This window comes from Glandiceps talaboti, chromosome 10 (assembly GCF_964340395.1).
Source record: "Glandiceps talaboti chromosome 10, keGlaTala1.1, whole genome shotgun sequence".
In the NCBI taxonomy this organism is placed as follows: domain Eukaryota; kingdom Metazoa; phylum Hemichordata; class Enteropneusta; family Spengelidae; genus Glandiceps; species Glandiceps talaboti.
In genome coordinates this window covers 22,791,653-22,935,831 of record NC_135558.1, presented here as the reverse complement: position 1 = coordinate 22,935,831, position 144,179 = coordinate 22,791,653, and the positions used below count along the sequence as shown (strand labels likewise).

Sequence of the window (144,179 nt, the reverse complement as noted above, 5' to 3'; positions counted from 1 at the left end):
TACCAGTCTCTAGTAAAGTTTAAGAGAGTAGTAAATAGGCGGGTTTGTGTATTTATATTGGCACTGGTGCGTGCTGAAAAACGCCCGTTTTTCGGTAATATAAGTCGTTTTTTTGTGGTAAACACTGATATTTTTGAAATTGCCAGATGTTGCCCTCTCCAAAAATATAAACTTTTTAAAAAACAATTGAAAATTGGTCAAGTTAAGATATACCTATAACTTTGGAGAAAGGAGTTAAAGGATTTTGAGAATGTGTGAACCTTGTATATTGACACTGGCGGGCGCCGAAAACACCTGTGTTCAGTTATATAACTGGGGTTTCAGTGGTAAACTTTGATATTTTTGTAATTACCAGATGTTGCCCTCTCCAAAAATATAAACTATTTAAAAAACAACTGAAAATTGGTCAAGTTATGACACCTATAAAAACGGAAAGATTGAACTCATAAAACCTGTGGGCTACTGGGTAGATTATGGTGAATCTACTATACATTTGCATGGCAAGGCTACTGGGTCTGTCTGTGCACCAGCACCCTATAGAAACCAATAGACTTTACCTTCTAATATTCTCAGTGGTGATCCTTTATTTATCCTACTATTTTACAGGAGCAGTAATTTGGTTAGAGGAAAGCATGTTGTATTAAAAATATAGGAAGACCTGTGGGCTAGTCGGTAGATTATGGTGAATCTACTATCTTAGCGTTTATTAGGGCAGTTATGTAATATCTAAATATTTGTCAGCTCAGGATGCTACTTATACACTGTTTACATCACTATAGCTGCTGGGGTTCACTGATTGGATGAAGAACCTTTTTTGCTGATTGAGAGACTTTGGCCAGACATCATTTAGTTAGAGACCACATTAGTTTCCAGACTAACTTGAAGTGTACATTGTACCTCTCTCTCCTCATGCCAGGTGAGAAGCCAACTGATTAAGCTAAAGAAAACTATCACATACCTCAATATTGTCAGAAATTCATCATAGTTGTATCTAGCAGGACCGATATTAGCTACCATCTCTTTCTTGACATTACCACCTAAAGAATCTTGAAGAAGTCTGGTCAATTTGGAATCACGATATGGAATGTGTGTACTCTTGCCATTAACTAGAGTAGCTGAGGTTACGTTATCCAACACTGCCAAAGGCAAATTAATTTTTGTTGCTTCTTTCGAACGTTCTCCCTGAAAATTAAGATACAAAAAGCACAAAACTCTTTGAAAAGTCTATTCACTGGACAAACCATTGACTGCTTAGTATCAGTATCCAACTGTGATAAGGTCCTAAAATGTTCAAGTACTTTACTGTACAAGTGAAGTACATTGTAAACTTGGAAACCAATACTACTAATCTATCAACATGCAACATCTATGTAAACATTATCATTGTTTAATTTGTTGAATTGGCTGTAAAAAGAAACACAAATTTAAAGTGAAAACACAGTAATTAGATACTACTACTTACCTCTCTACATTCTAATGTAAGGAATACAGCATGGGAATTAGAACTGTGCTCATTCATGTTAGTTGCACTGAAAAAAAAATGAACGTTCATTTTAAATTATTATATTGTCTTTATATCTCTTTTAACCATAATGGCTAATGCAAACATTGTTGGATTACAATTACTTTATGTTATCAGTGGAGCTACAGGGATTTACAGGTACTAAACACGATTATGCTCTTGGTGCAGGACTAACTTTTAATATAGCTCTGCCTGCCAGACAGCTCTTTTTAGCACAACTGAACTGATATGATAATGTTCAGAAATGCTATAGGCAATTGGCAAAGTCAGTGTCTGACTGTCTGGATCAATCATCTAATCGATTAATCATTCAACCTAATGGCAAATCAATCGATAAATCAATTACATGCTCGCTGATCCCTGGTGTACAACATGTGCAGACCGGGTATTTTGTGGAATGTGGGTAACTATGGGACCAAATATTTCCCTCAAAATAGGGGATGACCTTTGACCTTATAATAGGGGATGACCTTTGACCTTATAATTATTATGCACATGTCTAATTCTAGGCAACCCAATAGGGCTGGGGATGCAGTTTTTGGTTTAAATGGTGTACTATAGAACCAATTTCATCCCGCGCCCTCCCCTCAAAAAAATGGGGGATGATCTTTGACCAACCTCTAAATATCTCACATGGTATTTCATGTAACAAAGAATTCAAAATCTGAACAGTTGCGGGGCAAAGTGCTAGATCTAGCACTTCGCCACTTTTTGACAAAGTGCTAGATCTAGCACTTTGTCAAAAAGTGGCAAAGTGCTAGATCTAGCAGTTCAAAAGAGTGGCAAAGTGCTAGGTCATCGGTAAATATGTCATGTTATACCTAAATGGACATGTTATTGCTCTCAGTGTAAAATGTTACTTCCCGTGTTTAACGACCTTAGAGTTTGATTTTCCGTATGTTTTTCATCTGTTTTGCCAATGCACAACCAAGTTTCTACTTCGTAATTTTTAGTAACGTCCAGTTTTGTATTTTTTCGATGTTCTATGCGGCGAAAACTACAGCACGTGGTCGTTTCGGTACCACGTTTCGTACTCTGTACTTGACAACGGCTTGACACCACTACCAACAACCGTCGACCTCCATTTTGACAGCTGTCACTGGCGTCAAATAACGCACTCCCATATACAGTCGAAACTTCGAAGATTTCAGGAAGAAGAAACATTTTGTTCTGCGTGTGTCACAGACTTCAACTATAGCACGTAGTCGTTTCGGTACCACGTTTCGTACTCCGTACTTGACAACGGCTTGACACCACTACCAACAACCGTAGACCTCCATTTTGACAGCTGTAAGTCAAATAACGCACTCCCATATACAATCGAAACTTCGAAGATTTCAGGAAGTAGAAACATTTAGTTCGGCGTGCGTCACAGACTTCATACTGCAGATTTAATGGCAGTGACATTTGTAACATTGCATGACAAAGAAACAATATAAAGGAAAACTGAATTTCTTGGTGTGTATGTGGGGGGTTAGTGACTGTGTGTCTAGATGCGAGAGCGAAGATTTTTCTTGATCGTTGAACACCAAAATAAAGTCTGGGTATAAGTTTATATCACGTTCACTATATTTCTATTGAATAGATTCACTTCTTTCAGTATTATGAGATCGTTAATAGATGACAAAAATATTGCTATCGAAAACATAAGTGCGAAAACATATTCGTGTGAACAATTTTAATTTCAGCCCTTCATTGCTGTTAATATTTTGATTGAAATCTATAAATAACCCGTAACTGCTGTTTTGTAAATTCCACATACTTGGTACTGCCAACTTCTTGACTGAAAACAACGACAAGAAATAATCCATAACTTCGCCAGATCTCAAGTAAACCATCCCTACATTACTGTTTACTGATATTTTGCATTCCTAGACAATCACCAACTTCAATATCGTCCCTTATGTAATTCCTGTTCGCTCAGAAATTATATCCAATGTGGGGAAAAATAATAATAGCCATCGGTTATAGTTTGGTTCGGTCCAGAGGAAGTGACTTCATAATGCTATAATTAGCGTAGTGTGAAGCCGAGGTTCGTGGAGCAGTAATAACTGTCACTTCGTGAACTGGATTGCACATTATTAACAACAATAAGAAATACAAACGACGACCGTTCGAGAAATAGAGATAGGAAATGATTTATACGAGAAAGGTTGTGGGAGCTCATAGGTAGGGTTGTGATAAGTGGGAACGACTCATGTCTTAAAAGCACATCGCAAGTTAACATGGAATACATCCCGAAAATACTAAAAGTGCATAGTGTCACCTTATCTTTTTAGAATCCAGCATGGCTGCCAAATCCCGTGTTAACCATATATGATCCGGGGGAAAGAAAGGTGTGTCGGTTTGTTTAAAAACAAACACAATGACCCCACATTTATTTTGTCATTTCAGAGAGATCAACAAAATAAAACCATCCGTTCAAAAAGTTTGGAGAAATTTTAAAAGATTTTTATAGAATAAATGTGTCCCCGGAGGGACTCTACCTCGTGTAAGTCACCAGAGTTATGACATGATTTTGCACAATATTCTTTTTCTACTACTTCATGGATTAGAATGAAAATAAGCACATAGGTGATTATACTGAAAGATGGATACTGGATAAAGATTTCAGTGATTTTCAAATTTATTTCAAGACGTTACGATTGATATATCTTTCCCGCTCTAAAATAGACATGGTACAAGAAATACCGAGTGGCTAGTCCTTGTTTACAGAGTAGATTGCAGATTCTGAAGTACAGTCCCGACCACAGGCACTAGTTTCCCGAGATATGTATCAGAATGTTTCTATCAGAATACAATACAATGTCGATAATATCGATGATATTGACGTGTATTAGCCAATTGTATATGAAAGGGGTAAAATAATAACACTTGTTTCTGTGATCGCGCAAGTCCACCCACCGCGAGGTATTGACAAGGCATGTTTGTAACATAACACACAACCCCCAGGACACAACCGTACGGCAACGTGAACTTTCAACCGGCCGTTTTACTCGGCAAACATTTAACAAACTTCAGATAAATCGTGTCGTTGTTACAATCGGCCAAAGATAAGTTTTGGAGTCGATCATGCGCCACACGACCATGTACACGGACTACTGCATGACGCATGTATGTGACGTTTATCGATGCGAACGACCACGTTATATCAAGCCGTTGGAGGCGCTTCGTTGTTTACAGTCCCGCACTTCGTTGTTTTCTGGCGAAGTGCTAGATCTAGCACTTCGGCGAAAACTGACGAAGTGCTAGATCTAGCACTTTGTCAAAAAGTGGCGAAGTGCTAGATCTAGCACTTTGCCCCGCAAGTGTTCAATTTTGGACCATTTAGCTACCTCGGTATTTGGTGGAATGTAGGCGGCAACTATGAAACCAAAATTTTTTCCCCAAATTTGAGGATGGAATTTGACCTACTTTCACGTATCCCATCATCTACAACTTGATGTGTGCATGCAGGCGGAACGTCTCGAAACCTGTGACATATGCTGCTATACAGCTATATTTTTTAGCTTAAGATTTTTTTTACCAAAAACCACATTTTTTTACCTAAATCAGACAGACAGACAGACAGACAAGCACTTAGTGATGCCTATAGCACTACTGAACCTTATGTGTTCAGCAGTATTTGACTAAGTTGTTTACACACATCCACAGACAGACAGACAGACAGAGAGAGACAGATAGTGATACCTTTCGCACTACTGAACCTTATCTGTCCAGCAGTATTTGACTTTAAGTTGTTTCCACACATCCACACAGACAGACACTTAGCAATGCCTTTAGCTCTACTGAATCTTATCAGTTCAGCAGTATTTGACTTTAAGTTGTTTACACACATCAACAGACAGACAGACGGACAGACAGACAGACAGACACATAGACACTTAACCATGCCTTTTTTGCTGATTGAGAGACTTTGGCCAGACATCATTTTAATAGTTAGAGACCACATTAGTTTCCAGACTAACTTGAAGTGTACCTCGGGATCTCTCTCCTCATGCCAGGTGAGAAGCCAACTGATTAAGCTAAAGAAAACTATCACATACCTCAATGTTGTCAGAGATTCATCATAGTTGTATCTAGCAGGACCGATATTAGCTACCATCTCTTTCGTGACATTACCACCTAAAGAATCTTTAAGTCTGGTCAATTTGGAATCACGATATGGAATGTGTGTACTCTTGCCATCAACTAGAGTAGCTGAGGTTACGTTATCCAACACTGCCAAAGGCAAATTAATTTTTGTTGCTTCTTTCGAACGTTCTCCCTGAAAATTAAGATACAAAAAGCACAAAACTCTTTGAAAAGTCTATTCACTGGACAAACCATTGACTGCTTAGTATCAGTATCCAACTGTGATAAGGTCCTAAAATGTTCAAGTACTTTACTGTACAAGTGAAATACATTGTAAACTTGGAAACCAATACTACTAATCTATCAACATGCAACATCTATGTAAACATTATCATTGTTTAATTTGTCGAATTGGCTGTAAAAAGAAACACAATTTTAAAATGAAAACACAGTAATTAGATACTACTACTTACCTCTCTACATTCTAATGTAAGGAATACAGCATGGGAATTAGAACTGTGCTCATTCATGTTAGTTGCACTGAAAAAAAAATGAACGTTCATTTCAAATTATTTAACCATAATGGCTAATGCAAACATTGTTGGATTACAATTACTTTATGTTATCAGAGGAGCTACAGGGATTTACAGGTACTAAACACGATTATGCTCTTGGTGCAGGACTAACTTTTAATATAGCTCTGCCTGCCAGACAGCTCTTTTTAGCACAACTGAACTGATATGATAATGTTCAGAAATGCTATAGGCAATGGCAAAGTGTCTGTCTGTCTGGATCAATCATTTAATCGATTAATCATTCAACCTAATGACAAATCAATCGATAAATCAATTACATGCTCGCTGATCCCAGGTGTACAACATGTGCAGACCGGGTATTTTGTGGAATGTGGGTAACTATGGGACCAAATATTTCCCTCAAAATAGGGGATGACCTTTGACCTTAGAATTTAATTATTATGCACATGTCTAATTCTAGGCAACCCAATAGGGCTGGGGATGCAGTTTTTGGTTTAAATGGTGTACTATAGAACCAATTTCATCCCCCCTCCCCTCAAAAAAATGGGGGATGATCTTTGACCAACCTCTAAATATCTCACATGGTATTTGGTGGAATGTAGGTAACTATGAGACCAAAATTTTTTCCCCAAATTTGAGGATGGAATTTGACCTACCTTCACGTATCCCATCATCTACAACTTGATGTGTGCATGCAGGCGGAACGTCTCGAAACCTGTGACATATGCTGCTATACAGCTATATTTTTTAGCTTAAGATTTTTTTTACCAAAAACCACATTTTTTTACCTAAATTAGACAGACAGACAGACAGACAGACAAGCACTTAGTGATGCCTATAGCACTACTGAACCTTATGTGTTCAGCAGTATTTGACTAAGTTGTTTACACACATCCACAGACAGACAGACAGACAGACAGACAGACAGACAAAGAGATAGTCAGATAGTGATACCTTTCGCACTACTGAACCTTATCTGTCCAGCAGTATTTGACTTTAAGTTGTTTCCACACATCCACACAGACAGACACTTAGCAATGCCTTTAGCTCTACTGAATCTTATCAGTTCAGCAGTATTTGACTTTAAGTTGTTTACACACATCAACAGACAGACAGACAGACAGACAGACAGACAGACAGACAGACAGACAAAGAGAGACAGATAGTGATACCTTTCGCACTACTGAACCTTATCTGTCCAGCAGTATTTGACTTTAAGTTGTTTCCACACATCCACACAGAGAGACACTTAGCAATGCCTTTAGCTCTACTGAATCTTATCAGTTCAGCAGTATTTGACTTTAAGTTGTTTACACACATCAACAGACAGACAGACAGACAGACAGACAGACAGACAGACAGACAGACAGACAGACACATAGACACTTAACCATGCCTTTTTTGCTGATTGAGAGACTTTGGCCAGACATCATTTTAATAGTTAGAGACCACATTAGTTTCCAGACTAACTTGAAGTGTACCTCTCTCTCCTCATGCCAGGTGAGAAGCCAACTGATTAAGCTAAAGAAAACTATCACATACCTCAATATTGTCAGAAATTCATCATAGTTGTATCTAGCAGGACCGATATTAGCTACCATCTCTTTCGTGACATTACCACCTAAAGAATCTTTAAGTCTGGTCAATTTGGAATCACGATATGGAATGTGTGTACTCTTGCCATTAACTAGAGTAGCTGAGGTTACGTTATCCAACACTGCCAAAGGCAAATTAATTTTTGTTGCTTCTTTCGAACGTTCTCCCTGAAAATTAAGATACAAAAAGCACAAAACTCTTTGAAAAGTCTATTCACTGGACAAACCATTGACTGCTTAGTATCAGTATCCAACTGTGATAAGGTCCTAAAATGTTCAAGTACTTTACTGTACAAGTGAAATACATTGTAAACTTGGAAACCAATACTACTAATCTATCAACATGCAACATCTATGTAAACATTATCATTGTTTAATTTGTCGAATTGGCTGTAAAAAGAAACACAATTTTAAAATGAAAACACAGTAATTAGATACTACTACTTACCTCTCTACATTCTAATGTAAGGAATACAGCATGGGAATTAGAACTGTGCTCATTCATGTTAGTTGCACTGAAAAAAAAATGAACGTTCATTTCAAATTATTTAACCATAATGGCTAATGCAAACATTGTTGGATTACAATTACTTTATGTTATCAGAGGAGCTACAGGGATTTACAGGTACTAAACACGATTATGCTCTTGGTGCAGGACTAACTTTTAATATAGCTCTGCCTGCCAGACAGCTCTTTTTAGCACAACTGAACTGATATGATAATGTTCAGAAATGCTATAGGCAATGGCAAAGTGTCTGTCTGTCTGGATCAATCATTTAATCGATTAATCATTCAACCTAATGACAAATCAATCGATAAATCAATTACATGCTCGCTGATCCCTGGTGTACAACATGTGCAGACCGGGTATTTTGTGGAATGTGGGTAACTATGGGACCAAATATTTCCCTCAAAATAGGGGATGACCTTTGACCTTAGAATTTAATTATTATGTACATGTCTAATTCTAGGCAACCCAATAGGGCTGGGGATGCAGTTTTTGGTTTAAATGGTGTACTATAGAACCAATTTCATCCCCCCTCCCCTCAAAAAAATGGGGGATGATCTTTGACCAACCTCTAAATATCTCACATGGTATTTGGTGGAATGTAGGTAACTATGAGACCAAAATTTTTTCCCCAAATTTAAGGATGGAATTTGACCTACTTTCACGTATCCCATCATCTACAACTTGATGTGTGCATGCAGGCGGAACGTCTCGAAACCTGTGACATATGCTGCTATACAGCTATATTTTTTAGCTTAAGATTTTTTTTACCAAAAACCACATTTTTTTACCTAAATCAGACAGACAGACAGACAGACAAGCACTTAGTGATGCCTATAGCACTACTGAACCTTATGTGTTCAGCAGTATTTGACTAAGTTGTTTACACACATCCACAGATAGACAGACAGACAGACAGACAGACAGACAGACAAAGAGAGACAGATAGTGATACCTTTCGCACTACTGAACCTTATCTGTCCAGCAGTATTTGACTTTAAGTTGTTTCCACACATCCACACAGACAGACACTTAGCAATGCCTTTAGCTCTACTGAATCTTATCAGTTCAGCAGTATTTGACTTTAAGTTGTTTACACACATCAACAGACAGACAGACAGACAGACAGACAGACAGACAGACAGACAGACACATAGACACTTAACCATGCCTTTTTTGCTGATTGAGAGACTTTGGCCAGACATCATTTTAATAGTTAGAGACCACATTAGTTTCCAGACTAACTTGAAGTGTACCTCTCTCTCCTCATGCCAGGTGAGAAGCCAACTGATTAAGCTAAAGAAAACTATCACATACCTCAATATTGTCAGAAATTCATCATAGTTGTATCTAGCAGGACCGATATTAGCTACCATCTCTTTCGTGACATTACCACCTAAAGAATCTTTAAGTCTGGTCAATTTGGAATCACGATATGGAATGTGTGTACTCTTGCCATTAACTAGAGTAGCTGAGGTTACGTTATCCAACACTGCCAAAGGCAAATTAATTTTTGTTGCTTCTTTCGAACGTTCTCCCTGAAAATTAAGATACAAAAAGCACAAAACTCTTTGAAAAGTCTATTCACTGGACAAACCATTGACTGCTTAGTATCAGTATCCAACTGTGATAAGGTCCTAAAATGTTCAAGTACTTTACTGTACAAGTGAAATACATTGTAAACTTGGAAACCAATACTACTAATCTATCAACATGCAACATCTATGTAAACATTATCATTGTTTAATTTGTCGAATTGGCTGTAAAAAGAAACACAATTTTAAAGTGAAAACACAGTAATTAGATACTACTACTTACCTCTCTACATTCTAATGTAAGGAATACAGCATGGGAATTAGAACTGTGCTCATTCATGTTAGTTGCACTGAAAAAAAAATGAACGTTCATTTTAAATTATTATATTGTCTTTATATCTCTTTTAACCATAATGGCTAATGCAAACATTATTGGATTACAATTACTTTATGTTATCAGTGGAGCTACAGGGATTTACAGGTACTAAACACGATTATGCTCTTGGTGCAGGACTAACTTTTAATATAGCTCTGCCTGCCAGACAGCTCTTTTTAGCACAACTGAACTGATATGATAATTAAATGTTCAGAAATGCTATAGGCAATTGGCAAAGTCAGTGTCTGACTGTCTGGATCAATCATTTAATCGATTAATCATTCAACCTAATGACAAATCAATCGATAAATCAATTACATGCTCGCTGATCCCTGGTGTACAACATGTGTAGACCGGGTATTTTGTGGAATGTGGGTAACTATGGGACCAAATATTTCCCTCAAAATAGGGGATGACCTTTGACCTTAGAATTTAATTATTATGCACATGTCTAATTCTAGGCAACCCAATAGGGCTGGGGATGCAGTTTTTGGTTTAAATGGTGTACTATAGAACCAATTTCATCCCCCCTCCCCTCAAAAAAATGGGGGATGATCTTTGACCAACCTCTAAATATCTCACATGGTATTTGGTGGAATAGGTAACTATGAGACCAAAATTTTTTCCCCAAATTTGAGGATGGAATTTGACCTACTTTCACGTATCCCATCATCTACAACTTGATGTGTGCATGCAGGCGGAACATCTCGAAACCTGTGACATATGCTGCTATACAGCTATATTTTTTAGCTTAAGATTTTTTTACCAAAAACCACATTTTTTTACCTAAATCAGACAGACAGACAGACAGACAGACAGACAGACAGACAAGCACTTAGTGATGCCTATAGCACTACTGAACCTTATGTGTTCAGCAGTATTTGACTTTAAGTTGTTTCCACACATCCACAGACAGACAGACAGACACAGATAGTGATACCTTTCGCACTACTGAACCTTATCTGTTCAGCAGTATTTGACTTTAAGTTGTTTCCACACATCCACACAGACAGACACTTAGCAATGCCTTTAGCTCTACTGAACCTTATCATTTCAGCAGTATTTGACTTTAAGTTGTTTACACACATCCACAGACATATAGACAGACAGACAGGCAGAGATAGACAGAGACATAGACACTTAACCATGCCTCATGTACTACTGAACCTTATCAGTTTAGTTGTGCTAACAAAAACTACTTGATTATTGTTTTTCTAGACAACACAATGTGAAACAACAAAGATCAAATTCATGCTTATAATTCAATGAGAATAACAAGAAGCTTACCCAACAGTTCTGTTCTGATTACCTACATTCACCACATGTTCAATTTCTGTCACACTTTTTGTATCAAACGAGATGAGATCCTGTAAATAAATGAAAGAAACAGTGAGAACAAATAACATTACATAAATCAATCAAATACTAAAGTTATGATTTTTCAATTTAAGCATTTTTAAACAGATAATAATGCATATAAATATGACTTTATAGCTACATATACTTTGGTTTTACACCTTTGAACGCCATGATAATCGCAATGTTAAATCTACACTAGCTGAAACAGGAAATGTTGGTTTTTTTAAAGATGTTTTGCCGGAAGTAATGACTTTCGTACTCGTAACATACACTTTCAACAATATTGAACAAACTATGGGTAAATGTATGTATACATTTATGATATTACAATGAATCCCATCAAACTGATGTTTGGGTTTGTACCCTAAAATCGATGAACAAACATGATCCTGATATCAAACAATAATGTCCCACTTGCAGCTAGTGCAGTTTGCAAGTTGAAAAGTTAAACTATTTTACTCTAAATACTCACCATAACATAAACACCAGGATCTGGTCGTTTTTTCAATTCTAACCTTTCCTTCTGGACTTTGGAAAGCAAATCACTGATCTTGTCCTGATAGATCTCCAAGTATGATGCTCTCACTAAATACTGTGGATTTTCTGACTGGGATATGTGTGTACATTTGTGGTCAAAGGAATCTGGAATCAAATCTCGGAGGTCTGGATCACTCCATACACCTGAAACATGATATCATACATGTACATGTAAGTTTACAATTACCATTGCTCAGATAATTTTGAGCATTTTGTATTCGTTCTCAATATTTGACATTATCTTGACAACTACAAGTTAAACTTGGAGTTTAACACATCAATTCAAGATTAAGGTAAATTTGCAAAATGCAACCTTTTTGCTATTTTTTTTTTTAAATTAACTTTTATGAGTCTTGAAAAAAAATGCATCAAACATCTTTATGAAATTTATTCAATCATTCTGATTAATAGTTACCTCTTTACAATTTGTTACTGATTAATAAAAACAGTAGCAAGAACTCACAAAACTAAGCTATGTACTAGAAACTGGAACATTACATATTATACAGACTTACATATTCTCCTGAAAGGTCCTGACATAAGCAAAGACGATCCCACCATTTAATTCAACAAATAATTGATATGTTAAATAACTGACCTTCCATAGTAAACGTCTTGCCCATACCAATCTGTCCGTATGAAGATATTGTAACATTAAAGTCCTCTAGTACAGAGTCGACTACAACACGGAATCTGTCGTCGTACGATCCTCTTTGTATAATACTGAAAAATTCATTTAAATAGAGAAATGATTCAGGCATGTACATCCGCATGTATAACTATCAAAACAAGTCATTGAGAATGACATAGTCCCCGCTGTGATTGGGTTTTAAGGAATTATCACTACTCTGATCACGCAACAACACTTGTGAACCTAAATCAAACAGACTTAGATATGTTGTGTCTGCTTGTTGGACATGGAACATGCCTACAACAATAAAGGAAAGGTCAGGTATGGGGGGGGGGATCGTATCACGACGAAAATGGATATGCACATGTACCGGTATGTCATAGAACACTGTCCTAATACCAACTTTGAATGAGATCTGTTCAAGCATGTCTAAGTTATGGCTTTGGACATAGAAAAATCACAAACAAAATGGCTGCCAGGCGGCCATATTGGATAGTATCACAACAACAATGAATATGCACATGTATGTCATAGAAGACTGTCCTAATTCCAACTTTGAATGAGATCTGTTCAAGCATGTCTGAGTTATGGCTTTGAACATGGAAAATTCGCAAACAAAATGGCTGCCAGGCAGCCATATTGGATCGCATCACAACAACAATGAATATGCGCATGTATGTCATAGAACACTGTCCTAATACCAACTTTGAATGAGATCTGCTCAAGCATGTCTGAGTTATGGCTTTGGACATGGAAAATTTGAAAACAAAATGGCTGCCAGGCAGCCATATTGGATCGTATCACGATGAAAATGGATATGCACATGTATGTTATAGAACACTGTCCAAATACCAACTTTGAATGAGATCTGTTCAAGCATGTCTGAGTTATGGCTTTGGACATGGAAAATTCACAAATAAAATGGCTGCCAGGCGGCCATATTGGATTGTAACATGACAACAATGAATATGCATATGTATGTCATAGAACACTGTCCTAATACCAACTTTGAATGAGATCTGTTCAAGCATGTCTGAGTTATGGCTTTAGACAGGGAAAATTTGCAAACAAAATGGCTGCTAGGTGGCCAGATTGGATCGTATCATGAAACAAATTGACGTGCATATATGTATGCCATTGTATGTTGCCCCTGTACCAAGTTTGAATAAATCGGTCTAGGCATCTCCACGAAACGGCTGCAGACGGACGGACGGATGGACAGACGGAACCCAATCTATTCGTCCGACAGGGACTAATAAAATGATGGTACATGGCAAGTTTTCTGCATATAATCAATGGTGGTAAAACTAGTTCTGATTTGTGGCTGGCCTCAGTTCAGTGGTGTGGTGCGGTACCGTCATCAACTATCTTTGTTTTGTAAAAAATTGCCTTCATTAGTTGAAACACGATTTTCAAAGCATTTTACATTTGTACGTGTTTGCTGTTGTTTCACATTGACCATGGCCACATACAAAAATTTAATAAATTGATCGTGAACCCCAGAACGTTTACCGATTTAAAAACACTGATTATGTTCATCTTTACATGTGGTATAATTGATACCTCATGCTGTAGGTCATCATAGCTGATAGGTGGTAATACTTTTCTTTACAATGGGGAAGAAGTCACAATGGAAATTGTTGACCCCATAAGAGATGAGGTGCAACTTACCATTGGTGAATTTTACTATAATTCTATTTTCTGTAAATCATTCATTTATTGTACTTGTATTTTCAGAACTTGTTGTCATTTTAAAGTGATATTTCATAAACTATTGTGTAATGAAGCTCATATTTGTCATGTACATGTATGTTTAACTTACTAATTGCTCGTATAATTTTGAACAGATGTCGTTCAGAAACAAAAAACATGTTCAGCTCTTCATTGGCAGACAAACAATTGAATTCATACATAAACCCCTCAGTGATGGTGATTTTATGCCAAAACATTATACATATTCTGTGATTATCTATTGTATGGAGCACTCATTGTCCCTGAAAATCACAGATTCATAGACAGCAAGCAAGGGGTAGTTACCAGACAGTCACGATGTATACAAACTTATAGACATGAGGCACACAAGATGTACATGTTCCTTCAAAGAAACCAAACTTCCTAGTAATTTGTAAATATTATACTCAACTGCTGGCAAATAATAATATGTTGCCAGAATTAAAGTATGGGTCAAATAAATCTCTGTGAACTGTTTTTCCAATACATGTTTTTGGACACAGGATTAGAACTCATTTTATCAGAATGTTTGAAGGCTTTAGATGCAAAGTAGTCCCAGGTGAAGTTGCGGTTATGTATCTGCACTGTTGACATAAGATGAGGCATATTATCATAAGGTTGTTATATTGTCTGAGTATATATGAATTGGTCTAATTCAAACATTAAATTGGTGGGTTTGCAAACATCATTTTTTTACCTGAGTGGTTTTCTACTGTTGATGTCCATTTCAATCACTCCTTCATGCCCTGCAGCAATTTCTTCCTGGTTCATTGGTTGACGACTAACCACCACCACTTCCTCTGACTGAAAAACAAAATGATAAATATGTTTCTGATTAGAGAAATAAATACCAAGGAAAAGTGTCATTATTATATGTACTTAGATGTCACCCCCCCCCCCCCCACTATTTTTCTTTCTTCATTCAAGGAAAATAAGAGTGACCTAAGGGGCTTTGTCACTTCAAGTACTAGCTAAATGGGTAGCGACAACCCTTCGGTCACAAGTATTTTCTGGCTGAATGTAGAAAAAAGAAAAAAGATTGGGAATTAATATAAATCTTATTTTCCCCATGTTCCAACACTTATTTTTCTAGCCTTATGATATGTTGTTCAGCATAAAATTCGAGTAAGATGCACTAAAAATAATTTCTGTTGCAATGATGTCTGGGTCAAACCTTATTTTGACTGGACTATATAGTTTGGTATGAACTACATGTCTTCTTATCATAAAAAAAAAATGTGTTTGTCTTTCACTTTTTCTCTGATATCCATGACTGTCACCAAGTTTAATACATGAAACCTCCTTTTGTCTTGCTAAATTTTTGTTTTACGCCATAAATTACCAAGAATGGAATATATTCCAAGGTGAACACAATATCACCCGGGATTCTTGGAGAATATATTAATATGAATGATTGATAAACTAAATTAGAAACACAAAACTTGAAACCGCACTTTGCACTATACTTGAACCATGTGAAATACATTTATCACTGTGAGTATATTATAGCTGTTAACAAAGACAAACTTGAAAGGCACTGTAACAAATGGATAACAATACACCATCTTATTATGTAAAACAAGAGCAACTTATATTGTAAACAACTGAAGTTACCAATAAAATCTTATAAATATAAAAAAAAAAACTTGTTTTATGATGATCTACTAAAGGGCTACTTACTCTAGCCAGGACTTGTATAGTACAGACACAGTGTGTGCAAAGCTATCAGGAAAATTAGATTTTACATCTTCCCCAAGTCATATGGAATCCTGTCTTTCCCAAACAGTATTAACTTGTGTACAAACAACTATCACTTTAGAGAAAGTCAGGATTAAATTGAGTATCCTCATTGAGTGACTATATACTTTGAGTAAAATTTTATCAGCAAATATCATAAGGTGGACAACATAGCCAGTAGTAAGTGAATTGAATTACTAGTATCTAGTTCTGAAACAGTTGTAGTACAGAAAACTTTTTGATGACATTTTTTAATTTCCATTTTGAAATCGAGGACATTCATCACATTTCATTATTCAAACCTGTTTAAAAACATTTTCACTAAAATTACCAGTTTGCTCAATGAAGAGAGGGGAGTTTGAGTCAGTGCCATTATTAAACTTAACATTTATGAACAGAATTATGAACAAGTGAATGCATAACATCAAGTGGCCAAGTCATTTTCTAATAATATACACTGCAATAAAGGAATTAGAAATAAGGGCAATTTCCAAATTTAAGGGTATTTTGAAAATTTTTAGACAGGGGTGTGCCGCCCATGCTGAAAACATCGACCCATGTATGATGTATAAGGCAAAATGAAGACACATTGTTAGGGACTTTTTGAGGAAAATCTTCCACTTGGTCACCTTTTTCTGATGCTGCGTGGGAATTTTTCTAAAGCATGAGGTTGTTGCCAAAGTTATAGACCGATGATTCATAAATTGACCCATGTCTAGGGATTCTTTCCTGAAAATGACTCATTTGGACAGCAAACACTGTAGACCTCTCTGTATGGGAATAACCCTCTCATTCAGTTTAGTTTGTATCAGTTATGTTTTCACGTCTATAGTATAAAGGCCCAGTTACACGATGCAACTCACGAAGCAATTCGTTGCATGCGATAAGGCTAGCAACTGCAACAGAACGCATACACGAAGCAACTAGTTGCATGGTAAGTCGCAAGTCGCAAGAGCTAACTGCTGTACTTGCGTAGATATATAAAAGTTACAGGTCATAGAGGTCAAGTCTTCTAGTTGCATGAATTTGGTAGAAATGCCATAAAATTGCTAATATTTACCAATAAAATGACTGAAAATTTGTTGAGGTATCGATAGTAAAACCATATTCAATTGAAAGTTTGTTTATGGCGATGGTGATCCTTCCGACGTCACTACTTGCATTCAAGTTGGAAATAAAATGATATTCAGCAGAGATCAAGCATTCATAGACGTTGTATACTATTGATAAGTGGTAATCATGGTGATAAATCAAAAAGACTTTCCAAATAGAATGTTTACACTAAAAACATGGCGGCCATAACATTGAACGTCATTTAACACATCGGTACATTGTATATGTCAAAGGTTATTACTTGCGACACAATGATGTGGTTACATGGTGCAACTCATGAAGCAACTTGCGACAAGTCGCAGAAAAACTGACATGTCGGTTTCCTTGCTACACACCTAGTGACATCACAAGACCCTATGACGGAGCGAGTACATGATGCAATTCATTGGTGCACTGCTCGTCGAGTTGCATCCTGTAACTAGGCCCTAAGATCCTAGCAGTGTCACAAGTCAATCATTCACAATTGGTTGATGGCAAGAATTCCGGGGGTGGGGGAGGGGGGGGGGGTATACTGGTGGGCAATGGGTACACATGTACCCTGGTGGACAAATATTACAACCACAAACTTTACAAAAATTCAAATAATAGGGGTCAATAGTCTACATTTTAGCCAGCAAAAGGGGTCAAATGTCATGAGTTTTGAACACTTTTGATACACTTTCATGTTACATATACATGCTTTAATCACCGCTAGTTCATTGGCTGCCCAGGGCCAGGGAGAGGGGCATCTACCTCTGATAAAGATGACCTAAACAACCTATGGAAACAACCTTGTTCATATGGGGTCAAAAGTCATAAGTGTATTCAAAGAGGTGGGTCATATCTCTACATAATGCTTTAAAAATCAAGACTCAAAAGTCTACATGAGTTGAAAAAGTTGGGTGGGTCAAAACCGTGGTACATACAAATATACCCTTTTTAAATACGTAATTCTTTTTTGATTTGCTTTGTTGGTTTTGTGTTTTGTTTTTTGTGCCTTTGTCTTTATTCTCATCTGAAAACTGTTAGTATGAGGCAGTGCAGTGTTCTCCCCAGGATTTTGTCACAAGAGGGGGTAATTCTTGCTGAGCAGAGCAAAGCACTAAAAGCGCGCAACACTCTGGGGTTGAAATTTGCATCTTGAAATGGTGGCTTTTGGTGGCACTTTTTTTAGCCATTTTAACCCACTTTAATCATGTGAATTTCAACACAACTGAAGTGTCAAAGTGCGTTTTTGATATCTTAATGTTTAAATAGTGACAGAATTAAGCCAACTTTACCTGTGTCAAAAAATTAGTTTTTTAATAGTTTGTCCTAAATAGTTGGCAATGCTCAAATAGCTCTTTTTAACACAAATGCTGAGAGTGTAACAAAACAAAATAAAAAAATTGCAGCAATTTTCAAGATGTTTCAAGACAGTTGTAGTGTTTACTACAAAATGAAATCCATTTTCAAAAGCTTAATTGCATCATCACCATACCACTACCAAAACAAACAAAAGTCCAACACATAAGGGTGAAGATAACTTTGTCTTTACGCATAACAGCTGAGTAACTTCTGTTCTCCTCAGAGGAGAAGAGAAGACATGTTGACTGTTTGAAAGCTATAGAATGAATGACAAATTTGAGAAAAGTATGTATGAATGTGATTCGCACAAAGTTTGACATTAGTAGCCGCTTTACCGAGATATTTGACTTTCCAAAATGGCGACCATGAGATCGTAGCAAAACTGTAAGAGAAGTAATTTGTTTTGCCCCATTTGTTGAAAAAAAATATTCAATTCATTTTTTTTTGTCAAAACTTGCAAGGAGGCACCAAGAATTTACTAGAGGGCACTGCGCCCCTGTTTCCTTGTTCAGGGAGAAGACTGTGAGTAACATACAACCAGCTGGTAAAACCATGCTGAAGTTTTCCACATGGAATATATATGTAGCCTTGAACGCAAACTTAATGATAAAAACTTCTTAAATACTGTGAACAATTTTGATTTTATCAGTTTTGTTGAAACAAAAATGAGCATTGACTCTGAGATCGAAATCCCTAAATACAGCTACTTTCATTCATATAGAAAGAAAAAACATAAAAACGCTTGTGCACACTCTGGTGGAGTTGGCATTCTATTACAGAAGCATAATTATATCAACATGGAATAAGGCAAATGGAAAGCAGCTGCGGAATTTATTTGGACCCTTCTTGATAAAAACATTTTTAATCTAGACGAAAATATTTTTGTTTAGTTTGTATATGAGTCCTCAAGGCTCCAGCATCTTCAAATGGAAAGACGCAAATTTGTATCAGCTACTAGAAAAAGATGTTATAAAATATTCTAAGTTAGGACAGATCATCCAGATAGGTGATTTCAATGCCCATACTAAAATGGATAATGATACGGTGATTCATCCCAACCTGAACTATTACTCATCAGCAGCTTCCATAGACTTTTAAACCAAGACAGTAACAGGACATTACAAAAAAAAAACAATACGGTGAATTACTTCTTTATCTGTGTATTGACTCCTCAGAAATTGTAATTCTAAATGGTCGTTGCCCTGGTGACTATGGGTAAATTTCAATGTCACCAAACAAAAGGTAATAGTACAGTAGACTATACCATTGTCAGTCATAGTCTGTTCAATAGGATTGGTCAACTGTTTTCTGTGTTCAGCCACTGAAATAGGTTTTATCTGACCATTGCCAAATGATATTTACATTGCAGACTAACATACTACAAGATGGTAAAGTTACACCTTACTCTACAGCAGATGACTTGAATAACTATTGTCAATCCAACTTTTCATACATATGGGATACAAACTCAAAATATTATTTCTACAATGCATTACAGAGCCAGGAGGTAAGTCTGACTAAGAACTTTGAGAGAGAACATTTTGATAATTCTAAGAAGTCAGTTGATCAGGCTGGCATTATGTTATCAGACATCTATCACGAGGCAGCTGGTAAAAGTCTAAAAAAATGCATCTTTAAAAAAATAAAAAAACAAAAAGAAAACCAGAAAGCAAACATGGTACATAAAAAATCTTTCTTGTATGAAAAGAGATACACAATTTTTCCATTAAACTGAGAACAGACCCATTCAGCCATCAATCAACTGAGAAATAGTTGTTATGAACAAAGGAAAAACTAGAAAGCTGTGAAATAAAAAGAAACAAGAATTTAAAGGTCAAAACGCTAAAGAAGCCCTATTTTATCACTATAAACTCATGATATTTGCATACAACTATAAAGATGATTGACAGAGGATTATGCAAAATATACGCAGTGTCAAATTCGTGCATGCTCAGATCACACACGAGTCAGTCAAATGTAAGCTGACACATCATTACAGACATTTGAACACACCAAAATCTTTAGATAGATGACCAGAGTTAGCGCTAAGATTTTAAAACTAATAGCCACAATCTTCATTTGTGGTGAAAAATACACATTTTTTTTAGCCACAGAGGCATCTTATTAGCCACACAGTCTACATTTGTTATGTGAATAGAAACAAGATTGGCATGGGTTTATTGTTAGCAAATATTTGGTTATAACTTATTGCTTTGAAGTGCAGTCACAGTTCTGCCTTGTAATTATCAGCTAAACCTCTTAGTGCAGTGTGACCTGTAAAATTTGAATATGACCCAACGTATGGAAAACATATAAACAGTTTCATGTGCTCCATGGCCATTTCCTGACGTGGAGAGTACATCTTGGAGAGTTTAGAAACTATGTGCTGTTATCATTATCTATCCACTTGATTGGTTACTAATTAACAGACTAGTTAACGTGACAGCCATTACGGCAAAGCCCCTTCCATTCATGGGCGAAGAGATGATCAAATAGAGTCTAGACGACCACAACGGCAGACGGTCTATGCTGAAAACTTCACTCAGATAAATTCAAACTGTCACGTCACCATTTCATTCTCACTAAAACTTCAACTTTCTTTTTGAGCTTTCCTACAAGCTCGAAGGCATTACGTAAATTAGTACATGTTCTCAAGGCGTTGCGTGAGCATGGTTCACACACATAATTTTTAAGGCATCGTTGAACTTGAAGAATAAACAAATCTCTAGGTATATACCAAGTTAACAGTTCTCTTCAGCAACATAAAAAGTGTCTCTGTCAAATTGAAAGTTAACGCTGTCATTCATGTCATGGAAGTTGGAACTTAGTGTGTGTAAGTACTGCAGTGCCGTGTCCATAGCACTGTACTCTGTACCGAGAAGGGCCGGGGCGCATATATTTCCAGAGAGTGATTACCATGGAAAATCGAAAGCCCAGAAAGATAACATTAAATCACCATGTACAATATTGTTGTATATAAATTTTATTGTGACATTTTGGAAGTACAAGCTGTGTCACAGTGTGTGTACGTGTATACCATGTGCGGAAGAATGACATGTACAGCATGCATGTAATTTGTAAACATTTGTAATGTATTTTGTGTACATCTGTACATGGATGCATGTCGTGTGTATCAAATTTGGAAAAGACGCACCATACTGGGGATTTTGACGCCAATGTTGGCGAGAACACGTTCCAGGGAACGCATTATAAAAAGGTGACCGATGGAATGACCGTGGAATGATACGATCGCGAATAGGGCGGACGAGGCTCTGAAAACTTTCATTGACAGCAGCAAATTATACAATCGCCACCGTGGCGACAACGTTATCATTTTTTTTCGCCAGTTAGGAATTTTATTCACATTTTGCGACTGTGGTGAGCACTAGCGCGAACTCTGGATGACAATTTTTTTTTATCGTGGTTTACATATTGGGCCGTATTTTGACTGAATCAGGAAATCTCGGTTCAAAATAAACTTCACAAGTAGCATATACACGTAACAATCACCAAAGCATGGCAATCTGAGCTTGCTTTAATTTGTACTTCCAGAATACTTCCATAATATCTCGCATCTCCGATTTCCGATGTGTGTGAGGTCAATACAAACATTTTTCTTAGGTAGTTTTTTGGTATTTTGTATTGTACTGATATCTGGTAATATAGCTAAGGTTACAATAAAGTTTATTATTATTATTATTATTCTATAGGAGGTACACCCCCCCCCCCCCTTCCACCCCCCCCCCCCACCCCCACCCTCCAACAAGAATAAGAAGTTCATGAAGTTTAATTGTAGTAGACTGAGTGATTGAAATCAATGGGACCTCACTTTATATCATACATTACATTCAAAGTACCTTTTCAAGAAAAGGCCAATGAGGGGCACACTGAAAAAGCATAAAAGTTTGGAACTCCCGTCCAATAGTCAGGGCGCCAACCTGGAAGGGGGGTTACCCTGGTGGACAAAAATTACAACCACAAGCTCATTCTTTTTTCCATTTATTATTATTATGATTTAAACTTTATTACAGACCCATAGTCCAGAGAAGAACAAAAACATACTACAAGACAGTTTAATTTTTACCTAACAGACAAATACAAACAAAAAATATGACAAAGGGTATTATTTTAAAAGAAAAAAATCAATGTAAAATCTTCAACCATTGGGCCTAAAGCCCACCAAACCATACATCACATGTAACAACATGATTAATCAGAACATTTTGACTGTCAAAAAGATGTAACATAAACCTGAATGTTGCCTTTCTTTTCAAAACAGAGAGAATTAACTGAATTGAAAACAAACATTCTAGATGCACTGGCAGAATTTGGAAGTCCTATCGACCTCCGGAATTAACTGAATTGAAAACAAACATTCTAGATGCACTGGCAGAATTTGGAAGTCCTATCGACCTCCGGAATTAACTGAATTGAAAACAAACATTCTAGATGCACTGACAGAATTTGGAAGTCCTATCGACCTCCGGAATTAACTGAATTGAAAACAAACATTCTAGATGCACTGGCAGAATTTGGAAGTCCTATCGACCTCCGGAATTAACTGAATTGAAAACAAACATTCTAGATGCACTGGCAGAATTTGGAAGTCCTATCGACCTCCGGAATTAACTGAATTGAAAACAAACATTCTAGATGCACTGACAGAATTTGGAAGTCCTATCGACCTCCGGAACGTATAGTTGTGACAGACAATTTACACACTATTTACATTGAAGTCACACCATAAATGGTTTCCAGAAATTTTATTACAAAACACTGTGAGGAGACGCAGTTTCATCGATATAATACATGCAGAAAACTTTCTCAATAAAAAGTTGGCTCTACCACAAAGTGCTCTACGTTGTTTCAAAATATCCCGATTGTCTTTCAGGTCATCAGTAAAAATATGTCCCAAGTAATTAAAACTTGATATGAATTCAAGAAAATTCCCAAAAAGGTTGATTGGGGAATGACAGATAGTTTTGTGGATGCCTTAATGTGTACACATTTAGATTTTCTAGCATTATAAATGATATAATGATTATAAGCATATTGTTCACAGAGATTAATAGCCTTTGATAGATGGAGAGATGAGACACATATCGTCCGTATATGACAAATTATTAATTGCAATTCCACCCATTTCGCAACCAACCCTGAGACAGTGACCTGTTAAGTGAATCAACATAAACATTGAAAAGAAATGGGGATAAGATTCCCCCATTTATGTCACATTGTCCACTGTAATAGTTAATTATAAATTTAAATAAAGACATCTGAATCAACTTAATTTCTAATTACCTTTTTTTCCAATTTAAGAACTTTCATTTCAATCATTTCTGGCTCCACTACTGTAAAGAAATGGAATATTCAACATTATAATATATCTAGTGATAATGCCGTGCCATGATTCGCTAGAATCAGTCACGTGATATGAATATAGAATGACTATTTCCCTAGGGAAATAGTTCATCAACTTTTACATGGTCACGTGACCACCGCGCGTTCACAGCAGGTCAAAATGGCAGCTTCTGACGATGTCGTCTGCCACCGCGAGTTCACAGCATGAGGTATATTATAAAACACATATTGCCTGGCCTATATTCGGGCTATAGCACCCGTTCATTACCCCCTCGTGACTGTGAGTTACCAGAATCACATGCTATTTCCCTCGGCCTTTGGCCTCGGGAAATAGCATGTGATTCTGGTAACTCACAGTCCCTCGGGTGTAATAAACGGGTGCTATAGCCCTCATAGCCAGGCAATATGTGTTCATTATACACATGATAACACTATAAATCATAATAACCATACATTTGTTTATCATTCAAATTATCTATGACCACAGGAAATTCAGTCAGGTGGCAATATTTTTCTGGCTACCTTTTCAGGAAGTTTCTCAAAAATAGCACCAATGGCATTATAGCACAACTTTAGTTTTTTTTACCAAAAACCACATTTTTTTGCCAAAATCACACACAAGGTCATTTGTATTTGAAAAATAGCGCCAATGGCGTTGTAGCACAACTGTACAGTTTTTAAAAATGTTTTCTGTTATGCTGATCAATGCTAGGTATAGGCATTCATTTGCTGAATGATTATCCATACATTCATTTGTCTATTTATCCCTGATAATCAGGGGTCGAAATATAAATGAAAAATTTGCTTGTCCCCTGGGCAAGTAGAAAACAAAAAGTATCTGCCCAAATCAAAAAGTGCTTGCCCATTCCAAATAGAGGGGTATTTTTGTGTGGCTTACAAATGCACTGTTGTGATTGATTTGTCTTTCTTTTGTTTATTATCAAAAAATGTCACTTTGAAAGTTTCTGTTGGTACTGAAAAGTTCTCTCCACAATAGGTGTCCTAAATAATATTAATTTTCATGGCCTAATTAATATTCATACTATAGCATAGCATACAATTTTTTGTTCACTTGTAAAAAGTACATGTAGTTGTTAAAATAATTTTTCAGCACTTTCATAAGCTATCAATATAAGAATTAACATTTATTTCAACACTGATGTAAAATCTTTCTAAGTATTTCCTTTTCCACCATGTCACTATATTTTCTTTCCTTCCTCATCCACACCAACTATTTTTCTCCCAGTATGATTTGTTTATATTTTCCTAGTAGTATTTTCAAATAAAATGACTGTTGTAAAATTTGCAGTTGATTCAAACACCCAAAACCTGAAAAATCATGCTGTAATTTACTATTGATGAACAATATTCAATGAGTCACTGGTCATTCCAGGTATGTTTTCTTGATAGAGTAAACAAAGTATGTCAAGGACAGCTAGTCCAGATTGTTTTGAAAAGTGGTCAGTCAAGAAAACATCTTCTCAATACTGCTACAATGTTATAATTTTCCAGACTTGTTGGCACCATGGTTATACAATGTATCCAAAATCCTATCAGACATGTGCAGTGTCTGATAAGTACAGCATGAACACAGGCAAAAACACATCCCTGATCAATTATCATAAGAAATTCTCCTTGACCCTTGGGACAAGTACTTTTCAAAACAACTTGCCCAAGCCTTGAAATGACTAGTCTTGCTGCTAGACATTCGGGCTTTCTTTCGATACTATAAACGAACGAAGTTCGCAGTGAGGGCTTGCCCGAACAGTCTAGCTAATGTCATTTTCAGACCGGACATTCCATTGAGATTAGTGGGTTGGGCCATGTATGCATATATATACTTTAATATATTCAATCTCTGCATGAAGGTGTTGACAAACACATTTACGTCATTACTATGGCCAGTGTGTGAACTTAAGGGAAAATGACTACTGGTCATAAGGACCGACATGTAGCAAATACTGCTGGTCCTTAAGGAAAACTGCTGGTCCATACTCAATGCAGTTCACGTTCACGACCTATATTTATATACCCTCCATTTACAGATTAAATGATTTTGAACTTTAATATGATACAACATATCTTTAGATATACTAAAGTAAAAGAGAGTACAACGAATTGTTCACTATCCACTATTATTTTATAAAATTTCCACTCACAGAGTCAACAAATAACTTGGAAGTAAATTTTGATTCACTACCAAGAAATATTTGACTCTATGAGTAGAGATTTTCATTTGTAACTATGAACCCAGAGACTATGAATATTCATTCTCGCATAATCTGATCCTATAGACTAAAGTGGTCTGAGACTGAATGTATTCATTACACCATAGAAATACATATCCATAGATTGTAGATAATATGGGTGAATAAATCAATAAATCTACATTATCTGCAATCTCTAAGAGATCACAGTCCTCTCCTTCCTCTCTGTACGATTCACTAAATTCTGAATCACATAATCCAAAGTCAGATTCATCGTCTGTGGCAACAGCTGATGTAGCTTTCCAACTCTTAGCGAACGTAGACGCACAAATTCATCATGGCAGAAATAAAAGTTTTGTCGCATAACTATCCCTCTTGAAAACTGTGTATTCACTTTATTTCAATTTCCATCCACAAAAGTGACATGGAGCGGTTTCGTCTTCCTTCAAATATGTACTGAAGGCCCCCCCCCATAAAGCCCTACCCGTATACCCTACCGTGGTGTATTGATTATCGTCTCTGACTCGACTGTTTGTGTAAGAAATCTGACCATGATGAAGAGAACTATGGCTAAACATGTCTTACAATGCAAGTTTTTTTGACGTGGGAGCGTGATATGGTAACTGTACTGTAATGTGTCATCCACTATATGTACCCGTGTTTGGCACGATGCAGTAATTTTCCAGATTCAACAATGGCAACAAAAATGCAACATTTCTAAGTTTATACGTTGATTACAACATGACAGGACATACATTATCATATGAATCAAATTGAAAGCAATCAGACTACGCATTTTTTTTTACTGTTTTACAAAAAAAACTATAATCGTACTGAAGATATTTTACGAAGTGTACCTGCCTTCTTTATTAGTTAAAACGCCATTTTCAGAGTAGTTTATATGTTTTCCGTCAGTTTGTTTTGATCATGGCCACATACATGGGGAACTCCGGTAAATTGATCGGGAAACCCGCTAACATTTACCGGCTTTAATACCAGCCTTTAAAAAACAGTGTCTGTTTAAATTCGTCTTCTTCTTCGGAAGTTCATTGCTGCCTTCTAAATATCGCCACATACTTTATAAATACAACGTGGAACTGTCTCAAACACGTTAAAAGTTTCATACACTTAGAACAGTAAACTTTACAACAATTACTATATCATGGCGGGAAAAGACGCATGCGCTGAATGCGTAAAATGGGTCTGAATGTCTAAGACGTTCTGATTCGTCAAGACACAAATAACTGGAGAAATTCGGTCAATCATGTGTTTGCTAACATAATTTCATAAAGTAAATGCTGTATGCTACGTCATATGTAGACATATCAACATTGACAACAACACGTAGCGATCGAGCTAGCTCTGTGTCGCTTGACTTGAACGAGATGATGTCGAGAGTAAAATAGGTAACACAAGATCAGATTCGTGTAGGTGAAATTGGATATATCTTTGAATAAATGTTATTATTTACTCCAAATTTCAGTCGGTCATAAGGACCGATACGTTGTTGTAATTCTGAAAAACTGTCGGTCCGAACGGAAATCTGTTGGTCTCGGGCCGAAGGACCGGCGTTAATTTCGCACGCTGACTATGGCTTATCGGTTTATGGTAATTGTGAGTTTGATGAGTGTGTAGACATTGTCATTCACACATTTTAGTTAACGCACTGGTGGTTATTTTTACAAACCCCTCCTTCAGATGAATATGCATGAAAAATTAGCTATTGTCCTCTGTTTGTGCTTGTCGCTAATACGGTTCTCTGATTGGCAGTTATTTATATCCTGATGACATTTGCTAGACCTCGGATGTTCCATCCTCATAGCTTGCTCGATAGTTGTTGCTATGGGCGTGCATGCATTTTATGAATGTTTATTCAACTGTCTATCCATCCCCATGGTTATCTTTGTGAAATACATCACTGATTGGCTGTTGCTATGGGTGTGGCCTTGTTGCTAGGCAAAATTTACATACATTTTTGGAATGTTCATTCAATTATCTATTAATCCCTGTTGTTATCTTTGCAATATATCTGGTCATTAGGCTGTTGCTATGGGCGTGGTCTTGTTGCTAGGCATATTTGCATACATTTCTTGAATGCTTATTCATTTGTCTATCAATTCCTGTCACCTTTGTAATATATGAGATGACTTGGCTGTTGCTATGGGCGTGGTCTTGTTGCCAGGCAAATTTACATACATTTTTTGAATGCTTATTCAATTGTCTTTTAATCCCAGTGGTTATCTTTGTGAAATACCTCACTGTTTGGCTGTTGCTATGGGCATGGTCTTGTTGCTAGGCACATTTGCAAACATATTTTGAATGCTTAGGCACCCTAAGAATGTTCCCACCAAATTTCAGATTGATCTGCCCAATAGTTTTTGAGCAAGTCTTTTGGCCAAAAATTACATTTTTCGACCCAAATCACACACCAGTAGTAAGATCATTTTGATCTGAACAATTTCCCAACTCGACACCCGCGGTAATACACCCATAAAATATCATGGCAAGCGGTACATGCAGGAAAGTTAACCTGCCAAACACAGTATGATCAGGGAGGTCTTGATATGACTATTTTTCTTTCCCCATAAAATGTGTGACTTCTTATTCTTTGTGCAAACTGTTTTTTTGAATGCCTAAAGACTGCATTTATATGAACCTGTTTTAATCATAACGTCTAAGATTTAATTCAGCTGTGGTAAAAAACAGGCCTAGGTTGCCAAGCAACCTTAAACAGATGTTAATCTTTATGCCATTCACACTGATGTGTGAAGTAGCCCATAAAAGATTCAATGATTTCATTGCATCAATAAAACAAGAATTTTTTATTTCCAGGCTGAAGTCAAAGCATTTTGTAATAAAACAAATCACATTTCCAAACGTAAAATGCACATTTCTGATGCAATCATTTTCATTTGAACAATTTCCCAACTAGACACCCAAGGTAATGGACCCACCAAATATCATGGCGATCAGTTCAGCAGTTTTTGACTTTCAGTTGTTCACACACACACACACACACACACACACACACACACACACACACACAGACAGACAGACAGACAGACAGACAGACAGACAGACAGACACCCGGCAATGCCTATAGCACTACTGAACCTCTGTTCAGTTGTGCTAACAATATACCAACCAAATACGGGGTCCCACCAAATATGGGGTTCACGTTTTTTTTTTACTTTAAGGAGGCTCAGTATTAATTCTTAAATGACACTACAGGTTCTCCCAAATTTTTACAGGTGTAATCAAAGACTTAAAAAATCAAAATGTGACAAAAATATTCAGTGTCCCACACTAATTTTTGAAGTACAGCGCCCTCTAGTGAGTGTTTTTTATGTATTCTAGTATTTGCATACCTATTTGAAATGAGTTTGCAGGCGATTTTAGATGTACTAAATTACAAAACATAGTATTTCAGCACATTATATGAATATGTATTAATACGTTAATATCAAACGGTAATAATTTTGATAATAAAGAAGTGGAAATAAATGAAAGCAAGATATTTCAACTTTATAATTTTTGTAGCTGCAGTAATTTTAATTCTGTTTTTATCTACAATACTTTTCCATTGTTTTTAGATATTGCTTTTGTGTGACACAACATTATTCGTTTTACTGTTTATTTTCTTACAGGGTTTGCAAAGTTCTATTAACAACCCTGGCATCCAAAATATAGTATATATATACTTGAAAATAACAGCTAGGAAGCATTAATCTGGTCGAGAGCAATACATTCATAGACAATGATATAGAACATGCTATACTTTCAAATAGGTGAGGGATATTGTCTACAATAAAACAGTTTGAATACCTGTTAAGGATCCTGAACACATCCTGTGATGGGAGCATACACATGATCTTTAGCCTTTCTAAATTCTAGCATAGGACCCACAGCGACACAGCATAATCAATACAGTACTGCATCTATATTTTTTGCAAACATTTTTCTCCAAATAGTGTTTATTCATAATTGAAATAAAAAAATTTGGGTGTGTACCCATGCAAATATTTTTGATACTGCAAAACTAGTGATATCTGTAAACTGGAGAGGTTGCTATGGATACTATGATGGTTGCCATGGTAATATCCAAGGAAACTATACAACTAAAAGCTATAGAATTCATGTTGACTATATAAATGTATGCCAAAACATCATTTCTACTTTTCCTTCGAAAGCAAACTTTTGGCTACTGATCATAGCATTCACAAAAATCACAGCAATGCATCATGTGTAACAACATGTTACACTTCCTGATACATCTATGATAAAATACATATAGGGTTGTTTGGCATCGTCCAGTTTGAAAAGCAATCTATTTCAAGTCAATTCTATGAGTTAGACATTCTTTTATTGATACGTACATTAAAATGTAGGTGATGACATTTTTAGTGGATGATAATTAGTAAGTTTACATCAAAGTTTGGTCATTCCGGGAATCAAAAGATGCCTAAAGAAAACTTCCACCTCATTGAAACCTCACCCCAATATAGAATATAAGAAATAGTGGTCCGAGTTAAAACATCACATTTTGGTCACCAACATTTCTTGTTTAAATTTTATTTTGAAGATCTGAATAAAATTTACAGTGAAAGAGGAAATGACTTTCATCTTCTACAGTATCTGTATCATCACAAAGCTCACACACTCCTTTCAATCGGTTCATGACGAAACCTACCAGTTTCGATATGGAGAGGCAATACACCGGAGCGAAATTGTGCAATTAATGAACGTTCACTCTGTGACAGATTTAACAACACATATTTTTCAGTTTTATACTCTCCTTTAAACTGTTGGTACGTACGTAGTTTTGTTTTCTGTCTCATTTTCTCGCATCATTCTGACATTACCGGTAATTGACCCTTAACAACCTCGGAATTAACATACATTGATATATTCTATGACTGGTGCTATTTTAAATGTTACCATGCAAGTCTATCGCAAACAAATTAGTGTTTGTTTTTTATCCACTGAGATATACATAACAACTGTCAGATGTCCAATAAATTTTAGCCAATCACATTTATTCTTTTCATTCTATGATGACTGATATTTTATCAAATATAGCCTGATTACCGTCACACCTAAATCAACTTTATTGTCATTTCAATATGGTTTCCCAATGAACATCAGTTGTACTTTGATATTAACCCGGACATTATTTTATGATGATCAGTACTTTTTTAGTTCTGAAGAAAATGTTGTCTAGAAATTATCTTCTGCCTGTACTTTCAATGTCACAGGTAAAATAATTATATTGTTGGAAGTAATGCTAATGTCTGCTACAAATATCCTCATTTCTAATGTTTAAACGGGCTAACAAGCTTCATTTCCCTAGGTCAAAATCAGTACAATTGGCCTAAAACTTTCCCAGCTTTGTACACTGTTCAGAACACTAGAACTGGAGGTGGCAATAACAGAAAAGAAGATTGCATTTACAGACAGACAGACAGACAGACAGACAGACAGACAGACAGACAGACAGACACTTTGCCATGCCTATAACACTAATGAACCTAAGAAGATCAGTTGTTCTAACTTAAGTCTAAAAATGAGTTACATATTGTGCAACATAATACTTACCCTTTTTTTTCCGTTTTATTAATTTCCTTAAATACTTCATAATAATCTTCATTACCGACATCTGTGTAGACATAAATAAATGATAAAATTTATACACATGTACTACTATTGCAGCAAATTCAAACATTCAGCCACTGAATTAGTGAATCTCAGAAAGTGTTTAACTTTGCTTCTTTCAATTAATACATTAGCCATTATTAAGTGTCATTCTCACAAACAAGAGTTATTATTTCTACCACTACATTTTGAAATAAAACTCTTGGCATCTTAATACGGCTGTCAAAGTCGTACCTCACGTATACGTAATACATATTCATATGCAATGACATCATGATAATCTGACCAATCAAAGTCCGTCTCTCAAAGAGTATGTTTCAGATAACGATAGCCTCATCAATCATGGCGAATCATTACAACTGCCGCAAAGTTTGCGGCAACACAGAAAAACTGCAGGGTAACTCACACATGCCACTTCCTCAAAAAGAAGTCCTAAAAACTATAATTAGGGAGTACAAGAGAATTAAATGATGGACTTTCACACAGTGATTTGTTGACACTGCAGTAAAAGAAGCTGTGGTTAGCGTTACGCGTTAGCGACGCGACGATGATCAACGGAGTCCCAACACAACTAGCTAGCGTGAACAGCAAACGTACGGTATATACAGATGCATGCACTGACTGAATGTGAACGAGCGAGTGAAAAGGCCAGAGTAAAAGTTGCTAGTCTCATTTAAATCTACTAGGAATACGATAACCAATATTTGACGGTGTTAAAGAATATAAAGTAAGAACGGGGAAAGATTTGTTGAACATTTACATTAAGGGCTGATAAACGGGTAATGTGCTAATACTATAGTACGGGTGATGAATGCAGTCGTCCCGGTGTTCTTAACTCGTGTGTCCGAAGACACTGTGCTAAAAGGTCGTACTTTAATTAGCGTTCAGCACAGGTTTAGTTCCTTGTAAAATCAAGAGTATGGTAAACAACACTTCAATTACTACAAGTTGTGAATGGAATTAAGATTATCTCGAGTGAACTCGCTTGAATCAGCCAATCTTGGCTTGTTGTAACCATGGCCCTATTGAGATAATCCACATTTTAAACCTACTTCGGTACTTGCTACAAACTCTGTACAAACTCACAAATGACGGTACAACAAATCCATTCTCTCACAAACCCTGCTTGACACTTCGGGGCAAGATTTATAGATTATTTTATGTTCATACATGTATCAATCCAATCTTGTTTGTAGGATGGCAAAATAAAATTTCAGTACAAGAGCCCAACTTTGCCAAGCCAGATTTCAGTGTAGCAAATGCAACAATTATTGTAGCTCTGGATAAGAGGTTTCTCTGTCCGCCGAGAAGATGCGTTGAAACACCGTGTACGCCTATACCGTATACGTTTGAATATATCGCTGAGTGATATGCAAATGGTAACAATACATCGTACTACTGAGCAAACGCGCACTCTGATTGGATGATAAAGTTATGGCTGACATGTAAACAACCGCATTGCAGTTATCGGAGTGGTGCATGATACTACGCTCAACAGTATAACGCGGAAGTGGTTTTATTTTAAAATGAAACAGCATTTTTAGACATTCAAAAATTAATTCATCGTCGCAGGTGACGTATAAGTATGTTATTTGCCAAATACTGTTCCACATCTTGCTGCTCGAGTTAATTTTTCCGGTATAACGGCTCGCCTCCGGCTCTCCGTTATTACCGGAAAAATTACCTCTCGCAGCAAGATATGGAACGGTATTTGGCAAATAACATATACATACATCCTGAGCTACGATTATTGCAGCTCGCCTTGTCACATCGCTTGTCAAACGAGTTTACTTTCAAACTTGGGTCAAATCATTCTCTTTCTACCGAAAACATTTGCACGTTGTCCTTTTCTTACGACGCCATTAAAAAAAAACCAAGAATTGAAGATTCCATTTATTTTGAAAATTTTGAGTGAAAAACTGGCCGAAATTGATGACATAAGCGAAATCGCCGAAAAATCATCATTCCTATCAATAATTCCAAAATTGATAAATGTATCACAGAGGAAATGTCAGTCAAGATTTTCGCTTTTATTGTATCTAAAATGAATTCTTGTGAAAGTTACGACGAGTTGAAAGTACCCAAAAACATGGCTGGTGAGCACTTTTGTTTCTGTGTTATTTACTTAAATTTCTTCCTATCAGATGTGCAGCCATTTAAGGATTGGAAGAACGGTTTATATTGTGATGTCAGTATATCCACATCCATTATTTCTCGTGAGACTTCACAATTCACATCCATTATTTCTCGTGAGATTTCACAATTCAAAAGTTTATGATTTTAATTTTTTTCTCGAATACGTAAATGTTTAGAGTCGGCAGTGAAAAACGGGCTGGGGTCAGGTAAACCTCAGAACACTAAAAATTAGTGGTCTGAAGGTAAAGGGAACCAAACAATTATTTGTTTGGCCTCAGACCACTAAAAACATTCGTTAGTGGTCTGAGGTTTGGCCTAATCATGACATTCATGAATATGCAAATATATGTCATTACAGTATTTTCCGAATACCCCTGACAGGTGCCCAATCAAGGAAAACAAAATTACTGAGGTGTATTATGTCGTGAAGGGTCAACCTTGCTAAAAGCATCAACATTTTTGAATACATTTGTGATGATTTTACAAAAAAAAATTAAAAGAAATTTCACGTTTTTTACTTTACATATAAACAGCCGTCGCCACGTTCGAAACGCCCGCGAAAATAGTTAACGCAGAGAGAAGTAGGTCAAAATTGCGACGGAGTAGCACAAAATCTACGTCACACGTGGGCGTACACGTTGAACGTACAGCCGAAACTCTCTAATACAAACACGTACTGCAGGCATGACATACATAATATTCACGTCAATTTTGGTCAGTGTTGTGGTGAAAAAGAGCCAACGGTGATCAAATGAACTAGATATGGTGTTATTGTTCCCATGGAAGTTCTACTTCCATGTTGTTCCTAAGTTTATGACATGTAAATTGTAAAACATGAAAAAGCAAGGTATTTTTTTCGCATTTGGCGACTTGGCGAATGTATAGAGTAGTATGAGAAACCTCACACACGTCTATTTTTTTTAATATATAAAAGTTATTTTATTACAAGCAGGAAAAGTTACCTTATAAGTTCTGCAGCTACAATCAGTGATCACTCCAGTAAATCTTCTATGGCGCGAATGTCTTTTGATCGAAGGTGCTAATGTTGTCACGTGATTAGGGGTAGACCATTCGATATCCTGGGGGGGGGGGGGCTTGGAAGATTGGTGGAAAGTCATTATTTTTTTTCCACCTGCTTGCCAGTGAATTATTTTTTTATCCTTTGCCTATGCTGACAACTTTTTTTTCTTTCCTTCTTTGAGATATCCGGATTTTTTTTACGTCAATGTTGAACACCTACTTTTGTTGCCACAAATCTCTGTTTGGTTTTCTCACAGGGTAATACAGAGAGTAAAAAGATGCTGTTCTATCACACACAGGTTATATTTAGAAAACTACATATTTCATACATGTTTGATTTTCAGTTAAATAAACATAATTGACAGTTTTTTTTATGCCATGGTATGATGACACACTGAAAATACAAAGCGGAAACTTGATTGGTGACCTCAAACATTTAGATAGACCGGTCAGTTTCTCCAGCCGGGGGATGGGGGATGTCAGTGTTATTTTCCATTGGGCCGACAAAATTTAGTCACTAACCCCTGTGAATAAAGTTTCATAGCATCTGACAGTAAGCTGTAGAGAGAAGTGCTTTGAGACTGGGATATGTCCACCTCTTGTGTGAGTGTGTGTGAATGGGGGGGGGGGTTTCCTAGGGGGTCTCCCCCTAGAAGCCCTGGAGGATTTTTACTTCTAAAGGCAATGTTTAGGCTAGTCACAGACACTTTCAGACAATAACTTGCAAGCTTTGCAAGACAGCTATAACATGTAAAAAGCGACTACATCAGGTTGAAACATATATGCGTGAAACTCCGAGTTACACCCAAGAAAGAGTTCCAGTACTACCAAAACTATTACGCTCTGCCACTGCGGTATAGAGCACTGTCTTAGCAGATTGATACTCACCGAGTTATATATATATATATATATATATATATATATATATATATATATATATATATATATATATATATATATATATATATATATATATATATACAGGTTTTGAAAATTTGAACCAAATTATATGCTATAGACCCTACAGAACTGTTTCGTGAGGTGCGTAGTCCTCACTCATCAGGGGTAGAATGGAATATAGTATCTGCGTTTCCTTTCCTCAGTACCAGAAAGCATTACACGAGGGCGGATATAAATACAATCTTGAATATAAGCCCCCCGCAACTATAGGTAGGAAAAATAGGCCACGGAATAATATCTTATGGTATAACCCACCCTTTAGCAAGAGTGTCTCCACTAATATTGGTAAAAAATTTCTTGCCCTGGTAGACAAGTGCTTTCCACAAGGGAACAACCTCAGGAAAATCTTCAATCGTAACACAATTAAAATTAGTTACAGTTGTGTAACTAATACTAAACGTCTCATCGACAACCACAATAAAACACAACTGTCTACCCAGAACGGCTGTAAAAACGAGAATACTAAGTTATGTAACTGTCGCGTGAAGGACACATGTCCCCTTACATGTCTGGAATCAGCTTGCTTCCCCTGTTTCGAACACCAATCTCGCAACCTGATCCGCTCGTCGAAATGGATTTGGAGAGAGGTCTTGGCGGCGACGGTAGGGAGCCCTCCACGACGCTCTCAGGAGAGGGAATCTGTATACTTTCTTTTTACTTTATTCTTTTTTGGAGTCTTCCATATTTATATAAACTTTTTTTCTGCGATTATTATAAAAAATGTTTCATTTTTTAAAGACCAGAAAGTGTACAAGTACATACATATAATATTTTTAATCATTCCATTTCTGGCCTTATACCCAAAATAACAAATATGTGTATAATGAGTTTATTAAAATAAATATACTATAAATAAAGAAGTAAGTATGTAAATGTGACTCATAGCTAATTTGGGCCTTTATTACCTGTATGACATCATTATCATTTTCGAGTTTCACCAGAATTGTTGCCTCAAGCCCCTGGTCTAACGTGTGTGGAGTGTAACGATTGTGTAGCGCCCCCAACGGTCATATAACTTACCTGTCTTGTCGCGCGCTCGTTAGTGATCCATTTTATCCTAAGGCAGTGTAGTGACACGTTTGAATTACGAGTGAAAATTTGACTTCAGACACAGCAATCGCCACCTAAAATCAAATAATGGCAAAACAAAAATTCAAAATACCAATATGAACCTCGATCAATCAAGGAAGGTAAACGGGGGGGGGGGGGGGGGGGGGTGCCGTCCAAATATTTTTTTCCATTAAAAATATGCTAAACAAGTACATGTGTCAATTTCCCACATTCTCGCAAACCAGAGTTCTTATTTGTACCACTACATTTCGAAATAAGTGAGAGATGCGTTAAGAACGTTGCCGTAAAACAGGCCGTGGTTTGCGACGATGATTTCCCGTGAAATATGGGATCGATAAAGATGGCTACCTATTTGCGAGCCAAAAAAAATGTTTAAATTTTCGTAATCGAAAATGTTTTACGTAATATTTGAAGTGAAAGGTAAATCGAGTTACACAATACAATACACCGAGCTAGTTGAACCACGATAGGGGTCGTTCAGCGGGGAAATCATCGCACCGTGCTTTCATCATGGGGGCCTATCTAACCTTGTAATCTAAGCGGTTACTCTATAAAAATGTGACAGTTCTCGATAATTCGTTTAGTGCCATGCATTTACTATAGCTAAAATTCTTCCGTTTCTCAATTTGACGACTACAACTGGTACATAGAGAATGTGTACGGCTCCAAATGTCCAGTTGATTGTTTTAGTTACAAAGACAAACGAATCAAATGTAGATCTAGGTGTCATGAGATGGCCTATGTATCAACAGGTGGCAATTGACAGTCAAAAGATGACACATACGTAATTACATTGTAAACCACTGGAATAAAAACAAAAATATAAAGTAAAAACAAATTGGGGCCCGATACCATACCATGGCTATGTGTATATGTATCCTTATACTTGGATATCTATATTCCGTATATATGTATGTGTTCATATACATAACAGTATATACGTATACCCACATACTGTGTAAGTATAATTGTTCACACATATCTGTATCAAATACAGTATATGCCCACACACTATATGTAATGTGTGTATTCATAAATATGCTACATGCTAAATCCAACTTTGCTGGTGAACCAATGTATTACGTTAAGCTTTTGTTCCAAACACAAACACAAACACAAACACAAACACAAACACAAACACAAACACAAACACAAACACAAACTTGAAATTCGTGACTTGAAATTTTCGACTGAGATGGAGACGGAGTGTGATACAACTTCCAGTCACATATGACCCCTCATTAAGCTCACGTGTCCGTAAGGTCACTAGTTTTGAATAATTGCTGACAAATAGTTCTGAACCTGGATTAAACCTAGTACAACATTTGAAACAATACCCATCGGACTAAAGTAATTGATGAGGTCGTTTGCCTGAAGACTGTTATCTCTCATATCTCATATCTCTTTCTCTGTACGAAGTTCGTTTTTGGGTTTTGTAGAGCTCTGTTGTTGAGTGTTGGCAAGTATTTAATTTCTTTTCTCATGATCTTTGAGTTTCTCTTCTACTAGCTCCGTCTTGTTTGTCATAAACTCCTCTCTGTTTCTGTTCAAGTTCTGTCTTCCATTTGTTCAATTCTTCAATTTTTTCACGATTCCCTGTTCAAATGATAAAAAGAAATTAATCATACATAAATTTATGGGTTGTCTTTTGATCAGCGATACGTTACTCTATGTACAGACATAGTACAAACAACACTATTTTTGTCTGAAGCTATCCGGTTTATTGTGTCTACGTGAACTTTCTTTTCTCTATTCCAGTGTACGGTAACTCCACGGCAGATTTTATTTGAGTTATGTTATACACTATCTACACTTGAAAGTAACATTTATTGTTGTTGAAAAAAGGTCGTCTCGTTTTATATCCCTCGATTTAAATCGCCTGTTCATATTTTGTATTTGATAAAATGAGACGTGATTTCATTTAGGAATAACGTACTGTATTCATTTAAATTATTTGAAATTGATCCGGTGGTGTTTTTTGAAAGTCAATTCATGTTTGCTTTTTGTATTGAAATGTTTTGTAAATTGTATCAACTGTTTATTTATGTTGACGAGTGAGATTACACTCTCATATTCAGAGTAGGCTATTGTAAATTATTATATAATTTGCTTTGACCGCAATTAGTGCCCATGGTGTCGGTGACCTGCCCCGTCTCCTAAGTCTGTGTAGCTTACACAGATATATACTAATGTGTGAACACATACATACAGTATACATATGATATGCGGTAGCATTCATTTTCGCTGCCGCTAGGTGGCGATGTGATAACAATTGCTGGCGGTTCAAATAGATGCGCAACTTTGGTGATTTTCAATCTTAGATCGCTCAATGAAAAACAAATACTAGACATTTGAACATTACTCAAAGAAAACCAGACTATGCTAAAGAGTGACTTTTCCCTTAGTTGATAAACGTGAATTATCAATCAAAGCGTTAAATTGTGCACTCAGTCGCGAAATAAATAGTGACATTATTATATTATAACGTATAACTATAACTCTTTTAAACGGTGGTTATCTGCGTTTTTAGATTACAATGTAAATGGTACTTACAGTATTATATATACTACCAAGGAAACTTAACCATCTCTTGGTATTCATAACGCAAGCCCAATATTTGATGCATAAACAATTAGATGACATCTTATCAATTTAGCATTACCTATAATAGAATGTTGAAGAAATCCACTGTATAAATTATCTTAAATTATGTAGAACTTAACGCCCTCAAATGTGTGCACTGAAACTAACATAATATATACAATAGTTTATTGTATATTTTGTAAATCATTCTGGGATTAAAAGAAAACATAGAATATAGACTATAACTGATTTTAAACGGGAGGAAAATAATGCAATTGCTGAAATACAACTAAAAATGTTTTCTTGTATACCGGATTGTAAAAAACTGCGACGTTGACATAGAGATATGGAAAATCGCAGTTACGTTTATGTCTGAACTATTTATGTAACACATTTTACATTACATTCTGGGATTATTACTTGCGTCAGCTTTTTTGTAAAAAAAATAAATAAGCTTACTAAATTATATTGATGACGTGTTGAGGAGTCAATGGATATGGGATGGAAACTTATATATAAGCTAGACGACAACAAATAAGTCTGAAGCCGTGTTCAGTAATCAATATATGTATAAAATGACAGTAAATCTGACTGACAGCGTATAAATTCTCAAAAAAAATCCTTTCAATGCAGGTCAATAGAGGTACCGGTGATACTGAATTGTGTCGCCAATAAATGTACGTTCAATGTTGCAGGTACCGCTGAAATCGTACTGACCGTATTTACATTTGTTGGGCTATGACATGTTATACTTAAGGAATGTAATTCAAACGGGGGAAACACATCCTGACTTCTGCGTTCTGAGCACTTTCGCAAACGTATATTGCCCAATTTCCGTATTTGCATTTCGAGACAAACAATTTATTAGTGTAGTGTGAACCCCGTGTATGTTATGCAAGGATGTTTTTGAAATACTTGTAAATTCACAGAAAAGAAAACAATTTGTACTGTGCACTTTGATTGGCTGTTTCTCATTACAACAGGTGCAATACCTCGCGTCACTATGAGTGGATATCATATACAATGGTTTCCCGCCAAAATGTCAATTCAAAGCTGGTGGTTCGGGGATGCCTTTATTGTGATTGGTTCTCATTGATAATTGGAATTTAACACCTGGAGTTGTGTATATATAGAGAGTTATCCCGTTGTGAAAGCCGTCTTTGACCGCAGCTCACGCTACAAAAAAGATGGATGCCCGATGCCTTTGCCTGCTAACACTGTATTACTTAGTTCTGTGCTACATACGTGACCTAGTGGGAGAAAGAAGAACGAATGGAAGATTTTCTTGGAGTATGCTTGGTTTGGTCGAAGTGGTTTGTTGCAGTTTGAGAGGTTTGGTTGGAAGAAAGCTAGAAGAGAAGATGGTTATGTATTTCTGGGTGTATTTGCTGTCTGTACTACATGTCGTTGTCTGCCGCTGTATACGTCTACTACACGAATGGAAGTTGAATATATGGACTGCCATGGATGACTTGAGAAGATGGACTTGGAGAATGCCTGAAGTGATGTCTACCTGTTGTTATGTTGGGATAAGTGATCTGTTATTTTTGTCTTTTGCATGTGGGTACTTTATAAGCGTTTGGTTTGGAGAACAATGGAAGACAGTTTGGCCAGTTCCATTGTTAATAAGTCGACAAAAATATAGCATTGGGTGGGCAGATGAAAAATTAGGATTAAAATGTTTTGCAATTGAGGAGAGGGGGTTTCATTTAGAAAAGTATCATGTTATCAAAATCAAAACACAAATTCCTGAAGAAAATACAAACAAAAACAAACAAAAAAAATCATACAAAATACCCGCTCAAAATAAAACTATTAAAAAAACAAAATACACACAAAAAAACCATACAAAGTATTTTTTTTACCATGGGAGTAGTTTTCATTTCATGTAATACTTTTTTTTTTTAAATATAGGATTAGTTATTTTTACCATGGGAGTAGTTTTTATTTCATGTAATACTTTGTTTTTTTTTTAATATAGGATTAGTTATTTTTACCATGGGAGTAGTTTTCATTTCATGTAATACTTTTTTTTTTTTGAAATATAGGATTAGTTATTTTTACCATGGGAGTAGTTTTTATTTCATGTAATACTTTTTTTTTTTTAAAATATAGGATGTTATTTTTACCATGGGAGTAGTTTTCATTTCATGTAATACTTTTTTTTTTAAAATATAGGATTAGTTATTTTTACCATGGGAGTAGTTTTCATTTCATGTAATACTTTTTTTTTTTAAAATATAGGATGTTATTTTTACCATGGGAGTAGTTTTCATTTCATGTAATACTTTTTTTTTTTAAAATATAGGATTAGTTATTTTTACCATGGGAGTAGTTTTCATTTCATGTAATACTTTTTTTTTTAAAATATAGGATTAGTTATTTTTACCATGGGAGTAGTTTTCATTTCATGTAATACTTTTTTTTTTTTAAATATAGGATGTTATTTTTACCATGGGAGTAGTTTTCATTTCATGTAATACTTTTTTTTTTTTTGAAATATAGGATTAGTTATTTTTATCATGGGAGTAGTTTTTATTCCATGGGAAGATTTTTCTTTTTTTTTAATTTTAGATTTTGTTTTTGTTTTACCATAGGAGTATTTTTTTTTTATCATGGGAGTAGTATTTTTTTTTTAACCATGGGAGTAGTTTTTATTTCATGTAATATTTTTTTTCAAATATAGGACTAGTTATTTTATCACCCGAGTAGTTTTTTATTCCATGGGAAGATTTTTTTTTTTTAATTTTTAGAGGTTTTTTTTGTTTTATTTTATTGGAATAATTATTTTTACAATGGGACCTTAAATACAACTGGTGTAAACCAAAATGCTCCTGTAGGTTGCAATTGGTTTTGCTCAATCAAAACTGAATTTAGCAAATTATTACATATTAATATGGTAATTATCCAAACTAAATTGTGCACATCACTAAAACGAGTATTGCTATCAGAAAAGTTTGATTAAATATTTATCAATTGAAATTTTGAACATAAATATTATGGTTATATTTCTATGTCAAGCAGAGATTACAATGTTTAGAAAAGGGAATAGAATTTGTCCAGCAAAAGCATTTTTAGTCCCCCAAAGTGTGTGACTATTACAATGGGCTTCCATCTGTCCGTAATATGTCATTTCTCAGACTTGTAATATCCGATTTCTTTCAAAACAGGCACAAAGGTGACATGTCATATGGAAAATAAGCATGTCATTCTTTTTTTCGACATATGCAAATGTGACCAAATGGCGGCCATATTTGTAATCAAAAATCTATATTTACTGCATAATTAATTTAAAAAACTAGGTTTCAATTGAAACCCTACCTTGAGCAATTACAAATATTACCATTCATGAATACATAGCTGGGGCAACTCCCATGAACCATATGGGGAGGGTCTGCTGGAAAGTCTGTATGTCATAAGGTATGACATAGGGTATATACTTTTCTGGGCCAGAGGATTTTGGAATACCCTACCCATCTGGACTGGTTGATTTTATTTTAATTGTAGCTCAAAATGATTATATAATTTTCAAAATAATTCTTACAATTGCTAAAAGTAAGATTTCATTTGTCAAAAAAATAATTCTTTTGATCAGTTTTTAGGTATTACATCATATGAATTACTGTCTGCATGTATTATAGACCTGTATAATATGTATTTTGAGTGATACAGTTGGTATAAGAAAGAGTCATACCCTTTTTAGGGTGTGTATTATGACAACAGTTTGGGTTTTGGGGGTTTCAACATAACCTCCCTATGTCATTTCACAAAGAGTTGCCCACCTCATCCCGGGATACATGGTCATGTGAACAACATTAAGGAAAGTCGTTTATTTTGCCAATACTAGTTCAAAGAAGCACACTTAACATAAATTTTCTTTGCCGGCCCTGCTATTAAATTCTATCTTAATGATAATAATAATAATAATGATAATGATAATAATAATAATAATAATAATAATAATGATAATAATAATAATAATAATCACTAATAAGTAATAAGTACTAATATATAATAAATACTAATATATGATAAATACTAATATATAATAAATAAGCACATAATTAGGCACCAATGACTGTTAATTTCTAATTCTCCTTTCATAATTAATTGCACTTGAATTTGAAATAGTATTTGTATTATGGATTACTCTCATTATACATGTTCATATGACATCATTAAATGAAGTTATTTAGAAAATAAATTAAAAATCAAGAGGACAACTCTGTGTTAAATGATACTAGGAGGCTTTGCTGGGATCACCAAGCCCCTTACTGTTGTCATACTACATACCCAAAAATGGAGACACTTTCTAATATCAACTTTATAGCACAAAATAGATACTGTACAGATCTATGATAGATACACACAGTCAGTTTGTATGATGAAATAGCTAAACACTGACCAAATTAATTGTCTTCTTGAAAATGAAATCTCACTTTTAAGAATTGTAACAACTTTTTGAAAATTAAAGAATTATTCTAAGCTGCAATTGAAGCAAAATCTATCGGTCCAGTTGAGCAAGGTTTTCCAAAGTTTTCCAGCCCACAAAAGTATACACTGTTTTCTAGCAGACCTTCCCCATGTGGTCACCTATGGGAGTTGCGCACCCCACCCCCATAGCTCTGCAAAAAAATAATTTTAGATTCTCTGAAATAGGCCAAAATATACATTATGATAACACATACAAATTCTACCCACTTTATACAACTTTAATCAAAGCTATGTCATATTAATCAATTTGATAGTGTAAAAATGCTTTCGCTTGACTTATTCTTGATCGATTTTTCAGGGAGAAACAGTAAGACAATAAGAAATCAATTAATTATACAGTTTATGCAAATTTACACATGCAGTTCTTTCTTTAGAGCAGTTTCCAAAACCTGTGCAAGTGTACCTTAGTCAAGATTTCCTTTCTTCCTTTCACCCGTTTCATAAAAAATTATTGTCTCCAAATTAGAACCTTGTAAATGTGATGTCAGCCATATGGGAGCACTTTGGTAAATGTAATTTATATTGAATGTATTTCTTCATTATTTATCAATAAAACATAACATTAACAAAACTGTATTAATAAAATTTGCATGCAAGTTTATTTTCAGGAAGCCAGGCTCGACAAAGATGGACAAATGATAAGATAAGAAGACCCAAGACTGATTGATGTATTTGATTACTATGATACTGAGGTGTACTTTACAGTTATGTTATCTATTTAAGTGTAATTTATATATCAAATTGTATTTTCAAGATATTTTATTAGTAGAACTGGAGGTTGGAGGAGTTTAGAAGAACAGAAAAACAGTTTCAGACATCAGCACCAAGTAAGTTTAGGAGGTTTTTTTTAGTATGTATGCCTGCATGAATGATTGCTCTTTTAACTCGCCCCCATCCCACCCCACCCCTTCCAACATACATACATTAAAAACACTACTTTCTGCATCTCCGGCACCGATCATCATATTCGCGTCATCATCTACCTCGCATCTCGGTCCGTTGTCGTCGCTGCGCGTGATCACATATTACATATTGACATATACATACAGCACCCCATTGATTTTCTGTTATCCCATTTCAGTATGTCTGGTTTGTTACTGTGGTTTTTGGTTTTCTCTGACTAGATGGGTCTCTATGGTTGATTAGTTTGTCGGTTGGTTGGCATTGGTTGGCAATGGTTCTTTAGTTGCTTCGTTGGCAATGGTTTGTTGGTTGGTTGGCAATGGTTCGTTGGTTGGTTGGCAATGGTTTGTTGGTTGGTTGGCAATGGTTTGTTGGTTGGTTGGCAATGGTTCGTTGGTTGGTTGGCAATGGTTTGTTGGTTGGTTGGCAATGGTTTGTTGGTTGGTTGGCAATGGTTTGTTGGTTGGTTGGCAATGGTTTGTTGGTTGGTTGGCAATGGTTTGTTGGTTGGTTGGCAATGGTTCGTTGGTTGGTTGGCAATGGTTTGTTGGTTGGTTGGTTGGCAATGGTTCGTTGGTTAGTCCTTTTGTTGGTTATATTTTTCATTTGTTGTTCATGGTCTTTCTCTCATAACAAACGCACATACACCTCACAAACTTCCGTAGTTTTGCCATCGTCTCAATTTCCGCCGTGTCTCTGCTTTTATTCGCTGCGCGTACACATTCAACAGTTACATTACACCAATAAATTCAAGTCCCCATCCCTTTTAACTTTCTGTATGTTTGGTTTAGAGTTATAATGGCACATTCCATTATAACTCTATTCATAATTTACAGTCAAGCATTATGTGCATGTGTTACCCCTCCCCGTGAAAATAAAGAAAAACATGAATCAGGTGTCCGCTTGTATGGTGAGTCGAATTGGCGACAATGAGTTGCGTTGGCTGCAATGATACCCCTAGCATTGACTAGATAATATGGATTTTAGAGTAATCAATTTTGAATGCTGCCCAAATTCCACTGAGCTCATAGAGCTATCAATCATTTAATCAATTTCACCACAAACGTTAAAAAATTATCAATTATATCAATCAATCAATCAATCAATCAATTTTTATTGCATAACAACACGCCATAGCAAGCATGGTAAAGCATACCAAAATAACATACAGAAATAAAGTGAATTCGATACTATTTACATCAACAAGAAATTTTCCAAGAGGAAGTTTTATCATCAGAAGTCAAAATGTGCTAAAATTAAATTAAAAATTATGTAATAAAATTAAATTAAAAATGAAACTCTTCAAATCCAGGGGACCATATTGCCAGAATTATCATACGAGTATGACTACATTCTCAGTCTAAATAATTGTTGGCATAATGACCAAGATATAAAGTACTATCGTATCTGGCTGTGTATTTTAAGGCAATATCTATACATGGTACGTCTGCAGAATATCAAATATACATCACCTACACCTAACAGCTATGAATGGTAAGTGTCATCTATAAATTCTTTACTAACTTTTTGTTCTTCATCTACAATTGATTTGTAATGTCAATAATGCAGATGAAAAATGATGTAGCCTCAAATATTCATCTGAAAGTTATTGATACAGTGACAAATTTTCATAAGTCTTCATCAAAGACAGTCACCAGTATTTCAACTTACTAGTTAATGTTGAAATTTTTATGAAAAATATGATCAATATTTTGTCATCATTGGCAAGGTCACCAAAAAAAACCAATGTCAAGGTCTTGAAGCTCATTATAAATAACACTGGTTAAGTAACTTTATTTAGATTTCTATGTATTAAGCTACTAGTACAGTCTGAGTTAGTGCACAAAATGTCAAATTTGACAATAAATATGGCTGCCATTCAACCATTATTGCCAATGTCAAAGTACCCTGCATATGTGGATTACTGTTTGTGACATTTGTGGCAGGCTTGGTTGAAATTGGTCTATCATCTCTGCTGTGTATTATGCACTACAATATATGATTAATTTTTGTCTCTTTGACCTTGAAGACAGAGGTCAAGGTCAAAGGTCAAGGTCTCAGAAAGACCATTATCGATAATATGGATATGGATAATGTAACACTCAAATTGGGTCACTATTAAACTTCAATAGTTTAAATAGCAGGCAAAATGTGAAGTTTTTACAACACTTCAATTTATACTGTTTGACCTTGATGCAGTACACTGTACAACATTTTACCCAAAACTCTCTCTGATTTGTAGTGTTGGACATCATCTCCTTCAAGTCAGACAAATCTCACCAGTGTATAGGGTTTTGTAAAAACATTTTTTCCATTTGGCAATCGTAGAATTGCCACCGATGAATTTCTGAATACCCATTTTCATCGGTTCTGGTATCAGTGATTTATTGTAGAAGGAGTAGCAATTTTAGGAATTTGTCAGCAGATTTTCTTGAAAGACATACAGAATATTTGCGACGAAACTAAGGAAAATATATGCACCTGTTATGACTTTGCCAAAGATATAGATTTATTTGAATAGGTATGACAAAAGAAATTTACATACTAAAACTCATCATACACACTGACTACCCAAGTTATTGACACTTTGACAGTGAAAAGTGTTTTATTCACAGCACATGCTTAATTTAGTTGTAAGTTCATTTTTGTACAAAATTTAGAACTTTATTTTTGATTCCTAATCGTACTTTTGCTACATATTAATTAAACTTAATTTCTATGCTTAAAATGTTGAAAAGTATGGATTATTGAAAAAGTTATAAAATAAGGAACCTCCAAGCATACCAATCAGAGAGAGTTGTGGGTAAGATAACGTACAGTGCAGTATGAAGCTTGCCATTGACTGCGAGGGGAAGGGACTCCATAGAAATGTGTGTGGGTATGTGCCATCCAAATGGTTCACTTTTTCATGAAAAATATTCCTAAACATGGGTCAACATTTTGTCTTAAAGTTCCCCAAAACGTAAAAAAAAGTGTGGTTCCAATAAAATTCAATGATAAATATGATGTGTACACTTCATAACCAAATGTCCTGTTTGCAAATGTACTGCCCCATTATAGTGAGATTGGGATTCACAATGTAAGATTTCCATCCGAGGGTTATTGTCCAATGTATTAAAGGGGACAAACTAAAGGGCAAGTTACTACTCATGGAAATAAAGGCATTTTGTATATAAACACTGTAATCTGAAGTAACTTCATGATTTTACATTACTTATTTTATGCAAAGTACCTAGAAATACATATTTGAAACTTGCTCCTTATTCACTGTTCATGTTAGCTCCTTGTTATGGGCAAGCAATGCCTTATGGGAGTCCGAGTAGACAATACTCAATAGCAATTAATACATGAAAATAATCAAACTGAGTCTATGTCTCTATAACATTTTGTAGGTACATGTGGAGTTGGGGTAATTTTTGGTGCATGCTCATGTAGGGAGGTGTCCAGAGCACTCTATAATACTATGCAACTACTATACAAGTAATTGATAATTGCAGAATCCAAACTTGGTGTTCAGTCATACATGCATGTATATACATGAAGTGTAGCTAAAAATAGAATGGATTTACCAGCATATTGCACATATAATTGTTCCATGTATATGATTTAATAAAAGGGGGATCAAAGTAATAATTCAAACATATTCTATATAATTTCAAATAATCAAAATGCTATTTAAATGATTTGTTAATTTAAACTAAAATTTACAAATTTAAAACTTGCACAAATGTCATTCTTGGTGTATGTTTTTCTTCAAGATTAGATAAATATATTATATCGATTACTGTAAATGACAAAGTTGATTCAAGTTTGTGTATTACAGATAACAAGATGTAAAAATTTTAAACGGGAAAATTTGACATTTATTTTCCAAATATTTCTTCTTTCAGCCAAGGAAAACATGAGTGACCTAAGGGGCCTTGTCAAGAGTCTGAAGATGATCAGTGACAAAACTCTTGGTTCTGTTTGCATTTTGGCAAGTTTTGGTCTATCTTTAGGTATTCCATAACAGGTAACATCAGTCTACCCACAGATATCCATCTTACTCTAACCATTTCCATTTATTCCAAAAAGACTTGCACACAGTTACATGTATGTGGTATTGGGTTGATAGTGTTTTTATTGTAACTCTGTGAACAAACATAAAAAATAAGTGATGGTGGTATATATACAAACGTTCATTCTACACATGTCAATAAATAATACAACCAATTACTCACCTTGCTAGAAGGTTGTATTGTACCTAGACTATCACCAATCCATTGGAAGAATTTTTTTGTCTTAGAATCCTCAAATGTTTGAAACTCATTATTCACTTCAAATTTACTAAGGAAAATGCGGTCAGCTATTTTTTTTTATTTTTCCCTGTTACTAGTAGTCTCTTAAGGGACTGATGTCAGTCAGTCATCAGCATTCAGGCCTGAAATGTGGTCAATAAATAGAGAGAGAATGGTAGGTAGGTCCACAAATTACTCTAGCCAATCAGACGAGATTGTACCAAGACTAATTTGAATATAGTAACCTTGGTGTAACTTGAGTATAATTTATTTTTTAACAGACAACCACAATACATTCACTGAAAACTGTTAAAACACCAACAATTACAGTGGTCATCATTATCCATAAGCAGTACAGAAACAGGTTGAAATCATGATTATCACTGAGGGTACTGAGTTTTGGGTGTGGACCATAAAATCAATTTAATTTTATTTATAATTGTGTATATAGCGACAAAAATACATTGATCCACAGGTGATGCAATACTGTTCACAGTGTACAATATTATGTTAGTATTAATACACAGCATAAAATATTATGTTAGTATAAATAAAAGTAAGTTATTGTACCTAACAAAACATTTTTTTAAAACGTTCCAACAACAGACAGTGCAGCTTTAAAATGTTTGATTTTCAACAACTGGACTGTAATTTAAATAAAATTAGGACAAAGTTTTGTTGAAAGAGATGAAAGTACTGCCAAATTATGACAAAGAATTATCTTCTTTGTTTATGCTTTTATATAAAACAGACAGATAGACACAGACACACAAAGAGACATACACAGACACACAGAGACAGACATACACAGACACACAGACACATATACATATATAAATTTATTTCTATATATATATTTGTAAGAAAGAAAATTGAAAATTGGTAACATGGAAACCCCAGAATCCATAATCATTAAAGGAGCACAAGCTGAATTTATGTTTTTGAGGATGTATTTTTTTTCCAGCATTTTATAAAGTATTCACGGTATTCTACTTACTGATGCGTATTTACATTGTACACCCCCACCCCACCTTCCCAGTAATGACTACTTGCAATTGACTGAACTGAAACCGGGTAATAACTTATAAATGATCTGATGACATAATTTATTATGTACAGGAATGCCATATTATATGTAATCAACAGTTCTAAGAATGTCAGAACACAAATTGTGATGTCATAGAAGGTATACATCAACATTAACATTATACTAGAATATTAAGTAAATTGAAGGTCTTGTAAGTATTTTCATGTTTACAGACATATATGATTGTCAGCCTGTGCCACTTTAATAATCATGTTACACTCACACAACAGTGTATGTGATATTCCTTTAGCTAAACACTCACTACTATATAAGCATAACATTGACTGGGACTCAGTCTCCATTTATTGATGCATTCTGGCATGTATTTTTAAGAAAGATAAGAAAGATCACAGAGGATATCAACACCTGACACTGTAATCCCAAATCAAGATCAAACAGAGATATTGGTACAGATGGATAAAGTCGTAGCGTTTCCTTGACAACACAATCCCGATATTTCATTTCTTTCAGGTCATCCATAGTCACAGCTCTATCACTGTCATCCATAGTCACAGCTCTATCACTGTCATCCATAGTCACAGCTCTATCACTGTCATCCATAGTCACAGATCTATCACTGTCATCCATAGTCACAGCTCTATCACTGTCATCCATAGTCACAGCTCTATCACTGTCATCCATAGTCACAGCTCTATCACTGTCATCCATAGTCACAGCTCTATCACTGTCATCCATAGTCACAGCTCTATCACTGTCATCCATAGTCACAGCTCTATCACTGTCATCCATAGTCACAGCTCTATCACTGTCATCCATAGTCACAGCTCTATCACTGTCATCCATAGTCACAGCTCTATCACTGTCATCCATAGTCACAGCTCTATCACTGTCATCCATAGTCACAGCTCTATCACTGTCATCCATAGTCACAGCTCTATCGCTGTCATCCATAGTCACAGCTCTATCACTGTCATCCATAGTCACAGCTCTATCACTGTCATCCATAGTCACAGCTCTATCACTGTCATCCATAGTCACAGCTCTATCACTGTCATCCATAGTCACAGCTCTATCACTGTCATCCATAGTCACAGCTCTATCACTGTCATCCATAGTCACAGATCTATCACTGTCATCCATAGTCACAGCTCTATCACTGTCATCCATAGTCACAGCTCTATCACTGTCATCCATAGTCACAGCTCTATCACTGTCATCCATAGTCACAGCTCTATCACTGTCATCCATAGTCACAGATCTATCACTGTCATCCATAGTCACAGCTCTATCACTGTCATCCATAGTCACAGCTCTATCACTGTCATCCATAGTCACAGCTCTATCACTGTCATCCATAGTCACAGCTCTATCACTGTCATCCATAGTCACAGCTCTATCACTGTCATCCATAGTCACAGCTCTATCACTGTCATCCATAGTCACAGCTCTATCACTGTCATCCATAGTCACAGCTCTATCACTGTCATCCATAGTCACAGCTCTATCACTGTCATCCATAGTCACAGCTCTATCACTGTCATCCATAGTCACAGCTCTATCACTGTCATCCATAGTCACAGCTCTATCACTGTCATCCATAGTCACAGCTCTATCACTGTCATCCATAGTCACAGCTCTATCACTGTCATCCATAGTCACAGCTCTATCACTGTCATCCATAGTCACAGCTCTATCACTGTCATCCATAGTCACAGCTCTATCACTGTCATCCATAGTCACAGCTCTATCACTGTCATCCATAGTCACAGCTCTATCACTGTCATCCATAGTCACAGCTCTATCACTGTCATCCATAGTCACAGCTCTATCACTGTCATCCATAGTCACAGCTCTATCACTGTCATCCATAGTCACAGCTCTATCACTGTCATCCATAGTCACAGCTCTATCACTGTCATCCATAGTCACAGCTCTATCACTGTCATCCATAGTCACAGCTCTATCACTGTCATCCATAGTCACAGCTCTATCACTGTCATCCATAGTCACAGCTCTATCACTGTCATCCATAGTCACAGCTCTATCACTGTCATCCATAGTCACAGCTCTATCACTGTCATCCATAGTCACAGCTCTATCACTGTCATCCATAGTCACAGCTCTATCACTGTCATCCATAGTCACAGATCTATCACTGTCATCCATAGTCACAGCTCTATCACTGTCATCCATAGTCACAGCTCTATCACTGTCATCCATAGTCACAGCTCTATCACTGTCATCCATAGTCACAGCTCTATCACTGTCATCCATAGTCACAGCTCTATCACTGTCACCTGAACACAAATACAATAAATACACAATACCAATTTCATTAAAAACTTTCTCAAAAATTTCTGTTTTCCTCTTAGACTAGCTTCTTCTTAATATTACTGGTATACAGGACAAGAAAGGACTTCTTTGTTCCAGAATATTATTCCACATAATCTCCTGATGACTAGCCAACAGCGTTCCTTCAAAAGGTTATTGAGAATACAGTAATTTAATATTTTGTGTATTTTAAGGTCATGGCTGCTCTGCTTGTGGGGGTCTGGATGGTCACAAAGGGGACATTCCCCTGCCAGCAACATAAAACCCTGCATGTATTATTTACAAATATAACTTCAACTTGCATCAAACTCAAGTATGGATGTATCAGCCAAGTGATCCTGATATTCAACTTTTATTTTAAAAGAAAATATTAAATTTTATATTTTATTTCTTTTGAGATGTGTGGATATTAAGTTGAACAAGTCATGAAACTTAATTGCAAGAGCAGACAATAACAAAGACATTGTACAATTTGGACGCAAGCTAAGCATTAGCATTAAACACTGCTGTTTAACCAGTTGTGCAATTTTCTGGTTATTATAAAAACAAAAGATCATATAGTTTGACTATTAGGGGCGCTGTTCCACAGCAACATTTGGACTACAAAGAATCAATACAATCTAATGCACGACTAGTGAGCTAGACCATCATGCAATGCGATTTGTATGCTCACAGATACCTTCAGAGGACGCCATCTTAAATCTCATATCTTCCCTATACCACTACATGCAGTGCTTTGAAGCCTAGCAGAGGGCAGAAGTTCACCATCCCCATTCACAACAAGTTATTTCTGGAAATCGAAATTGTGCTAATTTTAGTACTTTTTGAATTTTTTTCCTACGGCATTTCTATCATATACCACAGTAATATTAATAAAATGCCATTTTTGGTCAAATTCAGGTGTTTTTTCAATTCTCTTAATTCATAAACTTATGATGTTGTCGGAAAAGCCACTACATGTGACAATCAGCTGAAATGAAAACAAACTACGTTTGCACATTTGTATTTGTGCACATATTGTCATTTTTAGACTAATTTTCCTGAAAATTCACAAATTTTGGGATTTTTGTCACATTTTAAAGTTGTCTGTCTCTACGTTTTTCAAAATCCATGAACAAAGAATTGTAGTACATGTGAATACGAATCGAGTGATACTGTAGAAATTATCTGACTGTCGGTTTTGCTATTAAAGTTGCAGCAGACAATTAATCTTGTTGGTTATCAGTTGGAAAGTAAACAATTAGGCCCATAAAACTCCATTTGATATCCTGGGAAGGGTTTGGAAGATTGGTGGTGAGTCATTATTTTTTTTCCCACCTGCTTGCAAAAAGGCAATTTTTAGGCTATTCACAGACACTTTCAGACAATAATTTGCAAGCTTTACAAGACAGCTCTAACATGTAAAAAAAAAAACCAACTACATAAGGTTAAAATATTTTTAAAATAAAGTTGCATAGCATCTTGATTGTAAGAGGTGGAGGAAAGAACTTTGATTTGAGACTGGGACATGTCTACCTCTTATGAGGGTCTTAGGGGTCTCCCCCTAGAACTTAGAAGCTTTTGAAGTTGTTTACCAACTTTTGTGAATGTTATTGTTGGTTTAACGAATGAGTAGCCTCTGGGGTGAGGGAGTCTAAGGGGTCCCCCCCCCATTTGAATTTGAGTTGTGGTGTCGATACATGTAGTGTCTGAAATAGGAAGTATTCATCCCTTTTGACAAATTCATACTGAAGAGAGTCTGAGAGACTAGAATAATTTAGATTAAGTTCTTTTATAAACTATCTAATAGTATGAAGATTACCATTACAAAACCTTCAAGTGCACTTTTGCCCCAAAGTGTAAGATAAGTGAAGCACTGATTGCGAAACAGCCAAACATTTACACAGCATTTTCTGTAACTAGTGTGGTAGCTATAGGTAATACATGTATGTGTATAATTTTATGTATAGTTATGTTTGAACCCTTACATGAAGTAATATTTAAACAATTCATGAAAGAAACCGAGACAAGAACAAATATATATATGTACCACAGGCCAACGAAACTGACTGGTCCCTGACATGTGTTTGAAAATGTTTGTCATGATCTGATAAGTGTCCTGGTTGGAGAGGTACTAGCAGGTTGACACAGTACACTCGAACTTGTGCATCATTTCCCTGCCAAGACATTTTTTCTAGCAGCAGTGGTCCATCTTTTTTTTTCCATCACCCACTCATAGCTGGATTTTTTATTCAAGCAACTCCATTTGGCATCTTTTTTCCCCCCGAAATCTTCCAAGCCCTCCCCAGGATATAAAATGGTCCACCCCTTAGTAGTCGCCTTGTATGAAAATACTAGTCCCATGTATTTTTTTAATGATATAGCTAGCTTCTACAATCGTAAGTAATTCTATTTTAAATATGTGCATTTTTCATAGTTAAAATTTGCAGGTAATTACATGGACTCATTCAAACACAAAATTGATGAGCATATATCTCTGAAAAGAAAGCAAGACTTAGTCAAGGAAAAGCAGAAAACTCCTAGTACAGTATAAACTTGTCTATTCATTTAGGCAAACCCATTGAATGCTTGTGATAAGATCAACTGAGATAAGATCGTAAATCTGCAAGTCATATACTGTACACACTTCCACAAATGAAGTAAACTGGGAGGCTAACTTTCATTTTTGTTCTTTATTTTGTCAAATCATCTGTAAAGACTAACAACTTCAACTTTTGTGTTGTCATTATGTACTAACACATTACTAGAAAATACTAGTATCAACTTTTAATAGTGAAACTTTTACAACTTCAACTTTAATACTGCTCTGATGTCCATTATAAAACAACAAACTTTACATCATGTATTGACAACTCATACAACTTTAACTTCGTAGTCGAGTGACAACAAGACTATAACAAAACGTTACTGGTATACACTTTACTAATCTAGTTCTTATACAGTATTGTTACCATTAAAGGTCCACTCACAGGTTAGGGTTTAGAAACCACAGTTGGAATCCAGACTAAAATGTTGCATGCAACTATACATTTTTCATGTATTGATAACTTGACAAAGCCATCCTACAGAAATATTGCAAAGGAAAAGTCCCCGAAAAACCTTGGATTGCAAGTCAAACATTTGCAACAAGAATTGCAGACTTTAACAGTGCAAATCAATGAGGCATTGATTTTTCAATACAGCCCTATCAAAGAGAAATTGGAGTCGAAATTCCATACAAGTGACACAACCCGATAAATTAGATTATCCAGAGAAACAGGACTAGAAATGACTTAGATGTGAACATTGCATGTAAAATATATGTGTTAGTAACTCTTTGCTATGATAGCTTACTTCAAAGTAGTATAAGTTGTCAATACATGAACAAGTTGTAGTTGCATGCAAAGTATATACAAGAAATGTTTTATTATAGTCTTGCAATAAAGACTATAAAGATAAAGTTGTGAGTTGTCAATACATTTTGTAAAGTTTGTTGTTTTATGATGACTGGACATCAGAGTAGTATTAAAAGTTGATGTTGTAAAAGTTTCACTAAAAGTGTATTCTAGTGTTTTCTTGTTTTATTTTGTTATCAAATAATGACAACGTAAAGGAAGTTTAATTTGTTAATCATTTACCATTACCAAAATCATTTAAAAAATTGATCTATAAATGAACTTTATGAAGAATTTTGTTGTGTAAAACCCTGTGTATGTATGTGTGCATGTGTGATGTGATACATGTAATTAATGAAGTTTGAGTCCACAGTTAGACAACAGGGTAAACTGACACTAAAATGACCACACATGGTCTCAATGAGTTTTATGGGGCTAATTGTTTACTTTCCAACTGCTATCCAACAAGATTAATTCTCGCTACCTGCAATACAATTCTACACATCACTGTGGGGTCAAATGGAACGAAGTCGCGCGACAACGCATTCTAATGTCGACAACTACACTTCCGGTCAGCTATGCTAATACACAGGAATGTTTCTTTCCCATTTTCAGTTGTAGACATCTCTTGTAATTTTGCTCTGGAAAGATACTGTATAATACATATTTAAATTTCCCACCTCCATAATTATATGAGCTTAAAACTTGCGTTTATTTTATTTGTTACAAATTAAACTGTTGGGAAGAAACATTCACGTGTATTGACATACGCGACCGGAAGTGTAGGTGTCGACCAATGCAAGCGCGGTCGCGAGACTGCGTTCCATTTGACTCCTTAGCGATGCATAGAATTGTATTGCAGATAGCGAGAATTACGCTCTAACTTTCGAGCAATCAACCCGGAGAAATAAAATTCAGCCAATAAAATTATAACTGTGAATAGATGTTTGTACTTTTAATAGTCTAAATTGTGATTATGATACGGCAGGGTCGCAAACCACGACAAGTAAACGATGTATGCCCGGACACTATGCAGAGAGCAGATAAACTTAGACCCACGTACCCTATGCTATTAGGAGCATGCACCACAGCTCGGTAAATTATGTGTACTAAACCCTGGCTTTTGAGCAAAAAGAGACAAATAAATTCATGACTGAGTAAATTTTATTTCTTTTTAATGATTACTTTGGGACAGCAGGAACAACGCGATAGCCGTCAGAAATTTTCTTCAAAGTGACGTATACAACGTAATGTATGTGTAGAACCAACAACAATGTATGTGTCGGTGCCGCGCCTTCGATCTCCTCTCACATACAAATCATACTGCATTTTGGGTAATCTGACCAGGGGCATGACGCAACAATTCTGGTGAAATCCGAAAATAATAATGATATATTGGTAATAAAGGCCCAAGTTAGATGAGTCACATTTACATACTTACTTCTTTATTTATAGTATATTTTAATAAACTCATTATACATGTCTACACATATTTGTTATTTTGGGTATGAGGCCAGAAATGATTATATGTATGTACTTGTACACTTTCTAATCTTTTAAAAAATGAAACATTTTTAATAATCGCAGAAAAAGTTTATTTAAATATGAAAGACTCCAAAAAAGAATAAAGGAAAAGAAAGTATACGGATAGATTTAGTCTGTAATGCTTTATCTGTTACCAACATTAATGGAACATGATCATGGTGCAAAATCGACACTTAGTTCGCTCGCGACAGCTGACACACTGCTTGCCGTGCTCGAGCTCAAACGTATTCTTTGCTTAAACTTGTAATACAGAGGGGTAGGACACGGCATCTAATAAACCAATCAGAACGCTGCAAATCAAACATGTGACCCATGAATTTTCTCTCGAAGCTTGATACCACACACCTGCTGCCCTCTTGTGGTGAGATATAATTTCGCATGTTGCAGTACATTCTGGAGTTTGCGGGACATTAAAACTGATTGCCAAAACAGCATATTATTTGAAATGAAGCTCCAAAATGTTGTGTCTTTTGCGAGGTAAATAAACAAAAACACAATTGATAATATTTTACTTTAATCAATATTTGGTGCCGTAAGAGTTGCAGTAGGCTTGAAAACACAGTTGATTCCAGTCTATATTCTGTTCATAAAATTACGTAAAATATTCAATAAACATTATAGTCGTCATATCTGTGTCTCTTCAAAATATACACTTTGAATGAAGGAGAAAACATAACAGCATCATTTGACAGATTAAACAAATACTCGTAAGTTTGCCTGAAACAGAAAGTGTCTGTGAACAAGGGCGCTGTGATTTCACGCATACGACGAAAAAATACACCAAATTGTGCTACCCCTTCTTTTTTAGCAAATGAGCAAATTGAGCAAATGCTGATCTCGTGGAGGTTGAATTTTCAAATTCCAGTACTTTCATGGATGTTTGCCACGATTCTAATCATTCGAGCTTGCGATCGCGTGACACGACAGAGAAGTAAATTCTACGACCATTGGGGGTGCTATTCAATTGGTAGCAGCGTCTGATCCTGTACATTCTATTTATATTCCAGTGCGATTCGAGTTGAATATATGTATTTCACTGTGTATTATAATTATATATTAATTATCGATAAATTAATTATAAACAAGAAATAATTATAAACAAGAAGTTGACGGAACTTTTTGTTGTTGTCTTTATTCATGTTATTCAAAATTAATATAGACACCAGAAGTGTTACCTCATGTCCTTGATCTGATGTGCCGTGTAATGTCTCAAAAGGTTACCTGTTAGTAGTGTGATCATAATAACTTTATTTATACTGAATAGTATATAAACACTTGTCTCCTAAGAAAACCAGTGAGGGCTATCCCTCATGTAATACAGGAGGAAACCGCAGTACCCAGGGAAAACCTGTGTTGTTCGGTAGAGTCAAACTGAATGACACTCTTCTTACTTAGAGTGTGGTATATTTTAATCAAACCCTGAATGGGTTCGAACCCTAACTAAGTGGTAAGAGGCAAGTGGTTTAACCACTGGGCCACCGACAACCCAATATTCATATAGATCATATTTTGAAAGTAAATAAAATACATTCAGTGTAGTTTATATAATGAAGAGTAACAGATAACTTCTGGAATGTGTTCAGTCTTGATAAGTGTTGATGATACTCATGAAAATGACCATTTCCATCTTAATCTAGGAATCATCTCTTACCGAATATGGTGTCCATTTCTTAATGTAATCTACCCTGTACGTCAGGATGAGTTGCTATCATGTAACTAGCCCAGACAGCAGCTGCAGCAGTTGTGTCATGACCCTGAACATGAAACACAAACAGTGTTGTATTAAACCTTAATTATGATGTACGTAGCAATTAGTTAGATTTATTCATAATTTCTGAATACAAAATTTAATCATACCTGCACAAGTACAAATGAGCAAAATATGGATAACTTTGAATGTTTTGACTCATATTTAGAGAACTGTAGAAAGAATTATACATGTATCAACATGCAGTGGTGTGACATTGAATGCAACATAAATCTCATATTTTCTGTTCAAAGATGTTAACCTTGGCTTGCACTAGGATATGGTGACTCTGGAAGTCAAAAGAGTTAATACAATTAATGTTGGGATTATAGCATAGTCATATAATCGTAGGTAATGCCAGGAAGAAACTACGTGATATTATAAATACTTATCCATGTGATTGGTTACTTATTAACAGACGTGGTTTGGCAGAGTTTCCATCAATAGCATGGCCTTACGCTATGGTGAAGCATCTTCCCTCACGGGCGAAGCAATGATTAAATAGACCACATCGGTGGACATGCTGAAAACTTCACGTGGATAAATTCATACTGCCACGTCACCATTTCATTCTCACTAAAACTGAAACTTATTTTGAGGTTGGTTACGGGATCGAACGCATTACGTGAATTTACAGTGAACATGGCACACGTAAGGCGTCGTTCAAGAATAAACGATTACAACGTAGCGACACAAAATTTGTATCAAACTTTTACAACTGTGTCTCTGTCAAATTGAAGTTCACGCTGTCGTTCATACTTCATCATCATTCATGTCATGGAACTTAGTTTGTGCATTGCGGTTTTGTATCATAGTGTAGTTTTATGTATTCCGTACAGTCCGACTCCAAGAACTGCCCTAACATTAGCTCTGGATTTATATGCTACGGGGTTTCGACACGTCTTCTCCCACTCCGCTATATATTCATCCGGAGTTTGTTCTCGGAGCACATATTTTTAGAGAGTGATTACCATAGAAAATCAAAAGTCTAGAAAGATGAAGTTAAACCACTGTATAGCGTATTCTTGCGTATAAATGTTTTCTTTTTGGAAGTACAAACTATGTACTTGTATACGGTGTGCGGGAGAATGACACTGATGTGTTCATGTACATGTATTTACATTTGCAATGTATTTAGTGTACATCCGAAAGACATGTAGTGACTGTGTGCATGCAAATTTGGAAAAGACGCGCCATAATAGGATTTTTACGCTAATTTTGGCAGGAACGCGTCCAAAGGATGCATCAGAAAAAAAGCTACCGCGATCTCTGGCTATAGTGCCATATCATACATGACCGTTCTTTTATTTTGCTGTCATTGTTGCACAACAGCTGCAAACCTGGGATGCAAACACACTTATTTCATGTCATTGACTTGCCATAGTCTAAAGGCTATCCAATGGCATTTGAATCTGAAGATATCTTTTGATGTTTGAATCTGAATTAAGATCTCTGTTGACATCTAGGGAAGTCATTACATTACAAATTCATTACTTCTCTATAATTATCTCATTAATATTCATAATTTTCGTAAATCTCCAACGTAGGAGGTATTATTCTATACTGTAATTTAGAGTGTACCAACGTCTTAATCTGTTTGTCAAAGTCATTGAGATAGGCTATTTTAACAGAAAACTATGAATTATGGTTAAGTCACAAATATTGTATCATATGTATTTATTTCCTCTCTTCCAGAGTTTTTTTAATCAGGTTCTGAAATGGGCAGACGAATATGAAAAATCAAGAATGTTTCGACTATGGCTTGGACCAAGACCTGTTGTCATGGTATCCAGAGCTGATGCTGCTGAGGTGTGTTAACAGTCAATTTTATCAGGCAACCTTGAAACGTTTTGTATCAAACATCATATATTGAACCAGATGGATAAATAAGGACTTATTACCCAGACAGTTGAGCCTTCAGGTTTTCTAAGATAGACACAAACTAAAACTATTATCACAACATGTTGATACATATGATATGAAGTGATAAGCTATTGAATGGATGTTGGTTTAATTATAGTCTCAGTAGGAAGGCTTCGCTGAAAAGTAGTTTATTTAGAGTTCCATGAACTTGCAGTGATGTTTTGAGAGTTCCAATGTTTACACTATGTTGATCACAGGATGATTAAAATCTCACAACAGAGTAACCAATAGATCACCCACTTGTGTAATCTACCACCTTGAAGTACATTAGATTTAGTTTGTCTTTAGTTTGCGTCTTTAGTTTGTATCTATCTTGGTAAACAAAAGGCTGGATTACCAGTGTCATAAACTTCAAACAGACCAACTCTTTCCAAATAAAAACAAAATATGAGTAAATAATGTGCACCAGTGATGAAGAGCACCTTTCCTGTTAAAGTCACCCACCAACATTTCCTATATCTTAATGTGTGTTGACACGAAAGAAAACATTTTATCATTTTGACCCACAGCAAAAATTATTGTCTTTGGCCAAAAAAAAAAGAAAAGAGTTGTTTCTGGTCAATGCTCGCATCACTTAAATACCCTCATGTCAGTCTTTTTTTTTCATGTTTGTCCAGCCCATGCAGTCTGTAGGTCTGTGGAGAAACACAAAAATAACCCTCCCTACTTCAGTGAAGACAACTGCAGAGCCAATCATGAACAAGTAAATGACATCTGCCCCACACACACTTGCTATAAAGTACTAAATAAAAAGAACAATAACTGCCATAAATAGTAGATTGAGTGACAGGTTTGTTGCGAATAATATCAAAAGAATTTTCAAAATTCACGTTTTCGCCCCACTTTAGACAAAATGTTCTGACCAGAAACACTTTTTTTTTTTTCTTTTCTTTTTTTTTTTTTGGTGGGGGGGGGGGGGCATGTCATTAGAGAGCACATTGGCTGGAACAACTGAAGTCATTAAAGATAGGATTAAAGTTGCACTAGCTGCAATTAGAACATTTTTTGAAAATAATTTGTGTAGGTACAATAACAACTTGTAATATTGTACACCTTCAACAGCATTTCATCACCTTTTTAGCTCCACTGTCAGCGAAAGCTGAAAGTGTAGCTTTAGGTATAAGTGGGTATATGGGTATAGAGGTACAAGTGATCATAGGTGTCCGTCAACTTTTTTTATTTTCATCATCTTCTCCGAAAGTGACCATCAGAATACTTCGATATTTGGTGTGCATGTTCCCTGGGGAGGCTATTCAGATTTGTTCATGCCAAGTTGATCTGTGCCATTTTCAATTTTTTACGATTATTTTTTTCAAAAATGATATTTTCATCATCTCCGCAAATACTACTTGTCAGATTGCTTTGATATCTGGTGTGTTGATGCGCGGAGGGTAGCTTACTCAGATTTGTTAATTTCAAGTCAGCACATCTTCTTTTCTATTTTTGATGATTTTTTTTTTGTAATTTAACAAAAAAATTAATATGTTAATGAGCATTGTGACTGACGCCATATTGGAAACCAGTTGACGAGACTGTAAGTAAACTGCCACTTTTCAAAAGACACCATTGATGTCAAACAAGCAATGTAATATGTGGTATGACAAGTGTTTGTTCGAAACAGGGTTGTAAACTTCAAATCCAAATTCTGCATCCCTTCTACATAATGGTTCATTCCAGTATATGTTTTCGCAAATTCGATCAAATCATGCCTTGCCTGACAGTGTATGGCTGGAGGGGACAATTTTTTGACAGAGTCAGTGTCAATAAAAATGATAATACTTATTCTAAAATTACCCCATTTTGAAAGGGAAATTACTTTGTGGTTCATTTATGGAGTTTTGATTTTGATCAATATTGGTGGTAAAATTTACCGATGTGGTAATGCATGACATCCTCGTTCACAACTAGCTATTTCTGGAAATCGAAATTCTGCTATTTTTAGTACTTTTTGATTTTTAGCACAACTGAACTGAGGTTCAGTAGTGCTATAGGGATCGCCCAGCATCTGTCAATCTGTCTGTCTGTCTGTGTGTGTGTGTGTGAACCTTGGATTTCTAATTGTTCAAATCAAACGATCACATCACAGGTGTGTGATTTGGGTCAAAAATGTGATTTTTGGTCAAAAAACTCAGAAACTACTGGGCATATTGGTGCGAAATTTGTTGGGAACATTCTCAAGGGGGTGTAAAGTAAGATTTGTTCATGACATGATGATTTCATCAGTAATATGCAAATTAGGGCTAAAAACTGAGCAGATTGGGCTGAAATTTAATGGGAATGCATTTAGGGATGTATGGACGAAGTGATATGCTGGACCTTTTACAATGAGCGAGCACTGTATAAAATCCTCTGTATGTCAAAAGCAAGTCAAATGACATAACCGTCTCATGTTCACTGCTGATTGGTCGAGAAAGAGGCGTTGACTAATAACGTCAGACGACCGCTACATTTCAAATTCAGAAGCATGTCCCCATCACTAAACCCGGAACCATGGATCGTGAAAAGTTTACGACAGGTTCCTGGTGAGTATACTTGTACGATTTCCAATACAACTGCATTTTTACCGTGTCAAACTGTGAATCTGTGTATACCGAAATTGATTTCATTTTTGGTGGCCCATAAAGTAGTGATGCTTCCGGGGGATTTGAAGGGCTTTCTTTATATAGGCGTAGTTTCGAACAGCCAATCGGCAACGAGCTGATTATTCAAAATAGCTAGACGTACAGAGGAGTTTATACAGGGTCGTGAATTGATGTCCCCCCTTCTCTCTTCCCCTTACAGGTAGGAATATATTTAGTCTGTAGGCCTGGAAAACAACAATCTATGAAATATTACACGCCCCTATGATCTATATCACTATCATTATGTTGACTCAGTTCCAAATAATATCTCCAAAAATTGTAGTCTTCTATTCTTATATCAGTTCCTTTGATGCTAAACGTGTGTTGTTGTTTTTTTTTACAAAGACATGTTTCTTTTAGCGTGATAATGTTTTCCTTTCCATATATCATATAAGTTATTGTCATCTTGGGAAATGACTCTTTTGTTGACAGTTCTTGTTGCAGAGTCTTTTTGTTCCTCGAACTCTTGTTTTCTATTTAATTATTTGTGTAGCCTTGGTATAACTTTAAGTGGCCAGAATTTCATTTCCCTCTGTTAGTTTCTTAGCCAGGACGTGGCATAAAGTCAATAAACCAGTAGTATGATACCATATTGTTTCAAGATCGAACAAAGTCGTTGGTAACAATAACCTTTTGTCTATTTAACACTGTAACTCACTGAGAGAGAGACGGACGGAGACAGTAATACACAAACACATTCTCGTGCCTCATTATTAAATATATGCTTAAGAACTACTTGCAGGGAACAAATATGTTTAATTTTGCTTAAGCTTCTCGATGTAAGAAGTGTAATTGTTTTATTGTTCTATGACAATAGCTAATATACATATGGAAAACACAGACCAGAGATCACTTTTAGTAATGAAAATAAGTATCAGGTGTTGGCCATTGCCTTTGAACATTCTTATATTTAGTTTCAACAAAGAATGACGAGCATGAGAGTCACTGTGTGAATCTTTAGTCTACTTAACTCTTTGTTGTCAATATCTAAGGTGTTTTTTTATGGTATTACTAATCACCTGTATCAAAGGAATACATAGTCAAAACAACGCATCTGAACTTTCCAGAATAACATGAGTGAATTCAGTCTCGAAAAAGATATAGATTTGGATATCTTATTTGACAAGAAAAGACTTTCTATCTTACCTTGAGTACTTGTTGTTATATAGACAAAGAAGCTTGTCTGGAGAAAATAATTTTCAAGGTAATATAAGTGGATGTATACACCACATAAGTTTGCTATCACTGCAAAAACAGTCCAACATTTCCATGTTCTATTTACATTGACAACTTTCGGTGTACGTATAACTTTGTCTCTCCAGAGGGTGCCGTGATCACTGCATTATAGAACTACGTCCATCACGTCTCTCCAAATCCACTTTGACGCGCAATCTTATTGGTTACTCAGTACGTTCGTTTAGAATGGCTGACACATGCGGTACACCTAGGCTTTATAAAACACAGAAGTACTATTATCAGTGGCAATAAAGAACAAATTATTACAAACATTGGGTTTGAGAAATCCCTAATTATTCTTTGCCTCCACAACAGGTAATCTGAACTGAAGAAACTAAATTTTCACTGTTTTGAGTAGTTATAATAAATAATTCACACAGTAATAAATATTTTATTATGCTTTTTTAAAAACTTAATCCATTTCCTGTGAAAAGCTGTTAATCCACTCTGTATTTGCCTGGACAATTGCCTCTAGATGAAACGATGAATTTAGAAAGTCATCAGAAACGTGAATGAGATATGGGGAAAGTTAAATGCAAGATTGAATGCTGCCGTACTTCGGAGACGTCGCTAGTACAGGTACTAGGTCAAGACTGAAATGCTGTCGACCGAATGTGTGCAAGTACTAGTGAGTGTGTTACTCCGCCGCGAGGCACAACTGGCTTGGGTGAAAGGTCACGATTTGCCTTGGGTGAAAGGTCACGATCCGATCGTGATCATAACATTAGGATACATTGTGCACCATGCATTGATGATGTTACGTGTGGTATATGGACATCAGATATGGGAATTTGTTATTTAAGTATCTCTGTGCTTAATTTTTCAAAAAATTATTTAACTAACTATGGAACGAGAAAAACTGTAGTTCCGAGTGCAAGGTTACTTTCAAGGAGTGAATCATTTGAGTCAAGGGACATTATCAGCTGTTACAACTTTTATAATCCTATTACAATTGACATTGCAAACAGATGTAGAGATTGTCAACAACCCGAAATGCCTATTGATGAACTCAGGTTATCCGTAGTTTGGTTTTACCGAGGTGATTCTGACATGCCATGAATGTATGGTAAATATAGGCTAATACAACATGAATAAACACTAGTTTTGTACTGGTAAATGCTTTGCCTGTATTGCCCTGTATTTTTCAGAATTATAGTCAAATATTTACAATACAGGCACTGTTAACACACTCTTTCCTGTATTTATCCATTCATTTATAATGCTGCGAGGGTCATGTTTCATGACCATGTGTGATTTCCTCCGCCCCTCCCCCCCTTGTAAATACTGAAGGCTCCCTAAGCGTGAAATAATTTTTAGGTGACACGCAAGTATCAACACCATACCAAAACTGACTAAAAATTTGATTGGTCTATCGTCTGTCAAATTCGGTTCTACAATGAATATGAAGATTGAGGATGTACCTATTTAAAGCACATAGGAAATTTGATTTACATGTAATACACACGAACAAACTTACCGCTACAGATTTGTTTTCTCCACATTGTATTCTCGTCATCCATTGTTGACCGTTTCAACTCTAAACAAAGGCTGTGAAGTTGTCCGCTATCTGAAAACTTCATGAATGGTGGCTGCCATCTTGCTTTTAGGACTTCTGACTTTCAGCGAATCAGCTTGCTTCCCTATTTCGAACACCAATCTCGCAACCTGATTCGCTCGTCGAAATGGATTTGGAGAGAGGTCTTGGCGGCGACAGTAGGGAGCCCTCCACGACGCTCTCAGGAGAGGGAAATTCTACCCCTGATGAGTGAGGACTACGCACCTCACGAAACAGTTCTGTAGGGTCTATAGCATATAATTTGGTTCAAATTTTCAAAACCTGTATGTAATTCGCTCTACTACCCGTATTGAGCACTTTTATGTGGTTTTATCTACATCCAGTCAATTATATATATATATATATATATACATGTTTTCTTTTGCCGACAGTTGCATGTTTTATTGGCATTGGTGCTGTTTACGGTGGTGTTGGTGCGTTCGTGTGAAATAAGGATGCGTTTGTTGTGGTTGTTGATGACGTGCTTGATGTTATTCATGCAGCTGTAACTGATTTTAACGGTGTTGCGGTTGAAGATTTTTCTGAGTTTATGATCTTTGTGGAAGTGTTTGTCTACAAGGCAGAGGAATCTGTGTCCGATGTTGGTGCTAACATTTTTGCTGAATGGGGGGTTGTACCATAATATGTCTTTCCGTTGTCTGTTTCTTCGTCTAGAGGTCGTGGTCGGCTCGTAGTGTAGTGTGTATTTGTATCCGCTCTCGTTGAGTGCTTTTTGGTATGGAGGTGCGGCTTGGTCGAAAGATGCTTTGTTCGAAGAGTGTAATGATAGGCGTTTGTTAATACCAGTGGGTATGCTCTTAGTCGTGGTTTGTGGGTGGTTGCTATCTCGGTGTACATATTGCAGGATGGTGTCGGGCTTTGTGTAGGGCCGGTACGTATCGTTGCTCAAGTTGAGGGTGACATCTAATAAGTTGATTATCTGTTTGTTTGCTTCTATTGTTATGCGTAGTCCGTTGAGGTGGAAAATGCGGCATATGTTTTTCTTGATGTTTTCTGTGTCTCAAGGCTTGGTGATGTGTTCGAAACGGCTAATATATATATATATATATATATATATATATATATATATATATATATATATATATATATATATATATATATATATATATATATATATATATATATATATATATTATACTGAATTAATCAGTAAATGCCGGCACGCTAACAAGTTCTTACTTAATAATACGTAACCTTTGTTTTCAATTTTTTGTGTACACACCTAGCCGTCAGTGAACACACATAAGTTATGTACATAAAGCAGAATGTAAAGCCAACGACTAGTATTACACCCTACTATTACACCCGACGATCCTTCTGGTGAAACGGTCCGCAGTGTAAATCCACAGTGTAATATCAGACTCGTCTTCTTTCATTTTTATGTATGATAGCTCTCCAAGGTGATCGAGTACATTACTTGGCGAAAGAAGAATGAAAGTTATGATATTAAACTCATTATACATGTCTACACATATTTGTTATTTTGGTTATAAGGCCAGAAATGGGATGATTAAAAATTGATATTGTATGTATGTATGTATGTATGTATGTATGTATGTATGTATGTATGTATGTATGTATGTATGTATGTATGTATGTATGTATGTATGTATGTATGTATGTATGTATGCATTTTGCGAGGGAAATAAACAAAAACACAATTGATAATATTTTACTTTAATCAATATTTGGTACCGAAGAGTTGTGGTAGGCTCGAACACACAGTACAGGAGGCGATCAGGCTAAAAACGTAAACATGTACTACGAAGGTCAATTCAGACAAAATAACGATGGTAAAATAGCAATGAATGATTAGCCGACATCTACATTGGATTTTAATCAGATTGAGTTGATGCCAGTCTATGTTATTTTCATAAAATTACGTAAAAATAATCATTAAACAGTAGTCGTCATATCTGTGTCTCTTCAAAATATACACTTTGAATGAAGGAGAAAACGAAACAACATTTGACAGATTAAACGAACACTCGTAAGTTTGCCCGAAACAGAAAGCATCCGTGAACGAGGGCGATGTGGTTTCAATCTTTCGACGAAAAAGAACACCACAGTGTCCTACCCTTTCTTTTTTAGCAAATGAGCAAATTGAGCAAATTGAGCAAATGCTGAGCTCGTGATCGTGGAATTTTCAAATTCCAAAATTCGAATAATTCGATCTTGCGACAACATAGAGAAGTAAATTCTACGACCGTTGAGGGCACTATCCAATCGGTATACTCCACAGCGCAGCGTCCCGTGTATTTTATTTAAATTTGTATTCCAGTGCGATTCGATCGAGTTAAATATATGTGTTTCTCTGTGTATTATAATTAGATATTAATTAGCTATTCAAAATACTTAAATAATGATAAACAAGAACTTGACGGAATTTGTTGATGTTGTCTATATTCACGTTATTCAACATTGTTATAGACACCAGAATTGTCATACAAGTCTAACAGCATACCTCCAGGCGCAGGGCACTCCTCCAGGCCAGGACACCTCCAAGCTCAGGACGCCCCCTAAAAACATGTTCGTGAAATGCTTTCGTTTATCCTTGTGGTGTTTCTGTATCGATACCGTTCGCAGTGGTACCGTAAGCGTACGTTTATCGTTGTTCTGTCCATCTGCCTTTTTATCGATACTTTTTTATTTTTTTTTTAACCTTTTTTTAGGAATTGAAATCATTAGGTTGTCAGTAGAAAGAGAGGGAAGGGGACTCCGAATACCATCAATGTTAAATACGTGTATGACATTCCGTTTACCATGTAATCAACTGTGGGTTGTTAGATCAAGTTTGTTAATAAGTGCAAATATTTTTCCACGCTGGTTCAGACTTGATTATTTTTTTTGTATTAATAAATTGGTTTGAAGGTCAGTTATCCACGTGACCGTTTTGACAAGGTTATTGACCCTAGTATTAGGGTAAATTTAATTAGCAGGGAAGATATTGGCGATACGTCCCCGGGCCGATACTTAGTTGGCCCTTCTTTTTAGACGTTTTGGACCGACTGTTGGGGTCCTTCATCAGTCGCTGTTCTGTCTAACGAGACAGTGTTCCCGCTTTTGTTTGGCTTAAAATTCAATTTTGTTCATCAAGCAGAGATGCGTGTACCAGCCTGGCTTTTTTCAGCCTGGCTTTTAGAGGCAGAGGATTTTTGTTCCTTTTTAGTGATATGAATGGTGTGGTCGGGTAGAGTTTGTTCAAGGTTACATTATTTTCTTGCAGTTCCCAATGTTTTGTTAATGCGTTTTTTTAGTTTCCAAGTGGAGGGCTTATAAATACATTATGTTCATAACCACCTAAAAGTTTAATGGGGGGGGGGGGGCATTACTATTCTTATAAAAATCAAGGAGGTCCCTTGAATACGACTAAAAGAACACATTAGAACATCTAAAATAATAACTCGTGGCTACTTATAAAACTCTATGATATCACCATTTGTTATTTTTTTATGTTTTTATTTATTATGCTTCATCACTGGGTATACACAACAAATTAACAAATACAATGCAGAATAAAATTGAAACAGATCGTTGAGGCTGCCGTTACTGTGTTAGGATAACCAGGTATCGGGTACCAGACGAGTATCCCTCCCACAACATCCTTACTTAATTGAAAATAAAATTAAAATGTGAAATAAAACTAAAATAGATTACAAATTTATTTAGAAAACATGCATAAATACTTAATAAGGTCATAATTATAAATTCTTACAGTTTCGACAATGATGGAATGCTAAATCACTGTCTGTCAATTTGATGTTGAAATGTAGCTGATTCCATAAACACACAAGCCTATTGAAATAGGAGAGAGTGAAAGACTGTGTGAAAAAAATGAAGGTGTCAAAGTTAGATGAGAATTCGAAGACCTGGTATTGGGATAGCCTAGTTGAGATGTATTGAAATGAACGAACATTTCTAAGACTGTCCCCAGCCATGAGATACTTATAATACGATATAAGACTACTACATTAACATTTACCGAGACCGTCCCCAGCCTGGAGCTACTTACAGTACGATATTAGACTAGTACATTAACATTTACCTAGACCGTCCCCAAGCTGGAGCTAATTACAATACCATATTAGACTAGTAGGATAGATTGCAATGGTATACATAATACAATGTAGGTGACCAATAGTTGAGGACTCGGTTGGATAGATTGCAATGGTATAAATAATACAATGTAGGTGACCAATAGTTGAGGACTTGGTAGGATAGATTGCAAAGGTATAAATAATACAATGTAGGTGACAATACTATGAGTTGATGAATTGGTAGGATAGATTGCAATGGTATACATAGTGCAATGTAGGTTTTTATGGCTGGGGGTGGGTCGGTGACTTTTTGTTCAGTTTTTATGGCTGGGGGTGGGTCGGTGACTTTTTGTTCAGTTTTTATGGCTGGGGGTGGGTCGGTGACTTTTTGTTCAGTTTTTATGGCTGGGGGTGGATCGGTGACTTTTTGTTCAGTTTTTATGGTTGGGGGTGGGTCGGTGACTTTTTGTTCAGTTTTTATGGCTGGGGGTGGGTCGGTGACTTTTTGTTCACGTTGTACTTCAAAATAGTGACCCCCCTGCAATTCATCCACAAAACAATCCAACCCCCCTCTGACAAATAAAAAAACACAATCTGTTGACAAGAAACACTCTTTTTGTTCTTGCAACCTAGTTTTCTTTAGTAACCAAAAGTTCTAGGATGTGTTATGTAACATTTATGCACCTTCATCAGGTGCTCATGGACAATTGTAGTTTTTCAGAGCATTGCTCCAGGTGTTAAATACGTGTGGTGCGGCTCAGAATGAAAATATTATTTTAGGAGGAGATTTTAATTGTTGTTTGTCGCCTCTAGACAGGTGCAGCTCACGACATTGGCTCAACTATCTCAATGAAAAGAATACTGTTATTTCTGAAATTGAAAATATTACTCATACTTTGGACCTCCAAGATATTTTCAGAGTGAAGAATAATGATAGTGCAAGATATACCTATAGACAGAAAAATCCTTTTATGCAGTCTCGTATTGACTTCTGGCTGATTTCGCACCATTTGCATGACAATGTAAAGCGTGTTGATGTTATTCCAAATGTGAATTCTGATCATTCAGGAATTTTTCTCTGTCTTGAAAATGAAACTTCAGCTGAAAATCGAGGTCCAGGGTTTTGGATTTTTAATTCCAGTTTTGTTGATGATGAAGAATTTTGCGATCAATTAAATGATGCTATTAGTAAATGGATTAGAGAATACTCTGAACAGATGACGGATTTAAGGGTTATTTGGGATTTAGTAAAGATGAATATCCGCTCTTTTTCGACTTCCTATTCAAAAGTCAAAGCTAAGCAACAAAGGGAAAGTTTTGTTAGTCTTCAGGTTTTGATGGAGGAAGCCGAAAAACAGCTGGATAGTGGGCCAACGCATGAAAATCAAGTTACTTATGACAGGATAAAGAAACAGTATGAGGAAATGTTAGAATATCAGACAAGAGGTGCCATAATTAGATCAAAAGTTACTTGGCATGAAGAGGGGGAAAAATCATCGAAATATTTTTTGAACTTAGAAAAAAGAAATTTCAAGAAAAAACATTCGAAAGTTAGTAAATAACTCAAACGTAGCTCTCACCAATAATCGTGAGATTTTGGCACATTTTAAATCATTTTATGAAAATTTGTATGCAGAGAGAGTAATGGACATCAATGCAGCAGATCATTTCCTTTCTGATAACGAGGTATCTCAGGTCTCTAATGCCGAGAAACTTTTGTGTGATGGACCGATTACTATGATCGAATGTGAAAGGATTTTATCTACTCTTAAAAGTGGTAAAACGCCAGGCAACGATGGATTGACTGTGGAATTTTTCCGAAAGTTTTGGGATGTAATAGGCCCTTTCCTTGTCAAAGTTTTTAATTTCAGTTATGAAGAGGGAAGTATGAGCACAACACAGAAACAAAGTATTATAATTCTAGTGGAAAAGAAAAATTCAGATCGTATGAAAATTGAAAATTGGCGTCCAATTTCCCTAATCATGTAGACAGTAAGCTGGCATCTAAAGTTATTGCCTTTCGAATTAAACAGTGCCTCATCCCCTCTATTATCAGTCCATGTCAGACCGGTTATGTAACGGGTCGTTACATGGGGGAATCAATACGCCTTATATCTGATATTCTTTTTTATACAGAGACATTCCAGGTATCCTTCTCATGGTTGATTTTCGAAAAGAGTTTGATTCCATAAATTGGAAATTTATTTCACGATGCTTGCTTAGATTTGGCTTTGGAACCTCACTGATACGCTGGTTTACTGTATTTTACACGGACATCAAGAGTTGCATCATGAATAATAAGTTTACATCGAGTTATTTTGACATCAAGCGAGGGGTTCGCCAGGGAGACCCGCTTTCCCCATATCTGTTTGTCATGGCTGTTGAGTTTTTAAGTATAGCAGTTAGAAGTAATACAGATATATATAGAAGGTTTAAGAGTTTGTAATGATGAAATTAAATTGGTTCAGTTCGCTGATGACACAACTTTACTTTTGAAGGATGAACATTATGTCGCCATTGTGATGGCTGTCTTAGTTAAATTTTCCAAATGTTCTGGCCTCTGTGTAAACAAAGACAAAACAGAATCTTTTTGGCTGGGTAAGGATAAAGACAGAATAGATAAACCTTTTGGTTTGAAAGTGGTCAAGATGTTTAAATACCTTGGTATTTATTTTTCGTATAAAGTTGCTGAGACAAATAAGTTAAATTTCTTTGATAGATTACATAATGCACAAAAAGCTATGTTTATCTGGAACAGTAGGAATTTAACTCTTCTTGGAAAGATTACAATTGTGAAAAGTCTTATCATTCCGAAGTTACTTTATCAAATTTCCTTGTTGCATATACCTGATCATTTCCTTTCGAAATTTCATTTAGTTATTGAACAATTTCTTTGGAATGGCAAAAAGCCTAAGCGAAAGGATGATACCATGTGTTCTCCCTGGGAAAAAGGTGGATTCAGGCACATTCATCTGGCATCTTGGTGTAAAGCCTGTAAATTAACTTGGATAAAGAGAATTTTTTATTCAAGAGGACAATGGAGACTAATTCCATTGTACTACTTGCGTAAGGTTGGCGGGGAACTAATTTTTTGTTGTAATTATAACAAGCAGTGCATTCCTACTAGTATTCCAGACTTTTACAGGGATATTTTAAATTTGTGGTATGAATTCAAGAAAAAAGATCATCAGAATGAGGAATATGACAATGATATTTTATGGAACAACAGAAATATCAGTATTGTAGGTTCACCAATATATATTGACAGATTGTACAAAAGTGGCTTTGTGTTTATTCAAGATCTTTTTACAGATGGAAATGTTCCGATTACTTCAGATTATTACAATTTACGCCAGATGAATTTACCGGAATCTGTTATTTTTACACTCACGGGTTTGGTTAGGGCAGTATCTAGGAATAGCACATTTGTCATTAATGAAAGCGTTCAGACGAGACCACTGAAACCAGTACTTTTTCAGGGAGACACATGCTATGATTGTTTAAAGATAAATACCAAGGATTACTATACTGTTATTTTAGATTATTCTTTAAAGATCACAGAAGCCAGAAAATATTTTAGCAATAGATTTCATGTAAGTGACACAGATTGGAATAAGTATTGTACCATTTCCAAAGACGTGACAGTAGAATCTCGAATACAATGTTTTCAACAAAAGGTTATAAATAGGTTGATATTCACAAATGATAGTTTATTTCATATGAAAGTAACAGATACCAATTTATGTGACCATTGTCATGATAGAATACAAACAAGAGATCATTTATTTGTAGAATGTAAGTATACAGTGCGCTTATGGTTGGACATAAATGAACACTTATTTGAACACTCACAAATAATTTTGAATAATTGTAACATTTACTTGGGTGTTCTCAACCATGATGATTATTACATGATCAATTATATTATTTTACAAGCTAAATATTTTCTTTATACTTGCAAGTGTAAAAACAAAATTCCCTCATTTGAAGGTTTTATGAGTATTTTGAAGATTAAATACGAGATAGAAAACATCACAGTAAAGAAAACTGCAAAGTACGAAAAGTTTTATTCCAAGTGGCAAAAAATTGAACAGAAAGTGAAGCTCGCTTTGTAATTTTTTTTCCACTATTTTTAGTATCTAGTTTTTGTTACAAAAGTTTTGTCGTGTATTTCTTTTTCCTTTTTTTTCGTGATATAAATAAAATTAAAAAAATTGATAAAATAAAAAAAAAAAAGTTCTAGGATATCTCTTAGATTGAGTGAACTATTAATATTGATTAATTCAGCTAATTATCAAGTACAATATTATAAATGGAGTTAATATACTTGTAAACCCATGTCAATAACTGTCACACATAATGATGTACTTGCATCATATAATGAATTGTTTACATCATATAAAGATATGTTCACATCGTATAGTCAATATATTGTTTTCTTTAGACTTAACACATAACTGCGACTTTCCATACATGTACGCGTTCGCACTCCTCAAGGCACTTGTTTGTCCTATTCATAATTGTTCAGTTTAATCATGGCACTGACTGAAAACTCCACCCCATCCCCCATTCATTGACCACACTGCTAATTTTAACCAAAATATTTTTTAAAGGTTTGAATAATGAAATGTGATAAATGTCATTGGTTTCAAAATAGAAAGTAAAAAATGTCATAAAAATGTTTTCTGGACTACAGCAGTTTCTAAACTAGATTACTAATTCAATTCACTTACTATTGGCTATGTTGTCCAGTATATTGCTGGCGACATGATAGCCTTGAAAATAAATACATTCTAATAACAAGGAAATGTAATATTATGATCTGCTGACAAAACTTTACTCGCAGTATACAGTCACTCAATATGGATACTAGATATTCCAGGGGAGATGTATAATCTAATTTTCCTCCTAACTTTGCATCGTGTCAGTACTATAGAAGTCCTGGCTACAGTAAGTAGCCCTTTAGTAGATCATCATCAAACAAGTCTGTTTATAACTGTTTATCAGTCATTCACATAATATATATTCTCCGAGAAATTGATTAATATTGTGTTCACCTTGGAATATATTTCTTTCTTAATAGTTTATGGTGTAAAACAATAGCAAGACAAAAGGGGGTTTCACATGTAGCCTGGTAACATGTATTAAACTTGGTGATGTCACAGGTATCAGAGAAGAAGTGAAACACAAACACAGAAAAGTAATTTGTAGTTCGTACTATAGCTATGCCAAGTAACAGTTCAATAGTTTGTACATGTATGATAAATCAACACATTAGGGGTGAGATCGATAGGTAAAAAAACTAATTCTTTAAGTAAGGCCGCAGAACCCCTTCCCCATCCCCTTCTAACTAAATTGGTAAAATTGTTGCACACAGCACAATCAATTTCAAATCAGTATGTAGTATTATGTAGTGCTATGAATACAAAGCCAGTATTGGCACAATATATGTATTTTAGTGCCATGCATAAAATTTTTTTTCCCATTTTTCAATTTGACATTTTTAGAATTGTTTGTTTTGGGGTACAAAACAGATTTCATTATAAAAGCCCTCCTCTCACCCCACCCTACACTAAAAGAATTTAGTTTGAACATTGAACTATTGATCTCAACCATATATCAATTTGGGACTTCTGATGGAGATGATTGTAGTTACCATACATTAGATGTACAAACATTATAGGAACTAGACTAACTATATACATGGACATTGAATATCCAATATCTAGACACAGGCTGGGTCAGGCACTTTCAGTCACAGTGTTTGCCACATATTATTTCAAAGTGTCCAAAATTGGTTATGTTTGTGCACAATTCCACATGTTCAGGTCAATGAAGGAACAGATTTTAGAGCCAGTAAATCTTAAGGTATTTCATTTCTTATGTGATACATGTACAGCTACACATGCAAGTTTTTCTTCCACAAGATGACATTTCTAACAAATAACTGTTGCTCAGAAGTGGCCATGGTGCAGTGTTGTGACACAATACCATATGTATTGGATGTATCAAGAGACAGAATTTATGTCATATTTGAATGTATATTTATACCTATTTGTTTATGGTTTATTTTATGCACATACATTTTTTTGTTTATGAGGTCACACAGCGCCCGCAAGCGGCTCAATGACTAGTACACACGCGCGTCGTATATACTATGCGATGTTTTTTTGGTGGTTTGCATGTGCGTTCTATGTACGATGTGCAATCTCCACGCCGAGAATGCTATCTATGATATCATCATAAGGCAGCCACTCACAAATGAATCTACCCAGCTGTGCAAGCTTAGGGGCTTCTTGTGACCGGCGCCTGTCAGCAGACTCAGCCAATTTGTTTTCATCATTCCATTGTATTTAAACCTTGTACTTGACATTTCGCAATATATAATTCTCAACAAATTACCTCAACATGCCTCACCTCGCTCGTACTCAAAGCAGTCCTGGTATGATTACTGACGAGTCGTGCTTGCATACGGAGTAATCCGGGACTCGATTCTGACAATTGTCCCTACTATTTGTTTAGAGTCAAGTCAGCAATATAGACTTGTGCACCGCCTGTCGTATGTAAGCAGGGCTAACCACTGGCATGACCAGAGAGAACCTTTTCGGATTTACATGTAAAACGGGGAAAGATACGAAAAACATAATGCAAAGTCTGAAGCCAAATTAAAGTTGTAATTATTTTAATTATTATTACCTGCCAAATATTTGCATTTTGGAAATGGCAAGACACGTTCATGTCGCTTAACTTTACATGTGAACTGTCGGCCAATAAACAAAGTTTGGTCGATTCACAGTCGGCAGTGAGACTGCTCTTGCATAACTTCAGCTGCATGCCAAGGCATGCCTTCCTTACGCGAGTTGTCTTCATTCTGGTTCACTGTCACTCCAAATTGCACGACAATATAGAATTAATCACAAGATACAGTTTATCTGAAAACATCAAACTTTTATAGTGGGTCTGAAGTGTGATTTTAGTGAGTACCAAGAACTCTCGTGTTGTTGCTGTGGAAAATCGCCTGGATGTCAAACGAGGTCATCTTCAGCTTCCGGGTCAAATCAGTTTCTACCGAAAATTCTTGAACTGTCGGGACCGTTACACAATGATCCTACTAAATTTACTTGCCATGGTTATTTAAAACACATAAAAATCCACCTTTTCGTGAAATTTGTAAACTTTCCGGTCCGTATTGAGGAAACTATGAGCATGGAGGGTTATACTTCCATGCTCAGCGAAAAACTGGGTTGAAATTTCAGGGCCTCAAGTATGCATCCCGAATTCGTCGGAAAATCGGTATTCCTAAATGTAATGCCAAAATTTATTTTGCTGGCACGAAAGAAGAGATATCAGTTGAGGTTTAGGCGTTTTCAGTATCTAAAATGGGGAACTCTAGTGAAAGTTACGGCGAGTTGAATATACCGAAAAATACGGCCCGTGAGCAGCCATTCAAAGTGTCGCTATCTGGAGCATATGAGGATAGATTGTATGCAAATGTGGTTTGTTGCTGATTATGAAGAAGGGGTGCAGAATTTGGATTTGAAGTTTACAACCCTGTTTCGAACAAACACTTGTCATTTGGGCACACAATGCCTAGAATTATGACTATAGCACATATTACATTGCTTGTTTGACGTCAATAGTGTCTTTTGAAAAGTGGCAGTTTACTTAAAGTCTCGTGGACTGATTTCCAATATGGCGTCGGCCATAATGCTCATTAACATATTCATTTTTTCTTTAAAATACAAAAAAAAAATCATAAAAAATAGAAAAGAAGATGAGCTGACTTGTAATTAACCAATCTGAGTAAGCTAACCCCTGCGCATCAACACACCAGATATCAAAGCAATCAAAGCAAAGTATTTGAGGAGATATCATTTTTTGAAAAAAAATCATAAAAAATTGAAAATGGCACAGATCAACTTGGCATGAAAAAATCTGAATAGCCTCCCCCCTGGGAACATGCACACCAAATATCGAAGAATTCTGACTGTCACTTTCGGAGAAGATGATGAAAATATAAAAAGTTGACGGACACCTATGATTCACTCTACTCTATACCTCTTATACCCACCTATACCTAAAGCTACGCTGTCAGCTTTCGCTGACAGACAGACAGACAGACAGACTAGACTAGCTTTCGCTGACAGCAGAGCTAAAAAATAGTTTGGTTCCTGTTCCCGACCCCACCTCATGGTAGACAATAAAACATTTTTTTTTATGTATTCAAGAGAAAATAAATAAATCTTGCAAGAAATAGTGGATGTGGAAACTGATATCAACTTAAAAAGACAATATGAAACTGTTCTAATTCCAATCTGTAATGGCTGTATATTTGATGAGAAGAATACAATAACACAGATACCATATGGAAAACATAACTACCAGAACTAAACACTCACACATGAAAAAAAAATAAAATAAAAAATTTACCTACCACACATATTCCTAAAATTGAGTGTAATCTGATTTTTTATAGGCTTTATATGAAGTATCACAATACACAATTACTAAGTGTTATGGATATGTTGCCATTGGTCTCAAAGGTTTTAATCACAGAATACATACATACATACACACACAGACAGACTAGACAGACAGACAGACAGACAGGCAGACAGACTAGACAGAGACAGACAGACAGACAGACTAGACAGACAGACAGACTGGATGGACAGACAGACAGACAGACAGACAGACAGACTGGACAGACAGACAGACAGACAGACTAGACAGACAGACAGACAGACAGACAGACTAGACAGACAGACAGACAGACTGACAGAGACAGGCATATTTTCTTTTTCCATTTAATTTCTTGATACATGTACAGACCTGTTCCAATAAATAGTCCTAAACAAAAGAAAAATGACTGAGTGTCCAGCTTTACACAGTGGCAGTTCTTATCTAGTTATTTAAAATCTTTGAAATAAGTTTTTTTCTTCATATTTTAAACATAATCTATAGTGGTACAATCATATTTGTGGATCTTGGAAACACACCATATTGAGTGATGCATTGTGGGAAATGTGATGCCAATCTTTTGATAAATATGAATTAATTACTGATGTAAACATCTTGTCATGTTGCTTGTAACCATGGTAAAGGGTTGGTTACCTAGGCCCTAGCAGGAGGGCTATCCTTCCAACCACCCCAGATTATGCAAATCCCACAACTACAATAATTCCCAAAGTCCTTTGCATCCGAGCATGCTCATTGTGGGTTACAAACAAGCTGTTTTCAGTTGTTCCCTGTGAACTGTAAACCTACTGCAATTGTTCAAATTTTACCACAGATTTTGAAGTTTTTGAAAAAAAAATCATAACAGAACAAGCACTGAATATAAGGCCAGAAAAAAAACTGTTTCTGGTCAGTGCATGCATCATTTAAATACCTTAGTATCAGTCTTTTTTTTTCTTGTTTTCCAGCCCATGCAGTCTGCAGATCTGGGGGAATCACAAAAATAACCTTCCCTACTTCACTGAAAACAACTGCAGAGCCAATCATGAATAAGCAAATGACATATGCCCCATATACATACTTGCTCTGAAGTACTAAGTAAAAAGAACAGTAACTGCCATATATAGTAGATTGAGTAACAGGTTTGTAAAGAATTTAAAAAAAAAATATTGTGTTGTTGCACCGCTTTAGACAAAATGTCCTAACCAGAAACAATTCTTTTTTTGGCCTAACCCATGTCCTATAAGTCCAGGTCAACTGAGAGAACTATACATGGCTGTACTGTGACTCAGAAAACTTCAACACTGTACTGACACAAATTCTGTAAAACCTGTCATCATCTATGTTAAGAGTTGTGGTTCAAGATGTATCCTTTGAAGTGTTTCTTCTGGCATACAGAATACAGGGCTGACAGCTTTGATTTGGTCTGGAAAACTTCCCAATAAGGATAAACCAGCAATACCAAATAATGTATGAAATGGATCCACCTAGGAGAGACAAAAAAGTGACAATGAAAGTATCAATATCATGGTACATAAAGCTTGGGGTCAACAGCTTTGAGATGATCTAAAAAACTTCCAACTACATATTATATGTTTGGCAAATTTACAGATTTCCCTCAGGCATGAAAAAAAAAATTATGTGGTTCCGATTACATTCAATTATAAAATAAGTGGGGTAGGTAGATTTTTTATTTTATTTTTAAATTTTTTTTTCATGTGTGAGTATCTAGTTCAGGTAGTTATGTTTTCTGTTGTTTTCCATATGGTCGCTGTGTTATTGGTTTCTTCTCATAAGATGTACAGCCATTACAGATTGGAAGAACAGTTTTATATTGTCTTTTTCAGTTGATGTCTGTTTCCACATCCACTATCTCTTGCGAGACTTCACAATTTTCGCAATTTTCTTCTATTTTTCTTGAATATGTTAAAAAAAGTTTAGGGTCGGTGCAAAAAAACTAGGTGGGGTCGGATAACCGGAACTAAACAACTTTTTTATTTGGCCTCATCTGTACTGCCATCTACTTTCCAGCTATATCAGTTACTCTAACAATAAGCTATATCCCTACTAATATTGATTGTCATTTCTTCCCTTATACTTACCATATTACCTGAACCACAACAAATCAACCAGTTTCTGTCAATATGCTAAATATATTAATATGATATCAACATTTTGTTAAGTTCTAAACATTTTTTTTTTTTTTTTTTTTGCATTATACTTACCATATCACCTGGTCTATCAGCAAAGCCACCTGTTTCTTCATCTTGACAAGCTAATATAAATGTTTGTAATCTCTTTTTATCTATCCAATGAATTCTTCCTATAATCTTCATTGCTGCTAACACCCACCATGAATAACATAAATCGGGAAGTTTTTCAGGACGACCTGTCAACAAAATAATGGTGCTTTAATTAAAGAGACGCACGCTGAGTTTATAGGTTTTTGGGGTGTACATTTATACATATAAAAGTAACAGGTACTCACAGTATTCTACTTACTGATGTACACTTAATTGACTGAACGCAAACCTGGTACTTGGATATAACTTACAAACGATCTGATGACGTAATTTACCATACATACCAAAAATGTACAGGAACCCCCTACTGTGGAATCAACCGTTCTAACAATACCAGAACACAAATTGTGATGTCATAGTACACATGCATTGACATTAACATCATACTAGAATAGTTTAATTGAAGTTACTTTGTAAGTACTTTACAATGAGTAAACAGGTTATAAAGCCTGTAGATTAGTATATTGTATTTGTTTCCTGACCTAGGCCTCTTTTTGAGGTTTTTCTCTAAATTATGGATAAACACATACGAAATTATTTATTTAGCACCCCACCCAGAAAACAACAGCAAGGCTTGTTCACAGGTTCTAAAATATGTAGTGGAAACTGTGATTTGTTGATAGACTGCCATGTGACCTTAAAGGATGTTCTGACTGGTCAATAGCCTGTCATGAGCCCTTAGTGGAAACTGATTGGCTGATAGACTATCATGTGACATTTATGGGAACTGTGATTGGTTGATGGACTGTCATGTTACTTACCATTTAGACCACCTGATGGCAGTTGTCTTTCACAAAGCCACCAACCTAACAGATCAGCATTGATGTGGTGTAGTCCACCAGTGATTGACAACATACCGATACAACAATAGATCTGAAAATATATAATATATACCGTATAACACAGTATACACCTCACAATTAAAAGTCTTTTACACTTTTGTTTTCAATAAAACCCCAACCGGTTAAAATAAAAAAGAAAGGGGTCATCATGCAATGTTTATAAATGAAGAACAAAATGATCCCAAAGGTAATCCAGAGTTCATAATGGCCACCAAAGCATTTGGTTAAATCTATGGCAAAAATGGCCACCAAACCAATGGTATTTACAGTTCATACATTTCAATACAAAGTAGTTACGTACCTGTCCTGAGTGTGATTCTGACCCAGGTCGACATCCAAACCCACCGTCATAGTTCATACATTTCAATACAAAGTAGTTACGTACCTGTCCTGAGTGTGATTCTGACCCAGGTCGACATCCAAACCCACCGTCATAGTTCATACATTTCAATACAAAGTCTACAGCTTTATCTACATTGATTGCTTCAAGTTGACCCTAATAATAAAAATAACAATAAAATAGTAGGTCAGTTAAAAGAAGGAATTCAAGTGTTATATAATATATTTATTGCATTTCTACCAAAATAACAAGGCATTGAGAATGACATAGTCCCCACTGTGATTGGGTTTTAAGGAATTATCACTACTCTGATCACGCAACAACACTTGTGAACCTAAATCAAACAGACTTAGATAGGTTGTGTCTGCTTGTTGGACATGGAACATGCCTACAACAATAAAGGATGGGTCGGGTATGGGGGATCGTATCACGACGAAAATGGATATGCACATGTATGTCATAGACTGTCCTAATACCAACTTTGAATGAGATCTGTTTAAGCATGTCTGAGTTATGGCTTTGGACATGGAAAATTCACAAACAAAATGGCTGCCAGGCGGCCATATTGGATCATATCACGACGAAAATGGATATGCACATGTATGTCATAGAACACTGTCCTAATACCAACTTTGAATGAGATCTGTTCAAGCATGTCTGAGTTATGGCTTTGGACATGAAAATTCGCAAACAAAATGGCTACCAGGCAGCCATATTGGATCGTATCACAATGAAAATGGATATGCACATGTATGTCATAGAACACTGTCCTAATACCAACTTTGAATGAGATCTGTTCAAGCATGTCTGAGTTATGGCTTTGGACATGAAAATTCACAAACAAAATGGCTGCTAGGCGGCCATATTGGATCGTATCATGACAACAATGAATATGCACATGTATGTCATAGAACACTGTCCTAATACCAACTTTGAATGAGATCTGTTAAAGCATGTCTGAGTTATGGCTTTAGACAGGGAAAATTCGCAAACAAAATGGTTGCTAGGCGGCCATATTGGATCGTATCATAAAACAAATTGACGTGCATATGTATGCCACAGCATGTTGCCCCTGTACCAAGTTTGAAAAAAATCGGTCCAGGCATCTCCAAGAAACGGCTGCGGACGGACGGACGGACGGACGGAACCCAATCCATAAGTCCCCGTTCGGGACTTCGTCCGCGGGGACTAATCACAGGCAGAAGCCTAGTACATTGATGTCATCTCATTAATTTGTAATCACAGGTTGAAGCCTAGTAGTACATTGACATCATCTCATTAATTAGGAATTACATGGTGAAAGCCTAGTACATTGACGTCATCTCATTAATTAGTAATCACATGGCAGACGCCTAGTACGTTGACATTGACGTCATCTCATTAATTAGTAATCACATGGTGAAAGCCTAGTACATTGACGTCATCTCATTAATTAGTAATCACATGGCGGAAGCCTAGTACATTGACGTCATCTCATTAATTAGTAATCACATGGCAGAAGCCTAGTACATTGACATCATCTCATTAATTAGTAATCACATGGCGAAAGCCTAGTATATTGATGTCATCTCATTAATTAGTAATCACATGGTGGAAGCCTAGTATATTGACGTCATCTCATTAATTAGTAATCACATGGCGGAAGCCTAGTACATTGACGTCATCTCATTAATTAGTAATCACATGGCGGAAGCCTAGTACATTGACATTGACGTCATCTCATTAATTAGTAACCACATGGCGGAAGCCTAGTACATTGATGTCATCTCATTAATTAGTAATCACATGGCAGAAGCCTAGTACATTGACGTCATCTCATTAATTAGTAATCACATGGCGGAAGCCTAGTACATTGACATTGACGTCATCTCATTAATTAGTAACCACATGGCGGAAGCCTAGTACATTGACGTCATCTCATTAATTAGTAATCACATGGCGGAAGCCTAGTGCATTGACATTGACGTCATCTCATTAATTAGTAATCACATGGTGAAAGCCTAGTAGTACATTGACGTCATCTCATTAATTAGTAATCACATGGCGGAAGCCTAGTACATTGACGTCATCTCATTAATTAGTAATCACATGGCGGAAGCCTAGTACATTGACATTGACGTCATCTCATTAATTAGTAATCACATGGTGAAAGCCTAGTAGTACATTGACGTCATCTCATTAATTAGTAATCACATGGCGGAAGCCTAGTACATTGACATTGACGTCATCTCATTAATTAGTAATCACATGGCGAAAGTCTAGTACATTGATGTCATCTCATTAATTAGTAATCACATGGCGGAAGCCTAGTACATTGACATCATCTCATTAATTAGTAATCACATGGCGGAAGCCTAGTACATTGACATCATCTCATTAATTAGTAATCACATGTTGAAAGCCTAGTAGTACATTGACGTCATCTCATTAATTAGTAATCACATGGCGGAAGCCTAGTAGTACATTGACGTCATCTCATTAATTAGTAATCACATGGTGAAAGCCTAGTAGTACATTGACGTCATCTCATTAATTAGTAATCACATGGTGAAAGCCTAGTAGTACATTGACGTCATCTCATTAATTAGTAATCACATGGCGGAAGCCTAGTACATTGACATCATCTCATTAATTAGTAATCACATGGCAGAAGCCTAGTACATTGACGTCATCTCATTAATTAGTAATCACATGGCGGATGCCTAGTACATTGATGTCATCTCATTAATTAGTAATCACATGGTGAAAGCCTAGTACATTGACGTCATCTCATTAATTAGTAATTACATGGCGGAAACCTAGTACATTGACGTCATCTCATTAATTAGTAATCACATGGCGGAAGCCTAGTACATTGATGTCATCTCATTAATTAGTAATCACATGGTGAAAGCCTAGTACACTGATGTCATCTCATTAATTAGTAATCACATGGCGAAAGCCTAGTACATTGATGTCATCTCATTAATTAGTAATCACATGGCGGAAACCTAGTACATTGACGTCATCTCATTAATTAGTAATCACATGGCGGATGTCTAGTACATTGACGTCATCTCATTAATTAGTAATCACATGGTGAAAGCCTAGTACATTGACGTCATCTCATTAATTAGTAATTACATGGCGGAAACCTAGTACATTGACGTCATCTCATTAATTAGTAATTACATGGCGGAAACCTAGTACATTGATGTCATCTCATTAATTAGTAATCACATGGCAGACGCCTAGTACGTTGACATTGACGTCATCTCATTAATTAGTAATCACATGGTGAAAGCCTAGTAGTACATTGACGTCATCTCATTAATTAGTAATCACATGGTGAAAGCCTAGTACACTGATGTCATCTCATTAATTAGTAATCACATGGCGAAAGTCTTGTACATTGACGTCATCTCATTAATTAGTAATCACATGGCAGAAGCCTAGTACATTGACGTCATCTCATTAATTAGTAATCACATGGCAGAAGCCTAGTACATTGACGTCATCTCATTAATTAGTAATCACATGGCAGAAGCCTAGTACATTGACATTGACGTCATCTCATTAATTAGTAATCACATGGCGAAAGTCTAGTACATTGACGTCATCTCATTAATTAGTAATCACATGGTGAAAGCCTAGTACACTGATGTCATCTCATTAATTAGTAATCACATGGTGAAAGCCTAGTACATTGACGTCATCTCATTAATTAGTAATTACATGGCGGAAACCTAGTACATTGACGTCATCTCATTAATTAGTAATTACATGGCGGAAACCTAGTACATTGATGTCATCTCATTAATTAGTAATCACATGGCAGACGCCTAGTACGTTGACATTGACGTCATCTCATTAATTAGTAATCACATGGCGGAAGCCTAGTACATTGACATTGACGTCATCTCATTAATTAGTAACCACATGGCGGAAGCCTAGTACATTGACGTCATCTCATTAATTAGTAATCACATGGCGGAAGCCTAGTACATTGACATTGACGTCATCTCATTAATTAGTAACCACATGGCGGAAGCCTAGTACATTGACGTCATCTCATTAATTAGTAATCACATGGCGGAAGCCTAGTGCATTGACATTGACATCATCTCATTAATTAGTAATCACATGGTGAAAGCCTAGTAGTACATTGACGTCATCTCATTAATTAGTAATCACATGGCGGAAGCCTAGTACATTGACGTCATCTCATTAATTAGTAATCACATGGCGGAAGCCTAGTACATTGACATTGACGTCATCTCATTAATTAGTAATCACATGGTGAAAGCCTAGTAGTACATTGACGTCACCTCATTAATTAGTAATCACATGGCAGAAGCCTAGTACATTGATGTCATCTCATTAATTAGTAATCACATGGCAGAAGCCTAGTACATTGACATTGACGTCATCTCATTAATTAGTAATCACATGGCGAAAGTCTAGTACATTGACGTCATCTCATTAATTAGTAATCACATGGTGAAAGCCTAGTACACTGATGTCATCTCATTAATTAGTAATCACATGGCAGAAGTCTAGTACATTGACGTCATCTCATTAATTAGTAATCACATGGCGAAAGTCTAGTACATTGACGTCATCTCATTAATTAGTAATCACATGGCAGAAGCCTAGTACATTGACGTCATCTCATTAATTAGTAATCACATGGCAGAAGCCTAGTACATTGACGTCATCTCATTAATTAGTAATCACATGGCAGAAGCCTAGTACGTTGATGCAATTGTTTCCATCACCAAGCACGGGGAAATTCTTATCTAGTATGTCCAGTTTCTAAACCATGAATGAGCAATGAAAGGATTTTAACCACTTCACTTTGTATAGGATTTATTTTCCTCTGATACATGTGAAAGAATAAAATAAAATAAAGACATGTTTGTATATATCCATATAACTGAATCAGTGAATGTTAGTAAGTTATACTTTGACATGGGTTCTGATTTTTCATACTGCCAGTGAAACGAAGTACAGCTGGAGGATTATACCATAAACTTTACTTACCAGTAATGCTAGACAAGCTACAGTACTGTTACAGGAGTGTACAGTAAAGGTTACTTACCAGTAATGCTAGACAAGCTACAGTACTGTTACAGGATTGTACAGTAAAGTTTACTTACCAGTAATGCTAGGCAAGCTACAGTACTGTGACATGATTGTACAGTAAAGTTTACTTACCAGTAATGCTAGGCAAGCTACAGTACTGTTACAGGAGTGTACAGTAAAGTTTACTTACCAGTAATGCTAGACAAGCTACAGTACTGTTACATGATTGTACAGTAAAGTTTACTTACCAGTAATGCTAGACAAGCTACAGCACTGTTACAGGAGTGTACAGTAAAGTTTACTTACCAGTAATGCTAGACAAGCTACAGTACTGTTACAGGAGTGTACAGTAAAGTTTACTTACCAGTAATGCTAGGCAAGCTACAGTACTGTTACAGGAGTGTACAGTAAAGTTTACTTACCAGTAATGCTAGACAAGCTACAGTACTGTTACATGATTGTACAGTAAAGTTTACTTACCAGTAATGCTAGACAAGCTACAGCACTGTTACAGGAGTGTACAGTAAATGTTACTTACCAGTAATGCTAGACAAGCTACAGTACTGTTACATGATTGTACAGTAAAGTTTACTTACCAGTAATGCTAGGCAAGCTACAGTACTGTTACATGATTGTACAGTAAAGTTTACTTACCAGTAATGCTAGACAAGCTACAGTACTGTTACAGGATTGTACAGTAAAGTTTACTTACCAGTAATGCTAGACAAGCTACAGTACTGTTACAGGATTGTACAGTAAAGGTTACTTACCAGTAATGCTAGACAAGCTACAGTACTGTTACAGGATTGTACAGTAAAGGTTACTTACCAGTAATGCTAGACAAGCTACAGTACTGTTACAGGATTGTACAGTAAAGTTTACTTACCAGTAATGCTAGACAAGCTACAGTACTGTTACAGGATTGTACAGTAAAGGTTACTTACCAGTAATGCTAGACAAGCTACAGTACTGTTACAGGATTGTACAGTAAAGTTTACTTACCAGTAATGCTGGACAAGCTACAGTACTGTTACAGGATTGTACAGTAAAGGTTACTTACCAGTAATGCTAGACAAGCTACAGTACTGTTACAGGATTGTACAGTAAAGGTTACTTACCAGTAATGCTAGACAAGCTACAGTACTGTTACAGGATTGTACAGTAAAGTTTACTTACCAGTAATGCTAGACAAGCTACAGCACTGTTACATGATTGTACAGTAAAGTTTACTTACCAGTAATGCTAGACAAGCTACAGAACTGTTACAGGATTATACCATAAACTTTACTTACCAGTAATGCTAGACAAGCTACAGTACTGTTACAGGATTATACCATAAACTTTACTTACCAGTAATGCTAGACAAGCTACAGAACTGTTACAGGATTATACCATAAACTTTACTTACCAGTAATGCTAGACAAGCTACAGTACTGTTACAGGATTATACCATAAACTTTACTTACCAGTAATGCTAGACAAGCTACAGAACTGTTACAGGATTGTACAGTAAAGGTTACTTACCAGTAATGCTAGACAAGCTACAGTACTGTTACAGGATTGTACAGTAAAGGTTACTTACCAGTAATGCTAGGCAAGCTACTGTAACAGTACTGTTACAGGATTGTACAGTAAAGGTTACTTACCAGTAATGCTAGGCAAGCTACAGCACTGTTACAGGATTGTACAGTAAAGGTTACTTACCAGTAATGCTAGACAAGCTACTGTAACAGTACTGTTACAGGATTGTACAGTAAAGGTTACTTACCAGTAATGCTAGGCAAGCTACAGCACTGTTACAGGATTGTACAGTAAAGGTTACTTACCAGTAATGCTAGACAAGCTACTGTAACAGTACTGTTACAGGATTGTACAGTAAAGGTTACTTACCAGTAATGCTAGGCAAGCTACAGCACTGTTACAGGATTGTACAGTAAAGGTTACTTACCAGTAATGCTAGACAAGCTACTGTAACAGTACTGTTACAGGATTGTACAGTAAAGGTTACTTACCAGTAATGCTAGACAAGCTACTGTAACAGTACTGTTACAGGATTGTACAGTAAAGGTTACTTACCAGTAATGCTAGACAAGCTACTGTAACAGTACTGTTACAGGATTGTACAGTAAAGGTTACTTACCAGTAATGCTAGGCAAGCTACAGCACTGTTACAGGATTGTACAGTAAAGTTTACTTACCAGTAATGCTAGACAAGCTACAGTACTGTTACAGGATTGTACAGTAAAGTTTACTTACCAGTAATGCTAGACAAGCTACAGCACAAAATGAAAACCTAGTATCAACTTCCCCTACAACAAAACAAATTAAGAATTATACATACATTACTAATTATACTATTATTCTGTTTTTTGAAGAGACAATATGGATGAAAATTAGCTATTAATTTATAAAAAAACCCGCAAACATTGCGTTGTCGCACAACTTCATGTTCAGGGCAATGATTGATATATAATTTTTTGAAGATTTAAAGTTGCAACCAAAACAAAATTTTCATACCTAATTTCCATCATCATAATCCAGCCATCCTATGTTGGAAGTGTACAAGACAAGTATAGCAACATCCTAATCAAACTTTAAAGTGATGTGTCTACACGGTTTTGTACTTCTTTATATTTTTAAAATCAATTTGGAACCAAGTCATACCAATGTAACAGGTTTAACTTTCTTGGTTGTCTTATTGTAATATTGTAAAAGCCAGCTACATTCAGTTTATATGGGTAAGTGATGAAACAGCTGTCTTACAACATATTACATAATCAAGTCATAAACCAAACTAGTCATGCTACACACTATACCACCAGAGGAAATAGTAAAGCAAACATTATAGCTAATTAACAATGTACTGTTCTCACTGTGTCAGCTAATGAGGACAAATCTACACATTCTCAACAAAGGTAAACTCAATCTACTGGGTAATTTCAAAGTTGAAGATTTTTGAGGAAAAGCAATGATATAGAATAACACTTCTAGAAACACCTCACCAAGTTTCAAACTCATTCACTTAGTACTTTTTGAGATATGAGTTTTTGACCAAAATTAACATTTTTACACCTAAATTCCATATCACTGATGAGATCATTATATGCTTAATATTTCTTCATCTATACATCCCTAGATTCATCCCCGTCAATGTTCAGTCCAATCTGCTCAGTAGTTTTGGAATTAAAGACTTTTGACCAAAAACACACATTTTTAGCCCTAATTTGCATATCAATGATGGGCTCATCATGCTGTGAACAATTCTAAGGGCACGGTCATGGTTGCTAGGGCCAATTGGGTCAAATTGTTTTGCACAAAATCTGCAGAATAACACTTTCAGAAACATCTCACCAAGTTTCAGACTCATTGACCAAGATTTTGGGTAGGAGTATTATTTCATCATCAACTGATATGGTTGTAAAATCTTACCCCATTTGTCGCCATAAAATGATCCATCTTCTTGCTGTAGACCTTTTATAAATTCTATAATTTTGTCAACATTGATAGCATCTAGTCTGTCATACAATGTTAAGATCTGAAATACAGATGTAAAGTTAAAAGAATCAACGCCATTACATCATCCTTTAATATTCTACATTTTGATGATCATACATAAATCTCAAAATTTGTTTTGATCAAACACACTCAATTTGGCTTGACTAAGGTATTAGTATTGTGTCAGTACAGAGTAGGCATTGTGTCAGTACAGAGTAGGCATTGTGTCAGTACAGAGTAGGCATTGTGTCAGTACAGAGTAGGCATTGTGTCAGTACAGAGTACAACTTTTAGGAGAAAATTTTATGTGAAGACACTAGTTTACCTGCATAAATAAACAAACAAAAGACTGAAAGAAATGTACACATGGTTCATTGTCTAGGTGTCAATCTCATGTATATGTGTGTATATGCACCAAGATTTTGGACCAAGTTCACTCTAAATGCATTCACATCTACAAATTTGGTCCGGACTATATTATAGGAGGTATGTAAAGGTGGAAAAATTGTCAAAGTGCTCTATGAAGTGCTCGATCGAGCACTTTGCAAAAAAACGACAAACTGTGCGTCAAACTGCTCGATAAAGTGCTTGATCGAGCAGTTTGCTAAAAACAGCAAAGTGCGCATTAGCGCCTCCAAAGACGTGGATGGAAGATCCTGTATATGGTACAAGATCAGACCAATCTTTTTCCAAAAACAAATATTTAATATATATTTTCAGCCAAACATGAATCAGCCGTAGCTCAGGGTTCAACATTCACCAAAGTACTGTACAGTCATGATCAAAGTGTGCGGGGTGTGACCGAAGTTATTATTGTTGTTGAAGTGTTAATATAGACCGCATATTCAATTACCTTATGAGTGTGCAGGACCCCCGGACTCGTGTTGATGACAAGATTGTGGCACAACGTTTTCAGTGAAATTTCCAGGCAATATTACAACTGTAATGGGAAGCTCACCATATGTTTATAGTCAAGTTATGAAATAAAATACTAGTACATTATACAACCGATGTCTGAACGTGTATCCCAATTAGACATTAGACACATGTAATATTTCAAGGCAATGGGGGGAGGACGCAAGTAAGATCCACAAAGAGCCAGATCACTCAAGACTCTGGAACTCACGAAAATGTACATGTTATTTTTAGAAAATGAAATGAAATGATGCTGTTTTTCTTCAGGGTGAAAAAGAAATGAGATCCTCAGTTACCAACAGCATCTTTTGATATGACATTTGACCATACAAGTTTGATGTATGTGGTCGTGTGGCACATGATAGAGTGCAAAACCTGAGAGTTTTTGTTCAGGAATTGAGTGTCTGATGGAGTAAGACACAGGTTTCATGTAGTATTCAATAATTTTTTTTAGTAAATCTTTAGATTTGCTATTTACCTCAAAACTTGGTTTCACACATTGTTCGACATTCACTGTAGTTCGACTGATCACAGTTTCGTATCAAAATGGAGAGATTTTGTTAGGTAATTTCGCCAGAACACTGTACCGGACGAGCATGTCGGAAATTTCGCGTATAGATTATTTATATTTTATAGTCCGCAAGTGTCTGTATGAAAGTATGATAATGTTTGAAAGTTCATAAATTTGGTTTGTGAGTGAACATCTGCCTGAAAGTTTGTGAATTTGGTATGTGAGCGTTTGTCTCAAAGTTATTGTGAATTTGGAAGATGGGTATTTGTTGAAAAGACCCTAAAATTGTATGTGAGCGAACATCTGTATCAGTGTCCATGAATTTGGTTGGTGTCTGCCAGAAAGTATTTGTGTTTGGACTAAGTCACATAAAATGCAATAAAATATACGATTTGCATATTTCAAGTGAACGTGATTGGATATCGATGTTTATGGAGAGTGCTGTTATCGGCGATATCCAATCAGACACATTCACGGAAGGTAGTTAGAAAGAATTTATTTGCTCCAATTCTCCTACGGTGTCAGAAATCTGTTGATATCTTTGGCCGATTATAACAACGACACAATTTATCTGAAGTTTATTAAATGTTTGCCGAGTAAAACGGTCGGTTGAAAGTTCACGTTGACGTATGGTTGTGTTCCAGGGGTTGTGTGTTCCATTACAAACCTTGTCTATATCTCGTGATGGGTGGACTTGTACAATCACAGAAACAAGTGTTATTATTTTACCCCTTTCATATACAATTGGCTAAAACACGTCAATATCATCGATATTATCGACATTGTATTGTATTCTGATAGAAACATTCTGATACATATCTCGGGAAACAAGTGCCTGTGGTCGGGACTGTACTTCAGAATCTGCAATCTACTCTGTAAACAAGGACTAGCCACTCAGTATTTCTTGTACCATGTCTATTTTAGAGCGGGAAAGATATATCAATCGTAACGTCTTGAAATAAATTTGAAAATCACTGAAATCTTTATCAAGTATCTATCTTTCAGTATAATCACCTGTATGCTTATTTTCATTCTAATCCATGAAGTAGTAAAAAAAGAATATTGTGCAAAATCATGTCATAACTCTGGTGACTTACATGAGGTAGAGTGCACCTCCGAGGACACATTTATTCTATAAAAATCTTAAAATTTCTCCATACTTTTTCAACGTATAGTTTTATTTTGTTGATCTCTCTGAAATGACAAAATAAATGTGGGGGTCATTGTGTTTGTTTTTAAACAAACCGACACCTTTTCCCCGGATCCTCTATGGTTAATACAGGATTTGGCAGCCATGCTGGATTCTAAAAAGCTATGTTTGACAATGCACTTTATTTTCGGGATGCATTTTCGTTCCCACTTATCACAACCCTACCTATGAGCTCCCACAACTTTTCTTGTATAAACCATTTCCTATCGCTATTTCACGAACGGTTGTCATCTGTATTTCTTACTTTTGTTAAAGATATGCAATCCAGTTCACGAAGTGATGTTTATTACTGCTCCACGAACCTCGGCATCACACTACGCTAATTATATGCAATCCCGTTCACGAAGTGACGTTTATTACTGCTCCACGAACCTCGGCATCACACTACGCTAATTATATGCAATCCCGTTCACGAAGTGACGTTTATTACTGCTCCACGAACCTCGGCATCACACTACGCTAATTATAGCATTATGAAGTCACTTCCTCTGGACCGAACCCAAACTACATGTATAACCGATGGCTATTATTAGTATTTCCCACATTGGATATAATTTCTGAGTTAACAGGAATTGCATAACAATATTGAAGTTGGTGATAGTCTAGGAATGCAAAAAAATTCAGTACACAGTAATGTTGTGATGGTTTACTTGAGATCTGGTGAAGCCATGGATTATTTCTTGTCGTTGTTTTCAGTCAAGAAGTTGGCAGTACCAAGTATATACAATTTACAAAACAGTAGTAACGGGTTATTTAGAGATTTCTATCAAAATATTAACAGCAATGAAGGGCTGAAAATTAAAATTGTTTACACCAATATGTTTTCGCACTTATGTTTTCAATAGCAACATTTCTTTGTCATCTATTAACGATCTGATAATACTGAAAGAAGTGAATAAATTCAATAGAAATATAGTGAACATGATATAAACTTACACCCAGACTTTATTTTCATGTTCAACGATCAAGAAAAATCTTTGCTCTCGCATTTAGACACACACTAAAAATACCGCCAATGGCGATGTAGCACAACTGTACAGTTTTTTAAAATGTTTATCCATATGGTAGTCCATGCTAACAAGAAGTGTTCATTTGTTGAATGACTATTCAGTTGCCTATCCAACCATGTTGCTATCTTTACGATATATGCTATCATTTGGCTGTTGCTATGGGCGTGGTCATGTTGTTAGATATATTTGCATACATTTTTGTATGTTTTTGTTCACTTGTGTATGAATTCCTGATATTATCTTTGCAATATACGTGATCATTTGGCTGTTGCTATGGGCGTGGTCTTGTTGCTATGAAAATTTACATACATTTTTTGAATGTTTATCCAATTGTCTATTCAGCCACCCCGCAGAACCCTCATTAACATATTAAAATGAGATAAGTAATTTGAACAATGGGTCCGTTACGCTGGGCCCCTTACACAGTGCTTGAATTGGGTCACATTTTTCCCAATTTTCCGACGTTGATTGGCTTCGTTGTAGACCGTTCAAAGTAATCTGGTTGCTTGTATTAAAAGGTACGTATATCGAACTATATATTGATGGGTTTTTGTCTAGTTTTGATTTTCACATTTCAAGAAACCAAACGAATTTGAGAGCCATGAAAATTCACTCCGGCGTGACATGCCTCGCGAAATTCTTGAAATGAGTGCTACACAACGATGTCACCTTAAACGAGCTGTATAGAATCAAAATATAGACCTGCATCATACTCACCATGAAGTGTGTAAACTTTCCGGTGCGTATTAGCAATGTTACGAAGGCTTGATTTTGATTATTTTTTGCATTGGTGATGCCATTTTCAGTGGAAAATATGGCGGGAGCACACATCGTGTACTATGAGGCGATGTAACGCCTGAGTGAGGCGATCGGCGAACAAGCTTTCCCGTACTGAGATTAGCAAAAATGACTTTGAACAACCCTTTTCGTCAACTAACCTTTACCTAGTACTTCAAAAATCACAAATGTAGGGCAAAATTATATGCACAATTCATGAAATTTTAGTTGTATTTAAAAATTTGACCCGATCACATCGCGTCCGATGTCACATGCTTGCTAGTTATGCAATCCACTTGAGTATAGATACTCACACTCATGTTGTTGAGCGGTGATCATTGACAGTGACATTTCTGTTTAGTACACTTGAAATTTGTCTTTTTGAACTGTGAAAACATGGTTTTTCTCTTTATTTTCAGATTCAACGCAAGACTACAACGCACTATACTCAACTGCGATTTTTGCAGCTCCATTATTAGATTCCCTTTTCCAACTGGAAGTCAGGAACTTCTTAAAGTTGAATAAAAACTGTCCTGTGTGGACTTTAGGTTTATTTGTCTTTTCATGTTATGACAGGGATGTGGGTGTCGATTTAGCTATATTTCCCCGTTTTCATGTGACTTTCATCGGTCAGAATTTGCACAATTATATTCTTATATTACGGTAAAAACTTACATTACAAGGAATATACAATTCTAACCATTCCAGCTTGAATGTATCTCCAACTAGTTTACTAGCGGATGACATTGGCCCTACTTGTAATTTGTTTTCATCATTCCATTGTATTTAAACCTTGTACTTGACATTTCGCAATATTTATAATTCTCAACAAAATACCTCAACATGCCTCGATCGTACTCAAAGCAGTCCCGGTATGATCACTGGCATGACCAGAGAGAACCTTTTCAGATTTACATGTAAAACGGGGAAAGATACGCAAAACATAATGCAAAGTCTGAAGCCAAATTAAAGTTGTAATTATTTTTACTTGCCAAATATTTGCATTTTGGAAATGGCAAGACATTTTCATTCGTTTACATGTGAACTGTCGGCCAATAAACAAAGTTTGGTTGATTGACAGTACGCACAGAGTCTCGGAGACTGGTCATGCATAACTTCAACCGCATGCCTAGGCATGCCTTGCTTACGCGAGTTGTCTTCATTCTGGTTCACTGTCACTCAAAATTGTACGACAATATTGAATTAATCACAAGTTACATGTTTATCTGAAAAAATCAAACTTTTATAGTGGGTCTGAAGTGTGATTTTAGTGAGTAGCAAGAACCCCCACATTGCTGCTTGCTGTGGAAAATCACCCAGTCAAACGAGGTCAGCTTTAACTTCCAGGTCAAATTAGTCACTTTCTACCGAAAAATCTTGAACGGACGTTACACAACGATCCTACTAAATTTTCTTGCCATCGTTATCTAAAACACATAAAAATCCACCTTTTTGTGAAATTTGTAAACTTTCCGGTCCGTATTAAGGAAACTATGAGCGAAAAAACGGGTCGAAATTTCAGGGCCTTAAGTATGCGTCCCAAATCCGTCGGAAAATTGGTATTCCTAAATGCAATTCTAAAATTTATTTTACTGGCACGAAAGAAGAGATGTCAGTTGAGGTTTAGGCATTTACAGTATCTAAAATGGTGGACTCTAGGGAAAGTTACGGCGAGTTGAAAATACCAAAAAATAAGGCCCATGAACAGCCATTCAAAGTGTAATGGTCGCGATCTGAAGGATAGATTGTATGCAAATGAGGGTGTTGCGGACTGGCTGTATTAATCCCTGTTGTTATCTTTGTGAAATACACAACCGTTTGGCTGTTGCTATGGGCGTGGTCATGGTTGCTAGGGTATTTGTATACATTTTTTGAATGTTTACTCATTTGCCTACCAGATGATGTTGTTATTTGACCAAAATATACTGCCATTTGGTTGTTGGTAAGGGCGTGGTCATGGTCACTGGGGCCAATTTCCTAAAAATGTTTTGAAGAAAATCTGCAGAATAACACTTTCCGAAACATCTCACCAAGTTTGAGACTCGGTGACCAAGTACTTTTTGAGATATAAGTTTTTGACCAAAAATGAACATTTTTACACCTAATTTGCATATCACTTATGGAATTATTGTATGCTTAATATTTCTTTGTCCATACATCCCTAGATGCATTCCCATTAAATTTCAGCCCAATCTGCTCAGTAGTTTTTGAATTATAGATTTTTAACCAAAAAGACACATTTTTAGCCCTAATTTGCATATCACTGATGGAATCATCATGTCATGAACAAATCTTACTTTAAACCCCCTTAACAATGTTCCCACCAAATTTTGCACCAATCTGCCCAGTAGTTTCTGAGTTTAAAATTTTTTGACCAAAAATCACATTTTTTGACCCAAATCACACACCTGTTATGCGATCATTTTGATTTGAACAATTTCCCAACTAGACACCCAAGGTAATGGACCCACCAAATATCATGGCAATCGGCTCAGCGGTTTTTGACTTTAAGTTGTTTACACACACACACACACACACACACACACAGACAGACAGACAGACGCCACGCGATCCCTATAGCACTACTGAACCTCAGTTCAGTTGTGCTAAAAAAAACCACACCTACACACACACACCAAGAAATTCAGTTTTCCTTTACATTATTTCTTTGTCATGCAATGTTACAAATGTCACTGCCATTAAATCTCCAGTATGAAGTCTGTGACGCACACCTGAAAATGGAGGCTAGAATTTAGACTGGACGTTGGAGGCGTCATACGCGCACTTCGCTGTTTTTAGCAAAGTGTTCAATCGAGCACTTTATCGAGCACTTTATCAAGCAGTTTGACACGCACTTTCGGTACCTTTAGATACCTGACTAAATGTGTACAGCAGTTGGGGTCATGACCTTTACTAGAACTGCAGACTGACTCACCTGTACAGCACTCAATGTGTACAACAGATGGGGGTCATGACCTTTACTAGCCCCTACACCACCACATTCATGTTGACAATGTTGGATGAATTCTATCACTTTCTCTTTGTCCATTTGATCAAGTTTTCCCATCAAATCTACTGCAGTAAGACCCCAATACATTCCACTCATCCTTAAGAATTCCGTCATTGCATATTCCTGGAAAATTCACAAAATGTTTTCCATATTAAGTCCTACATGAGAAACCCTTTCTGGATAAAGGTACTAGGTATCTACATGTCAAAATTCTAATGTAAGGAATCTTCACAAACATAAAATACAACCATCATTGTCTTTCTTAATTCCCATTTTTTGTGACCAACAGTTTACAGTTGAAGACCTCTACAACGTTCTTAAGCAGTACTGTATGGGGGCCCGTTCTGGTCACAATTATGTAGAAATAATAAAACTACTGCTGTAATTAATATTATGTATTCCTTGAATTATTTAAATGTGTTTCGATTAATTTTATGTACTGGTCTTAATTTTATGTAGTCTTGAATTAATTTTATGTATTCCTTGAATTAATTTCATGTAGTCTAGAATTAATTTATGTATGCCCCGAATTAATTATTTTTATGTATGTGCCGAATTATTTTTATTTATGTCCCGAATTAATTTTATTTATGTCCCGAATTATTTTTATGTATGTGCCAAATTATTTTTATTTATGTCGTGAATTAACTTTTTGTATGTCTTGAATTAATTTTATGTATGTGCTGAATTAATTTTGTGTATGTGTCGAATTAATTTTGCCCCTACAATCCTTTGCGCGAGATTTCTTATTCAAAATGGCGGCCCGCAGCTCACAGTGGTGCACGGTGCTCAGCTGTTACACGGGTTGTCATTCGAGAAAGGAATCAAGGAGGATTCTGCCAATTTTTGCTCAATCTAAAATAAGTTGTTCGAGTTTTTCTGTCTCCCATGAATTTAGGATCGACAGACGATACCCGGCCAAAAAGACAGTGAAAAAAAATACATGCCACGACCATACGCTTATACGACCGGTCGTGGAGAAAAGATAGTGAGAAAATACATGCCATGGCCATACGACCTGTTGTGGAGAAGATAGAATAAATTTAGTGTCCGAGGTCAAACGAACATCCGGGTATTTATTACTGTAGCCCTATCAATATATGATAACTAACATCCACGACCCAAATCTGGTCGTACGACCGGTCGTAGATCGTGTAGCGTAGGCATTAAAGACAGTGGTTCATTTTGGGCCGCAGATGTGGATGATAATCCAATGGGACTACCTTCCCATATTATACAAGTAGCACTGCAAAGTTTACATCAATCTTTTACTTAGGGGTGGACCATTTGATATCCTGGGGGGGGGGGGGGCTTGGAAGCTTTCGGGGAAAAATAAAGATGCCGAGTGGAGTTGCTTGAAAAACAAATCCGGATATGAGTGGGTGATGGAAAAAAAAAGATGGACCACTGCTGCTAGAAAAAAAATGTCTTGGCAGGGAAATGATGCACAGGTTCGAGTATACTGTTCAACCTGCTCGTACCTCTCCAACCAGGACACTTGTCAAATCAGGACAAACATTTTCAAACACTTGTCAGGGACCAGTCAGTTTTGTTAGCCTGTGGTACATATATATATTTTCTTGTCTCTGTTTCTTTCATAAACTGTTTAAATATTACTTCATGTAAGGGTTCAAACATAACTATACATAAAATTATACATATAATACATGTATTACCTAGCTACCACACTAGTTACAGAACATGCCATGTAAGTGTTTGGCTGTTTCACAATCAGTGCTTCACTTATCTTGCACTTTGGGGCAAAAGTGAACTTGAAGGTTTTGTTATTGTAATCTTCATACTATTAGATAGTTTATAAAAGAACTTAATCTAAATTGTTCTCTTCAGTATGAATTTGTCAGAAGGGATGAATATAGTTCCTATTTCAAACACTACATGTATCGACACCACAACTCAAATTCAAGTTTCTATTGTACACTAGGTATGACCTCCTAAAGTGCTCTAACACATCAGTAACTTTACTATACATGCAATATCAATGCCCCTATACCAATGTTACAGGCCCACATTTATAACATGGAAAACTTATTATAAAAAGTTATATTTACTTTAGCTGTTTGGTGCTTGGCAATATTTATCTCAGAGGCTATGAATAACCTAAAAATTGCCTAAATAGAAACAAATAACTGCAGATCTGCAGGGGGGGGGGGGAACCCTTGGACTCCATCACCCCAGAGGCCACTCATTCATTAAACCAACAATAAGATTCACCAAAATTGGTAAAAAACTTAAAAAGCTTCGAGGGGGGGGGGGGGATCCTCTAGGACCCCCCCCTCCCCATAAGAGGTAGACATGTTCCAGTTTCAAATCAAAGTTCTTTCCTCCACCACTTACTGTCAAGATGCTATGAAACTTTATTTCAAAAAAGTTTCAACCTTATCATCTTATGTAGTTGCTTTTTACATGTTAGAGCTGTCTTGTAAAGCTTGCAAATTATTGTTTGAAAGTGTCTGTGAATAGCCTAAACATTGCCTTTAGAAGTAAAAAACCTCCAGAGCTTCTAGGGGGACACCCCCATAGATCCCCCTGTAAGAGGTAGACATGTTCCAGTCTCAAATCAAAGTTCTTTCCTCCACCTCTTACTGTCAAGGTGCTATGGAACTTTATTTAAAAAATGTTTCAACCTCACGTAGTTGCTTTTTACATGTTAGAGCTGTCTTGTAAAGTTTGTAAATTATTGTCTGAAAGTGTCTGTGAATAGCCTAAACATTGCCTTTAGAAGTAAAAATCCTCCAGGGCTTCTAGGGGGATACCCACTTGAACCCCCCCCCCCCCTCCTTCACACACACTCACACAAGAGGTGGACATATCCCAGTCTCAAAGCTCTTCCCTCTACAGCTTACTGTCAGATGCTATGAAACTTTATTCATGGGGGTCAGTGAGTTTTTGTCAGCCAAACGGAAAAAAACACTGACACCCCCCCCCCCACAAGCTGGAGAAACTGACCGGTCTATCTGAATGTTTGAGCTCACCAATCAAGTTTCAGATTTGTATTTTCAGTGTGTCACCATACCATATGGCATAAAAACTGTCAATGATGTTTATTTCATTGAAAATCAAACATGTAAGAAATATGTAGTTTTCTAAATATAATCTGTGTACGATAGAACAGCACCTTTTTACTCTCTGTATTACCATGTGGTATTACCATGTGTGAAAACCAAACAGAAAATTGTGGCAACAAAAGTGGGTGTTCACCATTGATGTAAAAAAAAAAAAATCCAGATATCTCAAAGAAACAAAGAAAAAAAAAGTTGCCAGCATAGGCAAGGGGAAAAAAAATAATTCTCAGGCAAGCAGGTGGGGAAAAAAAATAATGACTCTCCACCAATCTTCCAAGCCCTCCCCAGAATATCGAATGGTCTACCCCTAAGTCATCCAAAAGCAAAGACAAAGTCCCTGTGGTATCAAACATTCAAAACTTAACTTGATATAGATCGTCTGTCGATCCTAAATTCAAGGGAGACAGAAAAACTCGAACAACTGATTTTAGATTGAGCAAAAATTGGTAGAATCCTCCTTGATTCCTTTCTCGAATGACAACCCGCCGAGCACCACTGCGGGCCGCCATTTTGAATAAGAAATCTCGCGCAAAGGATTGTAGGGGCAAAATTAATTCGACACATACACAAAATTAATTCGGGACATACACAAAAATTAATTCAGCACATACAAAAAAACAATTTGGGACATAAATAAAAATAATTCGGCACATACATAAAAATAATTCCAGGAATACATAAAATTAATTCAAGGAATAAATAAAATTAATTCAAGACTACATAAAATTAAGACCGGTACATAAAATTAATCGAAAACACATTAAATTAATTCAAGGAATACATAAAATCAATCGTAGACTACATACCAGTACATACAATTAATCAAAACACATTTAAATAATTCAAGGAATACATAATATTAATCACAGCAGTAGTTTAATTATTTCTACATAATTGTGACCAGAACGGGCCCCCATAGTACTGACAAGTGACAACTACAAAATTAGTTTTCATATTAAATACATTGATCACAACAGACTCAAACTGACAGACAAGTTTAATACAATACTGGGGTATATTTATTTGTCAGTATCATCATAGAAAATTTCAAGGACTCCCTAGTACTGGTAAAATAGTTACTTAGAGAGAATCAAAGTGAGAATTTAAGGGCTGAAAATTGTTATAAATAAAGAAACTTGCGAATTTACTACTCTGGCAATCAAGATTTCTGTTTACTAAGATAAACACTAAAACTATTGTTGTGACATGTTAATATACTACTCTGGCAATCAAGATTTCGGTTTACTACAATACAGACAGACTAAAACTATTGTTGTGACATGTTGATATACTACTCTGGCAATCAAGATTTCGGTTTACTACAATACAGACAGACTAAAACTATTGTTGTGACATGTTGATATACTACTCTGGCAATCAAGATTTCGGTTTACTACAATACAGACAGACTAAAACTATTGTTGTGACATGTTGATATACTACTCTGGCAATCAAGGTTTCGGTTTACTACAATACACACACACTAAAACTATTGTTGTGACATGTTGATATACTACTCTGGCAATCAAGATTTCGGTTTACTACAATACAGACAGACTAAAACTATTGTTGTGACATGTTGATATACTACTCTGGCAATCAAGATTTCGGTTTACTACAATACAGACAGACTAAAACTATTGTTGTGACATGTTGATATACTACTCTGGCAGTCGAGGTCTCGGTTTACTAAGATAGACGCACACTAAAAGTATTACTGCAACATGTTGATATACTACTCTGGCAATCAAGATTTCGGTTTACTACAATACAGACAGACTAAAACTATTGTTGTGACATGTTGATATACTACTCTGGCAATCAAGATTTCGGTTTACTACAATACAGACACACTAAAAGTATTACTGCAACATGTTGATATACTACTCTGGCAATCAAGATTTCGGTTTACTACAATACACACAGACTAAAACTATTGTTGTGACATGCTGATATACTACTCTGGCAATCAAGGTTTCTGTTTACTACAATACACACAGACTAAAACTATTGTTGTGACATGCTGATATACTACTCTGGCAATCAAGATTTCGGTTTACTACAATACACACAGACTAAAACTATTGTTGTGACATGTTGATATACTACTCTGGCAATCAAGATTTCGGTTTACTACAATACAGACAGACTAAAACTATTGTTGTGGCATGTTGATATACTACTCTGGCAATCAAGATTTCGGTTTACTACAATACACACAGACTAAAACTATTGTTGTGACATGCTGATATACTACTCTGGCAATCAAGATTTCAGTTTACTACAATACAGACAGACTAAAACTATTGTTGTGACATGTTGATATACTACTCTGGCAATCAAGATTTCAGTTTACTACAATACAGACAGACTAAAACTATTGTTGTGACATGTTGATATACTACTCTGGCAATCAAGATTTCGGTTTACTACAATACAGACAGACTAAAACTATTGTTGTGACATGTTGATATACTACTCTGGCAATCAAGATTTCGGTTTACTACAATACAGACAGACTAAAACTATTGTTGTGACATGTTGATATACTACTCTGGCAATCAAGGTTTCGGTTTACTACAATACACACACACTAAAACTATTGTTGTGACATGTTGATATACTACTCTGGCAATCAAGATTTCGGTTTACTACAATACAGACAGACTAAAACTATTGTTGTGACATGTTGATATACTACTCTGGCAATCAAGATTTCGGTTTACTACAATACAGACAGACTAAAACTATTGTTGTGACATGTTGATATACTACTCTGGCAGTCGAGGTCTCGGTTTACTAAGATAGACGCACACTAAAAGTATTACTGCAACATGTTGATATACTACTCTGGCAATCAAGATTTCGGTTTACTACAATACAGACAGACTAAAACTATTGTTGTGACATGTTGATATACTACTCTGGCAATCAAGATTTCGGTTTACTACAATACAGACAGACTAAAACTATTGTTGTGACATGTTGATATACTACTCTGGCAATCAAGATTTCGGTTTACTACAATACAGACACACTAAAAGTATTACTGCAACATGTTGATATACTACTCTGGCAATCAAGATTTCGGTTTACTACAATACACACAGACTAAAACTATTGTTGTGACATGCTGATATACTACTCTGGCAATCAAGGTTTCTGTTTACTACAATACACACAGACTAAAACTATTGTTGTGACATGCTGATATACTACTCTGGCAATCAAGATTTCGGTTTACTACAATACACACAGACTAAAACTATTGTTGTGACATGTTGATATACTACTCTGGCAATCAAGATTTCGGTTTACTACAATACAGACAGACTAAAACTATTGTTGTGGCATGTTGATATACTACTCTGGCAATCAAGATTTCGGTTTACTACAATACACACAGACTAAAACTATTGTTGTGACATGCTGATATACTACTCTGGCAATCAAGATTTCAGTTTACTACAATACAGACAGACTAAAACTATTGTTGTGACATGTTGATATACTACTCTGGCAATCAAGATTTCAGTTTACTACAATACAGACAGACTAAAACTATTGTTGTGACATGTTGATATACTACTCTGGCAATCAAGATTTCGGTTTACTACAATACACACAGACTAAAACTATTGTTGTGACATGTTGATATACTACTCTGGCAATCAAGATTTCGGTTTACTACAATACAGACAGACTAAAACTATTGTTGTGGCATGTTGATATACTACTCTGGCAATCAAGATTTCGGTTTACTACAATACACACAGACTAAAACTATTGTTGTGACATGCTGATATACTACTCTGGCAATCAAGATTTCAGTTTACTACAATACACACAGACTAAAACTATTGTTGTGACATGTTGATATACTACTCTGGCAATCAAGATTTCGGTTTACTACAATACAGACAGACTAAAACTATTGTTGTGGCATGTTGATATACTACTCTGGCAATCAAGATTTCGGTTTACTACAATACACACAGACTAAAACTATTGTTGTGACATGCTGATATACTACTCTGGCAATCAAGATTTCAGTTTACTACAATACAGACAGACTAAAACTATTGTTGTGACATGTTGATATACTACTCTGGCAATCAAGATTTCAGTTTACTACAATACAGACAGACTAAAACTATTGTTGTGACATGTTGATATACTACTCTGGCAATCAAGATTTCGGTTTACTACAATACAGACAGACTAAAACTATTGTTGTGGCATGTTGATATACTACTCTGGCAATCAAGATTTCAGTTTACTACAATACAGACAGACTAAAACTATTGTTGTGACATGCTGATATACTACTCTGGCAATCAAGATTTCGGTTTACTACAATACACACAGACTAAAACTATTGTTGTGACATGTTGATATACTACTCTGGCAATCAAGATTTCAGTTTACTACAATACAGACAGACTAAAACTATTGTTGTGGCATGTTGATATACTACTCTGGCAATCAAGATTTCGGTTTACTACAATACAGACAGACTAAAACTATTGTTGTGACATGTTGATATACTACTCTGGCAATCAAGATTTCGGTTTACTACAATACAGACAGACTAAAACTATTGTTGTGACATGTTGATATACTACTCTGGCAATCAAGGTTTCGGTTTACTACAATACACACACACTAAAACTATTGTTGTGACATGTTGATATACTACTCTGGCAATCAAGATTTCGGTTTACTACAATACACACAGACTAAAACTATTGTTGTGACATGTTGATATACTACTCTGGCAATCAAGATTTCGGTTTACTACAATACAGACAGACTAAAACTATTGTTGTGACATGTTGATATACTACTCTGGCAATCAAGATTTCGGTTTACTACAATACAGACAGACTAAAACTATTGTTGTGACATGTTGATATACTACTCTGGCAGTCGAGGTCTCGGTTTACTAAGATAGACGCACACTAAAAGTATTACTGCAACATGTTGATATACTACTCTGGCAATCAAGGTCTCGGTTTACTCAGATAGACGCACACTAAAAATATTACTGCAACATGTTGATATAAGTTATTGAATGAATTTTGGTTTAATTGTACTCAAACAGGAGTTATGTTCTGATGACATCCATAATCTTGAATACATTTTTTATGGGATTTCCAATGTTTAAACAATCATGCTTACAAGGTATTTATCTACACATCAGAGACATCTCTATTACCACTTTGTGTCAGCTCCATCTTAACTTATTCATCAATATTTCTGAAATGTACTTTTTTTTAAATATTTAGTCTGTGCTTTCTTATGAAGTGACTAGATTTTGGTAGTGTAGTTTAATTCTGCTCGTATTTATTCTTTGTTTCAGCTTTCATCATACTGAACTTTTAATATTCCCTCCCGGGCCCCAACACATTATGTGTACTTAATAAACAAACATTAATATTCCCTCCCCAACACATTATGTGTACATAATAAACAAACATTAATATTCCCTCCCGGGCCCCAACACATTATGTGTACTTAATAAACAAACATTAATATTCCCTCCCGGGCCCCAACACATTATGTGTACTTAATAAACAAACATTAATATTCCCTCCCGGGCCCCAACACATTATGTGTACTTAATAAACAAACATTAATATTCCCTCCCCAACACATTATGTGTACTTAATAAACAAACATTAATATTCCCTCCCGGGCCCCAACACATTATGTGTACTTAATAAACAAACATTAATATTCCCTCCCCAACACATTATGTGTACTTAATAAACAAACATTAATATTCCTTCCCCAACACATTGTGTACTTAATAAACAAACATTAATATTCCCTCCCCAACACATTATGTGTACTTAATAAACAAACATAAATATTCCCTCCCCAACACATTATGTGTACTTAATAAACAAACATTAATATTCCTTCCCCAACACATTATGTGTACTTAATAAACAAACATTAATATTCCCTCCCCAACACATTGTGTGTACTTAATAAACAAACATAAATATTCCCTCCCCAACACATTATGTGTACTTAATAAACAAACATTAATATTCCCTCCCCAACACATTATGTGTACTTAATAAACAACAAGCGACCTATCGGTCAGAATAGCTCCGCTGTTTTTTTTATTTTTTTTTATTTTCTATTTTGGTGACATGTAGAAGTGGTTCAGTTCTTCAGCTCTTTACTATGCAGTTTTGTTTTAGCGATGCAATAAAGTGGTTAGTGGTTTCATATGATGTCTCACTATAAAACACATTTTACACAGAAGTTGGTAATGTATTGTACTTTTATACCATAGTCACCATTTTATAACAAAAATCTACAGTTATGAAAAATTGCACAAAATCTCAGAAAAAAATGACTGGGAAATGCACACAAGAAAAAGAAAAAAAAGTGGATTTTGAGGTTGGCTATAAATAATTCCAGTGTCTTACAGCTTTAACCCTGGAAAATTTTAATGATGAATGAAATAAACTAGGGATCTAAAATAATTTTGAGGCAATTTGAATTTCAATTTTCTAACAAATTTACCAAGTCAACAACATTCAACTTGTACTAGTTGTAGTAGATATATATATAGGGAAGAAATGTATTAATCGCCATCTTAGTTTCCGTACGGCGACAATCCCCAAGTACCCGAAAGAGAGTCATTCTCAGCCATTGACAGGGTTCGACACTGGAGTAAAAAAGTCACTATCCCACAGGACTAGTAAAATTGATAACGTAGTAGTCCTGCAAAAAATCTGGTGGTCCTATCTTTAAGTGCTTTCGCTTGTTCACTTAGGCTCTTCATCTCTCTTAGTTTTTGCTCAACTTCTAATTCACTTTTCCAAACCCCATATTTATTTCAAACCGTGTGTTGTAATTGAACTGTCTATTTCTTTGTAGTTGTTTGTGCATCATCAACTCATTACTGTAATTTTATTCTCTTTTTTATGTTTTGGAGCTTCTTCTCTTTTTTGTTGCTTTCTGTGAGTAGTTTGTCTTAATTGGGGGGGGGGGGGGTAATAAGATGTTATGTGGTCTTATTTCTAGCTCATAACATTTCTGGTACACATTGATCTAACTATTGCATTTTTAAAAGACAAAAAATTACCTTCCCATGGAGCAAGTCTTTATAGTGTTGTCCTTAGTGCATATTAGAATGTATTTACAACATAAAAATAAATAAATTTGAAGGTTACCAGCAGTTACAGCAAAATTTGGTTACTAATTACATGTACAAGTCACTTCGTCTATTTTCGTGTCTATGTACTTCCGGGTTGACATAAACGTTAAACGTGATACAGTCGGCCCTATAATTACTAAGAAATGACAAAACCGTTCGCAAAATAAAGTTCAGGATTTTAATTTTTCAAACTGGATATCAATATCCACTACACATTCAATAACTGGTTTCGCGTATTTAGAAATGTGCCCCAAAACATGAACACGGAACACGGAATCGTACCGTGTCAGTGTTACTAACTAAGTTAGCAGTTTCATTGTTAGTCCTGCTTCCATGACGGTGCACGAGTCTGTATTACTGACTTGACTCTAAGGGGGAGGGACAATTGTCAGAATCGAGTCCCGAATTCCTCCGTATGCAAGCAGGACTATTTAATTGTAGGCTGTAAGTTGTACCGGTAAAAAAACGATCATCACATCATGTAGGAAGTACAAAAACATAGAACACGTTGTTTTCTTGCTGAATAAACTCACTGAAATAACAACACGGTCAAATCGCGTCTTCGATTTTGACAGCCACCATTGTTATGATTGAGCTTCACTTACTTCCGTTGAACGTGGCCAGTACAGTGTAGAGGCCAGCCTTACCCTTATTATACACAAATCATCGTACAACTAATTTTATTGGCTATAATATTAGCTACATTTGAAAGGTCTCACTGGATTGGCTCATCCTTCGCTATTCCCGTTTTCAAGAGACACCCCGCCAGAATAAAGTGCCACGTAGTACAGCAATGGCGCGAGATCGCCTGTTGGGCGACTTTCGTCTCAAACTCATGAAACTAGCGATACAACTTTCAAAATATAACTTGACATGTCTTCATTTGTTAGAGTTATACAATTCAAGACGGGTTTTCACTCGAAAGAAACAATTCTGTGAATAATGACATTCTGAACACAGCGATTTCTCGGACGATGTTAACACTGTAACGTACGGCTGGCAACGACTTGCTTCCGGGTTAGTCCCTCGTACATCCGGGTACTTGAGATTGTCGCCGTACGGAACTACCACATCGGCAATTTTGCCACCAATATTGATCGTACAAAAACAAAACTCCATAAATGAACCACCCACAAAGTACTTTCCCTTTCAAAATGTGGTAATTTTAGAAAGAGTATTATCGTTTTTATTGACGACTGACTCTGTCAAAAATCGTCCCATACACTTCAGTTCACAGGCATTCAAACTTGATCATGAGGGAGGTGCATATACTGGAATGAACCATTCTGTAGGAGGGGTGGATGGAGAATTGGATTTGAAGTTTACAACCCTTTTTCGAACAAATATTTGTCATTTGGGCGCACAATGCGTAGAATTAAGACTATAGCACATATTACATTGCTTGTTTGACGTCAATAGTGTCTTTTGAAAAGTTGCACTTTACCTAAAGTCTCGCGGAGTGATTTCCAATATGGCGTCGGTCATTATACTCATTAACATATTCATTTTTTTTTCAAATTTCAAAAAAAAAATCATAAAAAATAGAAGAGAAGACGTGCTGACTTGAAATTAACAAATCTAAGTAAGGTACCCTCTGTGCATCAACACACCACATATCAAAGCAATCTGACTTAAAGTTTATGAGGAGTTGATGAAAATGTCATTTTTGGAAAAAAAATCATAAAAAATTGAAAATGGCACAGATCAACTTGGCATGAACAAATCTGAATAGCCTCCCCCCAGGGAACATGCACACCAAATATCGAAGAATTCCGACTGTCACCTTCGGAGTAGATAGTGAAGATATAAAAGTTTGACGGACACCTATGATTCACTCTACTCTCTATACCTCAATACCCACCTATACCTAAAGCTACGCTTTCAGCTTTCGCTGACAGCGGAGCTAAACATTAATCTCTCTGTAAATCAAACTTGCAATGTAAACACAATCTTAGTATATACACTGAGACTTACATATTCATAATCTTTCTTTGATCCATAAGCAACAATAAATTCAGCATGTTTCTCTAATAGCAAAGTTTTTGGTGTATCAGTCGCTATGGTAACATCTTTGATTGGGGTTCCCTGAAAGATTAAAACATGACACAACTTGAAGTCAAAATTAAAACATATAATACATGGTTTGATATGGGTGATCTCAGCACATAATGCATGGTTTGATATGGGTGATCTCAGCATATAATACATGGTTTGATATGGGTGATCTCAGCATATAATACATGGTTTGATATGGGTGATCTCAGCATGTAATACATGGTTTGATATGGGTGATCTCAGCATATAATACATGGTTTGATATGGGTGATCTCAGCATATAATACATGGTTTGATATGGGTGATCTCAGCATGTAATACATGGTTTGATATGGGTGATCTCAGCATATAATACATGGTTTGATATGGGTGATCTCAGCATATAATGCATGGTTTGATATGGGTGATCTCAGCATATAATACATGGTTTGATATGGGTGATCTCAGCATATAATACATGGTTTGATATGGGTGATCTCAGCATATAATACATGTTTTGATATGGGTGATCTCAGCATATAATGCATGGTTTGATATGGGTGATCTCAGCATATAATACATGTTTTGATATGGGTGATCTCAGCATGTAATACATGGTTTGATATGGGTGATCTCAGCATATAATACATGGTTTGATATGGGTGATCTCAGCATGTAATGCATGGTTTGATATGGGTGATCTCAGCATATCATACATGGTTTGATATGGGTGATCTCAGCATGTAATACATGGTTTGATATGGGTGATCTCAGCATATAATACATGGTTTGATATGGGTGATCTCAGCATATAATGCATGGTTTGATATGGGTGATCTCAGCATATAATACATGTTTTGATATGGGTGATCTCAGCATGTAATGCAAGGTTTGATATGGGTGATCTCAGCATATAATACATGTTTTGATATGGGTGATCTCAGCATGTAATACATGGTTTGATATGGGTGATCTCAGCATATAATACATGGTTTGATATGGGTGATCTCAGCATATAATACATGGTTTGATATGGGTGATCTCAGCATGTAATACATGGTTTGATATGGGTGATCTCAGCATATAATACATCGTTTGATATGGGTGATCTCAGCATGTAATGCATGGTTTGATATGGGTGATCTCAGCATATAATACATGGTTTGATATGGGTGATCTCGGCATATCATACATGGTTTGATATGGGTGATCTCAGCATATAATACATGGTTTGATATGGGTGATCTCAGCATGTAATACATGGTTTGATATGGGTGATCTCAGCATATAATACATGGTTTGATATGGGTGATCTCAGCATATAATGCAAGGATTGATATGGGTGATCTCAGCATGTAATGCAAGGTTTGATATGGGTGATCTCAGCATATAATACATGGTTTGATATGGGTGATCTCAGCATATCATACATGGTTTGATATGGGTGATCTCAGCATGTAATGCATGGTTTGATATGGGTGATCTCAGCATATAATACATGGTTTGATATGGGTGATCTCAGCATATAATACATGGTTTGATATGGGTGATCTCAGCATATAATACATGGTTTGATATGGGTGATCGCAGCATGTAATACATGGTTTGATATGGGTGATCTCAGCATATAATACATGGTTTGATATGGGTGATCTCAGCATATAATACATGGTTTGATATGGGTGATCTCAGCATGTAATGTATGGTTTGATATGGGTGATCTCAGCATATAATACATGGTTTGATATGGGTGATCTCAGCATATAATACATGGTTTGATATGGGTGATCTCAGCATATAATACATGGTTTGATATGGGTGATCTCAGCATATAATACATGGTTTGATATGGGTGATCTCAGCATGTAATGTATGGTTTGGTATGGGTGATCTCAGCATATAATACATGGTTTGATATGGGTGATCTCAGCATATAATACATGGTTTGATATGGGTGATCTCAGCATATAATACATGGTTTGATATGGGTGATCTCAGCATGTAATACATGGTTTGATATGGGTGATCTCAGCATATAATACATGGTTTGATATGGGTGATCTCGGCATATCATACATGGTTTGATATGGGTGATCTCAGCATATAATACATGGTTTGATATGGGTGATCTCAGCATATAATACATGGTTTGATATGGGTGATCTCAGCATGTAATACATGGTTTGATATGGGTGATCTCAGCATATAATACATGGTTTGATATGGGTGATCTCGGCATATCATACATGGTTTGATATGGGTGATCTCAGCATATAATACATGGTTTGATATGGGTGATCTCAGCATATAATACATGGTTTGATATGGGTGATCTCAGCATATAATACATGGTTTGATATGGGTGATCTCAGCATGTAATGCATGGTTTGATATGGGTGATCTCAGCATGTAATACATGGTTTGATATGGGTGATCTCAGCATATAATGCATGTTCTGATATGGGTGATCTCAGCATGTAATGCATGGTTTGATATGGGTGATCTCAGCATATAATGCATGGTTTGATATGGGTGATCTCGGCATATCATACATGGTTTGATATGGGTGATCTCAGCATATAATGCATGGTTTGATATGGGTGATGTCAGCATATAATACAACTCGCCCCATTTCAACTCATCCCATTCAACTCGTCCCATTTCAACTCGCCCCATTTCAACTCATCCCATTTCAACTCGCCCCATTTCAGCTCATCCCATTCAACTCGTCCCATTTCAACTCGTCCCATTTCAACTCGTCCCATTTCAACTCGTCCCATTCAACTCGCCCCATTTCAACTCGCCCCATTTCAACTCATCCCATTTCAACTCATCCCATTTCAGCTCATCCCATTCAACTCGTCCCATTTCAACTCGTCCCATTTCAACTCCTCCCATTTCAACTCGTCCCATTCAACTCGTCCCATTTCAACTCATCCCATTTCAACTCGCCCCATTTCAACTCATCCCATTCAACTTGTCCCATTTTAACTCGTCCCATTTTAACTCGCCCTATTTCAACTCATCCCATTTCAACTCGCCCCATTTCAACTCATCCCATTCAACTCGCCCCGTTTGAACTCGTCCCATTTCAACTCTTCCCATTCAACTCGCCCCATTTCAACTCATCCCATTTCAACTCGTCCCATTCAACTTGCCCCATTTCAACTCATCCCATTCAACTCGCCCCATTTCAACTTGTCCCATTCAATTCACCCCATTTCAACTCATCCCATTTCAACTCGTCCCATTCAACTCGTCCCATTTCAACTCATTCCATTTCAACTCGCCCCATTTCAACTCATCCCATTTCAACTCGCCCCATTTCAACTCATCCCATTTCAACTCGCCCCATTTCAACTCATCCCATTCAACTCGGCCCATTTGAACTCGTCCCATTTTAACTCTTCCCATTTCAACTCGTCCCATTCAACTCGTTCCATTTCAACTTGCCCCATTTCAACTCATCCCATTTCAACTCATCCCATTTCAACTTGCCCCATTTCAACTCATCCCATTCAACTCGCCCCATTTCAACTTGTCCCATTCAATTCGCCCCATTTCAACTCATCCCATTTCAACTCGCCCCATTTCAACTCATCCCATTTCAACTCGCCCCATTTCAACTCGCCCCATTTCAACTCGTCCCATTTCAACTCGTTCCATTCAACTCGCCCCATTTCAACTCGCCCCATTTCAACTCATCCCATTTCAACTCATCCCATTTCAGCTCATCCCATTCAACTCGTCCCATTTCAACTTGCCCCATTTCAACTCGTCCCATTTCAACTCGCCCCATTTCAACTTGTCCCATTCAATTCGCCCTATTTCAACTCATCCCATTTCAACTCGTCCCATTCAACTCGTCCCATTTCAACTCATTCCATTTCAACTCGCCCCATTTCAACTCGTCCCATTTCAACTCGTTCCATTCAACTCGCCCCATTTCAACTCGCCCCATTTCAACTCATCCCATTTCAACTCATCCCATTTCAGCTCATCCCATTCAACTCGTCCCATTTCAACTCGTCCCATTTCAACTCGTCCCATTTCAACTCGTCCCATTTCAACTCGTCCCATTCAACTCGTCCCATTTCCACTCGCCCCATTTCAACTCATCCCATTTCAACTCACCCCATTTCAACTCATCCCATTCAACTTGTCCCATTTTAACTCGTCCCATTTTAACTCGCCCTATTTCAACTCATCCCATTTCAACTCGCCCCATTTCAACTCATCCCATTCAACTCGCCCCGTTTGAACTCGTCCCATTTCAACTCTTCCCATTCAACTCGCCCCATTTCAACTCATCCCATTTCAACTCGTCCCATTCAACTTGCCCCATTTCAACTCTTCCCATTCAACTCGCCCCATTTCAACTTGTCCCATTCAATTCACCCCATTTCAACTCATCCCATTTCAACTCGTCCCATTCAACTCGTCCCATTTCAACTCGCCCCATTTCAACTCATTCCATTTCAACTCGCCCCATTTCAACTCATTCCATTTCAACTCATCCCATTTCAACTCGCCCCATTTCAACTCATCCCATTTCAACTCGCCCCATTTCAACTCATCCCATTCAACTCGGCCCATTTGAACTCGTCCCATTTCAACTCTTCCCATTTCAACTCGTCCCATTCAACTCGTTCCATTTCAACTCGCCCCATTTCAACTCATCCCATTTCAACTTGCCCCATTTCAACTCATCCCATTCAACTCGCCCCATTTCAACTTGTCCCATTCAATTCGCCCCATTTCAACTCATCCCATTTCAACTCGTCCCATTCAACTCGTCCCATTTCAACTCATTCCATTTCAACTCGCCCCATTTCAACTCATTCCATTTCAACTCATTCCATTTCAACTCATCCCATTCAACTCGCCCCATTTCAACTCATCCCATTTCAACTCGCCCCATTTCAACTCATCCCATTTCAACTCGCCCCATTTCAACTCGTCCCATTTCAACTCGTCCCATTTCAACTCATCCCATTCAACTCATCCCATTTCAACTCGTCCCATTTCAACTCATCCCATTTCAACTCATTCCATCAACTCATCCCATTTCAACTTGTCCCATTCAACTCACCCCATTTCAACTCGCCCCATTTCAACTCCTCCCATTTCAACTCGCCCCATTTCAACTCATTCCATCAACTCATCCCATTTCAACTCGCCCCATTTCAACTCATCCCATTTCAACTCATCCCATTCAACTCATCCCATTTCAACTCGCCCCATTTCAACTCGTCCCATTTCAACTCATCCCATTTCAACTCATTCCATCAACTCATCCCATTTCAACTCGTCCCATTCAACTCACCCCATTTCAACTCCTCCCATTGTCAACTCGCCCAATTGTCAACTCACCCCAATTTCAGTGCATCAGATTTTTTGGCTGATTATTTGTTATATTTTTCAGTATCTGTAACAATAAAGGTCTGCTTTTCCAACCAAATCAAGGGTGGGATATTAAACCAAACTGAAAAGTCAGTATATTGGATGTACAGTGTGCTTCTATGTCTTAGAATCATAACAGTTTTTATAACTAAAAATACTTGCGTACCTATCATATTGCAAAGATCTGTATATTAGTTGAGTAAATGATTTTGACAGAGTGGGAAGAGTTGAAGATGTGGCGGGTTGAAATGGAACAAGTTGAAATTGGGATGAAGTGAATCGCAATCTATGACAGTCTACATGTATACAATATAAGATATTTAATCTTGTATATTTACAGGTAGAGTGAAAGGGCATAAATGTTGATCTCTATTCAACAAACATCTAGTAATGGTTACCCAAGATTTGACTTTCACACTTGACTAGGCTGTCAAAACAACAACATGATAAAACATCAAATTTCTGGGTTATATAATTGTCATATTTTCAGTCACAGAAACTGGAGTGAACTAGGGTACACCATAGTCGTCACTTCCTTCTCCGTAATCTAGACCGTGCACCGTCTGCAAGCAGGACTAGGTACACCACAGTTGATGGTGATTGGTCCCTGGATGGATCGAGTGTACGTGTGTCCACTCGAACTTCAAGGTCTGTGACTGGTCTCGCATGTACACATAACAACATATCATGCACTCCGTCGTGTCAAAGGGCGTGTCTCGTGATCAATGTATAACATGGACTCCATGTAAGGATGGTGGTGCATAGAGTCAAGATTCAACACACTGAAATGTGCGACTGTAGAAATGTGACCGATCTAGATAATAGCATGGAAGTAGTTATACTTCCATGATAATAGTTACGATGATCAGTGAATGAAACACAAGAATGTCACGTGTATGTCATTCCTACATTGCAGCAATACGCTTTATCAAAAACCCTGATTAAACAAACTATTATATTATAAATTTTCTATCAAGTACTATCATTGTCAAGTCTTTAGCAGTATGGTGATTTTTAAAAACACAAATATTGGTCAGTGCGAACACTTCCGGTTTATACTCACCATGTTGTTGCAGTGTTTACTTGTATATAATTTCTCTCCTCAAGTAAATGTCTTCAGCGTCGACTGAACAGCGCCACCAAGAGTCATATTCTAAAATAATCATGGTGTTTGTGTTCTTTCCGCCAAAAGTTGACGGAGATATATATATATCGTAGTCATGCCTTGATTATTCAAAATGATATATAATGTGATGGTGACAAATATAGCTTTCATCATTTTAACGTGGTATAGTCGTAGAACAAAACTCTTCTATGGTTGAAATAATCATTTAAAAAAAATTAATAATAAAGAAAACTTGTTGGAAGAAAACTAATTTTACATGATATAGAATTCAGTTGAAATTTATTCCATCTGAAAGTGAAAACTAAATATATATTCTTTGAATGAAAGTAATACAAAACAGAATTCTGGTGAGGGCCATGGAATAGTTTCAGAGGAACTAATCAAAGTCCATGGACCAAACGTTCATGCTAATTTTGGGTACGAGAAATAACAACAAAAATACATCTCATGTGAATAGTGATGGAGATTATATAAACAAATTATACAGGTGCTCTCTTGGTGTAGCAAATGAAATAAATGGAAATAAATTTTAAAAAAATAACAAAAATAAACTTATAATTATAGAAGCAAATTGAAGAGACAGTTTTGGATTCTTGTGAAAATAAAGTAGTATAGGAACATCGAAAAATACAACAAAAAATGTGGTCAGAGAAAGAGGCCGATTTAATAATAGACTTTTCCACTGTACTCAGAAAGTTTTACTGGCAAGTATAACAGATACATATTAAATAATGAATAAAACATATAACAATATACATTTTGACTGTATTCCCAGATTCACATATTAGCTTGAATCCAGCCATCTCAGGATTTTGTTCTCGCTTGGTGGTAGGGAAAAAGAGGGAGCAAAAAATCACACACGATTGAATTCTGTGATATCGATACACAACTTAAGGTCATAATCCTACGTGTATTCATTTCCACTATATTCCCCCGTTTTTCTTAATAAAAACATTACATTGAGTGGTTCAACAATTTGGTGTATCTTAATAGTACTTTCTTACGGCTAATCACTGTATATAGAAATATGATCCATGGATGTTCAAGTCGGCAGCTAGTTAGTTTCAATTGTAAATTTAATGGTTTTTGAGTACATCAAGTTTCAAAATACTAAATACCCAATGGCAATCAACGCTGTCTTCTCCGTTTCATTATAGCAAAGTGTGTATTTTTATTTATGTTGTAAGATTTCTTATGAAGAATTGATGAAGTGCTGAATGCAGCTGTTTTTGAGATTTTGTTTATGGCACCCTTCAAACCTAATCTGTGACGTGTTACAGAACACCATATAAGCTTACCATTCATTTGTAAATTACCACTCGGCGTTCTAGAAAACAGTATGCCTATACTATTAATATTAATGGAAGCTATGTACTATACTTGTACATAGTGAGATGCTAAATTTGATTCCCTTCAACGTATTCCCCTGTGACCTACTCCATCGCCATTGGCACTATCTCTCACTAATCTCCAACCCTCCTCTTTCCCTTGTAGTCTAGCCACCCCCTCCCTCCTCCTCTCCGTTTCTCTCACATCTGTGTCTGTCTGTCTGTCTGTCTGTCTGTCTGTCTGTCTGTCTGTCTGTCTGTCTGTCTGTCTGTCTGTCTGTCCGTCCGTCTGTCCGTCCGTCTCCCTCCCTCCCTCCCACCCTCCCTCCCTCCCTCCCTCCCTCTCTCTCTCTCTCTCTCTCTCTCTCTCTCTCTCTCTCTCTCTCGTTCACTACTCTCTCTCTCTCTCTCGTTCACTACTCTCTCTCTCTCTCTCTCTCTCTCTCTCTCTCTCTCTCTCTCTCTCTCTCTCTCTCTCTCTCTCTCTCTCTCTCGTTCACTAACATTCATGCATGTGCCACTTCATAGTTATTAGTAGTAGTTCCGTCTACTACGGAACTATCTATAAGGTTATCCAAACCTTATGCTGAGTACGGTATTCTATGACATCAGCTTGAGATCATCATCATTTCTTTTACTTTGGTTGTTTTACAAGTAATTGGAAATACTCTGAAACACGGTTTCAAACCATCTTAAGAAATAAGATAGTTACATGATATTCAATTACTAGTTATATTTCAGATATTATAATTTTGAACAAAGTTCCCTTGCCTTGTAATCATACAGATATAGATATTAGCGAATGATGATTGACACATGACAAGTGTAATCTCAATCGTCCAATTCGTCGTTCGTGGCTCAATACAGAACGCAAAAATCATGAACGTGCAGTAGAATTTTATATAATTATGAATTTCATTTTAATACAAAATTTACACATTTTTCACGACCGACACCTCCACAGACAGCCCTCGACATTTAAATTCGTCAATCCATTCCTTGTATTTACCTCAATATCGCTATCTTTAAAGTATAGATTCCCACTTCAAATGCAACGCACGTTATTAGACGTGAAAATTCAATTGTTATTTGAGGCGATAGTTGGGGTCAAATTGAGGTCAGTTTTTATCGAACGTAATCAAGATCCTTAAATTGTGGGTGACCCCATCCACTTTACAAGCTAAGTCACACCGTCGCTCACAGCTGTTAGCGCTTTCCGTTCTTTTATTTGAATATCTTATCCATCTTTTATTCAAACAATAATCCATCATTTAATAATTCACGATTGTTCGATTGATAATGTGGAAATTCTATTCCAAAATAAATTGGTATTAGTATTTTAATTCATTACACACACGCTGTAGAAATGAGGGAAACGGCCGCCAATCTAGAGTAGTGCGCATGTGCGTGGAGTATTTATTACACTACAGCGTAGTGGCGTAGCCAACAGAAATCAATTAAGTATTGGATCGATTCAATCAATTTCTTTCTACAGAAGCAGTGACAAGTGTTGTTCTAATTTCAGTTTACAATATTGTAGTTAGACATCCATGAAATAAACAATTAACCTGCACAGATTGCCTCCAATTATTAGTGAATTAGAAGGAAATGGAATTCTACTGAAATATACAATTCTATGTCTAGTTGATGGAAAGCTACATTATTGGTGTAATGAATTTCTTTGATGAATGGTGATACAGCATGTACATTGCCTTACCTTTCAATTACTTGTACATTTCACTCCGATTGATTACATGAAATTGAACACGGGTTATTTTTTTCGAGTTGACTAGATCTACAGAAACTAGAAATGAATCATTGGCAAACAGCGTGTGATTAGCCAAGAACAAAGCCCAAAATGGTTTCGCAATATTTCAAATGAATTACGCTATATCGGTTCCTATAATGGGTTTTGAAGAAACGAGTGACTATATGTTGTGCGGGTTTTATATCAGCTACATACGTTACTACCAATGTCACACATCTATCAGTTGATATGACAACTACATTTTTGTACATTAAGCTTGTCAAAGACGTTTTTCAAAACTGAAAAAAAATAATATTTTTTATTCCAAAAACATTTCCATCAAATTCTTCTAAACCCCCACCCCTCATTATTATCGTGTGTATGTCAATTATCTAACAACCAATGTTTCAGTTCAATGTATAGATATTTAAACTTTCGAATATACATTCCCTTTAATTAAAAGTCTTCTGACAATCCCTTGCAATTCATTTCAAATGACATTCCACTTTTCAATGTGTTGGTCATGTTTTGTACACATACATGATGACATGATGAAATAAACAACTTTCACGTGACGTGACGTCACCTCACGTGACGTGACGTGACGTGACGTGATGTGACGTGACGTCACGGTAAAAGTAAACTTAAGTAAACTTGGCAATCAACTTGGTACGTATATTGGCAAATACATATCGTCCTACCTTTATACCAACATTACAGAAAAGTAAAACGTTGCAAAACTAACAGTTGCAAAAACAGTGGACAGACAGACAGACAGACAGACAGACATTTGGACATCTAACCCGCATGGATGGATAAAAGATAGAAAGATAGATAGATAGAAAGATAGATAGAAAGATAGAAAGATAGATAGATAGATAGATAGATAGATAGATAGATAGATAGATAGATAGATATAAATAAATAGCGAGAGAGGAGACAGACAGAAGCAGACAGACATATATACACACAGATAAACACACACATACATACATACATACATACATACATACATACATACATACATACATACAGACAGACAGACAGACAGACAGACAGACAGACAGACAGACAGGCAGACAGACAGACAGACAGACAGACAGACAGACAGACAGACAGACAGACAGACAGACAAACAGACAGACAGACAGACAGACAGACAGACAGACAGACAGAGAGGAGAGGGGAGGGAAGGTAATAAAACCTTATATTAGTTGTGTTTGAAGTTAAGATGCTGAAATTGGTGATATCATATTACATGTTAGAGTTAGGAGATGGATTGATATGAGTAAAGTTAGTTTATGTTTATCACTATAACAATCTACCTTGATGTGTCATGTTCAACTTGATTAATATTTCATCTGTGACGTAGAAAGAATGCCTATGGAATACAACATTATTTTGTATATTGAGTGATTATTTAGTCAGCTTTGTGCTAATTTGCATAGCATTGATAATCTACAATGTCATTCAACTGACAAATCCTATTTATTAATTTTTTTTGCAGTCACATAGGGAAACAACGCTCACACAAAATATCAATCTGATTAAAATCCGATGTAGATGTCGGCTAATCGTTCATTGCTATTTTACCTTCGTTGTTTTGCCTGAATTGACCTTCTTGGTACATGTTTACATTTTTAGCCTGATCCTCTAGAGGAGGCGATCAGGCTAAAAAATGTAAACATGTACCAAGGTCAATTCAGGCAAAATAACGAAGGTAAAATAGCAATGAACGATTAGCCTACATCTACATCGGATTTTAATCAGATTGACAAAATATAAACTTATATAATAATCCTTAAAAGTTTTTGTCCACACACAAAATATGGTCTACATTCGTCGTGACCTTTCAGTCAAGCTTAGTACTTCATGTCATAGATTTTGGATAAATTGTAACAACAACAACAACAACAACAACAACAACAACAACAACAACAACTGACACTAATTTATAACTATGTAGAATATGAAATGTGACGATGTACAATTAATTGTGATTATCAACATTGTGATGTTCATCTATCGTTTATTAATTCTACATCCATTAGCCATACAGTCACAATACATCATTGATTCTTAAATTATATATTTCACAACAATTAATATACCCACATCATCTACTTTTTCGCGATAGACTGTTAAACTCGGATTCATGTCACCAAACTCGATTTTAATAATGTGTATTAATATTGCATATACGTAATTCTGTGCCAATCAACGGACAGTCATAATTAGTCTTGGGGGAGAAAGTACCCGATAGACCGCTGTGTTTGAACGTTATTCGAATAATTGATCGGAGTAACGGTATCCATCGCCTTAACGAGTATTTTTGTCGATAATTGGAACATTGATTGCCGCCTAATTGGTCACAGGATTATCAATTGGATGTACCATATGAAACGTTGGGGGCGCTGGTCATCATCAACACAATACATCATCGCTGAATCGGGGATTTATGTATGTACAACTGTGGATATCTATTTGAAGGTGATTTGCTCGCGTTTTATCACCAGTGTGTATCATACGTATATAGTACATTGCATTTCAAAAGAAACTTTAACGAAACCTATAAGGTGAAAGACAAGTAACAAAAATAATTCGTCGGTTATTATTATTGCCAGGTTACTGGTCAGGTGGGTTCTGGCATGAGGAGCTGTAATTAAACGTAGCTTGTGCATCAAAGTCCATAACAAGTCCAATTAGAGGAAATCCTTAAATAAATTAGACCCCGGTGGATCCAATTTACACGTACGTGCAGTGATTAATTAACTCATGGTAGAGGCTTGATAAAATGATAAGAGTGTGATATGATATACTTGGCAAACTATCATGTTTTTATGCTAGTTGTTTGCTCTCAAGTTTTCACAAGCTAAGGATAGCAACGCGTTTCTAATTTTCGAAGTTAAAGGCCACATTGTCAAATTTGGTCCTAATAACATATTCAAAAATATATATTATTAGAATAAATTCGATCTAGAGACGTTATAAGTGATCACGTGGGACTATCAAAGTTTTAATAGCAAATATTTCTGCCTTCATAGCATAAAAATAACCAGAACAATAATTGATAGCCCTTGTTCCGTTGGACGGCTAACTGTCGACAGGACTCATGATTAGAGAATATAGCTGTAACTTCACTGGTTTCCATCACAGTTGCTCATCACTGATAATAATATGTCAAAACACTGGATTCACTATGACTGTTACTTGTAGATGTCATGTAGTAGTCTAAAGCTATTCGAGGCATCAAGATCAAAATGACTGGATAGCACAGCTAGATCTAGACTAGGTATGTATAGTTACGAAGGAATAATGCTCATCTTTTGTTATGGTAAGGACTGGCAGTGTGTTTAGTTTTGTATATATGATACATTACTTACATTTCAGTTAAATAATTGGAAAGTAGGACTCCTTAGAGGACTCAAAGGAGAAGGGGGTTACTCTCATCGAAAAGCTTTATGTGTGTGTGTGTGTGTGTGTGTGTGTGTGTGTGTGTGTGTGTGTGTGTGTGTGTGTGTGTGTGTGTGTGTGTGTGTATGTGTGTGATCCAATTGGGTCCACATTTTCGGTGTCGAAGTCCCAAATGTGGTGTGTTAGCGTATGTAACATTTAATTTTCAGAAAAGAGATTCATGGATATATCCATGGCTAAAACCCGAATTCATTCTCATTTGTCCATTAATAGTTTTTACTGTAACAATGGCTTGAATACTGTCACAGTGTTAAGCACTGTAAGGAAATAACTTGTTACTGTTCAAGTCCGAAAATGGGTAGAAATGCCACACAACCCCACCATTTTCTTAAGTGAGTACGTTCTCCCGAATGGAATTCGTACCATCATGTTTATATAGTAGAAGGAAAGGACATTAGATATCCTGGAATACACCAAGTGTTTTAGGATACCAGTATATAAAAGGTTGTTAACTAGAAAATCTGTTCAAAGTGTCAAATTATATCTGTCACGTGACTCATGATTTAACGACTGTTGAAAATTGCGAATGTCGTTCTTTAAGGAGAAAACACATTTGACTCAGTTCATACAGGAACTTATAAAATCGTCATCTCGAATGATGAATGATGGGAAATGTGGTGCCATTCCATTGGTAAATAAGAATCGATCGTTGTAGATAATTTGTTACGTTGTAACTACAGATAAACTATTCATTGTAGTCTTGTTTAACTTCACAGCAGGAAGGTGAAGGGATCCTCTATAAACCAATATTATAAAATATGCTGGATCACCGAACTTCACTTTTATGTTTTGATGGCCTCAGACCCCCCCCCCCTCCACTCCACCTCACCACCAACACATACGTATTCATCTTAAATGTACATCATGCACTCAAGCTATTCTCTGTACAATATCCTTCTCATAAATGTTTTGGACAGATTGTCTCTCAACGAATAATTTTGCTTTAAATTCATACAATGGCGTTTTCGATTAGATGAGACGGTTCCTTAACAAAATATTAATTAGGGGAGCGTACGTAGGAACGCAATATCAACAATTACTATGGCAACTTAGTGTGTCGCCTACTCTGTCATTCTGGTGAAGACGTCTACAATGTGATGAAATCAAATCAACAGTAAATACACATTTAAGTATATTGTGTGATAATGAATAATCGTGTTTATATACTCGTAATGACCCTTTCAATAAGAATTGATGAATACAGAAAATTGTGACTACATGCTCAATTACCAAGTCATGAGGTGAATATTTTTCATCGTTTCACTTGATGACTGTATTAATGTGTAAACTCTTGAATCATGGAGAGAGAGAGAGAGAGAGAGAGAGAGAGAGAGAGAGAGAGAGAGAGAGAGAGAGAGAGAGAGAGAGAGAGAGAGAGAGAGAGAGAGAGAGAGAGAGAGATAGAGATAGAGAGAGATAGAGATAGACAGACAGACAGACAGATAGAGACAGAGAGACAGAGACAGACAGACAGACAGACATACATACATACACATACATACATACATACATACATACATACATACATACATACATACATGCATGCATGCATACACACATGCACACACACACATACATACATACACACACACATACATACATACATACATACATACATACATACATACATACATACATACATACATGCATACACACATACATACATACACACAGACATACACACATAAATACATGCATACATACATACATACATACATACATACATACATACATACATGCATACATGCATGCATGCATGCATGCATGCATGCATGCATGCATACATACATACATACATACATACATACATGCATACATGCATACATGCATACATGCACACATGCACACATGCACACATACACACATACACACATACACACATACATACATACATACATACATACATACATACATACATGCATGCATGCATACACACATGCATACACACATACATACATACATACATACATACATACATACATACATACATACATACATACATACATACATACATACATACCAAGTCACGAGGTGAATATTTTCCATCGTTTCTCTTGATGACTGTATTAATGTATTTATGTGTAATGGTTTGATAAGAACTGGCCTCTTTAGGGAGCCTTCAGTATTTACAGGGGGGGGGGTTCGGAAGAATCGGGGGGTGGGTCACATTTCACAAACCTGTTCTTGGGGGAGGGTCATATTTTGCATTACAATATTTTGGGGAGGGTCACATTTTACAAATGGAGAATGGGGGGAGGGTCATGTTTTTCTTAACAGACCATGTGTGATTTCCTCCAGCCCTACCCCATTGTAATTACTGAAGGCTCCCTTATGTGTACATAAAATGTCAGGAGAACTGGAAATTTGTTTGTGAACATGAATTACTATGCAAACTGGCCATTAAACTGTTCTTAGGGGTAGACCATTCGATAACCTGGGGGGGGGGGCTTGGAAGATAGGTGGAGAGTCATTATTTTTTTCCCACCTTCTTGCCTGAGGATTTTTTTTTTCTTCTTCGCCTATGCTGGCAACTTTTTTTATCTTTGCTTCTTTGAGATATCCGGATTTTTTTACGTCAATGTTGAACACCTACATTTGTTGCCACAATTTTCTGTTTGGTTTTCGCATAGGGTAATACAGAGAGTAAAAAGATGCTGTTCTATCACACACAGATTTTATTTAGAAAACTACATATTTCATACCTGTTTGATTTTCAATTAAATAAACATCATTGACAGTTTTTATGCCATGGCATGATGACACACTGAAAATACAAATCGGAAACTTGATTGGTGAGCTCAGACATTCAGATAGACCCGCCAGTTTCTATATTATATATACTCTATATTATACTATTCTATTCTATACTCTATATTATTCTATTCTATTCTATACTCTATTTCTAGACACTAAATATGTGGAATCTATGTCGTCGCAGGATGCCGCCACAAGATTTTGACGACATCGGAATTTGACCACTTTGTGAGTTCCGGTCGTCAATACGCTATAAGCAGGTGTGGCCTTATTTGTCCAACATCTGGTTCCTTGGCAATGAGATTTCTATTGTTTATTTTATCTAATAGGATAAAGCGATCAACTCGCATTTGTTTGTGTACAGAGGAAATGGCATGTTAAACCATAGACAGTGGAGGGCATGCACTCATTACAAGGTCAATACTACCTTTAATACTGACGTCTAAATTTGGCTCTTGAACTGAGCAGGCTATCGGCCGATACAGTCTGGTACGGTACCGTTCAGCTTCATATCACTTTGGTTCATATTTGCATTCACTAACTTTCCCGTCAATAAATTGTACTTTATGTTTCGCATCGCCGTAAACAACTGTCCTCTTTACGGCAAGAGCAGACAACTATGCCCTGTCTTAATTAAGAGCTATGAGAAATGCTTTTTTCTTTGTATAACTCATGATGAGTTTTTTCTACGACTTTTTCATGTACTTATTACTGTAGATGCAATCTACAATCTAAATCTAGAATAAAGTGTGTGTGTGTGTGTGTGTGTGTGTGTGTGTGTTTGTGTGTGTGTTCAAAAGTCAACAACTTAGGTCGCCAGCCTGACCCGTCAAAAGCAAACCCTTATATTTATCAATCAACCCCCAATCATATTTCAACATACTCTAGTCCAAGATCGTACTGTAAACAATGAGTGTCTACAACACGTGCGATAGTTTGAACTACGGACCACGAACACTGGGCCATCATAAAACTGTATAAGCTTAGGGAGCCTTCGGTAATTACACCAGAGAAATCAAGCGCTGTCTGTGGCATAAAATGTGACCCTTCCCCGAGTCCTTTGTACTAAAAAGTGACCTTCTCCCATTTTCCTTCCTCTAAAATATGACCCTCCCCTGTTCAAATATTTCAATGAAAAACATTTTGAACGCCGCCTTCCTGTAGCCTTGGAGTAATTATGCTGACAGGACTGTCAGTATAATTACTCCAAGCTGTAGCGTAGTTGTGGACGGTTAGAGCTCAAGATATTAAAGTAGTCAGGGGGTCCCAACTTCGAATCCCACTAGAAACAGGTAATTTTTCTGTAGTAAGATCCCGTCACATTGATAGTTTCAAACGTATTTATTGTTTCCCACTATTACCACCACCACCTACTACCTCCTAAAGACTAGTTGAGCGCACAGCTGACAACCTCAGAACCGAGGGCAACATCTCCACTCCACCACGCTTGCCACGCTGTTTCCACAGTAGAGAACTGCTCCTCTCCTCACACCACAGATAACAGTTAATTCACTGCATCTATTTCACTGATGTTCCATGACATTACTTCACAGTGATGGCAGTGGTGGGATGTGGTAGCAGTAGGATTTGGAAATGGTGGCAGCGATGGGATCATGCCAAAATCACAAAATAATGCAAACTTAGATTTAAAACCAGATGTAAACTGAATGTCTTCCGTAAGGGCAAAGTTTTGAGACTGTCGTTCCTACAGACAATTGTTGGAATACAACAGAACATATGTAATAAGTTATTTTTTCTCATTGATTGCTATTTGCTCATTGCTGTTAGTGATCTCCTGGCCAACCACAACATGTACTGTGACATTTGTTGAGAATGTAAAAAAAATAAGTGTATCGTCGTACCACTTTAGACAACATTTCCTGACGAGAAACTATTTTTTCCTTTTTAGTGGCCTATAAAAAACTATGTTTTCCTTTTTAGTGGCCTATAAAAATATGCCAATAATTTATTAAAACTAAAAGCTACATCAATAATATTTTCAGGACAAGTGATTTGGTATTGCAAATGCATGTATATTGAATTTGAAGTGTACATTCTTGAGATATAATTACCGAAAACCATTAATTATGTAAATTTCTTGTTAATATTCTTGGGATGTTTACCAAAACCTAATCAGTTCTTGTCACTACCCTACAGAACACATGTAATAAATTTCGTTTGAATTGAGGCAGTCGTGTTTTAGAAAATGGTGATAAAGTCGCACCACTTTAGACGACATTTCCTGATGAGAAACTATTTTTTTCTTTTGTGGCCAATCAATATGCCAATAACTTATTAAAACTAAAAGCTACATTAGTAATATTTTCAGGACAGGTGCGCTTTGGTATCGCAAATGTGTGTTTTAAGTTATAACGAATTTGATGCGTGCATTCTTGAGATATAGCCTAATTACCGAAAATCATTAATTATGTAAATTGATCATTAATATTCACGGGATTTTTACCACAACCTTATCAAGTCTTGCCATTACCCTACAAAATACGTCTTCAAAATCTCGTTTGAATTGAGCAAGCCGTTATGGAGAAAACGATGACACAGACAGACAGACAGACAGACAGACAGACAGACAGACAGACAGACACACACACAGACACACAGACTTCCACCCATAAATATATCTCTTCCTTACGGAAGAAAAAATGAGTCAATGTAAAATGTGACCCTCCCCTAATTTCCATTTTTTAAAATATGGCCCTCCCCCGAGGACCGATTTATTTATAATTTCCGTGACCCTTCCACTCGTGATCTCCCTTAGTGTACAGATAATCAGTTCAATATTTTAACAAAACAACCAAATAGTTCTACATATCTTCGTCTTACTGGGTTAAGTTCGTCGACACTGTTTTTCATTTGGAAAAGTTCTGTATATCATCTATGTTTCTCTAAAAAGTGGGTGATGTATTTACCCAGGTATGTTTCCATGGCAACCAAGTAAGGAAGACGAGTCAAGATGCTACCTTTGCATCACAAAAATCTTGATGTACGTGTAAGATTAAAATTCATGTCCGAAAAATTCAACCGTGTGTTTCCAAAAGCACTGTAATTTATACGGTACATACGGCTGCAATATTTCCATGGCAACAGTATTTTGAAAATGAATTAGACTTTTAAATAGATAAAATACATCATTACAGGGCGTTCGCTGACACATCCGTAGCTAGCGTTATTTTCTATTTCAATTGATTAATTGGCAATTAATGTGTGGAGTGTAAATGGCATTAATGTTATCTCTAACCACATAATACCTATTGTGAACACATTCAATCATCATAGCAACACATTGCACACACAGAAATAATTAAAACGTATAGTTGAAGAGACGATGTGAGAAAGAGACTGCTGATGGCAGAGACAGACAGACAGACAGACAGATAGATAGACAGACATACATACATACATACATACATACATACATACATACATACATACATACATACATACATACATGCATGCATACATACATACATACATACATACAGACAGACAGACAGACAGACAGACAGACAAACAAACAGACTGAGGGAGAGAAAGAGGGTTGCGATAGGTGCATCGATGGATATATGTCAATTGGCCTGAAATGTTAACAAATCAAATAATATTACATTCTTGAGGTCTGTTGATATCACTATTACCAAACGTTTTTCCAATATGTTCCTGAAATCTTTCAAAGTGGATCACGGTACTGGTAGACTTAAAAAAGTCGGGTGTCTAATAATGTGATATTGACCTACCAACGGATAAACAACGCGACACAGCCAATGAAACATCCTCAAATAAAACTTTGACAATGATATGGTGGGGGTGGTGGTGGTGGTGGTGGTGGGGGATCGAAGAATACAACGTATAGATGTATAACCACAGCCAATTGTGAGCTAATATTCTATTCCAGGGTGGTATTCTAGTCTAGGATGATCATAAATACAAAATAATGACGTTATTATAGGTATTTAAGATATTCAATATACTATATTCCAGAACAATCACTGACAACGGTACTTTTTGAATATTGCAAATACATTATTTTGTATTATGATCATCCTAGACTAGAATATTACTATCCTGGAATAGAATGTTAGCTCACAAGTGACTGTGTGTATAATTGATAGTTACAGTACACGTCAGGGGACATTTACTGATAGTTATAGGTCAAAATAATCGGACACTGTTTGGTAAAGCTTCATTATTTGAATGGCCTTTGACTTGTCCTATAATGAAGTTATACTTTGAATTCGTCGAGTTTTCAGTTTTTCACCAGATATCGAGTCAACCTTGTTATCTACAGCTCTGTTTATAACCTCTTATCCATTATCATGTTAATTACAAAATTCACTATAAAAATCCCATCCCGCATATCTCGGCCAAATAATCCGATGTTTTCCTCCAAAGTTCAGGGTGAAATCCATTAACCTGGCATTGCATTGTAACAGTTGACAAGTTGGGAACAGTGCTATAGAAATGATTAACATGATGAAGACAGTTTCATTCATGGATTAACAGTATGCCTTCTTTGTGTAAAAGTGTCCTGTTAACTGAAAAAGTGTCCGCTATGAAACCGAGAGCACAATTGAAATAATGGGAAAGAGTCGGAAAGGAGTCTAACTATTTGACATTTAATACTCGTCAACTGAGCCTTTACAAAGTCTAAACATGTATTTTGGATATTGGCAAACAGCTGTGGTTTCAGTAATCGTCAATTATATTGCACTCCTATCTCTTTATTGTTTTTGATTGAAAGATGAAAAAACCCATATTTTGGTACGAGAATGTGTTGGTAGCCTCCTCGTCTTTGCACACTAAAGATGTGACCTATCCTGAACTCAAATTATATACTACAGTTATAACTAGTGAACTTAACACGGTAGAGTCATTGAAATTAATGGAAGGTGGTGACAGCAATAAAACAGACTAAAACTGAAAGCGAGATTAGATTTCGCCAGAGAGCAAGATAATGACGCAAAAGGGTCAGTGCAATAATCGACTTTACAGATGTTAGTAATTGGTTCTCATTTGTTTATCCGATCACATCCGTAAACACATCTACCGTGTTTTAAAACACTTCTCAAGCCCTTTACACATTTTACCGCCGGAAACTGTTCAATACATATACCGATATAGAAAGTATAGTAATTGCATACTTATCGAATTACATCCCATAATTCCACTAATGGTAAGAACCTGTTTAATTTTACGGCGTGCTCGGCAAACGACTTGAAACTCAAATATCAGAAACAGAGATAACAAAAATTACTTTAAGTTGTATAAATTGTGTGTCTAAAAGTGAAAGCCGTGTAAAATTGTGATTATCTTCGACATGACACGGCCGATTTCCAACCTCTCAGTCGCTGTAATCCCTCCTCTAACCTGTTAGCGCCCCCAGCGGTCATTCACTGCTTCATAAATCCACAGGTTACGGTATCAGCCTATCCCAACACTTATCAGGACTGTGATAAGACCACTAAATGTAATGACAGTAATAGCTTTTACAGAATGCTGATATTTTTTACAGGGTTTATCGATTAAAATTCCATTTAAAAACATCGAATAAAAGGGGATACGTACGCATCAGATATTTCAAAAGAGCATTTTCAGACTCGTTTAACGCTGTTAGATTACAACAAATAGATCTCACAAATTGATCACGTGGGACCGGAATCCCCGAATGCTTACGAACAGAAGAATTGTTCCTTATCGATTTCTTTCCTTTTCCTATGAAATGACTTAATCCCGTAGGTTGGTTTTCTTCTGATAATACATTTCGAATTCACGCTCATTAATGACCAAAATAGCATGGAGTATTACGTATGTGAGATTGTAAAGTGACTTTCTGTCACAACAAAGCCGGTGTGTGACTACACCACTATAACAAAAGATCAATAATTGCCATCTAACCACAAAATAGATCACTATAGCATTACACGTTGCCTAAGTCGACTTCATTGTAATATTAGACCAAGGCTGACCACTGTAATTTTCATTAAGTGTGTTTTTGTTATCATGTCTTGTTTTTCGTTTGTTTTGTTCCAGTGTGGTTCGTGCGTATCAATCAAATTAAGTGAAAGATATACATTATTTGGGTGTACTTTTTAACGAAAAGCTAACCTACATTTATAATAGTTGTTAACTATGTGGGAGGAGCATAATTTCCATTGAATGGGAAAAGAATCGAGGTTATTCCAGAGAGAGAGAGAGAGAGAGAGAGAGAGAGAGAGAGAGAGAGAGAGAGAGAGAGAGAGAGAGAGAGAGAGAGAGAGAGAGAGAGAGAGAGAGAGAGAGAGAGAGAGAGAGAGAGAGAGAGACTCACATGCATACATACATACATACATACATACATACATACATACATACATACATGCATACATGCATACACGCATACACGCATACACACATGCACACATGCATACATACATACATACATACATACATACATACATACATGCATACATGCATGCATACATGCATGCATACATGTATACATACATACATACATACATGCATACATGCATGCATACATGCATACATACATACATACATACATACATACATACATACATAATGATGATGATGATGATGATAGAGACAAACAAAAACAGACAGGCAGAGAGTGGAGAAAGTCATCTTCTTTGCGGCTTATTGCACTTTATCGCTTGAGGTGCAATGTGCAACTGTGTAGTATTACATGAGGTACATTGACTGTCTAACCGTTGACTGATTGTACTGTACCTATACATTGTCCATACAGTACTTGATTCAGTTAATACACCACCAACGTCCTAAATAAAAATTCTTGTTGATTTGACAAATATGTCGAAGTTAAAAAAAACCTACACGCCCTGAATGTGTTTATAAATTGTAGTTTAGAAGCTATGTGTAATGATGTCAAATAGCCATCTAAAAGGGGGTTGAATTTAGTATAGGCATGTAACTTTATGTTACATGACACATCCCCCCCTTCCCCCCCCTCTCTCTCTCTCTCTCTCTCTCTCTCTCTCTCTCTCTCTCTCTCTCTCAAAGATATCTTGACAAACGAATGCTTGCTATGACGACTACTGTCTTAGAGATATAGATGTAACCAACTTGATATCAAGCTTGCCAGTCGCCTTTCTACAGTTTTCTTCTCTCCTTGTCTTTCCTTTCTTCTCTGAGATCTTTCTTACGATATATCTCTTCGCCATCATCCCTTAATGTTTTTATACCTCCTCCCCACTCAACAACTACAGATATACCCATTACAGATAGACAGGCTAAAATGAAATACCACAAATTTTGTAGAGAATGCTCTCTTGAATCGGGTAACTACAATTGCTACATATATTGAATCGGAGACTACAAATTGTTGAGTTTGTTAGAAGACTAGTCTAAAATACGATTGCATTAAAGAATGACTGACCAAAGCAAACAAACAAACAAACGAACAAACAAACAAACAGACAGACAGACAGACAGACAGACAGACAGACAGACACTACTGCCCTCTTCACTGTTGACGAAAGTGATTCAATCACTCCAAAACAGGAAGGAGCTCGAGGGTGTGCGAGTTTTCGTGTACTTGTTCTCAGATTATAATAAAACCTACCTTTCCCGCCCTTCATTACCTTAACGCTCCCCGTTAAAACAGTGTGAATGAAATCATTTTCAATCAAATTCAACTTTCTTTTTGACGGGTTTACAGAAATATCAAATCGATGGCGAATTCTTTACAATTTGGATTCATCGTAGAATTGTGTACGTAGGCTAGGCTGACACAGTGCTAGTCAATGCATAACTACGGTTACATTCGTTTTCAAGCTGACGGCAGATATTTAACAACTCAAACACGCTAATCCACTCAGTAATCAGAAGTAATTCGTTAGCTATATTTGCTGTAAGTATTTGGCTGATAATGCTATTAGAATAAGTACAGGCAAACAAAGGCTGTGAATATACACATACCACGTCAAAAGGGACCCTGAAGCGAACTGAGTATACGGTAAAATATAATATTTTAGGATATGTACTCATATTATTGTACATGTGCGTATAAACATTTCTCTCTCTCTCTCACTCACTCACTCACTCACTCACTCACTCACTCACTCACTCACTCACTCACTCACTCACTCACAATGGTGTTCTGAGATATTCAATCAAACTGCAGTTTCAACTCAGGACTCATTATCCAAATGTAATAAAAAGTGAGCGATTTTGTCACCATCTTGTAAAATGATGGCTTAAGTTGTCAGACGACCGTGTCCCCATACTTGTTCCTTTTCATTTTCAGAATAATATTTTCTTTAAACAGATACACAATATATTTGTATATTTTGGCAACCATTGACGCTCAAACTTTCCCTGTTTTACAACCCCTTTTAAACTTAAATCTCTGTTTTAAGATGTCTCATAAAGTCTACCTTTACACGGAAGATACCCACCTTTTACATTATGTTCTACAGTTGGTTATAGCACGATATTACAACACCAAAGGCGATTCCATGTGGTTTTGAGTCATTACACACTGGTCAATTTGACTTTATCTAGAGTACAGTCCAAGTTTCATGAACACCTGAATAAAAATATACAATTTAATCTAGCCCAAACATGTCTGAGATGTTGCCATTCATAGTATTATGTCGTGAGAACTACCGCCATATCACTTGACCAACGTATCCGAATTGACCAATTTGACCAATTTGACCAATTTTAGACTTTTAATCGTATATTTCGTACTCGTGTTTTATTTGTCATGTTCTACACAGACCTCGTCAATGACTGTTGAACGTACAGGGCAGTAGAAGTGAATTCATTATAGACACATGTCCTAATGCTTGTGGCATCATCTGGCCCTGTACACATTTATCATTCTTGTCACAACAGACTCATAATATGAGACAATAAAATCGTCAGCTGTGAAGAGTCACCATGATCAAGGCCATACCATACACTCTATATAGCACAGCTGGGACCGGCGAAATCGAAACAAAATGACTGCAATATCAAAGCCATTGTAAAACGGTGTATTTTTATAAAGCACGTGTATGATGTGATCATAATGATAGCATTGCTATCAAGGTCGCAATATATGGGATTTTGATTAATTGATAGGACATGAAGAAGATGCGGAGGATGGGGGGGGGGGGGGTGACAGTGGATTAGGCAGAGACCAGGAAGAAATGCTAAGAGTTAGGAGGAGGAGGAGGTTGCAATGAATTGATAAAGAAAGAAATAACAGGGTCTGACATTGACACTTTCCCTTATGAACCATCGCATTTTATTTCATGATATGACCCGGTACGGTGTCACAATTCATTCCAATCGTGCATCTGTTCATATACCCTACACGTAGGGTATGTGATTTGTTACACACACACACACACACACACACACTGTAATGGTTGCCTTGGAACCGTGTGTACACATTCGCTAAATATAGTTATTCATAGAGTTAAGGGTAGTGATGTACATTTCAGAATGCTTTCTTTCACAATAAGAAGATAAGTGTTGGGTCGCTTGAACTTGATTCATCATAGTATTGTATCAATTTTACAATCATTTTTATTTTAAGCACAAACTTTAGCTTAGCAGTAGTCCCCTAGAACCTGTCCCTGGTGATATATATATATATATATATATATATATATATATATATATATATATATATATATATATATATATATATATATATATATATATATATATATATATATGTGTGTGTGTGTGTGTGTGTGTGTGTGTGTATATGTGTGTGTGTGTGTGTGTGTGTGTGTGTGTGTGTGTGCGCGTGTGTGTGTGTGTGATATAAATAAGCATTATACATTGGTTTTCAGTGTTGATTCATGTTATTACCCTCATTCCATATTGTTTTCGCAGTCTCCAAACATCGCTATCTGACAATAGACAATCAAAGCACAAATAAAGTACACCAAATTAGATTTGATGGAAATAAAATATGAGGAATGGCACCGATTTGCTATAATACTAGTACGGAGATATCCAAGATAGAGAGAGGAATAACAAACTACATGCATTGGATATCGTTCCTGTCACTATAGCTGTGTGACAATAATAAACTCTCACTGAAATGTTACAGTGCATACATCAACACTAGTACTAAACACGCAAGCTTCCTGAACCTTCGGGGACAGCTGTTGAATCACAACTTTAGGTAACACGCGGTTTCCTCGTTTGTATTTGTTCTCGGTTTTTACGACACGGTCAGGGCATGTCTCTCTCCAACCGCAGGCAATTCCACTACGTTCATCTAACATTTACAAATTGTTGATCAATTTTCCTTGAAATATAAGAAGCAATTATATAATAATAACAGTGTTTCTGGAAACTTCGTAACCCTTGGGTGTTTGCAAATATCTATCTCTCTCGAGCTCCCTCTCGGATTATTTTGGAAGACCGACCATCAACAGTTGAAATTATCAACCCTCTCGAGATGGGGTTTCATTTAAAATCCAGAAACTATGACACTTTGCTATAACGTCAATTTGATTTCAGTTTTCGTAGTGACATCCGCAACTCAGGTTGTCACAACGCTATCCTCGTTTGTATTTGTTCTCGTTTCTTTCGATTTGTTTTCTTTTACGATCATTTCGTAAATGCGAAGGCAAAGCACTTCCGTGGCTGCGTAAACTCCAACGATGCATGTACATCCATTTGATTTGCAAGTTTATCGGGAAGCAGAAATATTAGTTCTTTCAGACGCATTTCTTTCAAGATGACATTTTTTTCCTGCTGACCCAATGATGGTAAATGATGAGCGAACCTAAAGTTATCTGTTGTTGCTGTAATTTGGACAGTAGTGGATAGAGCAGAGGAAACTGGAATGAACACAACTATATCGCAGACAACAGTGATAAGTTTTGATGATTATTTTTCTCGTTCAAAGTTATCAACTCTATCATATTTACTAGGGCTATCCATGCATTGTACACTGATGGTGAGTTATTTTTCATCACGTGAACGAGGTTCTAGTCAGAATAATCCAACTAGTTTAAAAGTATAGTCCTTGTCTCCGTCGGAAAAAAAAACTTTCGGAGAGAGGGGAGCGAGGAGGGGAGGGGGGGGGTAAATACTATTTCAGGGTAAAAAAACTAGATCGTGTGGTGGTGTCTGTGGATGGTAGCCACCACACGATCTAGTTTTTTACCTTGAAGAAGGCAATTTGTGTATTGACGAAACGTTGATACTAATAACGATCACCTGACGATTGTAGTACCTGGTTGAGCCGGTACGTCCATTATTTTCACCTCTAAACTTTAAGACGATTGACATGATACGCATGCGTGTAAAAAAGTTGCATTAAAACAACCGAGAGTTGAAGCTCCTTTCGGGTCAACTAAACTTTTCTAACTTTTATACCGAGTCTATTTTCGGAATATTCGACGGATTCTTGAATAGAACGAGACATGCGTGCAAGCGAGCACATGTCTGCAACGTGATGACGACATTGTCATATAACTACAGGAGATCTGGCATTTTTTGTATCAAAGACAGTTTGTATGCTGGCGAAAACTGAGATCTCGCTTCCTTCTCCTTTCCTCAAAATATCAAGTCCGCTTTCAGTTTGGGTAATTTCTGTCAAGTGTAAGAAAAAATAACAGGACGTGACATCTTTAAACTGCATGCAATTTTAGTGTTGACAAAAGGTTTGAAAATGTCACCGAAATGATTTCCATAGCAACGTAAATTACTACCGCTACTTGGCGAAATATTTGGTGGAAATATTGAAATCTTTTATTCAATATATGATTGTTTGGGTGAGTTTGTATAGGTTCTTCCAGTGTAAGGACAAAGAAACGTACTCACACGATCACATCAAACACTAAATGTAGCGAGAGCTGTTGAAAATTGCCCTTAATTATGATCATGTCCTTCTGAAACGACTACGTGTCTGAGCAGTACCGTAATTATAGATATTTTAGGAGGATGAGAGAGGCGTAATTTTGGTTGCAATTTTACAAATGTAAAGGTATCATCACAATTGAGGGGTGCTTCGGGTCCCATTGTTACGAGAACAACTGTATTTTCCATCTTCAAATTGTTGAAAATTTGGCCATAATTTGTTATGAATTACACCTTGTCAAGCTTAATCAAGTCGTAAGCATTGTACATCGTAGACTTCATTCCTTTCAGTCAGTTCATCAGACACTGCTTGTATTCATTTTGTGCATTCCTCTTTACATGACTTGATGTGTTGTACAAATGTTGTGTTTTGTGGTGAATTGATAGCGTTACTATGACATATAGATATAGTTAGTAGCTATCTGACACAAAATCTATAAGTACATGCCTATGATATGATTTTCTACGGTCTCAGCAAGGTATGCGTAATCGCCAAAAATTAACTTTATCAGTGTCAGCATATCAGAACGGCGTTAGATTTTAAAGATTGTCATAGTTTTGTTTGATTTGTGTGTGTGTGTGTGTGTGTGTGTGTGTGTGTGTGTGTCTGTCTGTGTGTGTGTGTGTGTCTGTCTGTCTGTCTGTCTGTCTGTCTGTCTGTCTGTCTGAGTATGCGTGTATATGTATGTATGTATGTATGTATGTATGTATGTATGTATGTATGTATGTATGTATTATGAAAAAACGTACGTATGTACATACGTACACATGCGCGCACACATATACCCACTGTACGTGCGCGCGCATGTGTGAAGGAATCGCTTGTTATGTGTGCCAACAAAGCGAAATATCCAATTAGTATATATTTATAGATTGGCCCTTGAATTGTTTTTACTTTCAAATACTTCACATAGACCGTCATCTTTTTCCCCTGCTTTTGCAAAAACATCTATTTTAGAAATTGTTGTGATGACGATAATTAGTTGTGTATGCCATACCACGTCAAAGTTAATAATAAAAATGTTATCTGACATATAGTAATGTCAGATTTTGTCATTATGAAGAAATAAAACCGTCTCTCTGTCCGTTCAGCATGGTATACAGCATGGTACGGACTGTCTCTGGACTGTCTCCTGTATTTCAGCGTCTGTCATGTGATAGCAGTCAGACATGTTACCAGTACAATTAATACGAGTTATGTATATTAAAAATAAATACTGTTTGTAAATACAGTATGCCAATCTTTATATACATCGGTTATCTTTGAACGGACTGTTATTATCCAATCATATTTATAGCATGATATGGTATATTGTGTCAGCAAAGGTAAACGTATATCAAAGTAATTAGAATGCTATAATAACATGAAATTGTACAGGTTAATTGGAGCATGGAAATCTACCTCGCTCATTAGTTGATCGTGGGTGGGCGTGGACATATATATAGAATTTAACATGTATTTTATACTGTATATATAATTTAATTCCCAGGCCAGTTCATTTTTGTGAAATGTATTATATGTTTCCGTTAGCTCGTACTAATTTAAATTTACTATGTGAGCTGAAAATAGCGTCGACATCGCTTTGTTGTGTGTGATTTTCTCAGTCATCAGGAACTTGATGTGTCGTTGAGATCTCTCCTCACAATCGATTCCCAACAGTGTTACTATCTTTTTCTCTTTCCTCACTTTTTTTCGAGACACAATATCTATCATATCAAAACTTTTTCTTTCTTACGGGAACTTTTTAATTTGGAGTCGATACATGTAATTGGCTATACGAGCAACGGGAGCCGTTGGCATAAACGTCTCCCCTACCATTAGACCTATCTGACTACAAGACATAAACGTCTCCCCTACCATTAGACCTATCTGACTACAAGACATAAACGTCTCCCCTACCATTAGACCTATCTGACTACAAGACATAAACGTCTCCCCTACCATTAGACCTATCTGACTACAAGACATAAACGTCTCCCCTACCATTAGACCTATCTGACTACAAGACATAAACGTCTCCCCTACCATTAGACCTATCTGACTACAAGACATAAACGTCTCCCCTACCATTAGACCTATCTGACTACAAGACATACAGAGATATAACCATTAGACCTATCTGACTACAAGACATACAGAGATATAACCATTAGACCTATCTGACTACAAGACATAAACGTCTCCCCTACCATTAGACCTATCTGACTACAAGACATAAACGTCTCCCCTACCATTAGACCTATCTGACTACAAGACATAAACGTCTCCCCTACCATTAGACCTATCTGACTACAAGACATAAACGTCTCCCCTACCATTAGACCTATCTGACTACAAGACATAAACGTCTCCCCTACCATTAGACCTATCTGACTACAAGACATAAACGTCTCCCCTACCATTAGACCTATCTGACTACAAGACATACAGAGATATAACCATTGTGTACGTATATTCCTTACTCCTTCCAAGCAAATAATTGTGAAATTTGAGCAATTTTATTCTGCACGCAGAGGAGGAAATTAAGTGTAGAACATACAAATCGTCTCTGCTGCCAGCAACAACTACAGATGTAGAGTCTGATCTAGACCGCTCGTCAACGCTGCAGTTACGATGAAAGCGAGGCTGGAATTAACAAGATATCTTCCATACTCAGATTCATGTCGCCCCCAGTCATTTCCACTGACCACTAATTATACCAGCCACTGATAGTACAAGTCAAAATGAACACAAAAATTTGAGCTTACCAGTGAGAAATCATTAATTACTGATAATTGAAGGGGGTTGAATAGTCACCAAGTGTTGACATTCGTGCAAAATGGCCCATAGTAGCGGACCACGATGTCGTGTCAATACTGATCACAAACTTCATTAAAATCTAGCCCGGGGCTTGTTGTGAACTCTTCTGTCACATGTTGACACAGTGGGTATAGCTATAACGACTGCTAGTTCGCTGCACTGTTTGCATCCTCGCGCTGGGATCGTTAGCCTCACTACGAATTTCTAGACTTTTGTTAACAATATTTTTTGGGAGAGTTTCCTAAGCTTGTAAAACATAACACTAGTATTTCTATGATGTTGATACAGGTATTGAAACCCACGGTCTCATTCTTCGCCATGATAATTGCACTGAGTTGCTTGCCTTTCTCCATGTAAAGATTTTTCTTTCCCATCTCATACCGAGAAAGCCACAACCCCCCCCCCCCTCCAACCTTCACCACCGATCAAAATGTGATTTTCACTCTTCTGACCACAGTCACTATTGTCTCGTTCCCCATCCCCTATCACTACATGTACACTTTATGTGTATCTCCCTTGAGACCGTTGATCGTCCATAGTTTCGTCCTCGGTACACTCAAGAGAGACAAAACAACAAACAACAAAGAAATATATATATATACATATAGAGGCGAAAGAAGAATGAAACTCTATGTATATATATATATATATATATATATATATATATATATATATATATATATATATATATATATACACACACACACACACACACACACACACACACACACACACACACACACACACACACACACATATATATATATATATATATATATATATATATATATATATATATATATATATATATATATATATATATATATATATACATAGAGTTTCATTATTCTTTCGCCAAGTATATATATATATATATAACCTAATCTAAAGGAAGCAAATATCAATTTCAAAATGGAAGTGCAGACACGCCAAAACTAATTAGTTTGTAAATTTCAAAATAGACAGCTGATGATATTAATGTTGGTCGTGAAAATGATTAAGCATTAATTCATCATTTAAATTGAAAATTAACGAGATAGACATGGGATAGGTTGACCTATTGCTTAGAGAATTGTCCCTACTGCAATTAATATCCCACTTGTATATTTCAAGTACTGCAATGTATTTAAATGATGAATAATATGCCTTCCTCTGTGTGACTCGACCAAACGTTCCCTGAAATATTCAATACTCATTTCTGCCGCTCAATTAAATTTGTATAATAGAACAGACCTCAATGTGCATTGTAATAAGTAAAAACTTTAGTATGTATTATCATGCCAGCGATTAACGATCAACCCTGGCAACAAGCTTGCTCAAATTGAAGCAAATATGTTTGCAGTTTTATTAGTTCATTAATCATCTTTCTTTGACGTCCATAATTTTGATTAGAATGAGTTATGAAAACCATAAAGGGGTATAATGAAGAAATATTAGGTCATTTTCCTGCAAATCAATTGAAGTATATAGCGGCGGATTGAGGTTGAAGTTGTAAATGGACACGTATAGATTTTGGTATTAACCCTTGCCTTGTCTGTATAAAGGTGATATCCAACCATATTTTTCCACTATTCAACCTCAACACAACAGCAACGGGAAAGACGTTTCCATGGATACCTTTCATCGCCTTGTGCGACCTTTGTATTTCTGAATATCAATTATTGTACTTTAATTCACAGTAATGTAAAAGTTTATTAAAAATATGAAAGATTTCATTTTTGGAGAATATTTTAATGACAAAATATACATATTATAACCTTGATGGTGTGGACGTTAACGAGGTCATAATTTGACTGTTTTTATTTTATTCTTGTAGTTTAAAAATATAATATAAAGACTCACTTAGCTAAAAATATAATATAAAGACTCACTTAGCTAATTTGACGATTTGTCCAAGGAGTAGTAAACACTATAGTAGCTACAATTATCATTATTCAATAATCTGATATACAAAAACTAATTACTTACTCCATAGTACACAATATTTACTACATATACCAATAATCTGATATACAAAAACTAATTACTTATTCCACAGTACACAATATTTACTACATGTACCAATAGTCTGATATACAAAAACTAATTACTTACTCCACAGTACACAATATTTACTACATGTACCAATAATCTGATATACAAAAACTAATTACTTACTCCACAGTACACAATATTTACTACATGTACCAATAGTCTGATATACAAAAACTAATTACTTACTCCACAGTACACAATATTTACTACATGTACCAATAGTCTGATATACAAAACTAATTACTTACTCCATAGTACACAATATTTACTACATGTACCAATAATCTGATATACAAAAACTAATTACTTCTTCCATAGTACACAATATTTACTACATATACCAATAGTCTGATATACAAAAACTAATTCCTTATTCCACAGTACACAATATTTACTACATATACCAATAGTCTGATATACAAAAACTAATTACTTACTCCACAGTACACAATATTTACTACATGTACCAATAATCTGATATACAAAAACTAATTACTTACTCCACAGTACACAATATTTACTACATATACCAATAATCTGATATACAAAAACTAATTACTTCTTCCATAGTACACAATATTTACTACATATACCAATAGTCTGATATACAAAAACTAATTACTTACTCCACAGTACACAATATTTACTACATGTACCAATAGTCTGATATACAAAAACTAATTACTTACTCCATAGTACACAATATTTACTACATATACCAATAGTCTGATATACAAAAACTAATTACTTACT

The 144,179-nt window shown here is 36.2% G+C and overlaps 1 protein-coding gene across 1 annotated transcript; it reads right to left on the bottom strand.

The window, feature by feature from the left end:
- Positions 1 to 79,515: 79,515 nt before the first annotated feature.
- LOC144440763 (geranylgeranyl transferase type-2 subunit beta-like) lies at positions 79,516 to 141,766 on the bottom strand. The gene is made up of 10 exons (XM_078130142.1): positions 141,695 to 141,766; positions 116,655 to 116,738; positions 110,854 to 110,964; positions 98,542 to 98,739; positions 91,118 to 91,223; positions 89,945 to 89,997; positions 82,670 to 82,780; positions 82,204 to 82,315; positions 81,365 to 81,528; positions 79,516 to 80,626 (listed from the first exon to the last, which is right to left on the bottom strand). The coding sequence occupies exons 1-10, from the start codon at positions 141,764 to 141,766 to the stop codon at positions 80,480 to 80,482; spliced, it is 1,158 nt and encodes a 385-aa protein (XP_077986268.1). The 3' UTR covers positions 79,516 to 80,479.
- Positions 141,767 to 144,179: the final 2,413 nt, after the last annotated feature.

Excerpts from the sequence above, each read along its gene's own strand:
- LOC144440763 (XM_078130142.1), bottom strand. The coding sequence starts at position 141,766 with ATGGGAAAGAAAAATCTTTACATGGAGAAAGGCAAGCAACTCAGTGCA. Across the intron at positions 98,740-110,853 it reads CAAAGAAAGATTATGAATAT|GAATATGCAATGACGGAATT; the intron begins GTAAGTCTCAGT and ends TGAATTTTCCAG. Across the intron at positions 91,224-98,541 it reads ACACATTGAGTGCTGTACAG|ATCTTAACATTGTATGACAG; the intron begins GTGAGTCAGTCT and ends TCTGTATTTCAG.